The 142,707-nt window shown below is 48.1% G+C and overlaps 1 protein-coding gene and 1 long non-coding RNA gene across 6 annotated transcripts; one reads left to right on the forward strand and one right to left on the reverse strand.

The window, feature by feature from the left end:
• The first annotated feature begins 13,235 nt into the window (after positions 1 to 13,235).
• On the forward strand, positions 13,236 to 108,690 carry ZNF831 (zinc finger protein 831). Of its 5 annotated transcripts, none has more exons than XR_007130191.1 (7): positions 13,236 to 13,604; positions 36,648 to 40,373; positions 41,662 to 41,798; positions 58,080 to 58,231; positions 102,735 to 102,898; positions 103,614 to 104,846; positions 107,226 to 108,690. XR_007130191.1 is itself a non-coding variant. In XM_047746172.1 (6 exons), the coding sequence occupies exons 2-6, from the start codon at positions 36,684 to 36,686 to the stop codon at positions 104,454 to 104,456; spliced, it is 4,986 nt and encodes a 1,661-aa protein (XP_047602128.1). In that variant the 5' UTR covers positions 13,236 to 13,604; positions 36,648 to 36,683; the 3' UTR covers positions 104,457 to 108,690. The 5 variants fall into 5 exon arrangements, 3 of the variants coding, with proteins under 3 accessions (XP_047602128.1, XP_047602131.1, XP_047602130.1); XR_007130192.1 differs by having other exon boundaries at positions 107,511 to 108,690; XM_047746172.1 differs by having other exon boundaries at positions 103,614 to 108,690.
• LOC125109321 (uncharacterized) lies at positions 66,445 to 71,339 on the reverse strand. Its single transcript, XR_007130193.1, has 3 exons — positions 71,016 to 71,339; positions 70,178 to 70,604; positions 66,445 to 67,415 (listed from the first exon to the last, which is right to left on the reverse strand). It is a non-coding gene; the product is annotated as an uncharacterized LOC125109321 (long non-coding RNA).
• Positions 108,691 to 142,707: the final 34,017 nt, after the last annotated feature.

Consider the following 142,707-nt stretch of genomic DNA (forward strand, 5'->3'; position numbering starts at 1 on the left):
TCTGAAAAGTGGTTTAAATGTAGGAGTTACCATGAGCGTGGCACCTTGCCTTCTGAGGTGATAACAGGACAGCAGCCAGCTCGAGCACGAGCAAGAAGGAGAAGTGGAAGGCAAAGGTAGTCGAGTTGTCGGGACAACTGTTTCTATCCATTTGCGACAATTATTAAGTTAGTTAAAAAAGCGTGAATACATCGCGGCCCCTAAAGAGATGTGCGTTTTACCCTCATACATTATTCACAATATTCTCTTGCTGTCCTAGAGTCAGATTGAGTCACTGCTAATTGCTCACTGCCATTTCTCAAGGCCTATGTATAGTCTTTAGTTTACAGATCGCTTCTGGTTGGCCCATCCAAGACGGGAGCACAGACAGTCTTCATAGTAGTCTGGGACAGTTCCCAGGGCACATGGCTGGCTTCTCTGTTGAGTGGAGAAACAGAATGGCCAATGTAGATCATTGGCGAGATTGGTCTTCAGTCCTGAAGAAGCAATGCCACCACTGAGTTTCTGAACTTCTTGAGAAGAAGGCTCAGAGGGTATGAGGAAGCACTGACCTTGGGTGTCATGCCATGAGGCCCCACCCATTCCATCCACCCAGACAGCTCATTCAAGGGTCCTGAGCCCACCAGTCTCAGTTATGTACATCTGCCCTCCTGACTACACCATGCTCTTTGAACACTGCTGACCATGTCTTTCACCTGGGTGCCTTTGGCCTGGCACCTTCAGCAGGCACAGTTGGATTAGTATGGGCTGGGAACACCTATGTTCAGCCATGGCAAGAGGTCACAAAAGGGGAGCCAGTGAATGGTCTCTCTATTGATAATGAGGATCTCTGGCCCATTTTAGGCCTGCCACATCTGTGGCCGAAGATGTAGAACATGAGTGCCTGTCTTAGGCAGGGGGCCTTCAGACTTTTGCCGTGTCTGAGACCTGACCAGAGGCTGCTGTTAGAAAATCAAATGAAATCTTCCTTTGGTGCCCAAAGCCCAGAGAGTTTTTTGATTACTTCATGATTCCTTTATGCACAGGGAGGTCTCATATACACGATCAGATGAAGAGATCTTAATCCTTGCGTCCAGTCTCAGCGGTGATCAGAGTCCCAGTCAGAGAAGGGCCTACTTTTGTCTGGCTCTGTGCCAGTGAGAGGCTTTACCTGCATTTCTTTATTCAGTCCTTGCAGTGGCCCTGTGTCTGTGAGGATGGCGTGCTTTCCACCACTGCTTTAAGAAGGAGAAAGCTGAAAGTTTCAAATTTTATTTTTAGTGTTTTATTTAAAAATATGAAAAATTGGCATGGCACTCTATAGTATTTCCATTGATCTGACTGTAAATTAACACTTTCCTCTAAAAAAAAAAATCTCAAAAATTGTCACTCCCATGTGTAGCACATGCTTATTGTAGTGTCACTAGGTGGTACTTCCGTGGCACTCTGCCCATTCTAGAAGAACAGGAAAAGCTTGAGCTCAGCACGTTAGAGGGTCAGACTGCGACATCCTGAGTACAGAGACCATGTTCTCCATGCACATTTCGTGCTCAAGCCTTCTGCATTTGATGGCAACTCCCAGTGAAAGGTGGGACTCCCTCAGCGCTGTCCCTTCCTGCTAAGGCCAACCCCTGAGTGGAAATTAGGTACTGGACACATGATCACCTCTGTGTCTGCAGAGGGTCCTAGTCCACTGGTGTGTGGCGGGGAAGTTGGGCAAAGGGCTAGCGGGAGGAGACTTTTATCCCATGGGGGGCAGGTTCTCTCAAGGGAGCCCCCAGAGTAAGAGCCTCCCTCCCAAGCAGCCCCTGCCCACAGGCCCTCCCTCTTCCTCTGCGACCTGCCATGGGCCTCACATCCTGAGAGGAGCCCTAGAAACGGGCCCTGTTGATGAAAACACATGTACCCTTCGCCACAGGAAACGTGGCCTCACGTTCACAGTGATAACCACCGGGCTCCTCACAGAGACCAAAGAGGAACAGATTGTAGATTTTTAACTAAATTAGGAAATACATGTCCCTCCCCTCTCTCTTTTCCCGTCTTCCGTCAGCAGTTCTCAGTTCACTTCCCATGTAACCTCTGTTCTCCCTGTCTGACTTCGGAAGCTGGACATTTAGGAAACAAAGTCCATGTTTTCTGGGTGTAGGTAAACGCAGTGAGAAGACAGATAATTAGTAACCTCGAGTCCTCGAGTCCCAGGTAGGGTTGTCAGATAAAATGCAGGACCCCCAGTTAAAATGAAAATTTCAGGGTCGCCTGGGTGGCTCAGTGGATTAAGCCTCTGCCTTCGGCTCAGGTCATGATCTCAGGGTCCTGGGATCGAGCCCCACATTGGGCTCTCTGCTTAGCAAGAAGCCTGCTTCCCACCACCCCCCTGCCTGCCTCTCTGCCTACTTGTCATCTCTGTCAAATAAACTAAAAATCTTAAAAAAAAAAAAAAAAAGAAAATTCCAGGTGTGCAACAGATGCGTTTTTGGTATGTGTCCCAAATGTTACACAGGCCATGCTTATGCTAACGTTTTGTTGAGATTTAGCTAGGTGTCCTGCATTTTTATGTATTTGCTGCAACTGGTAGCCACAGCACAGGGAATCCGCCATTTGAGGCTCAGAAAACATCTTGGCAGAGTGTTGGACCATCTACTCCACCCAGACTTGCTTTCTGGTCCCAAGAGCAGGAAAGCAGCCAGCTGCAGGCATATGCCGGCACTTCGTGTGCAGGAAGTTCTCCTTGGGTTTGCCCGGTGGAGGTGTAGGCTGTTATTTGTCGTTCAGGGGAGAAACTGAGGCTCAGGCTGGCTTGCCCGGTGCTCAGAGTCAGCTGTTGGCCCGTCTCACTGCATAGTACTTTCTGGCAGTGGGTGGTAAGCAGCGCGAGTGCTGAGAAAAACCAGGCTTTGGAGGAGCGGTAATAACAGGTTAGCTTGGAAGTGCTCTGTGCAGAGATGGGAAGGCTGTGTCAGTGCATGCAAATTATATGCAAATACACTTTGCCCCCTCACAGGCTCCCCTATCTGATGGGACCCCCGTGAGCACAGCTCCTGCCAGCCTGGCTTTCCGGTAGGGCAGGTGTACCTGGCTGAGCCCTGTTGGACCCCTGGCGAGGTCCACGTTCCCAGGGTGCACGTGGGCTGGGCCAGGAGGTGTGTGTGTGTGCATGAGCGAGTGCACACACACGTGCTCTCTCGGTGTGGCTGAGGATGTGAGGGGGCTGGCGTGGAGGTGGACGTGTGAGGCTGGAGGAGCGTGTTGATATGTGCGTGACTTGCCACCTCGAGCTGTGCACGCCTGGCAAGCCGCATGGCTCCTGTCTCCTGGCATGACCTCCCGAGGCAGGAGAAAGCCCCTTTCCCCGGGCACCCTCCTGCTGAGGTGGCCGGCCCCAGAAATGACTGATGAGAACGGTCCCGACAGTGATGCTGCTGTTGACGTTTGCTGAGGCTTGGAGGTCCGCCTGTCCTCTGGTGAGCACCTCGTACCTCATTCTCCTGAAGGTGCCTGTGTGGTGATTGTCCCTGCCTGACCGACAGGTGGACACACAGAGGCTTTGGAAGGTAAAGTAGCTTTCCCACAATGGGCGAGACACCCAGCCGAGCTCAGCCCCGGGTGCCACTGGCTCTCAGGCTCTGCTGCCCGGTCGGGTGAACCTCTGCTCGCTGAATACAAGACAGTCTCTGCACCTGGGTCCTGGGCATGGACTCTGACGGGGGAGCACTGTCTCGAAAAATTCTTTATGGAGATTTGCACCGGTAGAACTGAGGTAGTTTGGGATCGGTGCTGTCAGTGTCAGTGTGGTTGGCCTCAGACGTTGGTGCCATCTGAACACCTCATGCTGGGCGGTGTTCTCCAGGTTGGGCTCTGAGCACAGGGGACATTGATGGGGAGCACCTTGCCTCTTGCCCTGTCTCTTGTGGGCTGAGCAAGGGGAGCTTGGTTTCACGGCTATGCATGGGTGGCATCGGTAGTCCGGGTCTAAAGGGTGTCTTTGCTGATGCCTGGCTGAGTATTTGGGTCAAGTTGCCTCAGCTGTGTGAGCCTCCTTTTCCTCACCTGTGAAATGGTGTGCGTGATGGCTGCCTACCTCACACCACGGCTTGGAGGCGTGGCTGGTCTATCGCCCAAGAAGTTTCTGCTGTTATGAGTCATTGCTGGTGCCACCCCAGGTGCCACTGGGGTGCAGTAGTACGGAACGTGTAGCTCTCACCTTTGATGGTCCTAGAACTCCGGAAACCGAGCTAAATTCATTACAGTGGGGGCGGTGAAGATACCCCCAAAGTGCCACAGAGTATGTGCTGCTGACGGGACCGCTTCCAGCTGTGGACCCCGAGGCCGTTGTCGGGGAGGCAGCATTTGGATCTGTCTTGGTGAGCAGTAAGTTGTGGGAGCGCCAGGCTGAGGGAGCAGTGTGAGCAGGAGTGCGGGGGGCGGTCTGAGCTGTCCAGTTTGAGTGGATGATTTGTCCGTTGACTCACTTGTGCAGGGCAACAGCCTTGCAAACGGTGACTGCTTTGTGGGGTTTGCGTCATTGAGCGTGTGATGTTTTGCTGTAACTGTGCTGAACGCTGTGTTCTGGCTTGGTTAGGGAGTGGGCATCCCAGCGTCCCCTGCCCCCCACCCCCACCCCAAGGAGCCGGGAACTGGCTGAGAGTTGAAGGGTTAGCGGGGGCAGCGACATGGGCTGGACTGTGAGGGGCTGCATGGCCAGCAGGGCTGGGATGTGGAAATCAGATGAGAGGTTTGGGGAGGAACTAGGGAGGTGGTAGAGGCCAGTGCCTGTGGATCATGAAGGTAGAGCCGATTGCTGAAGTTTCAAGAACAGTGGGCACTAAGGGGTTGTCACCAGTGTGAGGTGGTGGATATAATTGTGTTTGGGAACCATCCCTCTGGCTGTGGCTTGCAGGGGAGTGGATCTGTCAGGAGCCAGGGTGAAGGTAGGGAATGGCTTTCACCGACTGAAGCCAGTCTGACCAAAGTCCTGCTTGGCCACCATTGTCATCCCCACCCTACTGAGTGGCTCACAGCTTAGCCCCTGGAGCAGCGTGTCATGCAGACCCTGTTTCTGAGTTCACCCCTCCCTCGGCCTCCCCACCACCTTTCTTGGGAGAACACGTGCGTTGGCTGCTAGCCCACACACTCTGAGTTCTTCCCCTTGGAGCCAAATTCTGTGCAGCCGGACCCAAGGAGAACAGGAAGGAGCCCACAAGATATTAAGCCTGCTCCAGACCCACTGCTGGCTCTGGAGGAGGTCAGGGCTGATTTCTGTCTGGCGCTCCAAGATGGGCCAGGCACGTCTGCATGGGCTGGACTTCCCGGGGAGCAGAAGGCTTGGCAGGAGGAGCGGATTGCTCCACTGAGAGAGGCCCACAAGGTGAAGAGCTTAATTGTGCTGGATGCTACCCAGACCACTTGGGTCTCCCAAGGGCCAAGACCTGATTGGGACGCTGGACGGACATGTTTGATGGTCCCGAGGGCCCACCAGCATGCCCTGTGAAGGGCAAGTCAGAGGTGGGGTGTCCCTGCGGGGGGACTCTGTAGGAAGATGCCTGGGCCAGCATAGCCTCAGAGAGGGACGTCCTGCCCTGCTGCTTCGTGCTGCAGCGAACTCCTTTGAAAAAGCCACGGGCTGTACTGGGCCTCCCCTCACAGCTGGGGGGGTCTTGCTCAACAGTTGCTTACCAAACACATACTTGGGGGCTAGGCCGACAAAGTTAAACTCTTGTCCCTGTTGTCGAGGAGTGCATCATCTAGTGGGAGAGAGTGATGTGTAAACTGATCATGACAGCACACCATGCCGAGTGTGTGAGGAAGGACGTGCCGCTGCCCTGGGACCCCGGAGGGGTGGAGGTCCCCGCAGCCTGAGCCAGTTGGGTCATGTCTCATAGAGGTAGGAACATTTGATAGCCTGGACCCATTCTTCCCACTCAGGGATAGGGAAACATGCATCCAGCGTGGGGACTTCTCCAAAGATGCACACAAGCATCGTCACACCTCCCGGTTGATCCCACAGGATGCACGGCTCATGCCTTTAGAGTGGACACCTCTGTGGTCTCTTGTCAGAGCAATTTCATGAGCATCAGACCAGGGCGGAAAACAGGAAGTGATTTGGTAATGCATGCTTCTTTGTTTGGGTTTTTTCAGCCCTGGGAGGTCGAACCATGACCCACAGCAGCACTTGTAAAATTTCTTCTTTCTTTTTCCATTTACTTTCTCTCATGTAGATTCTATGAAAAATTCCTAGCTTTGTTCTGACCTTGCTGTTCTGTCAGTTGCTCTCCCAACCTCCACACCTTGTCTGAAGCTTCTTAAGATACGGTTTCCAGTTTCTCCTGTGGCCTAAAAAGCTCTGCACCGCCAGCCGCCTGCCCGCCCTTCGCCGCCTCCCGGTGCTCTCCTCTTGGCTATTGCCCTACGTGCCCTTAGCCTTCTGCTGCTCTTAACCTGCTAAGGGAGTGCGTGCCCCAGGGCCTTTGCATGTAGTACTCCCTCTGTCTGGGACCCAGTGCCCTCATGTTTCCTCCTGGCTGAATCCTTCTTCTGTTTCGGGTCCCTTCCCAGGCATGCTCCTCCTTCCCTTTCCCTCACTCCTCGTCAGACCACTGCAGTTTTCTGCTGTCATCACACTCATTTCTGTCTGAGGTTACTCCACTCATTGATGTGTTTTCGTAGTTATGATGATGTCTCTCACTAGAATGTCAGCCTCGTGAGGGCAAGGACTTTGTCTTATTCTTCCCTGATGCTTTGACCTAGAGTTTGGAACCTGGTTGGTACTCAAGCAGTATTTGGTGAATATGTACCTGTTGAATGCAAATTCCCAGACATCTGGGAGGGGTAATGTCTTCTTTTTTCATTGCTTTTTTGGGGTTAGTGTCTGCCTGTTTGGACTTTGTCCTTAATTTCTCCCAATTATCTTGATTACGTATCACATGAAAGAGTAAAGAGTTGTTTAGTGAAGACAAAATCCTTTCAAGCCAGTGGGAAGTGAAGGGACAGCCTGGACCAAGCAGGTTACGAAAACAGGCAAGGCTGGGGACACGTACCTGGACATGTGTCTGCAGCTACATGTATGTGCGGGTAACACCATGACAAAACTGGTGGCAGCCATTGTTTGGTGTTGCGGGGAATGGCGTGGGCTCTGGTGAGAGGTGGGTTCTGGTCCCCCTTCTGTGATCTTTACAATGCGGAGGTGGCTGATTGGTTTTAGCTCAAGTACAGAATCTCACTGGGGATGTTTCCTAGAGGTCCAGATAAAGAGGCTTCCGATGTCTAGCTCTGTGGGGAAGAGTGCTGTGACCAAGTAGCCATGGGTGCCAGGAGGGGTGGGGACATGTGTACCCGCACTTGACATTGCTGGGTTACATGGTCCTTGAAGCAGCTTTCTCTCTAAATTCCAGGCAGTACTCATCCATTGGGAACGCTAAGAGATGTGTTGGGGACCCTGAGTCTCCCACATCGGGAGACTTCATCTGCGGAGGCTGGTCTTGAGAGATGTGCTGAGAAAGCTCTCCGGGGGTAGGGAGTGATGGGCAGTCTGAGGAAGGTGTGGATGAGGTGTGTGTTTTCCCTGCTGCTCAGCCAAAGCCCCTGAAATTCCCAGCACCTAAGTGCAAGTCCTGCTGGGGGCTGGAGGTCTCTGTGCTGCTGGAAGCATGCTTTTGAGGTCACGCCAGCTCTTTCCTCTGGTTGTGGATGGGATTCTGGATTTTGGCTTTGGAGGGAAATTGGGTGGCTTACAACTCGAGCCTTACTTCCTTCCAAAAATGCTTCAGGGGAACTTACAGTAAGAACACACCCAGAGGCTAGGACAGTGGGAAATAAAGCCAGAACGTGAGATCAGAGGCCCCCAAAAGGAAGAGAAGACCCAATCTCCAGGAAGGTCCAGGGTCTCTCGGGCCAGGCCTTGGATTCGAGGAATAATCATCATTTGGTTTCATAAGGACAAAAGGATTCTTGGCTTGGAAAGGCAGCTGGCAGAGGCTAGGATACAAATCTGTGTTTTAATCTGTTTATTGAAATGTTTAAACATATTGTTTTTGTGAATACATCCAAAAGACACTGATTAACCAGTCTCCCAAGTGGTGGGGTGTGGTGGGGTCTTAACCCTGCCATTTTGTTCCCCATCTGGACCTTTAAAAAAGTAAAAATAAAAAATGAAGTCCTTACATAAGGAACTTTTGGAAGTGTTGGGGTGGGGGTAGAGAAACCAGTTTTTCTTGTTACAGCTGATATGTAAGGGTTTTCTTTCTGCTCTAAAAAATTAATCTACAAAAACAGTGGGTGACGCCAGCAAGATCACTTCAGGTGCTGGAAATGATTTCGTTTTTACGCTCTGTGATTAAAAGTCTGATAGCCAAGTGCCCAAGAGCCACATCACATCTTCCTAAACAGGGATACAGTTTGTGGGGAAACAAAACGTCCTGCTTTCCCTCGCTTTTCGTCTGTCACTCAGGCAGCCAGGGGCGATGGTTTGGGGAAATGAGTGGCAGCTGGCAATTACGGCAGGAGAACATCGGGTGTAATGGGCTCTGGGAGGCTTTGTACCTTCCCCCCGCCGCCGCCGCAGTCCGAGCCCGCGCGAGGCGGGAGCCGGCCTGGTGGAGCCCTCTCCATCAGCGCGATGGGAGCTGTTCCGGAAAGGGTCAGGGGAGGGAGGCATTTATTCCCAAATAGCCCCCGCTGCGTCAGGACAGTTCGGGGGAAGCTGGCATGTGAGTCACAAGGACATCATCTGAGAGAAGTTCTGCCTGGTATCTTTCAAAAGACTCTTTTAAAAAAGCATAATGCTTCGGGAGTTATTTTAATGGACATCACAAAAATAATTCGAGGCCCATGTCCACTAGTATTATTACAGTAATGATAATAATGAGTAATAAAGCAAGTCAGTTTGAAGAAATCTGTTGTAACTCTAAACAAAGGTGCCACACAGCTTGGTGCTGAGGCACGCTGCGGCCCAGCCCCTTCCTGTCACAACCCCCCGAAGGGAAGGGCGTTGGTCCACGTCCCCCAGAAAGCCAGTCACAAAGTCCTGGCCAGGGCTGGGATGCGGCCGCCAGCCCAGCGCCCCTTCCACAGTCCCACAGCGCCTCTCTCCTCTGCGGAAGGAAGGAAGGAGGTGGGGGAGAGGGAAACTCTCGGTGGGAATCAAGTTTCCATTTCAATTATTCAGCTGATCCTTGACCCCCATTACCATGGATAATCAAAACTGGCTGGATGCATCATGTTTTAAATAAAAACATTGTTTAAGTGGCCCCAAGGACGTGCAGACAGATAATTGCATGGGGCACTCTCGCAATTACCCTTCGGGGGGGGGGGGCCTTTTCTATCTGCACAGAAATGAGAACAGCAGCCGTCAGCACGAGGTCACACATCTGTGGAGTGCTCCTTTCTGAAGGGGCTCGACAGGTACACCTCATTTCCCAGCCCACATGGATTGTGATTACAAACCTCTTCTGACAGTGAGGACAGCGTGTAGAGGTTATGGAGGGGAGCTGAACCCCCCAGACTACTGGGCTTGAATGCAAATCCGAGTATGCGTGTCCCCAAGGCAACTCGTTGTAGAGCCCAGAGCTGGCTGTCCCACCGCCCCCTTCCCCCTGGAGAGGCCGGCTTTTGGCTTCCACGTTAGGCAGGTCCCGCCTGGTTTGTACGTTTGTAAGGCTCTTGGTGCATGGTCTGGGTTTGTCCCAGGGAGCAAGGGGTTTGATAGGGCTCGTCCTTCAGCAGACGCTGCTTGAGGGCTGCCTCTGTGCCCGGCCCCACGCGGGCTGTGCAGCTGGGCGTGTGCAAGGGCCTGGCAGAGAGAGAGTGCTGGCGACACACGGGGCACGCGGCCCGAGAAGGGCAGCATGCGCACAACAGGAGATGGGCTGTGTGTGTCCATCTTGGGAGAGTCTGCAGAGCAGAAGGGGTGGCATCTGTCTTGCTTGGCCTTGTGTGGCCTTGGTTCTTCACATACTGGGTTCAGACAAACAAATGTTCATTTATTTGGTCCATACTTTTGGGACTGTGACACGGTGCTAGGTAGGCACAGTTCTAGGTCCATTCAGTGCTTCGTAGAGGGCCAGCGGAGGCGGGGCAGGGAAGGGCAGGCGGCAGGAGGCAGGGAGAAGGGCGGCACTGGAGGACCGGTCCGGCACCTGCTCTTGACCCGGGCGGCGGTGGGATTGACTTCTTTGTGCTCTGCTTGCCGGGGAGGCTGGGCGAGTCCCCAGGCAGTCTGAGGTGGCGGGGGGGGGGGGGGGGGGGGGCGACTATAGCCAGTGCCTCTCCCTTCCTCTTTCAGCTGTGGGACGGCACACTCGGGGACGGGGGAAGGTCTTGAGACCGAACCCCAGAGGCAGGGAGCATTCTGCTTCTAGCTCGGGTTCTCAGTAGGAATGTGTGTGTGTCTTTCTTCCTGCCTGGGCTCAGTGGGACCCCCAGGGTGTCCGGTGTCTCCTCCTGGTTCTGCTGTTGCTGCTGCTGCTGTAGCGGCTAAGCTCGCTTTGTCCCACGAACAGTCCTGGAAGACTGTGGTGTTGCCAGATAAAACTTGCTCGTGGCAAAGGAGTGATCTTTTCTGTTTGTTTCCTTGGGGGTAAAAGGCTGGAGAGAGCAAGTTCACCATTCTTTGGAAATTACATTTCTTTTCTTTTTTTGATGACTATTGCCAATGCCAAGCTCATCGGCTATCTGCACCCACTCTGGAGAGTTAGGTCATTCTGCTCAAGAACTCCGACGTGGGAGTGATTATTGCTACATTGAGGTAGGAATTGCACACCATGAAACCCATCCTCTGAAAGTGTGCAATTGAGTGGTTTTTAATATATTCACACAGTTGTGCAGTCACCACTGTGATCTAGTTCCAGAACATTTTCAGCACCCCCAAATAAACCTTGTACCCATTAGCAGTCCTTCCCCCAACTCTCCCAGCCCATGGCGACCGCAAATCCACTTTCTGCCCTGTGGGGTTGCCTGTTCTGGACACTTACTAGAGATGGAAGCCCACAACATGAGTCCTTGTGTGTCTGACTTCTCTCACTTAGTGCGACGTTTTCAAGGGTTATCTGTGTGATAGCAGGTGTCAGGACTTCATTTCCTTTCTGTTGCCTAATGGTCTGTCCATTGTATGGATGTTTGGATGTTTATCTGTTCATTGTTGACATACTTATTTTCGATCAACTCCAAAAGGTGTTTTTTTTTTTTTCCTGTTACTGTTTTTAATCAATATTTTAGCTCTTGTACAGGAAACCTTGTTAATTTATCTTATTTTTTTTAAAGATTTTATTAATTTATTTGACACAGAGAGAGAGAGAGAGAGAGATCATAAGTAGGCAGAGAAGCAGGCAGAGAGAGAGGAGGAAGGAGGCTCCCTGCTGAGCAGAGAGCCCGATGCGGGGCTCGATCCCAGGACCCTGAGATCATGACCTGAGCCGAACGAAGGCAGCGGCTTAACCCACTGAGCCACCCAGGTGCCCCTGTTAATTTATCTTAATGAGGAGTGTTCAGACTGTAACTTTGGAGAAAAAAGGCAAACCAAAGACCTTTTAGGACAGAGAGACAAATTTGTCCTTGAGGACCTTCTTAGCTAAGCCTGGGGATACATTTGAGTCAGGCCCCTCAGAGAATGGGGGTGGCAGTGCCCCAGGGAGCCTCACCCCTTTCTGCTTTGGTCCCTCCTTTCCAAAGCATTCAAGCTGCTAGGGCCCTACCTCATGGCTGGCAAGGCCCTTGTCTTCACCATGAGAGCTTGATGTCTTGTTGACTCATGCTGGCTTGTGTTTCCAGTATCCCCCATGCCCCTCTCATCCAGTTGCCTGTGGCCCTCTCCCTGTTGGGGCAGTGGAACATGTGGAAGTCTTTGGCCTTCATGAACTTTCCGGCCTTCCCAGCTTGCCTCTTGCTGCCACTTCTGCCCATCAAACTCTTCCACATCTGGCAGTGCCCAGCTCATCTGTCATTTCCTCCAGGAAGGCTCCTGAAACCTTCTTCCTGTGGGCTCTGGCAAAGTTTTGTTTGTATGTCTGTTGTGGCCAGGGGTGTTTCTGACAATATTTAGCGACAGAAGAGGTGCAGCCCCACCAATCAGACCAGATGGTGTCGGAGCCAGGCAGGTAGTTACTTCTGGCTGCTGGGCTCGGGAGATATCGGGGGCCGGGGGTGGGGGGTTGCTCGGGGCGAGGGGAGGGGACACTGAGGTGTGGCTGTGCCGCACATACCAACTGAGTTCCATCTCGCTTGCACGGACTGGTCGAATCACAGCTGGTTCTGCGTCGGTCACTTTCCCATCTTCAGCTGTGCACTCCCTGTGGCCTCTGTAGCCAGTGAGGTGTCTGCTTCCTAATGCAAGGGGGGCGGGGAGTGGAAGCCACATTGATCTGCACCATTTGGTTCTTCCAAAGCCCAGATCACTCAGCCAGATGAAATCTGCCCCCAAACCCAACCTAGCCGAACACGAGACTTAGATACTTGACCAGCTGGACATGACTGATGGCAAAGTGGAGCGAGGAAGCCTCCGTCTCCCAGTGAGAACTGGTGCATTCAGAGCAATGGGACGCCAGCCTATAGGAGTGAATATGCCCCAGTGCACATGTCCAGAGCACATCTGGTCAGCCTGGTCTCTCTGAGTGCACTGCTTTCCAGCGGCGCGCCCATTTTGCTCTCGGCCTCCACCTCTTAGAACAGCTGCGTTTTTCACCCTCCATTGCTGTCCTGTTTGCTCCTTTCAATGTTATGGGGAGAGAGGGGGACGCAGCATGGGTGCACAGCTTAAGGGACACCCAAGATGCAGTCAGGGGATCATAGTTCACTACACTGTGTCACAAATAAAAATGAACGTGGACAGTTCCAGGTTGAACAAAATATCAAGTTGTAAGTGGAGACAGCACCGCAGAGATCCTTGTGAGGTCTCCCGCCATCATCACCTGCAGTGGAAATGCTCGTTCTGGGCCCTTGGGAAGCTCCAGGTGTGCATGTGGAGGCTCTGCGGATGCTCTTTCCAACCCCACAGCCAGGAGGAGGACCACCCCGGCTCTGCTTCTTACCAGCCTGCCCAGAAAAGCCTCCCCTGTGATGCACGGGACCACACACCCTCATTTCCAGGGGGCAGCCTCTGTTTATGGGTCGTTAGATCAATAATCACAATTACTAGATGTGAGCTCTGGCTTTGTTTTTTTGCCCCATCTGTGTCGGTCTCTTCCTGTTTTCTAAGGGCTGCTACTGTGACATTAAGTAATGTATAGAAAATCATGTACTTCCTATTTCGGAGCCGGCCCGCGTTTCGTCTCTGGTTGAGTCTCCTCCATGCTGCTCAGAATGGTGCTTTTCTAGTTCAACATGGAGTTGACTCAAAGGCCACGCAGTGGGGGAGCCATCCTCTTTTGCTTTATTTTCTAAGATGCAGGGAACATCTCTCTGTGCTTTGAGATTCTGCCTGCGGAGTTGGAATGGTGGAAGATGCCTCAGACACCTTCTCGGGGAAGAGTCGCAGACTCCCTACACAGAGGAGCAGGAGGGCGCCTGACCCCCCTCTGTCCTGGGTGGAGGGGGCAGCCCACAGGTCACTTCGGGAACTATGGCTGTCTTCTCAGTTTCTGGCCAGGTCATTTGTATTTGAGTGGGAGCATCATTGAAAATCATCAAGCTTCATAAAGGTATGTAACATGTCCCATGAGATAAGCATATAGAAGATGTCAGCTTAGAAAAACAAGCTTTCTTTAAGCCTGTGTTCTTAATGACATATTTATCTTTAAGCCTGCAGTTAAAAAGAAATACCACATAAAACCGGTTCTGACCCAGTTCAGTAATTCTCTTGTGTGCTTAACAGCACTGTTGCTTTTGTCAAAATATTTACTGCAATTCATAATGGCTGTCAGAAACCAGGTCTACAATCCGTGTTTGACTAAACATGAAAACAAGCTATAGGAAATTTGTGGCTTTGTAAGCACTTTTTTCTAGTGATAGACCTAATTAAAATGAAGGTGTGAATTGTTTAGAAATACTAGTTATGTTAGCCTAAGAGTGTGCAAAACTAAACGTACAGTAGATTCTAAAAAGCTATTTGATACAGAGCCTATTTATAGTGCTTCTGCTGATCACCCAAGGGTAGCATTTTTCAATGAGATTTACAAGGGACCATGGACCCTGGACCTCGTATTTACACACATACTTGGCTTCCCAGTGTCCAAAATAGCTGAGAGCTACAGGGTCTGTCAGATAAGCCATGGAGCCATGCTCTGAGAGGTAATATGCCTCTCTGTTCCCGTAGCAAATCTTTCTGTGAGAATGAAACCAGAGATGTTATCTGCCAAAATGCAGCGAGGGACAGGATGCGAGCTAGAAAAATGATAGCGTCGGCTGGCTGGGAAAAGCAGAATCAACGTCAGGGCCAGTTTAAAATAATGTGCCTAATTCTACTGCCCCAGATAAGAGCAGGCATTTTGGACCACAAGGCTAATGTCAGTTCGAGGGAGCGTGGAGGTTCTGCAGCCATCTTGGGGACTGTGGGAAGATCCTGAGGACACAAAGGATGAAGACGGGCTTCCTCAGTTGCACTTCAGCTGAGAAATTGAGGGAGGGGTGCGGTCACGGAGGAGGGGACCCATGTGATCCGGGTCATCCAGAGGAACCTAAATGATCACTGCGTGGTGGCCTGTGGGAAATGAGGCCACCACAAAAGGCAAACGGGTACTGGCCAGAGACTTTTTTCCTGGTAGAAATTGTGAACATGTATGCAGAGAACCAAGCTTGTAGAAGGGAGCTGGGGGAGTTCTGTTTGATTAAGAGGGAAGATCCCAACACGTGGGGCACCTGCTCTGCACACACCAATCACATCTACTGTGTTTCCAGTTCTTTGAAAAAGTGGACATGAGCCCCACTCCTTATATCAGGAATGCTTGGTGTGGAGAAGTTGGATGGCTTAGTCAAAGTCACAGAGTTTGTCAGGAACAGCAGACTCAAAGACAGGTGTTGTCTCTGGAGTCTGGGAATTCTAGCACCCACGCGGCCCTTCAGGGTGTGGTGCTGTGGTGGTGGCTGAGTGTCCCTGGGATGACCGCACTGGGGGGGAGTTTCTGCAGGGCCCATTTGGGGCATCGGGAGGTAGCCTTTTCTCTGCTTTGGCTTGCAACCAAGTGAGCGTGGTCTTTGCAGACCTTCATTGCTTTAGCTGTGGTTTCATGATGACCACTTGGTATTCATAGCCATGGTGGAGCTTTCCATATACGGTAGTGATGTCCTGTGGGCTTCGAATATAAGAATACATAAGGAAAAGGGGTTGGTACAAAGAAGACCATGTCAAGGAAAATGATGCACATTGAGGCCGTTTCTCCAAGGGGAGCCTTGTGGAACTCCAGGCTAGGGACATGGTTTTAGTTTAGGGAAACTATGGGCGCTGCATTAAATACATTGATTCACACACTGGCAAGGTGGTTCCTATTTCAGTTATTTATTTATTTACTATTTATTACTTTAATAAATTAGCCTTTTGTTTTGCGATAATTGTAGATTTGCATGCGGTTGTAAGAAATATTCAGAAAGATCCCGTGTAGCTTTTATCCAGCACCACCCCCACCCGTGGTAACGTTTTGCAGATCACAATTAGGATATTGATGTTGGGAAGGTCAAGTTGCAGATCATTTCCATCATCAGAAATGTCCCTCCCTCATGGTCTCGCTCACTTTTCTCCTGCCCTCCTCCTCCTAACTCCTAGTAACCACCAGTGTATCCTCCAGTTCTGGAATTTGTCACTTTAGGAATGTTATATGGGTAGAGCCACACAGCGTGTAGCCTTTAGGATTAACTTTCCTTGCGCAGCATAATTCTCTGGAGAGTCATTCCAGTTCTATGTATTAGTAGTTTAGCCCTTCTTTTTTTTTTTTTTTTTTTCTTTTTTCCCTTAGTTTAGCCCTTCTTATTGCCAATTAGTATTCTATGATGTGGGTGTACCACAGTTGGTTTAAACATTGGTCTGTTGAAGGACATCTGGGCTGATTCTAGGTTTTGGTTCTTATAAAGCTGCTAAGAACATTTGTGTACAGGCTTTTGTGTGGACAGAACCTATCCTTTCTCTGGGGTAAATGCCCAGAAGTGCAGTCCCTGGATTGAGCGGTAGTTGGATCTTTAATTTTTTTTTTTTTTTTTTTTTTTTGGAAACTGCCCAGTTCTTTTCCAGAATGACTGTCCTTTTCCACACTCACACCACCAATGTGTCTAGTGAATGCACATCCGTCCCTGTGTCTGGTGGTGTCACTGTGCTTTGTTTTTGCCATTCTGATAGGTGTGCAGTGATATCTCACTGTGGTTTTAATTTGCATTTCTCTGACGGCTGACAGTGTTGAGCATCTCATGAGCCTGTGAGTCTGAGTCTGCAGTACTCTTTTCGCTGTCTTCTAAATAGGGGCTTTCACACAGCAACGATTTCTCATCTTCAGCTCAGGTCTGAAAACCTTGTTTTTTTTTTTTTGTTTGTTTTTGTTTTTTTTTTTTTTTTTTTAGGGAGAGAGAAAGAACACAAACAGGAGGAGGGACGGAGAGAGAGGAAGAAGCAGACTCCCTGCTGAGCAGGAAGTCCGATGTGGGGTCGGATCCCAGGACTCTGGGATCATGACCCAAACCGAAGGCAGACACTTAACCAACTGAGCCATCCAGGGGCCCCTGAAAACTCTCTCCTATGCCCTAGAGCCTGAAGATTTTCTCCAGTGTTTTTTCCTAGAGCTTTCTGGTTTTACTTTTTATATTCAAGCCCGTTTCACATTTTGAGTTAATTTTTGTCTACAAAAGGGGGGAGGTTGAGGCTGAGTTTATTTTTTGTACCTATGCATGTCAGTTGCTGAAAAAGTTACATACTCCCTCCACTGAATTGCCTTTGAACATTTGTTCACAATCAGTTGGGTATATTCACATGGGTCTGTTCCTCTGCGACTTGGTTCTGTGGGTTCTTGGTTCTGTGGCTGTGTAATACATTTTCTTTTTTTTTTTTTTTTAAGAAAAAATTTTGTAAAGATTTTATTCATTTATCTGAGAGAGATTGAGTGAGAGAGAGCATGAGAGAGAACGTCAGAGGGAGAAGCAGACTCCCCAAGGAGCTGGGAGCCCGATGTGGGACTTGATCCTGGAAGTCCGGGATCACGACCTAAGCCCAAGGCAGTGGCTCAACCAACGGAGCCACCCAGGCGCCTTGTGTAATACATTTTCAAATCATGTAGACTGATTTGATCATTTTCATTTTATTATCCATTTTCAAAACTGAGTTATTCCAGTTCTTTTACCTTTCTATATAAATTTTAGAATAGTCTTGTCTATGCCCATAAAAAGTCTTACTGGGGTTTTGATAGGAACTGACTTGAGCCTGCAAGTCAGTCTGGTGAGAACGAATATCTTTACTAAGGTCAGTTTTCCAGTCTGTGGACAGTATCTCCTTCTGCATTTAGACCTTCTTTGAGTTCTTCCATTAGTGCCTTGCACTTTTCAGCAGATAGGTCCTGCACAGGTTTCATTAGATTTATACCTAAGTATTTCCATTTTTGAGTGATTTTAAGTGGCATTGTATTTTAAGCTTTGGTTTCCAGTTCGTTGCTAGTTATGAAAGTAGAATTAACTTTTATATGTTGAACTTGTATCATGTGACTTTGATGAATTTATTAGTTCTAGGAATTTTTTTTGTAGATTTCTTGGAATTTTCTACGTAGACAATCACGTCATCTGCAAAAAGGGGCAGTTTTATTTCTTCCTTTCCTATCCATAGGTCTTTGATTCCCTTTCTTGCTTTATCGCGCTGGCTGGAACTTCCAACTGTGTTGAATGAGAGTGATAAGAGAGGCATCTTTGTCTTGTTCCTGATCTTAAGGAGGAAGTATTTCAGCTTTTTGCCATTAAGTGTAGTATCAGCTGTAGATGGTTTGTTTTTTTTTTTAAAGATTTTATTTATTTATTTGACAGATGGAGATCACAGGTAGGCAGAGAGGCAGGTAGAGAGAGAGGAGAAAGCAGGCTCCCTGCTGAGCAGAGAGCCCGATGCGGGTCTTGATCCTAGGGCCCCGGGGATCACTACTGTGCCGAAGGCACCCACTGAGCCGCCCAGGCGCCCCTCAGCTATGGATGTTTTGCAGGTGCTCCTCATCACGTTGAGAGACTTTCCCTCTCTTTCTGTGTTCTGAGAGATTCTATCACGTGTAGGTTTTGACTTTGACTGAAAGCTTTTTCTACATCCATTGGTGTGATCATGTGATTTTCCTCCTTTACTGTGTTAATGTGGTGGATCCCATTAGTACATCCTTGGAACTCTTGGCCGTGAAGAACTATACTGTAGAGTCTGTTTGTTAACATTTTTGTGAAGGACTCTGCCTCGGTATCCACGAGGGATGTTGTTCCGTAATTTTCTGTTTTCTGCTGTTGCTTTGGTGTCAGGATAACGTGTAGATTCATAAAATTAGTTAGGAAGTCTTCCCTCCTCTTCTGTTTCCTGCAAGAGGTTGGTGTTGATTCTTTTCTTTCTTTCTTTCTTTTTTCTTTCTTTCTTTTTTTTTTTCTAAAAAGATTTTATTTATTTGACAGGGACAGACAGAGCAAGAGAGGGAACACAAGCAGGGGAAGTGGGAGAGGGAGAAGTCGGCTTCCCAATGAGCAGGGAGCCGGATACGGGACTCGATCCAGGACCCTGGGATCATGACCTGAGCTGAAGGCAGACACTTAACCAACTGAGCCACCCAGGCGCCCCAGTGGGTTGATTCTTTTTTTAAACATTACGTAGAATTCTTCAGTGAAACCATCAAGGTCTGGAGAGTTCTTTTTTGGGAGCTTTAAAATTACAAATTCTGTCTATTTAATAGAGTGGTATACAAATGTCGTCTTTCATATTCGGCAACTTGTGGTAGTTTGTGCTTTTTGAGGAATTTGTCCATTTTATCTAGGTCATCAGATTTATCTGAGTGTCCTGTTTATTCACAGAATTCCCTTTTTATCCATTTGGTATCCACAGGGTCTGTAGTGATATCCCTGATTCTTTCCTGATACTACTAATGGATGTCTTCCCTCATTTTTCCTTTCTCAGTATTTATAGAGATTTTGAAGATCAATTTTATTGATCTTCTGAAAGAATAAGCTTTTCCTTTCGTTGACTTTATTATTTTTCTCTTCCAACTTTATTGATTGCTTTTCCTTTTCCTTATTATTTCCTTCTTTCTGCTTGCTGTGGGCTTACGATGCTTTTCTTTCACTAGGTACTTGAAGTAGGAGCTTAGATTTTTGCTTTGTGGTTCTCTTACTTAATGCAAGCCTTTAGTGCTCTCTGTTTCCCTCTGAGCACTGTGCTAGCTGCTCCCCACAAATTCTGAGAGGCTCATTCGGTGGTGGTGTTATTGTTGCTACCCTTGATACCTCGTCTTTAAACACCTGGGTTGCTTAGTGGTATGCTGATTCTTTCCAAGTGTTGGGAGATTTTCCTGTTACCTTTCTGTTATTGACGTCCAGTTTGATTTTATTCTGGCAGAGAACACACTCTATGATTTCAGTTCTTACTAAGGTTTGTGTTACAGTCTGGGAGATGGTCTCTCCTGGTGTGGCATCTGGATCCTGGCAGGAAGTAGAAATTACACAGGTTATACAAGAGAAAGTTAAAACAAGAAGTAATATCCTTTGTTGAGAGTGACTATAATATGTAAGGAAATTTTGTAGGGTACTTTAGGATTGAGAGGAAGGAAAAACTTGGAAGAGGTTCCTACCTCATCGGAGAGGCTATGGCTTGGATCTCGAACAGCAGAGAAGCTGACTGATGTAGCCAGACTGGAGCTTGCCTGGAGTCACTGGGTGAACAATAGGCCACATTCCGGATCGTAGGCCACCAGCAGGTGATGGACAATAGGAGACACGGGTGTACATTGGGCATCTGGACACCAGTGGGGACAGAGGCCTTTGGAGCTAATGGGCTGCATGGGCGGGAGGTGGAGTGGTTGTCTGTGGACACCGCAGCCACAGGAGGGCTGTGCCCAGGATACAGAAGGAGCTGCACAACTGTGTGACTCTCCGGCCATAGGCAGGCTTTGGTTTCCGCCCGTGGGGGTGCAGACAGCTCAGTGTCAGGCTGAGGCTGTAGGATCGCAGGGGCGTGTGTGTGGGGACCGGCAGGGCGGGCTCCGGCAGAAGTCCTTGCACCCACACCGCTGACCCTCTCCTTGGCCCCTGCTAAAAATTGTAGGAAGCCTCTCCTTCCTGGAATGTCCCTTAACATTGTGCCCTCTTTAAAATCTTAAAGGAATTGCACTGTTTATAGTATAGCATATGTCGAAGGGTGCATTTGGTACTGACAGGCAATAAATTCATAACTGACATGGCCTGCCCCTGGGGCCACTCAGCTTCCACGTACATATTGGGACTTCCTTAACACAATGAAACAACTCTGTATTTCTGCCTAACAAGATACATCTTTCCTTCCTGCAATTGAAGAAGTTTTAACTCTTTCAAAAAAAGAATAAACAGTCATTATATCCGTCACAGGATATATTAATTACTACCCGGAGTAAGTCAAGGGCTTCCTGAATATTCTCTTCCCTAAAGACCAGTTTGTAAAGTTAACCTCCAATAATAACTCATGCATAAAATCTAAAAGTATGAAGGAGAAGAAAGAAGTAGAGGATGATTACTATATGTAAACAGACCCTTCTGTACAGCATGCATAGAGATCACACATAAAGCTCTTCCTGTCGTCCTTTCTGCAGGTGGCCATGAAGTTGTGGTCCATTCCAGAGTTTTCTTGCCCTCAGGGCAGGACCTCAGCTGCTCTGTGTTCTTTACCTTTGGATTATGTAGTATTCCCTAAAAAGTTCGAGTATTTAGTTTTTCCTCTAGCTACTGTCACTCTAGTATGTGGCTAAAGGTCCCTCTGGGGAAGACTAGAAGGAAGATCGAGTGTGTCTTTGTGGCAAAAGCAGGGGCTCCTCTTTCAGGGACCTGGCACCCCTGTCCTTCAGGGACCTCTGACCTGTAACTTAGATCTGAAAACTGGATACAAGGTCATGATTGTCCATTTGGTGACTTGAGTCAGGTTGATTACTACCACACTTAGAGTGTTTCTTGCCATATAGACCAAGCAATGTCCTAGCAGGCTGACTACCTTTTTCACTCTTTTTTTTTTTTTTAAAGATTTTATTTATATATCTGACAGAGAGATAGCAAGGGAGCACAAGCAGGTAGAGTGGCAGGCAGAGGAAGAGGGAGAAGCTGGCTCTCTGCTGAGCAGGGAGCCCAATACAGGGCTTGATCCCAGGACCCTGGGATCATGACCTGAGCTGAAGGCAGGTGCTTAACCGACTGAGCCAACCAGGCGCCCCCACCTTTTTCGCTCTTAGGGACGCAAGGATCAGGCAACCACTGCTAAAGATCTCTGAGGGCCAAAGAATTCTGACTACTGACATGTCCCCCTGCTGTGTTGTTGACATGCCTACTTTGCCTTTGACAATTAAGTGCTGCCACTTGGCCTCTGCTGTACTGAGATTCAGACATCACATTGAAATCAAGGAGCCTATCCCAAGAGTGGCATCCCCTACAGTCATGCTTGGCTTGAAAAAATAGCAACCACAGAGGTTTTCAGAGACCCAAGTGGCCCCTCACTAATATATTTCTCAATATCCTGAGACTCCATTCCCACATATATATTCCCCATGTTTCTGTGACTATGTATTGGCAAAGGCCTCCAGCTCTTTTGATAGATAAGCTGTTTTCTCCAGGGTCACAGTGTATACCTGTCCACCCAGTCATGCTGAGACATGGTTCTTGTTAGGGGTCTTCTGGCAATAGGGGGTGGTAGGCTGGGTTTAGAGAAGAAGGGGCATCCCTTTTCAAGGTGTCTGCCCCAAATGAGGGTATCACAAGGCTTTTAAGCTGATGGAGACAGGTCTTGGACATCGGAGATGAATCTGTTGCTGCTGCTAAGAGGGACTCAGGATGACCCAGATGTCAACATTGTCAATTTCTTGAGGTCCAGTCAGATGTCCTTATTCCACATTTCAAGAATCTCCCCCCCCCATTAATGACCTAATTTTCACATGAGAAACTTGGCAAGACTGTGAATTCAGCTGCCATTTTAATTCAGCAACTTACACCATTACGTTTTGTTTTGATTTTCAGCAATGTCAGCCCTGTGGCTATGAGAAAGAAGAGATTATTTTTAGGGCTGTCATGGAGGCTGTCTGCTTCTCAGACCATGACTTGAGGTAGGAGTTAACAGACCTGAGCTTGTCATTTTCTCTCCATAAGCACTCAAGGGCACTTAGAAACATTCATCCCACACCACAGCCTTTGTAGTCATCATTACCGCCACGTGGCAAGAGCAGAAGGCACTCGAGCTCCCAAGGAACGTGCTCCAGTTGGCACTTAATCACAGTCAACCACAGATGATAGCTTGATTAATTGTGACACCACTGCATGTCACAAGCAGCACATTTCTCATTGGCAAGGAACTTACCATCACACTCAAGTCCAGGGGCATGACCAGATCAGTCCCTAGATCCCATCTTTAGGGATCTGTGTCCTGGGACCACTCCTGGAATTCTCTAGTAATCTGTGTCTAATCAGGAGACAGAAACTACAGTAGTTGACACTCCAGAAGTTTAACATAAGAACAATGAACTGTAATAAAAGACCAACTCTAAGATATAAGAAACTCTCTGTGGTACCCTAGGGTAGAGAGATTATCCAGGAAAGGGCATACTTGGAAGTGATTTGGACCTCATTGGAGAAGCTGTGGTTTTGCCGTTGAACAGCAGAGGAGTTGACCAGGTTAATCAGATTAGAGCTTGTCTGGTGTTGCTGGGTAAACAGTAGGTAAATACCCTGGAGTGCAGGCAGGAAGCAGGGGATGTGGATGTATACTGGGAGTTTGGACACCAGGTAGGGACAGAGCTCTTCAGAGCTCATGGGCTGTGTGGTGGAAACTAGGTCTTGCTGAGGGAGCAGCCCCTTGTGTAGACCCCCAGCCATAGATGGGCCGTGCTCTGACTCCCAGGGCCCTAATTTCTCTGTCAAGAAGGCTACAGACACATCATCTCTGGTCTTAGGCTGTACAGTTTCAGAGAGACCACATTTGTGGCCCGTGGTTTAGGCAGACTCCATCGGATATCCCTGTATTGAGTATGATGTTGCTCTCTGTATGACATCATAGACATGTAGTTCATCAGAGTCTCCTCGTGTCATTATTTTACCATTGGGAATGAAGTGTAACAACCTTTTCTCCATTTACCCTCCCCCATTTATGGTTATCTTAAACATTCTGCATGTGCTTAGAGCCACATCAGACCACTGTTCTTGTTTCAACCATCAATCATCATTTAAAAAATTCTAAAGGAAATTGAGAATTTACGTATATTTTTATAGGTATACTAATATTACCTGTATTTACCTATATTTTTACTCTGTTACTCTTTTTCCTTCTTGATTTTCTAAGTTTCCTACTTTTATTATTTCCTTTCTGTTTAGAGAACTTCCTTTAGCTATTCCTTTAGAGTGGGTCTGCTGGTGACAAATTCTCTTGGTTCTCTTTTATTTGATAATGTTTTGATTTCACTTTTATTCAAGGAGGATTTTTTTTTTCTGGATATAGAATTTGGGTTGACAGCTCCTTTATTTCAGCCCTTTCAAAATGTACCATTTCCTTCTGGCCTCCCAAGTTTCTGATGAGAAATTTGCTGTCATTAGAATGGTTTTTCCCCTCTAGGTAAGGTGTAACTTCTTTCTCATTGTTTTCAAGATCTTTTTCTTTGTCTTTAGAGTTTGGAAGTTTGACTCTGATGTATGTTGGTGAGGGTTTATTTGGTTTTATCTAGTTTGGGTTCACTAGCTTCTTGAATCTGTAGATTTTAGGTCTTTTGCAAAATTGAAGTTTTCAGCATTATTTAAGTATTGTTTGAGTTCAGTCCCCTTTTATTTTCCCTGCCAGGACTCTGATGACATGAACGTTACACTTTTTGTTAGTTCCACAGGTTCCTGAGGCTCTGTTCATTTTTTAAGCCTGTTTTCTCTCTGTAGTTCAGACAAGGAGTTTCTATTATTTTATCTTCAAATACATTGATTCCTTTTTCTGTTCTTTCCATCCTGCTCTTGAGCCCATCCATTGAGTTTTTAAAATTTTGGTTAGAGTGCATTTCAGTTCTAAAATTTCCATTTGGTTCTTTTCCTCCTCCTCCTCTTCTTCTTCTTTGTTGAAACTTTCTACTTTTTTAACTTGTTTCAAGCATATTCATAAGTGTTCATTGAAACATTTTTATGATAGCTGATCTAAAAATCTGTGTCAGGTAATTCCAACATTTCTTACATCTTGGTGTTTAGCATCTGTGGATTTTTTTTTTTCCAGTCAGTTTCTTCCTGTTTCTTGGTATGACAAATGAGTTTTGGTTGAAATGTGGACTTTTTTGGTGCTGTGTTATATGAGCCTGGATTGATTCAACCTTCAGTTTTAGCTGGCTTTCTTTGATACTGCTCAGCAGGAGAAGCAGGTGGATAGAAGACCGGGTTGCTCACTCCGTCTCAACCCCCAAGGAGGAGCTTCTCGTTAGTCCTTGGGGAGGGGGCTAGTTTCGCTCCCCACTGGGCCATCACTGATATCTCCCTGGGAGATAGCCATGCCTGGAAAACACACAATGCCTTGTTAGTGCTCCCTACATGGCTTCCACTGCCACCGTGGGCAGGGATGGCCTCCTTGCTGTTAGGCACTGGTGAATGTCTTGACCCTGCAACCTTGGGTTTCCTCAGACCCCACCCAACAGGTGGGGAAAGTAAATAAACAAACTGTGGCGCACCCACATATTGGAATACTACCCGGCAATAACCAGGATGAACTAATGAAACATGCAACAACTTGGGTGCATCTCAGAGGCATTATGGTGAGCGAAAGAAGTCTAACTAGAAAAGTTACTAGAAAAATATAAATTCCATTTGTATCACATCTGGAAAAGGCAAAACAGTAGGGCCAGAAATAGATCTGTGGTTGCCAGGCTAGGGGAAGGGAAGGGTCTGATCAGAAGAGGTATGGGGTAATTGGGAGGAGGAGGATGTATTCTTCTGTATCTCCATTCTGGTCGTGGTACACAGCTGTATCTACTTATCACAATTCATAAAGCCATCTACTAAAAAGGTAAATAGTACCGTATGTAAATTGTAGCTTAATTGAAAAAGTTTGGTGCAGGCTGGAATTGCCAAAAGATGGAGAAGTTTGAGGAATACCATCGCCTGTCAGCCAGAGATCATCTTTGTGCCTTTAATGAGTAGAGCCCACAGCCCCCTGTAAGGTGGATCTGTGCATTGCATGTAGTTGTGCATTGCATGCAGCGCACACAAGGTGTGTATGTACAGAGAATGCTTGCCTGTATGGGACTTTCCCAAGTGGCCAGTTGAATAGGTAGGGGTTAACTCTTGTAATCTTCTGAATCTGATCAACATTTGGAACCCTCTTTCCTACTCTGCTTTGAATTCAGCACTACATCTGTTCGCAGTTTTCCTGCCTAATTAATATAATTATAGAAAACAGTAACTATCTCCAGTACCATATTCTGAATTATGTTTCATACCGTAAACACACAAATCTATTTATAGCCTGCCAGGTGATCATGAATTGTGGTGTTATGTACCATTTATTTTATGGGTTCTGAGCTGCAGGGGGTCATGATAAGCCTCCAGTGTGGCCAGGCCTGTGGTACAGAGAACTGGTGTTGGGATGCACGACATCTAGCAAAGGTGACCTTCGAACTCGTGTTCTGTGGATAAAGGGAGGTGGCCCTGGAGGATGGTTCTCCCCTTGGGTTATCCCCATCTCTTGGCCAACAAGACAGCTCTAAGCTGTGCTTTCTCCATCTGCCTTAGAGGAGAGTAATAGTGGCAGTGGTGATAGGGACAAGCCTCTTGTCATTTAACTGAGAAGGGTCCCTCTATACCTACAGTTGTAGGTCACTTTGTACCTAGACTTTTTTCTTCCCACTTGGCAGCTGAGGAAACAAAGATCCAGGGAAATGGACTGTCCCTGAGAAAATCACAAAATAACGTTGGGCAGGTTGGTATCTGTGAATGAATTTTCCTTTTCGTTTAGGGTATCATGTCTCAAGCATGCCAAACACATTCCCACCTCAGTGCCTTGGTACTGCTATTCCTGCTGTCTGAAACCCTCTTCCCCCAGATACGCCTGTGTCTCACTCCATCAGTAGCTTCCTATGTTTGTTTAGACATCACCTTCTGGGTGAGGCTTAGCTGACCCGTCCCATTTAAAATGGTAGCCCTTCCTCCTTGCCTGCCTCTACCCCCGCCTCACTCCTACCTTTCCTTACCATGCTCTATTTTTTTCTGTAACACTTATTTTCTGATGCATTATATAATTCATTTTAAAAAACTCTCTCAGCTCTCTGTGTACTGGTGTATCATCAGGGAAGCCAGCACATGAAATAGCACCTGACCCAGAGTAAATGCTCCATAAACATTTGAATGGATCAAAAAATGAATTTTTAATACGTGAAAACTAAGCTGGACTCCTCTATTTGATGTCATCCTGAGCAGTGCTAATAGAGTCTACCACTTTTTGTTTGAAATATCTTACTAAATAAACCGAGTGCTTTGTTAATGAGAACACCCCCATCACTTTGGCACAACGTCCAGCTGATGAGACCGAGTGGGGCAGAACATATAGTATTTTCTAAGCCAAGGAGAGTGGGATATCCCTGCTGTCAACTCTCTCGGCCAGGGAGAGCTCTCCTTTGTGTCCTGCGGCCTCTCTCCTAGCTGTTTCTTTTGCATCCCAACAACCAGTATTGATCTCAAATGGATGTCGAAAAGCATGCGAGTACTTGCCTTAACCAGCAGAAGATAATCTTGCTGTAGGTTAAAATGCTAATTTATGAGCTGTGGGGGCCCTTCAGAGAAGTGGGTGAGAAAACAGAGGGCAAAGATCAGACACAGAGGCCATCATCAAAGCTTAGTTGGCCTGGGAGGGTGACCAATGGTGGGAAAAGGGAAGCTGAAGAAACTCTATGTCAAGACCTTTCGATATTTGAAGACAAAGTACTGTGCCACTGCCAGAGGAACTAATTAGTTCTGACCCCTTTCACTGCTGATGCAGTCGTCTGTCCCAGCAGAGAATCCCCGGGGAAGTGAGTTATTGTGGAGTCCCAGCCTATGAGGGATGTGGTACGGCAAAAATCACCACTGGTCGGGGCGCCTGGGTGGCTCAGTGGGTTAAGCCTCTGCCTTCAGCTCAGGTCATGATCTCAGGGTCCTGGGATCGAGCCCCACATGGGGCTCTCTGCTCAGGGAGCCTGCTCCCCACCAGCACCCCCCGCCACCTCTCTGCCTACTTGTGATCTCTTTCTCTCTGTCAAATAAGTAAATAAATAAAATCTTAAAAAAAAAATCACCTCTGGTCAATATTACTCTTAAAATTCCTCAGGTGGGCACCATGTTGCTATCATACTATTCAGTTAGCTCTTGCTACCTAACAAACAACCCCAAACATAGTGGCTTAAAATGACAACCGTTTGCTGAGCTTATGATGCTGTGGGTCAGGATCTGAGGCCGGGCTCATTTGAGTGGGTCTTATCCTGGCTGGGCTTACTCAGGTGTCTGTGGGCAGCAACTAGCTCTGCTGGGGACTGGCTGGACTGGGATGGCCTCCCTGGGAAGGCTTGTCTTGGCTCCATGAGAGCTCATGTCCTCCAGGCGGCTAGCTGGGACTTGTTCTCGCGGCTGAAGCAGAGCGGAGGCAGATGGAGGGGTTTTGAGTGCCAGGCTGGGAACCAGCTCATGATCCTGAATGCCACTCTGTTACCCAGAGTCGAGGGGTAGACAAGTAGTCTCCAGATCTCAATGGGAAGAGCAGCAGAGACCCCTTGCAAAGGCTGTGGAAACTGAGGAGTGAGGGATTGAGGCCGGTTTTGGCAACCTGCCAACAGTATTTCTCAGTACCTCAGACTTGGTCAGTTTTTCCTTTGGTGTTAAAGCTTATCTCGTTTCCTTGTTTGAGCACCTCGTGCAGCTGGGGACTTGTCTGTTCAGGGCATGGAGCGTTAAACATACCGCTGGCACTGGGGTCATGCTCAGTGATGAGGTGCTCATGGAGTGAGAACCAAGCGGGCTTCAGGTCCGCTCCTTTTACCCTGCTGTTTGCTTGACGAGGGGCACTGCCAAGAGATTGAAATGATTATTCTCATTGTTGCTCAACCTCCCTCCTGTATGAACCTTTGGGGTTTCTGAGACGTGAGAGACTGGGGCAGCATGGCTTGGTCCATATCAGGTGAGGACTCTCTTTACACTGGAGTGTCACGGGCATGAGCCTCACCTACCCCTCACTCCTGACTCTGTGGGGACACAGGACCTGGGAGTGTTCTCTGCTTTCATTGGGCCCTGATTATGGTTGATTTCTTTCTTAAGGGGACAGGGTGGGCAGTCAGTAGATGGGGCACTGAATCTGCCACAGCTCCCCATCCAAGCTAAGCTATTTTTTTTTTTTTTAAAGATTTTATTTATTTGATAGAGATCACAAGTAGTCAGAGAGGCAGGCAGAGAGAGAGAGAGAGAGAGAGAGAGAGAGAGAGGAGGAGGAAGCAGGCTCCCCGCTGAGCAGAAAGCCCGATGCGGGGCTCGATCCCAGGACCCCAAGATCATGACCTGAGCTGAAGGCAGAGGCTTTAACCCACTGAGCCACCCAGGCGCCCCAAGCTAAGCCATTTCTTTATCCTCTTCTCTAACGCTGCACTCATTCAACAGTTGATTTATTGAATACCTACTATGTACTGGGCCGTCCAGACCAATGCTTAATAATATACAGCCATTAAGTGTAATGATTCTCAGAACTGCATGGCATGGAGAAAGAGCGCTCACTCTGCGGCTCGGACACACATAGAGCAGAGCGCTCCTGTCCTTTGCCTGTGGCTAAGTAGCCCTTCTCTAAGGCCCTGTTCCTGGCTAGCAGGAGGCAAGAAGAAAGTTAGGACGTGTTTATTGACTTTCTTGAGCTGGCACTTTAGGCCAGGCACACTTCCAAGCCACATAACTCTCACCACCCTGTGGGGTAGGTATTACTGTTTCCCCATTTTACAGTGAGGAAACTGAGTCACAGGGAGGTTGTGCAGGTCATCTGAGGTCACAGCACGAATCAGTGCGGGGTGAGGTTTGCAGCCTGCCTCCCAAGCCCCTCTCTCTAACCACTCTGCAGAGTAAATTAAAGTAAGTGTCCTGGGTCTCCTCATTCATATCCTTTTGCCCCTCCTTCACCCAGAGCGTCTCCAAGATGGCATCTGGCGGTCTACTCAGCCTGTTCTGGGGTTTTGTTAACAGAGATCTTCTTCCTACCACGTAACCCCCTTCCCAGCACCATGTGAGCCTCAAGCCAGTCCCTGTTCAGCCTCCAGGAGGATCTGTGGCAGCTCCAGATGGCTTAGCCCCAGGGGTCTCCCTCTGCCCAGGCCTGCCTGGCTCCGGCTGTCTCCTTACAGAGGGCTTCAACAGAGTGGGGGACAGCCCGGTATTGCCCAGCCTTACACCTTCTCCCGTCCTACTTGCCTTCGTCTTCTGGGCCCATGACCCCTTCACCATCTTCCAGAGCCAGGAATTGGAGCATTTTCTTCTGTTTCCCACATGAGTGTCCTGGGGCTGCTGTAACAAGTCCCCTGCAACACTGGGAGGTTGGAAACGATGCGGTGTGGTCTCCCGCGCTCTGGAGGCTAGAAGTCTGAAATCCAGGTGTGGGCAGGGCGGGGCTTGCTCTGCAGGCTTGTGGGAGGCTCCTTCCCATCTCTTGCCTCTTCTGGTGGCTCCAGGGGCCGCTTGGCTTGCGGCCGCACCCCTCTGGCTCTGTCTGGTTGCATGGTCTTCACGTTGGCTGTCTGTGTGTGCCTCTGTGTCCTCCTCCGCCTTACACAGACACGGGGACCACTTACCCCCAGGTGCAAGTCCTCTTGTCTTGGAACCCAAAACGTCAAACGAAGAGAGAAAGTAATTGGGAAAAAAACCTTTCGCCCTCAACAATAGTATCTGCTCTCAAGATTAACGTCTTACCAGAAACCCTACTGTGCAGGTGGGAAGCTGAAGCTTACTTACCGGTTTCTCTGTCTGTCTCCCTTCTTCAGGAGGGAGCTCGCTCCGCAGCAGCTTGCCCTTGGGCAAGTCTCTCCTTCCCTCAGCCTCCCGCTCCCCTGGAAGCCCGGCAGTGCTTTCCGAAGCGGGAGCCTGGTGTGTACGGGGCGACTCAGCCCCTGTGAGGCACTGGGGCTGCTGACCGACACATGGCAGGCACTAGATGAGGCTCAGCCAGCCATGCCTGCTGCCGGCCTGTCAAAATCCTCTCTCTCGGCTGGTAGATGCCTCGGGCTGACCAAAGCGAAACTGATTAACTTGGAAAAGGAAAAAAGAAATGTCAGTAACTGTCAGCAGATTGTTCCCCTTTGGTGCCTATGCTGTGTTAAGAGCCTGTGGGGAGTATCTCTCTTATCCTCCTTGTTTATCCCCATTTTACGAAGCCTAAAGTGAGAAGCCTAAAGTGAGAGGAACTTGCTGCAGCGGGTTAAGTGTCGGAACTGGAATTTGAGTCTGGGAGATGGGTCTTCAGCCAGGGCCCGTGGGCCCCAAGGATAGCTGACCAGAGATGCTGCCTGACGAACGTTCGGCTTTCAGCAGAGGGAGGGAGCTCCCTTGGAACCAGTCCTGTCCCAGCTCTCCTCCCTCCTGCTCTGACCTACCAGTCTTCACCAGAGGACCAGGGAGCCATGGCTACTCCCTGAGGGAAGGCGGAGGGAAGATCATCTGATTTATCTGGAGGGTCTAGCTGAAGGTGTCCCAGGTCAAGATCTTAAATTAGAGCTAATTCCCCACGGCATGGGTCCATACCACTCGGTTGTGCTAGATCATCTGAGGTCCCCACAAATACATGTTTAAAAAGACTGTTACATATTTTAATAATAGTTCTAAGGAAAAATAATCTCTTTTTTCCTCCAATTATTACAAGAATATATTCATTTAATTTACTCTGATATGCAAAACATGGCATCATATATATACACCTTGCGTTTCTTGGCTTTAAGGGTAAGCGTCTTTTCATGTGTCTTTTAAAACCTTGTTCTGATTTTTTTTAATTTTAAAAATTAATAGACTTCATCTTTTAAGGACAGTTTTAGGTTTATGGAGAAATGAGGGGAGAGTACAGAGAGCTCCCATGTAGCATTCACCCCCAGCCTCCCATCTGCTTTGGCCTGCGTTTAGCATCTTGCATTAGTGTGGGATGTTGTTACAGTTGACGAGCCAGTATTAATACGTCATTATTTTTATTTTATTTTTTTAAAGATTTTATTTATTTATTTGACAGAGAGACCACAAGTAGGCAGAGAGTCAGGCAGAGGGAGAAGGGGAAGCAGGCTCCCTGCTGAGCAGAGAGCCCAGTGCAGGGCTCGATCCCAAGACCCTCAGATCATGACCTGAGCCGAACGACTGAGCCACCCAGGTGCCCCTTAATACGTAATTATTAACTGAAGTTCAGAGTTGACATTAGGATTCCTCTTGGTGTTCTGCATTCTGTGGGTTTGGACAAGTGTATAATGATACGTATCTGCCATTACAGTATCAAACAGAATCGTTCACTGCCCTGAGCATCCTCTGCGTCCCACCTGCTCATCCCTTCTTCCCTTCCATCAAACCCTGCAACCACTCATCTCCATAGTTTTGCCTTTTCCAGAAAGTCATGTAGTTGGAATTATACAGGATGTAGTCTTTTCAGCCTTGCTTCTTCCACTTAGTCGTATGCACTGAAGGTTCTTCCAGGCCTTCTAGCGGCTTCATGGGTCATTTGGTTCTAGTGCTGGCTGATACTCTGCTGTCTGGATGGACAACAGCTTCTCCATTCACCTGCTGAAGGCCATTTTGGCTGCTCCCAAGTTTTAGCAATTATGATGAAAGCTGCTACAAACATCCATGGGCAGGTTTTTGTGTGAGTGTAAGGTTTTGGCTTATTGGGTAATGATATAGCAACCCATCCGTCCCATACCTTTTTTTCTTTCTACGCTTTGAAAGTTGTAAGATACACACAACATACAGTTTATCATTGCAACAGTTTTTAAGTGTGCAGTTTAGTGGCACCGAGCCCATTCACGCTGTCGTGCACACAGCTCCCTTTTAAAGTGACCATATTCCAGGGGCGCCTGGCTGGCTCAGTTGGAAGAGCATGCAGCTCTTGATCTCAGGGTCATGAGTTCAAGCCCCACATTGGGTGTAAAGATTACTCAAATAAATAAACAAACTTAAAAAAAAAAGGAGAGAGAAAAACTTAAAAAAAGAAAAAAGTAAGTATTACAGCAAACCCCAGTTACCCAAGGATGGGGAGGAAGTAAGGGTGTGAGAGGTCCCCACACGGCACAGCAGGTGACAGACGGTGGCTTGGGAAACTTGTAGCTAAAACAGTGGACTCAGTACCAGATTCTTCCTGAAAAGTTCAATGTGTTTAACACCTTGGGTACGCTTCTCCAAAGCCTTCTCTTTCATGGCCCCAAACATGCATTTTTAGAGCCTATTTGTGGCATTTCCATGCTCTTTCTTTCCCTAGGCCCCTTTATGGGTTGTTTTTGAAAAGGAGCTTTGGAAATAGTCACTTTCCTATAACTTTCCGCCGCCTCTCCATTTACCTGCCTGGAAAGCAGCGCGCTCATCCCATTGAGCATTATGAGCTTGGGGAGCTCAGAGGAGGTGCGGGTCTGCACATGTGGCAGAATGGAGGAGGTGAGGGGTGCTTCACGCTCTCGCACGTGGACCCTCAGGATGGCAAGGAGGGGTGTGCCTCGCATGAGTCTTGCCAACCATGTGGTCTTCCCAGAGCCTTGCCTGACGTGCCTGCCTTCTCCACCTTGTGCTTCAGTTTCCCCATTAGGCCAGTGGGGATAATAGGACCTGCTACTGCCTTGATTCAGAGTGAGAAAAATTAGTGGCGGCCTTTTGAGGTTTCCCTGAGAAAAGTACCATCTCCCTGGGGGAAGGTGTTAGTTGGCTCATTATCTTGCCGGCAGGGATCAGCTGCTCCTAAAAGGCGTTGGTTTTGCTGTGATCACAGAACAGGCTTCAGGGAGAGCAAAATAATCATCATGGCAGGTGTGTCAGAAATGTAGCACTCTTTCTGGAATTTCTGCTTTGAAGCCCCGTGCTTCCCTGAGGCGCTCTGGGCTGCTTTTCTCCTTCCCCAAGGGTGGGCTGATTTCAGGGGGCATGTGCTCAGCCCTTAGCTCCCCAAGCAGGACCCCCAGGACCAACTGGGGTTTGTCTGGGGCTCTGGTATTCACTTGGGGGCGTGGGAGCCCTGTAGGCTTCCTCAGTCCTGCTTGCCTGGACGCGCACAGTGGGCTGTTTTGCTGTCCTGGCCCCTCACCTGATTCCCCCAGCGAGTGGGGTCCAGGTCACCCCTCCACCCAACTCCCCCTGAAGCCAACTGACAGGTCTCCTCCTTCGCCTCCCACCTCTCCTCTTTCCACCTCCTCCCAACTCAGGGACCATCATAACTGAGGACTGGGAGATGGATTTCCTCCTTGGGGTTTAGGCTCTGGAATCCGGAAGACTTTACTCTGTTTCTGCCGTAGCAACTCCAGTGGGAGGCCTACCCATCTCTCCCTGCACTTGTAGGAGCCAGCTTCGGGCAGCACTTCAGGCCTGATGGCACTCTGAGATCCCCAGAGCTGCCTGCTGTGTGCCCGTGGCCAGCTGCAACACCAACATCGCACTGCTCTCAGGAGGGCTCTTGGCATATGACAGCTCCTTTCCTATGTGGGGTCAGTGAGATGCGTGTTCTGTGTGGTCTCTCATCATTCCCCCTCGGGCTCAATTTCTACCTGCCCCATGATACACACTTTGTAGCTTCCCTCATCTCATCTTTCTCTCTCCCTTATGAGTGTTTTTGGGGATCACCTCCCAAATAGAATCCTTGTGATGACATCGTTTTTAGGGGAACCCAGCATGAGACAGCATCTCTTCCCAGAAACAATGACTGGGTTCTGCAGACTGATGGGTAGGAGAGAAGAGAGGTTGGGGGAGGATTCACTAGTTAATAGTTCAAAATATCAAGGTGTATTTTGGAAACCCAAATAAATGGAGCGCTTATTCTGTGTCTGGTGCCATGCTCAGTGTTCCCACAGACTGTTTCAGGAGAGCTCCCTGTAGCTCCGCCCAAGTGACCTGCTCTCAGAGATGAGGGATCTGGGTCTGAGGGATATCCACCGGCAGTGAGTAGGGACAGGAACTCAGTCCGATGGCTCCTTTGGGAAGCATCTCGAAATTCTTTAGCTAGTAGAAAGGACACAGTGCCTTGAGATAAGCCGTTGTCTTTCCTCAATGTCAGTCAGCTCTGAGGAATTCCAGTACTCTCTTCTGATCTCTGAATATTTTTGTCTTTAAATCTTCCCTTAAAAAATTATAACCTGTCCAGTGTTTTGAGGCAGGTGGCATGGTGGCATGAAATCCATAATGTTAGATCTGTGAGGGACAGAGAATGGGAGAGTTGGTTTCAGGATTAAAAAAAGACTGGCTTGGGGCATTTGCTGATTTCTGTGGTGTGATACCCCCACCATGGCCAGTCCCAGGTTATGAATGTGCCATCACTGAACCCGAAGTCAGGACAATGTTGGGATGTGGAGTACCTCACCATCACGTGGCATCTCCGTCATGCTGACGCAGTCAGCATCAGGGGCCCCCAGAGCACCAGTAACGGGAAGATGAAATAGAATAATTAGCAAGTGATGAGCTCTAAGTATTTAGAACCTTTGTTATTGAGGTAAAATTCACATAGCATCAGACTCAACATTTTAACTGTCTTAAAGGGGACATCTTGGCAGCATTCAGGCACGTTCATGTTGGCCTGTGCCTTCGGCTCAGCTGGTGATCTCGGGGCCCTGGGAACGAGCCCCATCTCAGGCCCCTTCCTCAGCGGGGAGCCTGCTTCTCCCTCTGCCTGCCGCTCTCCCTTCTCTTGTCTGTCAAATAAATAAATAAAATCTTTAAAAAAATAAAAGTTGGTATAAAATTAGATTTAAAAAGTTAGTATAAAATCACACAAAATGCTATTTATATAGTTATTTTTCTTAAAGATACATTTAAATGTGTTAACAGTGCCAAGTTTTTATTATTATTTTTTTTTAGGCTTTCAGCATAGAAATTTTACTTCAAAGGCACACATTTAACATTGTAATATTTACCTTTGGTTATATTTTCTTTCTACTTTTTAAAAAATTATTTTTATTATGTTAGTCATCTTACAGTGCGTCATTAGTTTTTGATGTAAAAAATTTTTTTAGTTGCTTGTGCTTTTGCTGTCATATCTGAGAATTCATTACCAAGCCCAAGGTCATGAAGATTTACTCCTATATTTTCTTCTAAGAGTTTTGTAGTTTTAGCTCTTACATTTAGGTCTTTGATCAATTTTGAGTTAATTTTTGTATATGAAGTGAGATAGGGATTTCAACATTGTTTTGCATGTGAATATCCAGTTGTATACCTTTGTCTTTAATATAACTTAAAAGTTTATATAATTGAACTCTTAATTATGGCCATGTTTAACAACTGGCTTGCAAAATTCTGGAAAATCAGCTCTCATGAGCCAGCGTGAGCTGGGATGAACCAATAGGAGCCGGTTCCCTCCTGCCACTACTCCTACCTTACCCAGCTTGCAGCAAAAGGCTGCCGTATGTATTGGTTTTCTGAAGGAGCCGAGCTGGGGGACAATCGAGGCGTGCTTATGGAGCTCTTAGGGAATGGATATCTGAGCAGGAAGCACCTGGAGACCCCCATTCCTGCAACCACGGGCCTGTCCTGCCTCTTGCCGTTGTATTTGTCTTTCCCTCCCATGGTTTGAGGACCATGCCTAGGTCTCTCTTGCTGTCTTGCCTCACATTGTCCAGCTCTTCCCTCTGGCTGAGAGGGAATTGATTGTGTCCCAGTTGGCTCTGGAGGGGTTTTGGAAGCCCCACCTTTGAGCAGAGACCCAAGTGTGATTCTGAGTTTCAGGAAGTGCTCCTTGTCCTAGTGGGTTAACCAGATAAAATACAGGCTGCCATTACATGTGGATTTCAGGTAAATAGTACATAATTTTTAGTACAAGCATGACCTGTGCAAGATTGGGATGTGTGTATACTAAAGAATGCTGAATCTGTTAGGCTTCCCTTCAGGTCAGTTTTCTTCCTTATTGCCTTCATCCAACAGCAGAAGCTAAGAACTCCAGAGTGAAAAGGTCCTAGGGAGGTGTTGATTCTCTGCCCATTTTACAGATATGGAAACTGAGTCCCGGCATGGAATCACTGTGGACTTTGAGGACTTGCTAAGCGACACGACTTTTCTTTTTCATGAAGGCAGCACATTTTCTAGGTGTCCCCTCTGCACAGACCATTGTGCTGGGTGTTGGGGGATGACAGTAGCAAGCCTACAGTGTGTAGAGGGCAAGGGTCAAGAGTTCCTGTAAGGCATGTGGAAGAAGAGGCAGGATTCAGACAGACTTGGGTCCAGACCCTGCTTTGCTTTGTATTAGCTGCATGTCAAGTCTCTTCTCTCTGAGCCTCTGTCTCCCCTTTAATAATGTGGGGATAGCTCCTTCTGTGGGGGGATTGTTACCAGGCTCCAGTGGTGTGATAAAATGCCAGATGGGGGCCGGGAAGGGTTTACTATATGATGAGAGAAGAGAGGTGCCCGCGGTAAAGTTTGGTTGTTGCCCACAGGTCGCCAGGCATCCTGAGCCACCCAGATGATGCAGGATGGAGGTGCCAGGACTCACTCGCCCTGCCTCGCCTGCCAGGGACCAGCCAGCTACCGCTCCTGGACACACAGGAGCCCCCGGTGGGCAGGTCTCACCTCACCTGACCCTAAGCCCTGTCATTCTGCCCCCGGAGCAGGGTCTGGCCCCTACAGTGTTCCTGAAGGCCTTGCCCATCCCATTGTACCACACAGTGCCTCCAGGGGGCCTCCAGCCATGTGCCCCCCTAGTGACACGCAGCTTGGATGGGGGCGGTGCACCCTTTCTTCTCAGCCCCCTGCTGCGGCCTGAAGGACCTGGCCCTGCCCAGGTGGGGAAGCCGGCACTTGTGTGCCCGGCACTTACCGTGAACATCGTGGGTACTCTGCCTGTCCTGTCGCCAGGCCTGGGGCCCACGCTGGGGAGCCCGGGCAAGGTACGGAATGCCGGCAAGTACCTTTGCCCACACTGTGGCCGGGATTGCCTGAAGCCCAGTGTTTTGGAGAAGCACATCCGGTCCCACACGGGTGAGAGGCCCTTTCCATGTGCCACCTGTGGCATTGCCTTTAAGACCCAGAGCAACCTGTATAAGCACAGACGCACCCAGACCCACCTCAACCACTCTAGGCTGTCCTCAGAGTCCGATGGAGGTGGGGGCAGCCTCCTGGAGGAGGGGGACAAGGCTGGAGAGAGCTCCAGAGCAGACGTCCTGGGGGACAGCAGCAGCCAGAGAGTGGGTGATGGGGCCCGATCAGAGAGACCCCTTTCTCCAGGCACCCAGGATGCTGGGCGCTGCCTGGTGCCTGCCATGCACCTGTCTTCTGTTGCCAAGACCTTGGGTCTGAAGTTGGAAGCTGTTCCCTGTCCAGGGTCCACATTTGCTGACAGAGAGACCCCTGTGGACTCTGCCCACACGGCCTCCCCTGGGCTCGCCCTGCCTGGCTCCCAGCCGAGGTGGAAGCTGCCAGAGCAGACGTCCCCGACTGCCGGCCGGCTGTGCTCCCTACAGCAGCAGCAGGCAGCCACGTCTTCGGAGAAGCCCTGGGACACTAAGGCCTTAGAGGGCCGGCTGCGGAAGTGTGAGAGCACTGACTCGGGCTACCTGTCCCGCTCTGATAGTGCAGAGCAGCCGCCGGCCCCTGGCAGCCCCCTGCGCGGCCTGTTGGAGCACAGTGCCGAGTCTGAGGGCGAGGTGGCACTGGGGCCTGGGGGGCCCGGCCTGCAGCTGGAGAAGAAGAAGCTAGAGGAGCGCATCGCCTGGCTCATCTCTCACAATCAGGCTGTGGTGGACGATTCCCAGCTGGACAACGTGCGGCCCCGCAAGACAGTCCTGTGCAAGCAAGGCAGTATTGACCTCCCTATGCCCTACACCTACAAAGATTCCTTCCACTTTGACATCCGGGCGCTGCAGCCTGGCCGGAGGAAGCCCGCTACCCTCAGCTCGGCCCGTTCTACCTTTACCCCCCCGGACAAGGCGCCGCCGCTCTTCTTTCGCTCGGTCCCCACTCAGCTCTCCACCACTGTGGCATGTGTGCCCGTCACCAGGAGCAACTCACTGCCTTTTGTCGAGGGCACCAGGACATGGCAGGAGCCCCCGGACCCCCAGGATGCCTGCCCCAGGAGGCAGAAGCCTCTGAGCCCCAGGCCCGCCCCCGCCCGACTGGTGGATGTCCCCAGCAGCCACCCCCGGGCCCTGGTGAGACAGGCTGCTGTGGAGGACCTGCCATGTCCCCCTACTGGAGACAGCCTGGTGCCTGCAGAGGACCTGGATGGAAACAGAGCTGCTGCTGGGGAGGGGGCAGCCAGCAAGGGCAGAGCAGCCAGTAAGAAATGCAGCCAGAGGAAGCTGAAGATGTTCTCCCAGGACAAGTGGCAGGTGTATGGGAATGAGACGTTCAAGAGAATCTACCAGAAAATGAAAACCAGCTGCCATGGAGGCAAGAAGGCAAGGGAGATGACCATGGGTAGTGGGACAGAGCTGGACCTTCCTCTCCAGGAAGAGTTAGCAGGAAATGAGGGCACAGTACTGTCCCAGGACAGGAGGAGCCCTGTTCATGGAGACACATCTGTGGGGGCCAAACCAGGGCCTTGCCAAAATCCACTGGGCCCGGAGGGCATCTTAGTGATGGAATCCCCCAAGCAGAGGGAGATGGTGGCCAGAGCAGGAGGCAGTGACCAGCCTAGGGTGAACAGGGCCATGTCTCCGCCCACCCTCAGCTGCAGAGAACCCTCCTGTTCAGGTGGCGAGAGCCCCCTCCTTTCTCCAAACAGGAAGCTGGAGCTGGGGTGTCAGCTGCCCCCAGTACCTGGTCCCCTCAGGGGAGGTGATATAGAGACTCCCAAGCTGGTTTTGCCAGACCCTCAGCTGGAAGGAGGCACCCTTGGTGGTGGGGACAAGAAGGAGCCCTGTCAGTGGACCCAAACTGTGCCGAGGCGGCCCAGTGGTAGCTCTGGGGAACCCCAGCCCTCAGAGGACAAGCTCCCCTCAGAGAGGAAGAAGCTGAAGGTAGAGAAGCTGAGCTGCCAGGAGCATTCAGAACCTCTGGGAACAGAAAGAGAGGCCCTGGGTGGCCCCATGCAGGCCGCCTCCCCACCATCTCAGAACCAGGACAGTGACCCTGGGGATAAGCCAGGGGAGCTACATGGGAGTGCTGATGGCATGGCGAGGGGCAGGGCTGGGCAGCCAGGCAGGCCCTTGGAGATTTCTGGTGCTGCCTCTGCTACTCCTTCTGTGGCTCAGAGGCAGGCGGAACTGGGGGAAGAGATCTTGCCGTGTCCTGCAGCCACGTCCCTTGGGCATCATTCCCACGCAGCTTCTGGTGTCCTCACTGCTCTGGCGGACACTACCTTCCCCCCTAAGTACCTCCTCAAGTTGCCTCAGGGAGAGACCTGCCCACCGCCTTCTGTCACCCCGAGGCCGGGAGAAGGCCAGGACCCTGTGTGCAGGAGCAGGCGGCCTGAGGAACTGGCATCCTTTGTTGGGTCAGGGCTGGGGACCCGCCTGCCTCCCTGTCCAGCCTCAGGCTTGGCCACCAGTGGGGCACACAGCTTCAAGGAGGACCCCAGCTGCTCTAGGCCATGGGACAGGAGAAAAGGGGTACAGGGAGAGGAGAAAGGAGACTTGGACACTTACACCCCAGCAGGGGGGCAGTCCTCTGGCTCATCCGCTGGCACCCCCAGGGAGACAGCCTCCTTTCTGCCCACCCCAGCGTGTGCCTCCCGGCAGAGTGGCCCCCCTGACGTCCGACACCTCTGCGTGGGCAGCACTGCAGTGGGGGCCAGGCCATCTGGGGGTGCCCCGAATCCCTGCGCACTCAGGGAGTTGGGGGGAACTCCTGAGAATGTCCCGGAAGGCCCTCCTTCAGAACCTCTGGCTGGGCTCAGTTCCTGCTGCTCCTTCCTCACGGCCCCCATACCCCCCAGCTGGCCAGAGCTGGCCTCGTGTGCCCACTCAGAGACCCAGTGGAGTTTCAGGGCCCACGGCCCTTTCCCGTCATTGAGGGCCGAGCCCCGACTCACATGGTGTTGCTTGAGCCGAAGCCTGCCTCTGCCCACAGAGCAGAAGGAAAAGGCTGCTTCTGTGTACTTGGCACTGCACTTCCTTGGTGGCAGCACCCAGGACAAGGGTCCAGACACCCAGCCTGTGAGCAAGACAGTGGGAGGACGGATGAAGACAGGCCTGGGACAAGGAGGGCAGGTCCAGACATCAAAGGTAACATCCTCCTTTGCCTGGGGCCCCAGGGCTGGGGGAATGTGCTTGGCACGCAGAACTCCTAATGATGGAGAGGAGGCATGAAGCCACCCTGGGGACACTGGCTCTTTGTGATATGGTCTTCTTAGCCTGCTCCTGAGGGAAGGGGGGGCTGCCACATACATGGCAGGGTGGGATAAAGGCAAAAAATGTAACACAAAACAAAATAATGAAAAGATGCATTTCAAATGAGAGAATTATTGTACCAAGATCCAAGATGGGATACTTTTCATCATTAGACATTAAATTTAACTCTGAACATCCTGGTAACAGCAGCGAAAAGTGAAATGAAACACTGCCCGGGATTATAAGCTGGAAATTGTTACTGAGAGATACACTCTAGGTAGAACACCATCTCTTTTTTTTTTTTTTTTTAAGATTTTATTTATTTATTTGACAGAGACAGAGAGATCCCAAGTAGTCAGAGAGGCAGGAAGAGAGAGAGGAGGAAGCAGGCCCCCTGCTGAGCAGAGAGCCCGATGTGGGGCTCGATCCCAGGACCCTGGGATCATGACCTGACCTGAAGGCAGAGGCTTTAACCCACTGAGCCACCCAGGTGCCCCAGAACACCATCTCTTTTAAAAGGAGAGAATTAATGAGGTGCCTGGCTGGCTCAGGTGGTAGAGCATGGGACCCTTGATCTCAGGTTGTGAGTTCGAGCCCCAATCAGGTGTAGAGATTACTTAAAAATAAAATTAAAAAAGAGAGAGTGAGCAACAGAGAGAGAGAAAGAGAGAGAGCTATTGTATCAGGAATTTGGGAAACAATTACTATGATCAGATTCAACTTAATGTCCAGGTTCCCTGGGAGTGGCTAAAAGGGAAGGGGCCGAGTGCTCTGGAGCTGTCACTTGGTGACTAGTGGTAAGTTTGTGGTCCCATTTCAAGCACGAATCTATGTGTCTGGACTATGTGCTGCTTTGGGAAGTCTCAGGCCAGGGCAGCTGAAGAGGGTCCCAGAGCTTCTGTTCTGATGTAACCGTGGGCAACGCTGGCAGGGCCAGGATTCCAGAGCCTCGCAGGCACTTCTTCGTCCCGAGAGTGGCGGTTAATAAAGATATGCTGAGGCTCAGATGGGGGGGTGGGGTGGGCTGAGACCCAGTTGGGCCCTCCTTCCTCCCAAAAGGCAGGGGTTCCTAGAGAGGTGGAGTTGGGGGCTGGGGGGAGATCTGGACGTGGTGTTCCCTGGGCCTCCAGTTAACACCACAGGGCTTTGAGCAACATGATGCCAACATGCCTGGTGTTTTCAGCTCTCCTGCCCGGTGGCCTCAGGGATAGTGTCCCAGGAGCGGCTGTCTGAGTCTGAAGGGAAGAAAGGACTGCTGTGGAGGAAGGCGAAGATGTTTCGGGGAAACGGCAAACAGAAGCTGAGTGTCTGCTCCAGAAGGTAGGGGGCGTGGCAACCTCTGTCTGCCCGGTGTGCTCCTCCTGTCAGGAGCTATGGGGTGACTTGCTAACCCAGGGAAGACCTTCGCAGGGGTTCCAGAGGTGTCTTTGTGGCAGTGAGGGTCTGGAGGTTCATGGGGAAAGGAGGTTCATGGAGGTTCCCCATCAGTCCATCTGCATAGCAGACCCCAGGCCCGACTGTGTGCTTTCTGGGGGTGCCTCTCCAAGGCCAGGGGTCCAGTAAATTTTGGAAATAACGGAGTCGAAACACACCCGCCCACCCATTTAAGTCCCGAGGAGAGAGCGTGTTAGTTATTGACTGCTTTTACTGCTTTTTTATTTATGCGAGCGGTACGTGTCCTTTGCAGAAGAGTTTAGAAATAGAGGCCAGCGAGGAGGAGATGCTAAAGCACCCTGGTACTGCCTCTGCTCCGGAGGTGCTGCTGGTGTGCAGGGCGCTCTCTTCCAGACTTCTCTCCGGCATGTGCACACGCAGCATGTCCAGACAACAGATGGGACGCACAGGATTTACTGACACCACTCTTTCATCACTGACGGTCTTGCCCTTAGAGACGAAGGGAAAGGCCACTTTTTCACAAGGCCCCACTCCTCTGTGCTGCCAGAGAAGCTGTTGGATTCGGTGTTCCCGTGGCCTCCGGGCCTGCTCAGGGTGACTTCGTGCTGCCTCCCCATCTCCTGTTTTCGAACTTGCACTTTGATCCCAGAGCCCTAATGCTTTCCTGAATTCCCCCTCCACGTCTCAGCCTCCTACTCTCCTCTTCCTGGAACCTGCCTGCCTTCTTCCTTCATTGTTGGTATTTGACCCAAAGCTGAGATATTCTTCAAGAAGCAGTGCAGATTCCTGATTCTTCCCTACAGCTGCTCAGAACCTCCATGGCTAGAGATGATGTGCCGTCTGGACAGGCCTTGAGATGAGGCCCCTGCCCGTTTCTGTTGTCCGTCGGACTGCATGTCTGGAGCTGGCGCCACTGAGGGCTTGCTATGTGCTGGGCACTGGGTGACTGTGAACCGCAGCCCCCGCCATTGTTCCCCTGAGGATCTTGAGACACACACAGATCGGGCGGCCTCTCCAAGCACCCTGATGTGAATCAGCAGGTCTTTTATTTTAATTTTATTTTTTAAAGATTTTATTTTATTTATTCCAGACAGAGAGAGAGCATGAGCGTGCTCAAAGCAGGGGGAGCAGCAGAGGGAGAGGGAGAAGCACACTCCTCACTGAGCAGGGAGCTCGACATGAAGCTCCATCCCGGACCCTGGGATCGTGACCTGAGCCAAAGACAGTTGCTTAACTCACTGAGCCACCCCCGCCCCTGAATCAGCAAGTCTTACCTCCGAGCCCGTATGGCAGACAGCAGCTTGCTCTGTGCTCGCAGCCTGCACAGGCACAAGAGTCACCTGGGCTTTCTTCGGAGGCTGAGACACATTCCTCAGGTCTGAGATGGGGCCGGAGACCCTGCGTTTCCAACAGGCTCCAGGTGATGCTCAGGGTGCCGGCGCCTGGGGAACAGTCTTGCAGGAGCTGTTCTTTGTGCTGCCCCAGACCACACTGCACCCTTCCCAGAAGGAGCCCAGCTGTTCAAAGCTGAGCGAAAGAAGGGTCACTGCCTGTGCGACAGGGATATCCAGCCCTACCAGAAACCCCTGAGCCATGTAGAGTGGGGGAGGGATGGCTCCCTCAGATGGAATGGATGCTAGCCAGAGTAGCTGCTCATGGATTCAGGGAGTACAGGGACGTTGGCAGGTGACCTTGTGCCCTGTCAGTATCTCCCACATTGGACCGATGTGGAAGAAGCACTAAATTGCATGGAGTGACAGCTGCTAAGCCTGCTTCTGGGCCTCAGTCATGGTCCAAGGAGATGTGGGGTGAGGGACCAGTGTTGAGTACCTCATTGATTCCTCCCACCTTCCCAAGGCTTCAGTTTAGCTAATATAACAGATTGTCACCATGCACCTGCTAGGTGCCAGGTGTCACATATGGAGGCCACAGGGAAAGCGTCCCCATACCACGCTGGTGGTGCCAGGTTGATGCTCTGGGAGGCCTGGAGAGAGAGGTCTGTAGCACCTCCTGGACCAAGTACAGCCTGGGTGAGAATCTCCTTAGGCCTGACCATACTCAAAAGTTTTGACTCTTAGTAGCCAAATAAATTCCAGGAGATTTCACGTAAAAACCTGAATTTCTAGCTTGTCTTGAAATATTTGGAGCTCTGGAGAGGCTTGTCCTGTCTTCTTGTGTGGCAGCAGCTAGCGGAAACTGAGTAGTGGCCGTCCCCATTGAGCGCGCCTGTGCCTTGCACCTTGCTTCGGTCCCTACCTCTCCCTGTTGTGTTACATTTGAGTTTGCAAGTCTTAGTCTTAATATCTGGTTTTGTGGGAGCCTAAAAACTGCCTCCTCCATCAGCGAGCTTGTAGCCAAGGGCCCATGGGTGGGAAGGTAGGAGAGGGCGCAGGGGTAGAAAAAGGAGACGTCTGAGTCCTGGGTGAGGATGAGGCTATTGAGATGTTTATATCTGTCAAGCATTTATTGGGCGACCATGAATGAGCCATCATTTGTGCCTTTACTGGCCTGTGACTGTCCTTTGAGTTCTTTCCAGCTTGCTGAAGCTTCCAGCTGCAGCCTTGGCACGTGCACATCCTCTACCTCCTCCTGCACATCGCACCTCTGGCTCCTCCTCTAGCTGGCCTTCCCTTGTCTCAGGAAAGACAGCACTATCGCGGTGGGACCTCTCTGACCTCTGAACCTCAGTGTTCTCCCTCCCACTATCTGGTTTCACTACCTTCCCAGCGTTTTGGCAGAATTTGTTTTTTTGAGGCACAGAGTTCATGGTAGCTTGCTTCTTCAGCACCAACAATGGAGAGAGAATGTGCCTCTGCTGCCTCAAGTCTGATCTCCAGATCTTCCTCTGAAGGGCTCGCCTGATTAGGTCAGGCCCACCTAAGATAATCTCTCTCTTGATTAGAAACTTTAATTGCATCAGCAAAAATACCTTTACCTTTGCCATATTTTGTTAGGAGCAAGTCACACCACACTTGAGAGGATTACACAAAGGTAATTCTAGGGTGTGTCTGCCAGAAATGGCTTTCCCTGGCTCACCCAGCTAATGGGTGAGAAGGTATGCACTGAGGGCTGCAGTGTGAGTTTTCTGACCCAGTGTCTTCCCTTGTACCACTCATGGTGAGTGTTTGTTAAGACGTCTCCTTTTAATGAAGGACACACCTCTCTGGAGAGGTGTTCAGAAGGGAATATGATGCTGGGCTTATAAGAAAAGAGTTCCCTTTAATAGCAAATTTCTTACTAAGCCTTCTACCAAACTATCACTGGTTTGATAGCCTTTGGGATGCAAAGGTTTGGTAAAGGAGATGACCGGTTTTTTTGACTCACACGAGGTCTCCAACTCAATTCATTTTCTGGTTGGATGATAGAGCTTCTTGGAGAAGTGTCCTCTCCGTTTCTGTCATATTTTAGTCCATCTTCAGAAACAGGGGTTTGGTGCCCAGTCTGAGGGGCAATATCGGGAAAATGCTGAGAGGTAGTGCCTGGTCTAAAGGGGCTTTGAATTCACTGTTCAAGAGGCCATTTGCATAGCTTATTTTTCCTCTTTAGTATGTTGAAATCCGTCCATTTCTCACATAGTAACTTCTGGCCACTTTATAACAGACGTTAACAGTAACATAGGATTTGTTTACCGTGTACTTATTTTGCAGATAACTGAACAGGAAAACTTTTGATGAAGGGTCTCTCATCTACCCTCCATCCGTCTATATCTGTATCTACTCTCCCGCCTACGTATGGACCATCCCCCTAATTAGTTTTCTATTGTAACAGAATAACTGCTGCTGTAACAGATTACTAGTTTCGTGTAAATTTTGTTTTGAACACCAGTTTATTATTTTATAGTTCTGTAGATCAGAATTCAGTATTGGTCTCCCCTGACAAAATCAGAGTGTCAACAGGGCTCCATTCCTTCTGGAGGCTCCAGTGGGGAATCAGTTTCCTGCTCATTTGGGTGGTTGGTAGAATTCTGTTCCTGGCCAGCAGCTGCTCTTCCGTATCACAGACCACCAAGGGCGGGCTGGGTCCCTTTCACGCTTGAGGTCTTACTCCTTCTCGTTCAGTCTCACTTTTCAGACCCAATCTTCTGCCTTTTCTTTCATTTTTAAGGACTCCTGTGGTTAGTTTAGGTTTACCTGGATAATCCAGGATACCTTATCATCTTGGGGACTGTGTCCTTAGTCACATTCACGAAGTCCCTTTTGCCGGGCATGTCACATAGTCACAGCTCTGGGGATTAGCACACAGACATCTTTGAGGGTGGGGGCATTATTCCACACCGTCTACCTGTCCGTGTGTCTCCCTACATGTGTATGATGCATATGCACTTGTATGTATCAATGTATGTATCTGCGCACTCACATATGTACGTGTGTATGCATGAGTCTCTCTGTCATTTATCCACTCGTGTGTTCTCAAGAAAGAGGCCTGTTTTCTTAATCACGTTCCCACTTCACTTCAGTTGTCTTCACATTCACCAGAAAATGAAATACTGCAGCAGAGATTCTCTGCAGGCCCTAGCTCCAGCGCATGTGGTGAAACCTGTGTTGCTGAGTATCTGTTCTGTTTCACTTCTTGTTTTGAGAAACGTTTAAAAATGCAGAACAATTCAGGAAATATGCAGCAGACTCCTGGGTAATGATCCAGAATTAGTAAATATTAACATTTTGTTTTATTTATTGAGCCTTTTAAAAAATGAAATAAAATAAAATATAAATAAATATATAAATATATAAATAAATAAAATATTACTTTATATTTTATATTTGAAGTATATATTTATATTATACATACAGCATATATATACACGTATACATAAATGTCATGTAGTTTTACATATTTGGCACAGATTCAATCTGTGTTTTCATAATTTGCAATTCGGTGTACACACTAATAATATATACAATTGTTTTGAGTCCTTAAAGCATGTGTATAAATATCATACAGAATTAATCATTCTTCAGTTTGATTTTTAAATTCAGTATCATGTTTTTGAAGATTGAGGCATGTTGGTCAAATTCATTGATTATAGGTGCCGTAGAGGGCTCCTTCCCATGAGTATAACACATTTTATTGTCCATTCCCCTATTTATGGGCATTGAAATTGTCTCCAGTTTCTTTCTTTTTTTTTTTTTTGCTGATTTGCAGTGAATGAATGCATATACATACATGCCTCCTTAGGCACAATGCAAGAGGTTTTCTCAGTGCTAGACCCGAAAGTGGAATTGCTGGGTTACAAGGTAATCACATCTTCAACTTTACATGTCATTTCTGAATGGCTCTTGGGAGCCGACGGGTCACTTTGTGTTTCCTCCAGCTGTGAGTGAGAATTCGCCCTGCTCCCGTATTTCTACTAAGGTTTGTTATTAGATATTTGTATGCTGTGCCCATCCAGAATTTGTAGGTTTTGGTATATGTTCTAGGTTTGTGTATGTACTTTGCCATTACACACACTGTAGATATTTTCCCAAATCTGTTCTTTTCTCTTTTTAAGCCCATTTCTGTATGTTTTACCCACATAATTGCAAATGTCTTATCTCTTCGTTCTTTTTTAATATCAGATCTTCTGAGATTGTGTTTTTCTGTCTGAAGCATATTTTTTTTTTTAGAACTTCTGTAAAAGAAGAAAAATCTCCACTCTCATTAGTCTGAAAATACATTGATTTCTTCCTTGTTGTTGAAAAATGTTTTGCTGGGTATACGACCTTAGGCTGACAGTTACTTTCTCTCCACACATCAAAGCTATTACCGCACTGTCATTTGGCTTCTATTTTGTGGTGGAAAATTCGGCTATTAGTGTACTCATCTGTCTTTTGAAGGTCTCTTATCTCTGGCTAGTTTTAAGATATTCTTTTAATCTTTGGTGTTCCATAGTTTTACTTTGATGTGTCCAGGTGTATGTTGCCATTATTTATTCCATTAGGAATCCATTGGGCTTTTATGATTTGTGGATTGATGTCTACCTAGAAAATTCTCAGCCATCATTCTTCAAACATTGTCTGTATCCCATTCTCGGTCTTCTCTTTCTGGAACACTGAAGTAATGTACCTTAGATCTTCTCTTTTATGTGTCTTAACCTCTATTTTCAATAACTTTGTCTTTCTCTGCTAAAATCTAGATACTTTGTTCAGGTCTATCTTTAAAATTTTACTAATTTTCTCAACCTCCTGAGTTATTCTTTTTAAAGCTCTGCTAAAGTATACTGAATTGTAGTGTTATGCATATTTAAAGTATACCATTTAATAGGTTTGGATGTATGTACACACTTGTGAACCAATAATAGCATCAAGGTCATGTGTCAAAAATCTTTCAGATTTCCATGTGTCCTCCCTCCTGCCATCCCCAGGTAGCCTCTCATGTGCTTTCTGTAACTATATAGTAGTTCCCTTTTTCTAGAATTTTATAGAAATGGAATCACACAATATATACTCTTTTTTGGGGTGGGGCGTTCTGGCTTTTTTTTCACTCAGCGTGGTTATTTTGAGGTTCATCATGTTGCATGTATCAATAATTCATTCCTTTTTTTTTTTTTAAGACTTAATTATTTATTTTAGAGAGTATGTGAGTATGAGGGGGGGCAGAAGGACAGGGAGAAAGAGAGAAGCCGACTTCCCAGTGAGTGTAGAGCCTAACACCAGGCTCGATCTTACCACCCTGAGATGATGAACTGAGCCAAAATTGAGAGTCAGATGCTGAACTAACTGAGCCAGCCAGGCGCCCAGTCATTCATTCCTTTTTGTTGCTCAGTAGTAAGCCATTGGGTGGATATGTCATAATTTGTTTATACATTGACTTGTTGGCAGACATTAATGGTTTGTTTCAGATTGGGGCTGTCGCAAGTAAAAACTACTATAAATATCCATATACAAGTCTTTGCATGGATATATCCTTTATTTTCTAAAATTCTGAGTTGGTTTTTTTTGTTGCTGTTCAAGTATAATTAACATACAGTGTTATATTAGCATCAGGGGTCCATACAGTGATTCAGCCATTCTGTACGTTTCTCGGGGCTTATGACGAGAAGTATGCTCTCTCTCTCTGCTTCACCTGCTTCACCCATCCCCCGCCCAAATGAACAGACAGAAGAAAAGAGACAAAGAGCAGACTCTGAAATGTACGGGTATATAGTTTAAATTCTCTTGAGCAAGTAAGAGTGCAGCGTCTGGATCGTGTAGTGGACGCCAGACTCTTTCCCCGGGGGTATCATCTCACACTCCTGCGAGCTCTGCGTGAGGCTCTCGGCCTCTCCGCAGCCTTGCCGGGACTTGGCGTGGCCGTTCTTTTTCCTTCAGGCATCCTCGTAGGTGTGCAGTGGTGTCCCACAGGCTGGAATTGTACTTCCTTCATGACTTCATGGGATGAAGCAGCTCTTCATGTGCTTATTTGCCTTTCCTGTGTCTGCTTCAGTGAAGTATCTTTTCAACTCTTTTGGCCATTATAAAAATGGGTTGTTTTCTTATTTTGGAGTTTTGAGGATTCCTTATACATTCTGTTTTTTTTTTTTTTTTTTAAGATCCCATTTATTTATTTGACAGACAGATCACAAGTAGGCAGAGAGACAGGCAGGGAGAGAGGAGGAAGCAGGCTCCCTGCGGAGCAGAGAGCCCGATGTGGGGCTTGATCCCAGGACCCCAAGATCATGACCCGAGCTGAAGGCAGAGGCTTAACCCACTGAGCCACCCAGGCCCCCCTACATTCTGTTTTTAAGGCCTCTATCAGATATGGGATTTGTAAATATTTTCTTCCACTCTGTGCCTTGTTCTCCAACTCTCTTAACAGTGTTTTTAAAGAGTATATATATATATATACACACACACACACACATATATATATATATTTAAATTAATTTGTTTATTTGACAGAGAGATCACAAGTAGGCAGAGAGGCAGGATCGCAGGACTCTGGGATCATGACCTGAGGTGAAAGCAGAGGTTTTAACCCACTGAGCCACCTGGGCGCCCCAAAGAACATATATTTTTAATTTTGGTGAAGTCCAGTCATCATTCTTTTCTTTGGATTGTGCTTTTGGTGTCATTACCACAACATCTTTGCTTAACTCGTGGCCACAAAGGTTTTTCTCCTAGGTTTTCTTCTGAAGTTTTATACTCTTACATTTAACATTCCAGCCTATGATCCATTTTCACCTAATTTTTCTGTATCGAGTGGTATAGATGGAAGTTCCCGTGTTTGCGTGGGGACATATAATTGTGTCTGTGCCCTTTGTCCATCTCTTGGTTTTGATGCAAACACCACACCATCTTGGTTACACAACCTGACTTTAACACTTAACTATAAAGCTAAAATATCGAAGACAGAATGGTATTTGCATCAAAGTAGACGAATAGATCCATGGCACAGAATGGACAGTACAGAAATAGTCCCCTTGTATTTGGTCAGTTGATTTTCCCCAAAGGTTCAAAGGAGAGTATAGTCTTTTCCACGGACGGTGCTGGACCTGGGAAATCCCTTCACCAGGAAGCTGAGCAATTACAGGATCTGCCTCATCCGTTTCTTTACTCTCAAGGGATCACTGCTTTCATTACATGATGTCTCCTGTCCTGAAAACCATTGTTTTATAGATTTGCCTCGTTTTTTCTTTGGGAGAATAAATGTAGTTACTGTTAAACCATCTTGCTCAGGAGAAAAGGACAGTGGCAGTGGCTTCTTAATTGCACCATCCCCCAGTTACCCTCTTATTACTGATTTATCTAGGGTTAAATTTGATTGTTTATGTATATTGTGCTTTATTTCCAAAAAGTTCCACTTATTTTTCAGATCTGCTTGATCATTTTATAGTCTCTTGCTCTTTAGTCTTCTTTTCTTTATTGAGTTATGATTGACATACATAAAAGCTCTGCATGTTTAATGTATACATTTTGATGAGTTTGAAGATATGAAAACTCATGAAAGTTCCATGAAACCATCCTCACATATGATGTCCTAAACTTATCTTAATTTCCAGAAGCTTCTTCCTTTTTTTATAAATCAGAAAATTGACAGAAGATCTACCCTCTTGAATTTGTAAGTACACAATACAGCATTGTTAACTGTGTGCACTGTGGTGTCCAGTAGTTCTCTAGGATTCATTCATTTTGCACAAGTGACACTTTGTACCCTTTGATCAACACCTCCCGATTCCCCCTTCCTCTGGTCCCTGGCAACCACCATTCTCCTTTCTGTTTTTATGAGTTTGACTGTGTCAGATCTCTGCTATCATTGGGGTCATGCAGTCTTTGTTCTTCTGTAGCTGGCTTACTCTATTCCAAAGTTCATCTATGTTGCAGCAAATGGCAAGATTTCCTTTTTTTTTTTTTAAAGGCTGAGTAATATTCTGTTGTATATATACCGTATCTTCTTTATCCATCCATTCATTGATTGATGGACATTTGGGTTGATTCCATATCTTGGCTACTGTAGACAATGCTGCATTGAATATGGGTGTGCAGTTATCTCTTTGATATCCTAATTTCAGTTTGTTAGGGTATATACCCAAGAGTGTGGTTGCTGGATCATAAGGTAGTTCTATTTTTAATTTTTTGAGGAACCTCCATACTGTTTTCCATAGAGGAAATACTAATAGAGGACATACTAATGTACATTCCCACCAACACATGACAAGGATTCCTTTTTCACCACATTCTTGTCAATACTATTATCTTTTATTTTTATTTCTTGATAGTAGCCATCCTCACAAGTGTGAGGTGATCTTTCACTGTGGTTTTGATGTGTATTTCCCTGATGATCAGTGATGTCGAGCACCTTTTCATGTGTCTGTTGGCCATTTCTATGACTTCTATGGAGGAAGGTCTACTCAGGTCTTTTCCCCATTTTTTTTAAAGTTGTTTTTGTTTGTTTGTTTGTTTCTTCCCTACCTCTCCCTACCTCGCTATTGAGTTACATGAGTTCCTCAGATATTTTGGGCATTAACCTCTTATCAGATAAATGATTTGCAGGTATTTTCTCTCAGTCTGTGGGCTGCCTTTTCATTTTGTTGATGGTTTCCTTCACCATGCAGAAGCTTTTTAGTTTGATGTGGTCCCAGCTGTTTATTTTTGCTTTTGTTGCCTTTGGTGTCATATTCAAGAAATCACTGCCAAGGCCAATACCGAGAAGCTTTTCCCCTGTGTTTTCTTTTAAGAGTTTTACAGTTTCAGATCTTATGTTTAAGTCTTTAAACCATTTTGATTTGATTTTTGTGTGTAGTATAAAATAAGGGTCCAGTTTCATTGTTGTGCATGTGGATATCCAGTTTTCTCAATGTTTTCTCATTGTGTATTCTTGTCCCTCTTGTGAAAATCAGTTTATAATAAATGTGTGGGTTTATTTCTGGCTTCTGTTGCTCTCTTTTCTGTCCCATTAGTTGATACGTCTGTTTTTATGCCAGTGCCATAATATTTTTATTACTATAGCATTGAAATATATTTTAAAATCAGTAGATATAATACTGCCTGCTCTGTTGTTCTTGCTCAAGATTGCCTTGGTTAATTGGAGTTTCTTGTGGTTGTGTATGAATTTTAGGATTGTTTTTTAAAGTTTCTGTAATCTTTACTCTTATTCTCAACCTTTTCTAAAAACACACTTAATATTTTACATCTGATAATACCAACATAGGGAGTCATGGCACATCTGACTCTGTTTTATGTGTCATTAGCTCTCACTTTGTAGCAACTTATTTCCCTGTTTGTTTTTGGATTTTTGATGGTGAGCTGAGATTTTTGGACTTTGAGACTTGGGGTGGAGGTGGGTTCCTCTAGTAATGATTTGTTTTGCTTCTGCTAAACATCCCCTGAGGGCATGCACTGGGCACTACTTTAAAATTGTTACTTTTTGGCTTTTTCATGTTATGTGTAGTGTGAATTCAGATTACAAACCTATGAGAAGACTGTCTTATTGTTATAAAATTAACAGAAGGGACTTTTGCCCTCTTAGTGATAAGATTAGAGTTTTTCAGGGTCCCCTGGGAAGGCGGTGAGGGTAGGGTGTAGTATTTCTAATTCACCTATATATTGAGGTTCCCTCTGAGGTCTCAGCTTTTGCAGGATTAGAGGTTGGGTCTTCCACTTGATTTGCACCTAGGGTGGATTCTGGGTTTGAATCCTGCTCCCCGCACCCCACCAGACCATAGAAATGGAAGATCAGGCTCACTTGATTTGGGAAATCCTCTCAAAATGAAAACCCTCTTACCTTTTCAGATTTCAGTTTTCACTTGGTTTTTGATGTTAAATATATTTCACTTTCTAATCAGAACATCAATAGATTTATGTAGAAGTGTTGAACATTTTTATGTTTTAATCTGCGTTTTTAGTTGCTTTTCAATATAGGAGTGTAGTGATAGACAACCAGAGTAACTGGTCAGCTGTACTGTTGGAAGTGGACTTCTTTATATCATCAAGAAGGTATATATTTAGTTGTATTCAAGTGGAGCTGCCTTTTCCTTTATGATTATTACTTTTTGGTCTTGTCTAAGAGATCTTTCATCATTCCTAGTCTCCCAGCGTCAAAAACACAAAAATGTATTCTCTTATGTTCTGTGTATATTAATGTAAGGAAGGATTTAGTTTTACCTTTGTCCATATGGAAAACTATGGGCTGTGAGTCAGATTTGACTTTTGACCTGTTTTATATGCCCTTGTGAGTTAGACAGGTTGTGACATTTTTAAAAATGTGCGCGTGCACACACACACGTGTGTGTGTGTGTGTGTGTGTGTGTGTGTATAAAAGAATATGGGGTAGAGATGGTATGTGGCCTGAAAAATATTTATTTCTGGACTTTTATACAGAGAACTTGCAGACCGCTGTATTAATTTACCTTTTTTTCTTACTTATTTGCTGTATTTTACCTTCCCATTTATACCTGGAGTTTATTTCTGGGCCCTCCATTTGATTTTATTTGTCTCTTCATTTGTTGCCAACTGTAAATACCGCACTGTAATGAAAATGGCTGTTTTCATTAATGAAAGTACATGAGCTAAAGGACAGGGATTAGAAAATGCAGGATTCATTTTTAGAGGGGAAATGGAAAAATGTAGAAAATTCATACTTGGATGCCTAATTGCCCTGACATAAACTAGAGGCAGAGAGATTCAGAGTGCCCACAGACTACGGCTCTGCCGTGCCCAGAGTGAGCGCTGGACCATGGAATTGGATTTTATTGATTACTTTGTAACTGTGCAGAGCGCTGTATGAAGCACGCAACGCTTGTTCTAGGAAGCTTCTGACAGATGGAACAATGGGTTTTGAGGTCCTGAGTGGACCAGAATGAGCGAGGAAGAGATTGGGGGTCACATGGGAGAAGTGTGCACTGTAAACCCTAAAGTATATGTTTGTCATTGAAAGTAGGGGAGAGAGAGAAAACCAGGCCCTGAGAATAAAATCTTTCCCTCTAGAGTGGATGTTTGTCTGTCTGAGGTACGTGTCTGCTCACTTCAGTCATGACTGAAGTGATGATGCAGTCTTTGTTCTTCTGTAGCTGGCTTGTTCTGTTCCGGAGTTCATCTGTGTTGCAGCAAATGGCAAGATTTCCTTTTCTTTTCCTTTCTTTTTTTTTTTTTTTTTTAAGGCTGTGCAATATTCTGTTGTATATATACTGTATCTTCTTCTTTTTTTTTTTTTTAAAGATTTATTTATTTATTTATTTGTCATAGAGAGAGAGAGAGAGCGAGCACAGGCAGACAGAGCGGCAGGCAGAGGCAGAGGGAGAAGCAGGCTCCCCGCCAAGCAAGGAGCCCGATGCGGGACTCGATCCCAGGACGCTGGGATCATGACCTGAGCCGAAGGCAGCGGCTTAACCCACTGAGCCCCCCAGGCGGCCCGTACTGTATCTTCTTTATCCCTGCAGTTGCTGTTCTTGTCGCATCATGACACAGTTTACCTGTTCAGGGAAGTAGCGCTCTCAGGGACGATGGTGCAGTCTCTGAGGTGAGGTGGAGATACATGTAAGAGATATGGTGGTGGCCACCACACCTGGCTGAGACCTTTGTCACATTCACCAAGGCGCCAGAGGCTTTGGCCACAGTCCTGGGTCCTGCTTAGTGGCATGCAAAAGGTCTGCAGGCCTCCACTCTGCTTCCTTTTGCTTTCTTATTTCCTGTAGGATCCAATGGAAGGAACAGTATGACAGCACATGTTCTTTTCCCCCCAGAGCGAGCATGTGTGAAGGGACCTCACTCTCTCCTTGGATCAACCTTCCTTCCCGCAGACTTGGCTGATGAAAGGAGCAGTGAAAGTGTGTGGGGTGGGGAGGTGCGGCTGGAGTAGGCAGGGTGGCCGGTGGCTTCCATCAGCCTCAAGATACAGGACAAAAACTTCACTCTGCCTCCTCTTGAGAGCTTCTCACTGGACTCTAGTTAAAACCAGTGTCTCCTGAGTTCTTGACCGTGGCCAGCCAGTCACCAGTGTCTGCTGGAGCTGATGTGGGGTAAGAAGGCTTTTTTTCTGACCAGTTTTTCGTGAGGCCGATCAACAAAAACATTGTGCTGGTCTTATATAGGTGTCAGCAGTGCAGGCTCTTAGGGCAAGACCTCTGGAGAGAGACGGAGAGCACGGGGGCACACCGAGCGTAGGAGTTAAATCTAAACTCTGGACTGTAAATGGCAGTTTATTAAAAATCCTGTGAGCCACTCTGAAGATCAGCTCGCAGCTAAGTGGACACAAACACAGAAACCTGGGTGGACTGTAAAGGTAATGTCCGGGAAAACCACGGTGAGAGGAAGAAGGCTCCGGGGGCGGCGCCGCACACTAAAGCGGCACCATGTGTTTACAAGGGTCCCACGTATTTAAGGATGTTTGTCGACATATGTGAGCGAGAATCTCTGGGGAAGATAGGCCAAAGGACTCAGAGGAGAGGGGGACACTTGAATCATGTGTCTGGGGTCAGGCTCCCCAGAAGCAGAGCCTGAGATGGGCATTCCTGGGCAGGCGACCTGGAGGGCGGGCTCTCGGGACTGAAGGAAACACACCGGGCTTTGGGAAGGTCTGGAGTGTGAGATGCACCGGACATTGTCCTGCTTAGAGAGAAAGGGACTGAGCTGTCACCTTCTGCAACTGTCGGTCAGGGGCTAAGGGCCCTTCCTGGGGTGAGTGCAAGCTTCCCCAGGCCTCTTCAGGCAAGATGGCTCCCATCAGCCAAGGGCAGTCCTCTTGAGAAGGGGGTAGATGTGAATCACTAGCAGTAACCCCCCAGCCTCTGGGACACAACGTGTAGCCGGCTGAAGGCTGTTGAGATGGGTCTTCATGGTGTGTGCCAAAGTACCGGAGGCCTTGTTTGTCTCGTGGTGGTGACAAGCTAGCCTCCCCTGCCACACCTGTGTGTTCCTGCCCAGAGGAAGGGGCTGCAGGAGGGGCTGCGTGCAGGATGCTCTGAGAGAACCCAGGAGAGGGAGCAACAGGCCCTGCCCATGACTCAACAGAATGCTGCTTTGAAGCTAGGTTAGGATCCTCTTGGGCTCCCCCAAGGGCTAAAGGGCCCAGATTCTACCTTCCTGAGACCTGAGTTCAGGGGCCAGGGCTCTCCCGCAATCTCCTGGTGGTTTTCATTGAGCAGAGTCCCTCACTAGGCCATTTTCCAAAAGCAAAACCTCCCAGCAGTTCAAACTGTGCCATTCTTAACACCTGCAAGCTTATGGCAGTCGCCCACTGACTTGGGGTAAAGGTGACCTGGCAGCGTGTAGAGAAGAATTCTCCCTGTAACCCCCACCCCCTACCCTCCTTCCTCCCTCTGTCTCTACACTTCCAAATCACTCTCCGCCCAGGCCCAGCAGGAGCCCTGACTGGTTCCCGGGCTTGTGATTAGCTCCCTACCCAGGCGCAGATAACTCTCTCAGGAACCTGTGGACTTGACAAGCAGGGAGGACCGCTTCAAAGAATAAGGCAGGCACCCCTGGGGAATGACAGCTCCTGCTCAAGGCCAGGGAGGCAGCTGGGTCATGTGACTGGAGTCTCTCCCCAACACGGACTCCAGAAAAGATGAACAAAAAAATCACTTTCTCATTGTTTTGATGCTGTAAAAACCAGCACCTAAGAGAATACAGCATCCTGCAGATCTTATTTAAAATTCTGTGAGCAGCCCTGGTGATTAGGGGACTGCAGCTAGAGGCTGGCAGTGGCTCAGACAAATGAGAAAGGAAAATGGCCAAGCAGGTGGCCTCACCTCCCCCGCAGGCTGAAGAGTGTCTGGGAGTAGAATTCTTGTAAACCGAGGCTTGTAAAAGAAAGTGTGTCCTGGTGGCTTGATGGGGCAGAGAGAAGCAGCGCAAAGGTCTCTTCAGAGAGCTGACCGCTGATGGTGGTCTGTCACAAACCAGTACCGAGCACTGGACCCAGGGTCCTAGCTCCAGCTGGCAAAGGGGTCTTAAGTGTTTCAGGGCTCACAGCCCCTGCTCTGCGGTGGCCCTGGAGCAGTGTGCAGGTCTGTTTCTGGTTGCATGTTTGGTTGCACATCCGAATACATGCATAATTGCTTACTCAAATTATACACACGTTCTACTCTACTGACGTGTTATGCATATTACAGAGGGCGTACAGCAATAGATTCAAGAAAGTCTGGAAGAAAACAAATATAAATGAAAGCTCCAGTATTTTCTTTCTCAACTTTGCCGTGCCTTCCCACTGGGACAGGAATACTGTTTCAGAGATTAGACCAATTGATCTGATCTAGAAGGTCCTCTCCAGATGGAAAGTGTACAATGCCCATTTTTTCAAAGGCCCTCTACGCCTGTAGTGTCCAATACAGTAGTCAATGGGCACATGTGGCTATTTAAATTCATTAAAATGAAATGAAGTAGAACTCACTTCCTCAGAAACACTGCATTTCAAATGCTCAACAGCTGCACGTGGTCAGTGCAGATCACGGAACATTCCTGTCGTTGCCGGAAGTTGTACGGAGCCGCGTGTTTGTACGTAGTCAGGACCGTGTGGCTCAGGATTTCATTACAGCCACTGGCCTTTAGCAAGCATGCGCTCTGCGCAAGGCAGCACGGAAAGCCCTTCCTATGCACCATCTCATGTGGTCCCTCCAACAGCCTCGCGAGTTAGGTCCTGCTGTTGTCTCCATGTCCTAAAGGGGAAAAGGAGGATAGGAAGGATAAGGAGTTTCTAGGCTGACCTGAGGGTTTATTGTCTGAGTGTTGCCTTTGTAAATGTTTGTGTGTCTGGGCTTCTGGGCGCATGTTCTCAGGGAAGGCTGTACGGCACATGTGCTTCTCTGTCCCACAGGTACAAAGGCAGTTTCTTACAGAGCCGCGTTCAGTTGAGAGGGAGTGGACTGCGCAGGCCGCTCAGGGTGCTGAGAAGAGACCGCCACCCTTCCCCACTCGAGGGGCTGGACCCACGTGGGACCTGCAAGCAGCCTTCTTCAGAAATGGCAGGTAATGTTCTTTTTGGAGGTGAATCCAAACTGGGCACACCGAAGTGCCGGGCTCCTCGTAGAGGCTGGGTGGGAGGACGGGCGGGAGCCGGCTGTCCTTGCTCTCAGGAGCCTGAAGGTACGCTGACAAAGGTGGGACATCTGTGGGACAGTCAGTGTGACCCCAGACCTGTAAGGGGGCATACTGGGTGAGAATATGGAGAAGTCAGGGCATATCCTTTAGTCCTGGCCACGTGTGCTGGGCCCTGTGCTGGGTATAGATCTCCTCCAGGACCTCAGGAACGTGAGTCAGAACTCTTGGTGCCTCCACGTTCCCGTCTTTAAAAAGGAAGTTCACTTGATTCTTTCCACGGGGCCATTTCGAGGCTGCAGTGGGTCAGTGGGGGGCTCGAGAGTCAGTGTTGGACTAGAAAGATGAGCAGCTAGCGCACGTGGGAGCTGCAGGGAACATTGCTTACATGGAAGGCGTCAGAGGTGCACGCTTTGTCATGCTCAGAAATAAATCAAGGATGAACTAATGCAGAGTGCTTCCTGGAAAAAGGACTATTTTCAGCTGTAATCACTGGGCAACCAGGGCAAATCACTGCACTTCTCTGGACCTCCATTCTCCCCTCTGTTTTTCCCCCACCCCAGCAGCCATGGGCCCAGCTTTAGCCTCCTTTGCAAGGTGTTGATGGGGAAAAATGGAGAGCTTCTGTGGAAAGGCTACAAGGTCCCATCTGGCCAGCTGTGACTGAATTACCATTCTTTTGTAGCTGATTATTGTCTCTTTGGCTCCAGGGCTGACCCTGGGCTGTGTCTGATGGCTGAGGTTTGGGTCCCTGGGGACAGTTGGCTGGGGGCACCTCCCCCTCCAGCTTTGTGTAGCTCCAGTGCCCCCTGCCGGCAGATGGCTCTTCCGCGCTCCTCCTCCCCACCATCCCCCAAACCCTCTCCTGTAGGCAAGGACAAGGGTTTGTCTTTTGTTTCTCAGTGAGAATTTAAATCAAGGTAAGTATTTGCTCTGGAGGTTGCCCAGGAAGAGCATTGCTAGGACCACGGAGGTTTAGATGGTGTGGGGGAGGCTCGGATGAGGTGGGGGGTGGTAGCCCGAAGGCCCCACGGAGCCCAGCTGATCCTTCCTTCACTTCTGGGCCACATTCTCAACTTCATGCCTCTTCTTCTCAGATGGGTACAGCCGAGGGAGCTGCCCAAGGGCTTGCTTGGATGACCCCCGCTCCTCCAGCAGAACCCACTGGCACGCTGCCGGTTGTCCCAAATGGCAGAACCTTCCCAGCAGCTTTCTTCCCAGCACCTCAAAGGGGGCTAAGTCAGGCTGCTGCTAGAAGCTCGCGGCAGCTGCCATGCGTGTATTCTGAAGGCTGTGCTGTGGGCTGAGGAGGAGAGAAATGATCCTCTGGGCTGCAGGGTGAAGCCTGAGGGGCTGGTGGACTTGCTCTTCACCCTTCGCTCAGCCACATGGGGGATAACACGGCAGGTCAGTTAGCTGCCCCCTGGGATCTGTGTCCGCACAGCGAGGCTGTTGATAAAGGTTTTACCTACCCAGTGGCTCAGTGTGCGTGTCGAGTGTGCGGCTGTATGCAGCAGGCGCCACGTGACTCTATAGCGGATGATGGATGCTGATTGTGGCGATCTGCTGAGCACGATAAGCACACCTGCATAAAGACAGGCGGGTGCCAAGTGCCAAACGAGCGTGGGGCATGCGGCATGGAAGTGTCTCTGTTGTTGGCAGAGGATGAGGTCTGTGTTGGGGGAGGGACCGAAAGGGGGGGTTTTCTCCAGAGACAAAGGGCTTCATCTGGAAATGCAGATGTAGGGATGACAGAACAGAGGCTTGCTGGATTGGGAAGTGGTGAGTAGGGGCTCAGGGGCAAGAATGCAGACTCTGGATAGGGCGGCTGGAGCCCAGATGGGCCAGTGCGCTGGGGCCGGTGGGACAGGGGACAGCCACTGAAGCCGGTGCCCCACTTGGCTACCACCTGTACTAGTTCCTACAGCTGTGGGAGAAATTGCCACCAACTCGGTGGTTTAAAACAACAAAAATTAGTTTTCTCACAGTTATGGAGGCCAGTTGTCTCACACTCTCTCCAGAGGCTTTAGGGAAGGAGCCTTCCTGCCACTTCCAGCTTTTGGTAGCTCCGGCTGTCCCCTGGCTCGAGGCTGCATCTCTCCAGCGTCTGCCTCCTTCCGCACGTGGACTTCTCTGTGTATTTCTGTGAATCAAATCTCCTCCTCCTTTTTCCTTGTAAGTATACTTGTCATCGGACTTAGGGCTGATCTCAAATCCAGGCTGCTCTCACTTCCAGTCTCAATTTAATGACACCCGCAAAGACTGTCCAAGTGAGGCCACAGCCACAGGTGATGCAAATGGACTTGGACATACCATTTTGGGGTCACAGTTCACTCACTGTACCACTTTTACAATTTCTCCCACTCTGCGAACCAGCAGAAGTGACCTAAAAACACGTTTCCAAGTGAGAAAAGCCGCAGCACACGTGGACATTCAGGGTTTGATGAGGCCGTTGTGCTCTTACTGTGTACACGCAGTTTGGGAGGGAAAGTTCTGTTTGAACCAAACCAATACACATTCATTAAGAGTCACCCGGCCCACCACCAGCAGGACAGGTTCCAGATTTGGGGGAAGAGTTTAGGGGTAGCTTCAACACCAGGATGGGTGTGTTGGGGTAGAGAACCCATTAGCTTCTCTTTAGGGAGAAACCCAGGGACAGACAGGGTAGGGCGCGGGCGAGCCCTGCAGGTATTGCTATGAGGGTTGTGCCCCCAGGACCTGCGGTTTAGTTCCCACAGGTTTGTCCAGCCTCGCCCTCTGACTATGGGGATGTCAGCCCTGGCTTCTCTCTCCTCTGCTGCAGCTCGCAAGTGGAAGTGGGTGCCTCTTTCTAATGTGGACAGGTGCCCCGTGTGCTCACGGACTGGGGGCCCCCACGTAAGCAGAGACACCAAGCGGGAAGCCTCTGACCGGTCACTGTCCTTTGTGCCCCCTTCTTCCCTCTGAAAGTTTCTCTCAGCCTCGGGGGTGGTCCTGCTCCCACCCATATGGACTGATGGGGGGCACCTGGAGACCCCTTCCACGTTGGGAGAAATCCCACTTCTTTTTTTTTTTTTTTTTTAAAGTTTTGTGTTTTTTTTTTTTTTTTTTTTTAAGATTTTATTTATTTATTTGACAGAGATCACAAGTAGACAGAGAGGCAGGCAGAGAGAGAGAGGGAAGCAGGCTCCCTGCTGAGCAGAGAGCCCAATGCCGGCCTCGATCCCAGGACCCTGAGATCATGACCTGAGCCGAAGGCAGCGGCTTAACCCACTGAGCCACCCAAGCGCCCGAGAAATCCCACTTCTATCCACCTCCCATCTCAACGGCAGCTTTTCCTACCAAAGCCCCACAGCAAACTGGGGCACAGTGAGTGTGGATGAAAAACAGACCCAAACAAACAAACAAACAAACAAATCAGAAACACAGTCCGAACGCGGAGCTGAGAAAGGAGAGGCCATCCATAGTTCAAACGCCCCCTGGGATGTGGCCCCACATGGGGGTATTATAATGCCCCAGCAACAGCCCAAGTGGTGACAAATGTCTCTGCTTTCGTGTTTATTATTTGAGAAGCGGATTGAGCCAGAGGCCTGGGTCACTGGTGCCCATTTTCAAAGGGCTCCCTCCCCCGCAATTAGGAAGAACATGGAGGATGTCCATTAAGAGCAGGTGTGAGCCTGCGGGATGTGGGCTAAGCTTTGGCCCGTGGAGTATTAATCACTCCCTGTCCCTTATTGAAGTGTCCGAGTGGGAATAGGGCTGGCTGGTTTACCCAACCGGCCAGCCCAGGGTGGACAGGTCATGATGGACGCCAAGTCGGAGGGTGGTAGAGTGCATTAAAATAAATACCTCCTGGAAATCAAAGGGGCTGGGGAGTTTATTGCCACCGCTTGCCCATACCAATATTTCACATTTGAGTGACAGGCACTCCGAGTGTTGGGTGTTTGAAGACAAAGTGCCGTTACTTCAAAGGAACCTGACAACGGGCTTTGGTCACCCACCATCTACAAACAACTTTCTTTTATCCTTTGACCTGGCAGTCCTGCATGTAGAGATCAGGGCTGGCTTCTGAGTGAGGGAGCTGACCTCGCCGTGTCCGTGTGTGCGCGTGTGTGTGCGCGCGTGCCTGTGCAGGAACGTGCCTGTGAATGCATGTGGCTGTGTCTTTGTTTTTGCGGGGGGTGTGTATGGCAGGAGGTCCTATCTCCCACAGCAGGACAACGATAGAATCATCTATTTTGGGTGACCTGAGGGGCTGCAAGTTTGGGGGAACTTGACGAAATGCAGCAAAGAAATTGAGAATGGTCTTTGGGGGGGACTTCGCAATTAAAAGATAGGGAAAACCTTTAGCCCTGAGCCTTATAAGTCAACTCGGATCAGAAACATCACTTCAAATAAGTAGGCATGAATACTTGTGTCTGGAGGCCGAAAGAAACTATCATAACCGGTTCTTTGTCTTCTTCAGTGTTGGTGACTCTTCCTGTCAACAGTGTATAAAGATGAGAGGAAGAGGATGTTTCTGAAAAATATTTTTTAAAAGGATGCTTAATTTCCCTTTTCTTTAAACTATTCTGATAGCTTGGTACTAATCACTGCAGTTGACAGATGGCTTGGCAGTGAAGTCATCTGCAAGCAGAAGGCCAGAGAACTTAGGAAGGATAAAGACCTAATTTATAAGACTTTAGAGTGATTAGTCTTTGAGACTCTCCTGAGAACTGAGTCTGTTTTTAAACCTGAATCCAGTGGTCCGTCCCTTCCATGTTTCCAGCAAGAGGGCCCGGGAAGCTGGAAGTCTCTCTTTAAATAACAAGTAGCGATGAATTCCTAGCAGCAGTGGTGACTGTCCATCGTCAGGGGTGTCACCGTTTCAGAGCACTGCCTTCCTCGTTCCTGGATCACCAGAGAGGCGTGGCATTAGGTGGTTTTAATCTCAGAAGCTCAAGGTTCCTCATCGAAGGGATTCATAAAAAGATGCTTTTCAAGATACTAAGTCTTTGAATATCCCAAAGAGAGCATACAGCGATTTGAGGGAAAACTTTATAATCCAAACTTTCTTTATGGGACGCCCCAGTCAGAGGTTGTCTGGGGAGGCAATGATTGTCATAGGATGAGAACATTCTCCAATAAACTGACTGCTTAGACATTTAGATTCCTTTTAAGTACCACTTTCTCTCTGTCTCTCTCTCTTCTTAGCGTAGCTCTCATTCCTGCCCTTCAGATTAATTTTCACGATATAATGTAAATTGATTGCCAAGTGAAACCACAAATCATGCTCAGGCCATAGAATTTCATGAAGTTGATGGAAGTGACCACTGCCTTGATTGAAACTCAGTGACAGAATCTGACTAGTTGACAAATGGACAGGAGAACTCTAAGGAGGCTAATTCCAAGAGAGCGAGGTACATGTTGGAGAGTTAGGAGAAGCCCCTTGGGAAAATTGAGTTCGCCATATAATATTGGGGAGGGGAGGTCCCTCTTGATCTTCCTGTGAGCGTAAATGTAGACTGAAGAACAGCTCATAGAACTGCTCTACGGTTTTGTCCCCATCAGCACTGGATTAACCTTCGTTGATTTCAACAATTAGCTCAGTTTGCCGTGAAGGTTTATTTTTATTTTATCTTTGTTGGTTTATCAGCTTCCTTTCATAGCTTTTGATTTCAAGATAAATTCTCAGAGTCCTTAATAGAGTTCCCACTATTTACTGTGTGATTTTGGTCCCCATGGTGAATGGATTCCTTTTAGGTGGACTTTCCCCAGTGGCCTTTCCCGACTGCCACTGGGGAAGCTTACTCACCTCGGTGAATAAGGGCCCTATTTGCCAGGCGGATGGGCCATCTCTGCCTTTGCGCCTGTGCCTAGCACAGTGTCAGGTTCTTAGCCAGCATTTATGGAATGAGCAACTGAACAAACAGAAAGGAGTTGCCCTGAACCTCAGCCCGGTTGAAAGGATGCGCAAAATCAACCTCCAGGGCTTCTTGGAGAAGAAGGAAGGGGCAGGCAGCTGGTAGACTTCATCTCTGGTTGTGTTTCGGAGCTTTGTCAGCAAGAGTGGAGGCCGGTGGGTGTGTGGTTTGGATGGCAGGGAGCGAAGCAGCAGAAAAGAAACCTCTTTACTTTCTTCATATAAGAAACTTTTTCATCTAAAATGAAACTTCCGTGTTCCCCTACCTTTGCTGGGCTCAGTTTTGTGGCACTACCATCTTCAACCTTAAGGATTATCTGTCTGTCTAATGCCACCTCAGATGTACCGATGGAAGCCTCGGAGAGGCACATACGGTGACTTTGAACCTGAGGATGCTCACTCTGATGTCTCTTAACCTGGGATCCTCTCTTACACAATGGTGGGACCAAACCTTGAGTGGGGGATTTGCCGAAGCCCGCACTTCAGTCGAAACAACCTGTGGGCAGCGCTATCTTCAAAAATCCTGTAACTCGGTTACAAGAGTGTGCTCGGTGTCTGTAGCTCTGAGCAGAAATTCTCATGCACAAGATGTTTGAGGACCACTGAGTAAAAGAAGGAAGGAAAAGAGGCAGTCTGTCTGTCCCAGCTGTTCCAAGATCAACAACAAACCCTCCCTCTAAGGAGGGGAATGAGGAACTTTGCAGTGTCCTTGCTTTGCTGCACGGTGCGGGCCGTTTGCATTTAGCATTAAGCCTCTCAAACGTCTCCGGGCGTCTTGAGGGACTGGCTTGTTGTGGTGGGATTAAGATATTGGAGTTGTGTCTTCTGGGCGGTGTGGGGAGCAGCATCTCAGAGTTCAGAGTGTCGGAATGTGCGGTGGGACGCTGGTGTTTCTCATCTGGTGCTGGCTTAGCGGCGCTTGGGGGCCGTTCTCTGGTTGGCGGCTGCTCCACACAGTGTGAACCAGCTGGTGCAGGTCAGCCAAAGACAGTCTCTTCTCTGTAAGGGGCAGTTCGCCACCAACCCTTGTCATGACAGTGGTTTCTTTATTGTTTACTTCCCAAGTTGGGGTCTCATCTAAGAAGAGAATTTGTGCAGTTGTGTGTGTGTGTGTGTGTGTGCAGGCATGCTTGCATGTGTGTGTGCGTGTGTGCATGTGTGTGCACACATGTGTGCACGTGCTCGCACTCGAAGGTTATTTTTCCATTAGAAAAGCAATCGAAAAACCCACACATCCATATAAAGTAGATGACACCACCTGAGCGAAAGCAGCTACTGATTTTCTTTTGTTGTGGTTACTCAGTTCCCAATGTGTTTCTCCTGATGAGGTCACTGCTCTGAAATGAATACTTTTCTTTTCAGAATGGGGGGCGCAGTGGAGATGAACACAACATCACTGAATTCTGTTTGCATTTCAAGTGGGACTTTCTGGTCTCTGGGAGCTTAAAACCCATGAGCATGCGATCCTATTACCGGTTTCCTCATCTCACCGTTACTGACCCTGGGCTGCAAAAAAGAATCTCATTAGGTTTGCCCTGTTTTCATGTTTATATGCACATCCCTTTCTCTCCAGTCAATGACATATCAGTTTTTATTTTTTTATTATTGAAATCCTTTGTGTTAAAAGGACCTGCTCCATTAATTGAGACCTGTTCTATTTACTCTGATGCTGGGATACATTAAAACATTCCATGGTATGAAGAGCGCGCTTATATATTTCCTTAGAAATGCATTTTGCAGAGCTGAATGGGGAAGATTGATGTGGCTGAGGTTAATTATTCGGGTTTCATCGGGCACATTGGCAGTTGTACACTTCTGCTGGTGCACAGACTAAAACTGGAACACTGAAGGGGAGCCGAGCATGGCCTCTGCCTGGATGACATGTCTGAGGCCATACGGATTGAGGGGGATGTTTTATTGAACCATAAGAACTATACCATGTTTATGGTTTTGCAATTTCCTGCAGCTGGCATAGCTTAAAACAGTAAACATGATGAAGTTCAGGGCTGTGTTTCACAGTGAGATTTTAGAAACTCTCCCAGCAAGCTAGTGATAAGGGACTCTTTATGTCCTTTGCAACTGGAGAAACAAAGATCCAGAGAGGCGTCAGCAACTTGCCTGGGGCCGCTGGCGTGATAAAGCTGGTGGTCGGCAGTGTTCTCTGCATTCACACAATTCCCCTGTCACCTCTAGAAATGTTGCGTCTGCATGTCACTTGTGTGAATGTTTGCTCATCTTATCCTTTAAACTCATTCACCAAAAACGCAAATACATTTATTTTAAAGAGAAACTATTTCTGCGCACGGATAATGGAAAGCCAACATCGCCTGGCGTTAAGAGAGTGCCACAGGGTAAAAACACTCTAACGTTCGATGGTAAATGGATTCCCGCTGCAGTCTGCTGTGGGCAGAAGGCCAGGAGCCCTTGGAAGGCCCCCCTCTGCTGGCAAGAGAGTGTGAAGTCTTGAGGGGCATTAGAGGTCCGTTAGCATCCAGTTGAGACTTTCTTCTTTCCCTTGATGAGAGGGATTCCAAGGGCACGGGCTCTTTCACTGTGTGATGCAGTTTTATTTAACTTTAAGCTGGGAATCTCCTCTCCCCGGGATTTTGGTGGCTGCCACACCATTTTCTTGACAAAAGGAAGGACCTCCCTCAGCTTGTGTTGTCCTAACCTAATGTTTCCTTAACTTTTATAAGGCCTTGCTTGACCTGTATAGATTTAAACTCTGCATTCACCAGAGTCAGCGGCAGAGGCCATGGGATGACCTGCACGGACCCTCCTTGAAGTGCGTACCCTCTCTGCCTCCTTACGGGTGGGCAGGGCCTGCCAGGGGCCTCCCAGGCAACTTCAGACTCTGTATATCTGATTCCCACACAGCACCCCAGAGGCTTCCGGGGTGCTGTCTGCTGAGGAAGGGGGTGGTGAGAAGGGCCTGGGAGCCCAGGCGCCATGAGAGGATGCAGGAGAGGCCGGGTACTCTTTGGGCCTTTGCAGACATTCGGGTGGGGCGTTGATCTGGCTTCTGAGGAAGACGGAGACCTGCTGAAGGATTTGGGTACAAGGAGGAGGGCAGCAGGGAGACTGTTCACGGAGGCGTTGAAAAGATCACTCTAGGCGCAGAGTGGAGCAGGACTGTGGCAGATGGCGTGGTCCCCAGGAGACTGATTGGAAGGCCCTGGAGACAGGCTGGGCACATTTGTGTTTAAAGAGATCTTGGGAAAATTGATGCTCCACCTAGAGGTATAAAATAGTGAATTATTAATTTTTAATTATGTGTATAAGCATGAGTGATACTTCCTTTAACGCATCAGAGTACAGTAGATAAGGCTAATGGTCGCTTTGACCACCTCTCCACCCCCTGCCATTCCCAGCACCCCCTCAGATAAAACGGCTGTTGGGAGTGCATCTGCCAGATGGTTATCTGTGCATGTGCGTGCGTGTGTGCCTAACAGCCACGTGCGTGTGTGCTTAACAGCCACATGTATGTCTCATTGTGCAATCGCTGCTTGTTTTACTCAACCACATTTCATAGTTTTCCACACTGTTAATAATAAATACACAGAGAGCTATCTCAACCTTGCAGATAGGGACAGAGCCTCTCTGTGTGGGAGGCTCTGAGTTATGGAGCTGTGCTAATCGGGGGGAGTCTGGCATTGCCAGCCTTTCACTGTTGCATCCTGCTCCCGGTACCGGCCGTTCAAACTCCTTGGCCTGAGCGGGGGGTTTCTATAGGGAGACCCAAGTAGAGGGATGGCTGGGTCTCTGGGTGCTGGGTTGCACGTTTCTGATCGATCTCTCCAGATTGCTTCTCTGTTTACATTCCCAGCTGTAGCATTTCAAAGTGCATCTTCTTTTCCTTGATCTTCTCCAACTTTTAAAAAAAGTTCCTCTGTTGGGTAAAAGATACTGCCTTCGGTGCCCGTGGACAGCGTGGCCTTCCCACCCCACGCGGCAGCTCACTTGGGACCCTTGCCCAGATGGACCATGCGGAAGGCTGGCCTTACCCAGTAGGGAAAAAACTTGGAGGAATCACAAGACTCTTTTTGTTTTTGTTTTCTTTTCTTTTCTTTTAAATCGCAGGGAAGTGAGTCTCTCTTGACCAGACTTTAAGTCCACCAGTACAGTTTGATGTTCTTTCCCAATATTAATGGATTTGTTCCTCAGTCAAGGCACGATGTCTTAGTCTGCTTTGAGAGAGCTCTGTCACTGTGCAGGACACAGAGCCACGCAGGCCTTCTCTGTGCCTAGCCAATTCATTAGACCCGGTGAGCAGTTTGCTGGAGAGATTAATTGATTTTCAGGCTGCTGAGCCCTGAGTGTCGCTCAGCTCCCTCCCAGAGAGCTCAGGCCGCCCGGGAGCTCCGGAGAGCAAACAGTAATATGTGAGGGCTTTAGAGAGAGGCTGAGCAGCGTCTTTGCTCTGCATTATGAACAGAAAGCAGAGAGATGGATTTCTCAGTCCTTTCTGGTTTAGTGTGGGATTTGGGGCCACAGCCCAGACTCCCAGGATAAAATGAGAAGGCTCACAGAACTGCGTCTGCCAATATGATAGCAATGTTTCTCTCTGCAAGCTTTTATTATCCCCAAACAGACACCCTGGTTGTCTTATTCGGAAATGTTGCCCCTGGAGGCAGAGCTCTGCGCTCTGCATGCGGTGGTAGGAAGGACTCTGGGTGCAGGGAAGAGGGACTCCTTTGAAACGGGCCTGAGCAAAACCCTTCATTGCCTCGTGCAAGACGATGGCGTAGGTTTGGCCAGGTTCAGAGGTATGGGTGATGCCATCAGGATGATGCTTCTCTCCATCGCTTGGCCCCTCTGTCCTCTTGGTTGTCAGCTGTAGCTCCCCTGGGACCTCCCAGCCTGTTCACACTCTGCCCAGCTCCTCGCCCGAGTTCCCAGACTGAATTTTGCTGGCCCGAATGGGGCCATGTGTCTCTCCTGAGTTAGTCACTAGGGATTTGAGTGGCCAGGTCTGGATCGAGTACCTGACCTCTTATGGAGGGACTGGCAGGGGCCTCCTTTGCCACGGCAGTTAAGGGTCACGGAGAGCCGGTCTCCCCAAAGAAGAAGGGACAAGGCAGGTAAAGAGCACGGATGTCCAGATTACCTCTTACTCCTGGGCTAATGGAGTTCAGCACACGCTTGTGAGGAGTCGAGTCCCCTTTTGCCCCTTGAGAACACCGAGGGGGAAGATGACGTGGGCCCTCTTCTCAAGGAGCTTAGGGACTGTTTGGTGGACGGGGACGCTTTTGTGGCACAGACTAGAGTCACACAGCCTGAGGTTCACATGCAATTACTGGGGCCTGCTCTGTGCCAGGCAGTGTGTGGGAGCAGGAAGAGAGGCAGAGAAGAACATGACGCGGCCCTTGTCCTTAGGGAGAGCCCAGTCTGGCAGAGGGAGCCGGCACAGACTGGTAAACAAGTCATTACAGATGCAGTGCGGTAAGCTCGCTGATATGATTAAGCTGCCAAATGAGGGACTCTGACAAGGCCGGCTGGAGTGAGAAGGGAGAGTAGGCTAGCATAAACAGGAACATAATGGGGGGGGGGCCGCCACGCTTCTGACACCCACCCCGAAGGCCCCTCCACCTGGGCCCCCACCGTAGAGTGGAGTGATGGCAGCACGCGGCCGGCCCAAAGGCAGGCATTCTCTGTCATCCGTCTTTTCCTCCTTGGATCATAAAGAAATTTTGCCATATACACTAAACTGCTGGAAATGGAGGCGCACAGCACTTAACTACTATTTACTTATTTATCTAAAATGCTAAGTGTTTCCCTTGGCAGTCACTAATAGATTCCTGTAGGAATGGAGCGATACATTCTGAATTCTGATTTCTGTGCCAACGGAAGGTGGGAACGTGCACTCATGGCTGGTTCAGTTGAGGAGGTGGGAGGGCAGGATGATACAGTCATTTAAGGAGAAGTTGAAATATGGGTATTTGAAAGATAGATGTATGTTTATATTGAGAGTTTGAGAGAGAGAAAGAAAGACATACCTTCAGTCCCACACCTGAAATGGAAACTGTTCTGCTTTTGAAGGACCTTCTGAAAACCATTCTCAACCTTGAGTTGGAAGAGCCCCTTCTTAGCAGATCCCACAAAAGAAGATCTGAGTCTTGTTCTAGAATTTTCTGTGTGAAATGCTGAAGCCAGTAGTCAGATAGAGTCAGAGGATGAGACAGGATGAGAAGTGATGATCTCTGGCATGATGTTCAGCAGACCTCCAGCTGGCGTACAGAATTATCAAGGATTCAGAGCTCACCTCATTGGGTCTTTCTCTTCCCACTTCCACATCATACCTGCTCTTCAGGAGGGGGGAGGTTTGGAAACAGGTGATCCTCTAGGATCAATTCTAACTAAGGTGTTAGTGGTAAGTTGAGGCAGAATGGTGGCACCAGTGGTGAGCCTAGAGGAGGAATGATCCTGTGATATATACAGTTACATTAAAATACATCAGTCATAATGAGAAGGTAATTCTCTTCTTAATTCCCCTCTAAGTCTCTTGATTACATCATGGAGAATGTCTTGTTTTGATGCTACTACTTAATGCCTGCTAACCAACTCTTTACTAATCTCCCTGTTAAACAGAGAGAGGTTAGGTTTCAAATCTAGCTAGAATTTGAGAACATAGTTCTGTTTTTATTACTTTGTATTTACAGGTATCTTTGTGTGCTGGACATCTCATCTTACCCAGCTGATTTGTACAAAAGACCTTAGAAAGCCAATAATCCCAGTACCCTCTTCTTAGCGTTTTTTAGGCCAGGACTGGTACAGGGAAGACATTTTGGTTTTGGATTCAGAAGAATTTGTTCAAATCCTGACTTTTCCTCTTACTGCATTCTTGGGCAAGGGCCATCCCTTCTCTTTGCTTCAGTTCCTCATCTGTAAAAACGGCGGTGTTAGATAGATCTCAGAGGTGTTCACCTGCACTGAATCATTTCATCTGACCCTTGAAAACCCCATGAAACTGGTCTGGGAATCTGCCCAGGGGGCTGTTGAGAGGCTCAAGCTATGTGTGTTGGTAAGTAGAAGGGTGTTTTGTCAACCATAGAGGACTCTGTCGGCGTTGTGGCTTTCATGGCTGACAGTGGGAGGCTATGTGCTAAATTTCCACCCCAGGTCTGGAGAAGACATCTACAAGTCCCATGAGTTCAGTGGCTGGTGAATTTCAGTGTTATTGGGGAGCTCTTTGGGGGCACTTTATGACATATGGTTGCATAGGTGCTCTCCCTGTCTCTCAGGCGAGACCCTTTGAAGGTAGAAAAGCAAGAAGGATCAGAATAACCTCTGTGACCCAGCCCCACCCCATCTCCCTAGCAACCCCCAGCTCTGCTTAGGGGCACTGCCTTCCTCTGAAGACGTGCATCCACCCTGGCCCTCCCCCCAACATTGGATGCCGGCAGGAGCACAGGAAATCCGCTCCGGCAACAAGCACTGCTCTCTGCCTGAGCATTTGGAGAGTTTCCTCCAAGTGTTTTTCCTCCTCTCATTTTCACTATGACCCCGTGGGGTCAGCAGGGGGGCGTTGTGGCCATCCTCCATCCCAATTAGGAGTCCTGCCTGAATTCAAACATTGAGCACAAGAAATGCAAGTTGAGCTCCAAGGTTTTTCCTTTGCTAAAACTCTAAAAATTTTGGCTTGTTTATTTCCTTAACTTCCAGAGACACGAAAAAGTAATTGTTGTACCCCTCCACGTAGACATGAGTGATCATTTTCAGTCATTGTCTGCTCTCCCTTTTCTGCTACAAGGCACCTGGCGTGCCAGGAATGGACAAAAACCATTTTCTAAGTACTCGCATTTGAAATTATTAAGTGTTCATTAAGCACCCCGGGTGCAAAGCACTCTCGGAGATGTTTGTTTCTCAATTTTCTATAATTTCCTTATTTTTTTCCCCCTAGCTAAAGGCAGATTGAAAAATGAACTCAGAGCATTTGAGTCTCTGAATCATAGTTAATGTGCGACGCCCCCTCCCTTAACTGCACTGTTTTCCTTCTGCCTCCTCTTGTCTCTTTTGATTTCTTATGAATCCTATAAAGTTCTCATTCTTTTTAACCCCCTACTCAGGGACTGGAACTTTTGCTTTACTCCTGACTACCTGCCAGGAAGAAACAAAAGTGCAAAAGTGCCGGCCAGCCCTTGCCCCAGAGTGTGGGTGAGAGCAGTGGAAAAATCAGGAAGGCAGCACGGACAGCCTTGGATGGGCAATCTGGGCTGCAGGGGCTCTCGGCAGTCTGAGCCCTGGTGCAGGATGAGCTCAGCTAATCTCCTGCCTCTGCTTCCCCCCAGCCCCCCCACTGATTGACATTAGGGGGCGGCGGGCACCACGTCTTTGCATGGACCCTTCTAGAAGGAACCAGAAAGCCCAAAGCCCCCCTCCTATCTGCCCTCTCGGGCTCTGTCATTCGGGTTCTTACATGAGCAGAGAGAAAGGCTGTGTTTTTTCTTTTTCTTTCTTTTTTTTTTTTTTTTTTTTTCCTTTGGCAACAACCTCGTATAACCTCCAAAGTTACCCATGAATTTACCAAAACTTTTTATGAAACTGTTTTAACCTCTGGTGGGGGTTAAAAAACAAGCTCTGCGAATTTATTACCCGGAAGAAGTGAAGCACGACTCTTTATTTGATGTGAAACCGTCTTCCAAACTTCAAGGGAGCCCCCTAGCGCCGGTCTGTGAGGACAGGCAGGCACAGCACACGTTTGCAGCCTGCTTCTGCCCGGGTGCCCGATCTCAGCCAGGCGTGGGTCTGGACGTGCATTGGACCTGGCTTTCCGCGGGGTGGGGGGGGTGGGCAGGGGCTGGGCATATGGGGGGGGTGCTCTGAATACCAGGGGGCCCCTCACCACAGATTTGTCTCCTGCTCCCGGGAATTTACGTGGCTGAACTAATGTGCCAGGCTGCAGCCAGAGAAAGGGAGAGGAGGGTTTTAGAGATAGGGAGCCCTGGCGCTTCTGGAAACAGGCTGGACCCCTGCTGGAGAAGGACTCCTGCCATTGTCAGAGCAGGAAGCCCCTGGCTCTTCTGTGTGATTCTGTTGGTTGCACTTAAATGGTGCCTGCGTGGGCAAGAACAAGCATGACCGCCAGAGAGAGGAGGCAGAAGCCCCAGCTGAGAGCAGGAGAGTCGGAGAGGGGAGGAAAGGGGGAGCAAGAGAAGATGCGGGAAGAGATGGGAAGGACTGCACTGGGCACTCAAGCACCTTTTTGGGGTTTGAGGACAGTCCTGAGGCATGTGATGTGGAATCCAGGATTCTGCCACGAACTCAAGCTCCCTGGCTTTGTGTATTGAGCAGGACTTCTGCAGCTCTCTGTGCCAAGTAGGAGACGTTTCTATCCTCCCCAACTAGGAGACACGCAGGCTTTCTTTCAGAGTTGGCCATGTTTTTTTAAAAAGCACATGCAAAAATGTTAAAGCAAACCTTTTAAAACAGAGATGCAGGAGAGGAGAGCGGCTGCAGCAGCCTGCCCAGCAGGGGCCACGGTGCCTCCCCTTGGTGCCTTAGTAACTGGGAGGCAACCTGGGGCCGGGGGCGGAGACAACCTGGTTTACATCTGGTGGTCCCTGCCGCCCCCTTGTCTGGTCTCTGGGGAGAGTCTTTGCTCCTCCCCTCCTTGGTTTACCATCCATAACATGAGGCTCATAATAGCAGTAACTACTTGCTTTTGAGTTACCATTTATATCATATATATATAATTTAAAATTTAATAATTATAATTTATAATTTAATCAGATATAATTTAAAATGGAGCTGTATGGTGAGCATGCCAGCTCATTGTTACTAATCTATCTTCATAGAGAAGCCAGAGACACAGAATTTTCCATTAAAGAAACTCTCCCAATTTTTACATGATGGTGATGAATTCACATCCAAACACACATGTACACACTAATCTGGACCCCACATGCACTCAGGTAGTTTGCGACCTTTACCTTAGAGGCTGCCAGGGGGAGCAGGGAGCGGGGAGGAAGGGAGGGTGTTGGCTGCCATCTAGCACCCGGAGCATCTAGGGCACTCGAGCCAAACGCCGAACCCAGTGTGCTCATGCTACTATGGGGCAAATGACTTTTGGGAAAGTGGGCCCACTCCGCTCCCCCTGGGAGAATATGGACGGCACCCACTGTGAGTTCAAGAGCACGAGGAAATCTTCAGTAGCTGCTATGGAAATGTGATGATGTGACCTCATCCCTGTCCCTGGTGACTTCTCTCTCTCCTTCCAACAGGTGCGTGCTTTTTGCCAGCCCACACACCTTGTTGCTTCAGGGCTCTTCTTGGCTTCCGTCAGTGGCATCTGTGCCCAGGCTGGCTTCTCCCAAGTTCCAGGGGGTGACACTACCCTGCCCCATGAGAAGAGAACATAGGGGCTGCCCCTTCTGCCTCTGGCCCCTTCTGGCTTTCCTTTGTCCCTTCCTGATTCCATGCCCTTCCGCCCCGAGGATGGTGCTTGTTGCCCACGCATGCTTGCTGCCCTGTCGTCGTGATAAGTCTGACTGCTCTCATACCTGGCCTGGTCCTGGCAGAGGCATCTCTCTCCACTCGGGCATCCATGAGCTTGGGGCTGTTTACTGAGCAGCTACTGCGCATTTGACATTGTGTCTTGAAGGGCGTATCAAGCATACTTCACTGTGTTCCCGCTGTCTCCTAAAGTGTTGAGACTTTCAAGCTTTTCCAAGTTGAATAGAGAAAACAACAGAAATTGCATGCTAACAGCAATTCCAAAAAGCATTCCCATGAGCACTGCTGAGAACCAAGGACAAGCATTCCCATTTATCTTCGTTCAACTGGATTAAATGTAATATGTTATTGATTTTTAAAAATCCACACATTAGTGATTCAGAAGAAATCGGTTTTGTATGTTTTAATATGAAAACAATTATTTTCCTTTTAAAACTGCTTCCTGTGTCTGCAGGGCTCCCCGTGCTTTCTACTCTGTAGACCGCCGCGCACTGCTCAAGGAAGAGGGTGCATGTATTTTCACTTAATAATCTTGATCCACTCTGCCTTTTGAAGTCTGTGTTGTCTTTAATTTCAACTAATTTGGATTCATTTAAGTAACATTTCATTCTCGATCAATGCATAAATTGTTTTTTTTTTTAAATTAAGAAATGGGGAACATTTTTAGTGAGTTCTAAGTAACTCTGCATTAATGCTAAGAAGACCTGCTTAGCCTGGTTTGTTCCAGAGCCTCCTGGAGGAAGAAGAGGCTCTTCCTGATGTTGTGTTTGCCTGTCCCTGCCTCTGCTTGGGTGTGCGTCCACTGGCGTCACCCTGCTTGCTTTGGTCCTGACATCTTGAGGCTCTCGATGCTTCTGAGGACACAGGACATATTTCTTCTTTGCTTCCAGTTTTGCCACTCAATAAATTTGAGGAGTCACGAAGCAGTCATCTGTGTAGTTAGATAAGGAAGAAAATGATGATTTCTCTATTATTTTGCTTAGAAGAATGGGAAACTAGATTAATCAATGTCTGTTGGAAATGTCTCCTTATAAAAAAGACTGGCTTCTTTCATCAGAGTCATGATTGCAGCTCTTAGGCAAACACATTAGATGGTTTCCAGGGGCTGGTAGCAGACAATCAAGGTCTGAATTTTAGATCTGTCATTAGGTAACGGGAAGGAAATCTGTAATCCCACCTTTAATGTGGTTAAGAGGGTGTTCAGGGTCAGTGGGTATTCATGGCACCCGCCCCTCTCATCCTCTGGGGCACAAGGAAGGGGGGAGGAAGTCTGCACGAGTCAGAGGACATTTGGCTATGGGTCGTGATTCTTGGTAATAACTGAAATCCCAACCCAGAAAGGTTTAAGCACCGGGAAGACGTGGCTTGCTCACATAATGCAGAGCCCTCAGCAGCCCCGACTGGGACTTCAGCGATGTCACCCCGGCTCTGATGCTCCCATCTTCCTGTTGGAGTTGGCTTTCCTCTGGGTTGCTTTTATCCCATTTCATTCCACTTGCTGACCCCCAGGGGCCCTAGCTTTTGTCCTCCCCACTTAGCGCCTGTGGTAGAAAAAGAGCACTCGGGCTGAAGCCCCAGCATTGACTCTGATTCAGTGAGGTTTGGGTTGTGTGCCTGGCCCGGAAGCTTCTGTTTAGGCAGATGGGCAGAACGTGCCCGTAGTTGGAGATGGAGAGGTGATCGTGAGCCAGCTGACTTCTTTTGGAAAAGGATGTTCCCAAAGGACAGTGAAGGTGGACGAACCCGCTGCTGAACTCAGAACGAGCTCAGATGTTTATCGTAGCTTCTCTCGCTTCCTCGGTGTGGGAGGTCAGAGCCGAGACGTCGGCTTGGTTCTCCATGCAGGGTGCTGCAAGTGACTGTGGGCGGCGGTGGCGGCGGGTGCTGTTGGTGGCCTGCCCAGGTTCCCCTTCAGGCCAGGCACCCGCCCATTGCCACATGCTGCTTCCTGCTCTTATCTGGGCCCTTCTGCAAAGGATTGCCCTTGGCCGATGGGACCACCTTACCGTCCGCAAGCACAGGGCATTGCCTGATTGGGGGTCGGGCTGCGCAGCCCTTGACCCCCAACTGGGACACACTGCAGACCTCCCTGGGGGCTCAGGCAGAGGCTAGACTTCTCAGAAGTCACACTGCTGTCTGACTTCCTGTTTCTCCAGCTCCTGTCGGGTTTCTCCCGGGAGCACCCTCTCCAGAAGTCACTTGCACAAGAGCCCGAGATAGCAGTCACCTGCGCATCCTGTGTTGCAGCCCCCACCACTCACACCCTAATGTCGGGCCTCCTGCTTTCTCAGCACAAACATTGAAAGGTGTCTGGGAGCTAACCTGAAGTATAATAAGTAAAGATGTAGCCGAAGCAGGCAATTTCTCCTTCCCACACTCAATTTAAACCACCCGTGACATAAACTATTAACTTAGCCATCTTGGGTCTCCTGCTCCCATTGCATGAGCCATTCTAGCCAGACTTGTGGCATGCATCTTTGTGTGGCCTCTGTCACCACAAGGGCCACCTGCCAGAGTCAGACAAGAGTTTCCAGAGCGCAACACCTGCACTTTCATCTGGGCCACTTGAGACTCGGTGCTTCTGGAATCGGTGCTGTCACAGCCATCTACCGGGGCTGCTGTAGTTTCTCCTGCTCCATGCGCATATGCGGTTTCCATGGGTCAACAGGCCCTGTTGACTTTTGCTTTTTAAGGCAATCTTCAAGAGACTTATCTACAACAATGTCCAGTGCTTATAACCATGCCCTAAGTGCCCAAGAATAACTAGATTTGTGTTCAAGTCCCTCCCTCCCGCGACCTTTTTCAGCACCAGTTTTATTAGTGCTCCTGTCAGTGACCCGGCCCACCAGGGGCCGACCTGGTATGAGGCCAGTGCACCTTCCTAAACTGTATTTTGTAACTCAACATGAAGTAACTGGGGAGTTGCTCATACAGTAGGAGATTTTGTAAGGATGTGATCATAAAGTGGCTCCATCTTTTCTGAAGGATGAGCTAGGGCAACCTCTACTAGTCAGGCCTGTGCAGTCCTCCGTGTACCATGCCTTCTACACGCTCAGCAGTGGGCTGAGGTGGGACCAGCGGGTCTTGCCTGACTTGGACGTGACCTCCTGAAAGCACAGTATTTCAGTACAAACAGGTACAGAAGGAGACCCAGCATCTGAGTGATGAGTCAGTCAGACAGGGACGTTCGCGGAAACTCTGGCTTCCCACGCGCTATTGTGAAGAACCGCTCACTTTTTAGGCTTCTCTAGTGTGAACATCTCTATTCCCAGACTCTGGTTCTGCTTAGTGCTTGGTCCCATTGTGATTTGCTCGTAGAGTCTTACGTTATCTAATAATCACCACAGGAATAATCGTAGCTTGTATCATTGGGGCACTTATCATGGACTAGTCATTATTCTGAGCCATTTTATCATCTCTTGGAAGCTTCTGGACAGAAACACAGGTGTTGTAATTATCTTCATCTCACAGATGAGGAAATCGGCCCAGAGGTAGTAACTGACTTGGTGGTCGTAACGATGAACAGCAGGAATGTAGGAGGTCTGAGCCCCCGTCCCAGGTCATGAACTACTGTGCTGCTCTTTCCAAACCTCGCTAGCCGTCACTGGAAGCCCTGACACGTAGTGTGCTTACCTCTGCGATTTACAAAGACCTATTCTGAAAGAATTTTAGTTATCAAGAAATATGCCTGTCAATCATAAATATACACATGCATCTTATTTTTTTCACTTGATTACACATCTTTTAAAAAAACTTTTTATTTTAATTTTACTTCATTAACATACAGAGCAATATTGGTTTCTGGAGTAGAGTTCAGTGAGTCGGCGCTCACGCACAACACCCGATGCTCATCCGGACTGGTGCCTCCTCAGTGCCCATCACCGTCCAGCTCCCCCCCACCCCCCAGCCACCTCCCTCCAGCAGCCCTCGGTTTGTTCTCTCTCATGAAGAGTCTCTTACGGTTCATTTCCCTCTCTTTTTTTTCCCTCCTTCTTTCCCCCTTCCCATCTGTTTGTCTTGTTGCTTAAATTCTACGTATGAGTGAACTCATATGTGATTTTCTTGCTCTGACTTATTTTACTTAGCATAATATGCTCTAGCTCCATCCCTGTCATTGTAAGTGGCGAGATTTCATTCTTTTTGATGGCCAAGTAATAATCTGCCATGTATATATGTACATACACACCCCACAAGTTCTTTATCTGTTCTTCAGTTGATGGACATTCGGATTCTCTCTCTCATTTGGCTCTTGTAGATGCTGTTGCTGTAAACATTGCGGTGCTTGTACCCCTTCGAATCTGTATTTTCGTATCCTTTGGGTAAGTACCCAATAGTGCAATTGCTAGATCATAGGGTACTTCTGTATATAGCTTACACCAGAGGTGACCATAATATGTCTGCTGTACAGCAGTAGCTAACTTGCATCAAATATATATTTAACCGTGACTGAAGTTCTCTACTGTGGTGTAACAGAATACCCCAAATTCAGTGGCTCATAGCAGTAAGTGTTTAGTCTTGTCCATGAGTTTTTGGGTTAACGGGGCATTCTGCTGCCCTGACCCTGGTTGGACCAGCCTTGCCAGATTGGCTCACACATCTGTGGGGTGAGCTGGGGCAATGGCTGGGAGATTGGAAGGCTTCACTCGCATCCCTGAAAGTTGGTTGGGCTTCAGCCTGGGGAATGAGAGTTAAGAAAAGAATATGTCTCCCAACCTGCACTGATTTCAGAGGGAGTGAGAGCAAGAGAAAGGGAGCGAGGAGATTCACACCAATCTCTGGGGGCCTAGGTTTAGGACTGCCTATTATTTCTGTTGTATACTACTGGCCAAGGAGAATCACGAGACCAACCTAGATTTAAGGGTGAAGAAATTGACCCCACCTCCCATGAAAGACCTTAAAAATCACATGGCAGAGGGTGTGGGTACAGGAAATGGTGAAGAATTAGGCTGGTTTTGTGTGTGTTGTGTTATCAGCCAACCCTGCCTTCTATTTAGAGCACATGTAGCAATTTAGAGCACATTTGTCAGGAGCTCTGGAAAAAAATGGCTCATTTTTTCATACAACAGGTAGGCTAAGGAGAGGAGGTCTGAGCTAGTACAGCTGGCCGGGGAGCCTGCCAGTGACTCAGGATCCTTCTGTTTTTCTGCCACCATGTGCTTTTATTCTGTGGGTAGCATGATCTCTGCAGTGCCCGCAGACCTCAAGATTGTGCTGCAGGCAGGGAAAGGGCCTAAAGCCCAAAGGGGAATGCCTCTGGAATGTTCTTGAGGGCTGCCAGCAGTCCTTACTTGCATCTCGTTGTCTATGGGTGTCTGGGTCACCAGACCACCCGTGGCTGCAGGGAGTCCGGGAAAAGAGTATTATAGAGGTGCCCCAAACAGCTTTGGGGTTCCGTGGGTAAGAAAGAATGGAGAATAATAGTGGATAGACAGCTTGCAGTGCCTGTCTGAGTGATACCAGCATCCCACCTGAGGCAGTAATATAGTTCTTTTTGTTTTTTGTTTTTTAATTTAGTTTAGGGATACCTGGGTGGCTTAGTTGGTTAAGCGGCTGCCTTCGGCTCAGGTCATGATCCCAGCGTCCTGGGATTGAGTCCCGCATCAGGTTCCTTGCTCGGCAGGGAGCCTGCTTCTCCCTCTGCCTCTAGCCTGCCACTCTGTCTGCCTGTGCTTGCGCTCTGTCTCCCTCTCTCTAACAAATAAATAAAATCTTAAAAAAAATAATTTAGTTTAAGTAGAAAAGGGTGTTAATAAACATTTTTATGTAATTAATAGTATAGATGGGAGTTTGCAAACTTTTCTCTCTAGAAGGCCAGATAAGGTTTTTTTTGTATTTTTAAAAAATTTTGCTAGCCATGCAGGCCCTGTTGTAACTGCACAACTCTGGCATTATAGGGCAGAAGGAGCTGTAGACACAAGGTAGATGTGTGGGCGTGGCTGTGTTCCCATCACGCTTTATTTATAAAAATAAGTGGGGGGCCAAATTGGCCTACAGGCTGTAGTTTGCTCACCCCTGGTTCAGATAATTTGCAGATATGGCAAAATGACGAAGGCTTAATACTTCCTCCAGTCAGCAGACATGGCAGATTCACCAACGTTGTATGTGGACAAAGTTTAGACTTTTGCACTGTCGTGTTTTTCATTACCATGGTATTAGCACAATAAAGCCTTAGCTTCTCTCACCACTACTGAAAGTAACAGTGATTTTAAAAGATACATACTTTATTTCTCCCAGAGACAACCATCTGTGTAGGTAGTCTGGTCTAGTATGGTGGCTCCATGGTGCTGTGGAGACCCAGGTTCCTTCTGTCTTGTTACTCTACTCTCCTTGCCATAGGTTTTCCTTCTGCTGTGGTATAGGATGGCTGCCCCAGCTCCTGCCATTAGGTCTGCATTCCAGCCAACAGAAAAGGGAAAAGAGAAAGGAGAAGGTATCTACCCCCCTTCCCCTTAAGGGCATGCCTTGCAAATTCTGTGGATCATGTCCTCTCATATCTCTTTGGCCAGAACTTAATTACCTGGTCATATTTGCAAGAAAAACTGAGAAATGTAGTTTTTAAGCAGAGCAACAGTGCACCTCACCTAGAAAGTAGGTTCTTGTTACTAAGAAAAGGGATCAGGAATAAGGAGGCAACTCACATGCTCTGCCCCATGAGCTAGAGATACAGACAGGCTGGAATGTCCAAAACTCTTTTCCATGTAAAGAGAAGTTTCAGTTAACATTCATGCAGTAATGCAATTTTCCATGTTCTGTTTCCATGGTTAGATTTCCCTCCGTACCCTGACCATGTGCCTCCCTAAGCAGGAGTAAAATCTTGTTCGTGATTGCGCTCTCTATCACAGTAAGAAGTCGAGTTAAAAGAAAAAAAATTACAGCTAGAACTTTGAAATGCTCGTTAGAGAAGAGCATGTTTTTGTCTGTTTATCTGCAGAAGGCGAGCAATCCCGCTCAAGAGTCTTGTTACTAAACAGCCATGTGCATGTTTACAAGCTTGGGGACGTGCCTTTCTTTCCTGAGCGTGTACTTTTGGATGCTTCTGTTTCGAAACCCTTTTGCATGGTCTCCCCCCACCCCCTGATTATAAAACAGGGAACACGTTTTCCTCCTTTGTCCCCAAGATTCTAGGCCCTGTACCCGATGGTGGCTGGTTTCCTCCCTGTCACTTCCATTCAGTCCTTGCTCTTTCCCACCATTGCCCACTGAAGAAATCTCAAATTGTATGGTGAGCGTCAGCAGCAGCTCGCAGTAATGGAAACACCTTGCTGTTACTGACACAGAACAAGGCGTGAGCCCGTCATCACTGCAGAAGTGCATCCCATCGTCTGTACATATTCCCCTTTTCCTTCCCCATGCCCCCTGCCAACCGCCCAGGGTCTGCTCACGGGTACGCCTGTATACCCACTCGAAGAAGGTTAATACCACATGTTACTGGGAGGAGAGACACGTGCTCAAGCTGGCTCATAACCGAGAATGCAGAGCCTTCCCGCATGGTGAGGCCCGTTGCGGGAACATGGCTGAAAAACATGGGCACCTTTCATCTTCTTCAAACTCCCTTCACACTTAGGACCTGTCACCTTCAAAATTCAGATTTAGCCGTTAAAGAGCACTACCCCTTTAAAGAAAAACCCTTGATGAATGCAGATTGACACTAAATGGAGTTTAAGAAAATGATCAGGGTTTTTAAATATGATTATAATCAGTGAGAATAGTAGAACGGAGTCAAATCATTATTGATCTCACTTGTGGGGGTGGGAGGGAAGAATTGCTGTGAATTAATCAGACGAGATTTTCTGGAAAGCCTGTCCAGCTGTGAGTCCTCCCTGGGGTCTGCCTCTACTGTAGGACCTCTCCCCCTCGCCCCAGGCTGCTAGACACTTTGTTAACCCTTGATGAGCCTCCCCCAGGATCTGTAGTCACATTAGGGGGGAAGTCTCTGTGCAAATTTATATTTGTGATCTCAAGGAATGAAGTGGAAAAGCAGGGTGTGGTTTGAGTTTGGAGTCAAGACTAGTTTTCACTTGGTGAGTTCATGTAACAGGTTGTTTATGAAGTACCTATTATGTGCCACTCACAGTGTTTTAGGTGCTGGAAAAACCTACAATCAGGACCAGGTCCTGCCACTATGCCAGAGGGAGATGGGCCTAAGCCACAAAGCCATGAGTCAGGTAACACAAAAATGTCACCGAGGTGACGGTATTGGCAGCGCTAAGGCCATAGCAGCCCCACACGTTTGAGGCACAACATCCCAGGCCTGAGCGTGGTGCATGTGCTATCGGCTCATTGAATTCTCTCCACCACCCTTGTAGGAAGGGCTAGAATCGTCCCATCACATAGTTAAGGACACTGAGGCACAGACTGGAGGTGGGAGCCAACAACTTTCTTCACAGCTCTGAGGTGTCAGGCTCATTCACTGGCTGTCACCTCCTTCCTCCCTCGGCACGGGCAGTGGGTGTCTCGGTGAGCTGTCATGGGCCCAGGGGTCTCCCCCCGACATTTGCCTTTGAGCCCCTTAGCTGTGGTGGGGGACACACGTGTAGCAAGGACACGGTAACTCAGGGGGCGTCTGCTGCACACTAGACAACAGGAGAGCCAAACAACCAAAACAAAAACCAAACCAAACCAAAAAACCACAAATCTGATCAGGAAACAGCCCTGAATGTAAATTCTACCAAAGCCAAGGCTTCAAAAACAATCCATTCAGAGGAAGAAGAGCCCCCCACCCCGCCGCCCCCGAGCCTTGTCCCCATCCAGATCTCTCTGGTTCAGTAATCCCTGAAGTACCGTGTGGGCCTGGGGTTGGATGAAAGGTTTATTTATCAGACCTAAGCCACTCCTCTGCTTTATCCCAAAGACATGACAGAAATCAGGGTGACAGCTTGAGGGATTCACCGAAGCCCCTTTCCAATGTTCCTGAGGATCCAAACTGACAACGATAGTCCTTGTGTGCCAGCTCTTGAGGAGTTAATCCCTCTCTCAGGGAAAGAGAGAGAGAGAGAGAGAGAGTGTGTGTGTGTGTGTGTGGTGTGTGTGTATGCACGCACATGCGTGCCCGCCCCGAAACCCAACAGCCCCCCTTTTCCACTCCACTCCCACCTTCTGGGAAAGAATAAGAGAGAAAACAACCCAGATCACCATCCCACCCTCACTACCACCTCTGGTCGTGTACGGCTTTCCCCACTCTGGGCTGTCTGGTTCCTCTAGCTGGAGGGGGGGCTCGGGGTCCCTCGGGAGTTAGAGGGCACAGAGTGTAGCTCCTCCAGTTGGCACACCTCACTTCCTTGCACGTCAGGCTTTATAAGACTCCATTCTTCCCCTCTTCTGCCCTCCAGGTGCTGTTCTGTGGCTTGTCAGTGCTGGTACTAAGAACAGCTTCATGGCAAGCTGCGAACGCCTCCTACCACAGGCCTCACAGTGTGTGACCCATGTGGGCACTCAGAGGGCCCCACACTGGGACCTGGGCTCTGCTGGGAGGCTTGAAAAGCTCAGTCCTTTGGAACAAGAGCCTGCATTTTCATTTACATGAGGCTTGCAGATGAGGCCATGTGTCTGGACAGCACAGTACCCGGAATTCTGCTGAGGAAAGTGGTTGGACAGGAGAATGGGGGCAAGGTGTATGTTTGCTTCAGGTCCCTTCTGGGAGGAAAGAGGCCCTCATGGTCACATGTCAGAAGAGCCCCGTCAAGTTGTACAAGCCGTGGAGAGTAAGGGAGAGGATGTGGGCTTCCAGAGGGACCTCAGATTTTTGTCTAAGTCTTGAGACCTCTAGAGCAATGGAAGGGAAAGACCACTCCCTCTACCACAAAGTTCTGGCCCCAGGAGACAGCACCTGGCACACTGGCCTTTCCTTTTTCCCCCCAATCACCTTTAATTTTAGAATAGTTTCAGACTTACAGAAAAGTTGTAAAGATCATTCAGAGAATGCCCATATAGCCTACACCCAGTTACCCATTTTTAACACCTTACATTAGTATGGCCTATTTGTTATAATTAGTGATACATTAGCTATGGGTAAAGAATTATTAACTAAATTATATAGTTGATTCAGATTTCCCTATTTTTTTTTCTCTCATGTTCTTTTTCCAGCCCATGATCCCACCCAGGCACCACATGGCTTTTATCATCATGTCTCCTTAGGCTCCCCTTGGCTGTAACAATCTCCCAGACCCTCCTTGTATTTGATGACCTTGACAGTTCAGAGGAGGACTGGCTAGGTATATTGTCGGATGTCCCTCTGTTGGGGTCTGGTGTTTTCACCTTGATTAGATTGGGGCGATGGTTTGGGGAGCAAGACTCCAGCGGTGAAGTGCCCTTCTCGACCCATCGTATCAAGGGTGCATGCTCTTGGCATGACTCACCGCAGTTGATGTTGACCTTGACCGTCTGGCTGAGGTCTGTCAAGCTCTCCCCTGCAAGGTCACCTGGCCCCTATGCCCACCCTTAACTTTACCTGCAGGAAGTTGGCTTCCCTCTCCCATTCCCCCATTTTCCATGGGTTTCCTTTGGTTGCAGACTCGGCCCTCTGCCCTCAAGAGTCTCCCCATTCACCAGATTCTGTCTCCTATGATGCATGGTGTAATTAGGATTTCTGGAATAGGGAGAAATCTGGAATAACCCAGAGCTGCTCTGTGAGACCCAAGTTCACATAGTCTTTACCTGAACCCAGACATTATTGGAAAAGTAAATTACTTTTATTTTCCTTGAAAATAGTGGATAGGAACTGCATTAGAATCCTCACTGAGAAAACATACGTAAGACCTATAGTCAGAGGAGAGAGAATAACTAGAAAATAACCGTAAGGTACATTTCCACACTGAAACCTCATTTAAGTTTTACTATTTACCCTGCGCTATTTCATGGGCTCCCATTTCTGCTCCCTGAATTTATTAGCAGGTGGGCAGAGCATTCTCGGCTTCAGTGACCTTCATGATCCTGGAGCGCGCACATCCGATTCTCTTCCGGGGAGCGTGAGGCCCGCAAGTAGAGTGATGTTCAGTGAGAAAAATGGATAGCCTTGGGTCCTCAGATATTGGGGAGAAATATTTCTGAGGTAAACAGACTAATAATTTTTGAAAACAGAATTTTTGAAGGCTGTTTTTGCATAGTGAGGTTAAAAATGCCTTGAACTGACAGGAAGGGAATGGGATACTGATTTTTCAGCCTGGCCATTGGTCAATCCCTTACTTTTTGTCTGTGTATTGTGGCCTTCTGGGTCCATTTGAAATCCTCGTAAATTCATTCCTCCTTCCAGGACTGCCCAGATCCCTGCAGCGTCAAGATGCTTTCATGAAGCAGCTCATGCCTTTCTCTGCTGTGTGTAACCATGTGGTGAACCCAAAAGCGAACACTTGGATCAGACATTCCATTGTGTCCTTTTGCTTCCTTCTCCCTCCTCTAGCAGGTGTAGGAGGGGAAATGAATACCCAAGCGTCTCTCTGGGGTGCTCGGTTTGTCCCTTCAGGGAGCCCTCCTTGAGGGCAGAGTTCCTTTCTCTGGATGGGGCTTGTTTTCCTATGAGCCTTTTGCCCTTGGGGAAAAAGAGATGTTCCAGGCAGGAAAAACCTCCCGCCCTTTTCTGAAGTAGATACCATTGGCGAGTTTACCACTAAGAGCCAAAGTTTGTACTCCTCCCCCCCTCCCCCGCTTCTGGCTTAAAAAGAAGAAAAAGAAGTTTGCTCTTTCTCTCTCCCCTTCCTCTGGGTTAAAGCTCTTGCTGGAGAAGTTATGAGCACAAGACTCTTGTCTAGAAAGTGTCGTCGCACTTGCCAGTCCTGGTACTGGCTGGGAACTCTAGAACGCCTTTCTGCAGAATGTGCCTTCCCGGTGCCGTTACCTGCGTCATGCCATTTCTGCTTTGCTTGTCTTTCCCTCTGGCATTTGTTAGAGGCCAGCCACGGTCTCTCACCCAGAAAACCTGATAACCAACTCTGCTCGATGGCTTTTCTAGTGAGTGGGGGTTAGGGGAAGTTCTAGGGAGGAAAGTGAATGGCTTGGGATCCTTAGATACACAGGAGTGGGAGAAATAATGAGATCAGAGAGACTAATAATTTTCCCAAATAGACTGAAGGTTGTTTTCTCGCGGTGGTGTGAAAAAATTCTTAAAATTGGGAGAAGGGCTGTGGGATGTTGGCTCTCTCCCCACGCCAGACCCGGCTTTGGCCTTTGCCTATGGGCTTGGCTCCTGAGTGTTTTGGATGCATAAGCCATTTCTCCATCAAGAGCAGTTGGGGCCGAGATGCCTGGATCAGTTGGTTAAGCATCTGCTTTCAGCTTAGATCATGATCCCTGGGTCTTGGGATCAATCTCCACATTGGGCTTCCTGCTCAACGAGGAATCTGCTTCTCCCTCTGCCTCTTACCCCCACCCCCTACTCATGTGCATGCGCGCTCGCTCAAATAAATAAATAAATAAATAATAAAATCTTAAAAGAACAGTTGGTTGGGGCCATCTGACTGTCAGCATGTTTGTGGTGTGCCCTGTCACAAGATCTCTTGCTCGATAATTGCTCGATTCAGAGTGTGCAACCATCCCCGGAGTTACTGTGTGTGGTGCCTGGAGCTGGTCAGGGGAAGAGGTGGCTGCCCAGCCCCGCACCTTCATTGAGATGTTTCTGAGCACAGCTGGCTCCCAACCAGCTCACCCTTTCCCTTCGCCATATGGCTCATGGCCAGAGTTGACAAATGGAAATACAGGGCACCCAGTTAAAGTTACATTTCAGACAGTGAGTATATTTTTTCAGCATAAGTATGTCCCAAACATGGCATAAGATGTACTTATGCTAAAAATGATCCTTTGCTGATCAGAGATTCAGATTTAAGTGGTCATCCCCATTTTATCTGGCAACCCTTCCCTGAGATCCTCAGAGCACTCTTTTTGGCTGAGGCCTCCCTGGAGGACTCCATGTGATTCAAAATTTACCTTCAACTTTTCCTTCAAATCTGATTTCACTTCTGAATCGTCATCAGTTTGGAGGTTCCTGTCCTTCCTGCCCCATCTGCCTGGAATCCTGGTGGCTGCGTTGATTTCGGGGTGGTGGAACTCTTACTTGAGTACCTCGTCAGAGGAGTGGGAGGCTGGTTCCATCCTGGCCATCCAGACCCTCTGCAGTCTCCTGCAATCAGTCCATTTTGATCCTTCTTGGTCTCTTCGCTTCTCTGAATGTCTGTCGGTCTTGCTTCTGGGTCCTTGGCTCAAATATACAGGGTTTCCTCGTCCTCCTCAGGGTCCGAGGCCTCCCAGCTGCTTACCCCAACCAGAGGACAGATAGGAGGACAGTAACGGGCCTTCCCCCATTACTTTGCCACCTTCACTTAATTTTTTGCAAAGCTAAATCATGGAAGGAAAGGGGTTAATTTTCTCTTCTCTTTGAAATTCGTGAGGCAGAAAGCATCAAAGCTGTGCCATTCTGGCTCAGAAGATGTACTGGGAAGCCCTAGTAATAGGTAGCAGCGAACTACGATCTTGTGTACAGGGTAACATTTCTACAGTAGAACCTGTTTTAAATTTTATTATCTACCTCATGCTACTTCGCCTCTTCTTGTCCTCTCCCCCTTGAATTTATTAGAGCCTGGGTATGGATTTCTCTCCCTGAGAGAACTTTCATAATAATGAAGTGTACTTGGCAACTGCTCATGGTGAATACAAGATTGGAGGGTATTTTGCAAGGAGAATGGATAGCCTTGTTTTCCTCTGTATGAGAGAAATATTTGAGGTGAAAATAGACTAATAATTTCTCGAGATAGAAGTTTCGAAGGTTGCTCTTGCACGGAGAAGTTGGAAACTCCTTGAAGTGATAGAATGAGCGTGGAACATCATAATCCACGCATCTCTCTCTCCCTGGCAGGCTGCCATGGGCTCTCTGTCTCTGTATACCAGTGTCCTTTGGGGCTGGAGCTCACTTGCCATTTTTCTTCTGCTTTGTTCTCCACTGACTTTTTTCAGTTTTCATGAGGGGCCTGAGTGAGCAAATCTACCAGAACCCACTCCTGGTGCTTCTAGCCCGCATTCTTTGATGGATGTTCATGCAATTTTCTCATTATTTTCCTGTCAGCATTCACAGAAACAGTGTAAACTACTTTATTTCAAAATCATTATGTTAGTTTACTCCATGATAATTTAAGCTGTGTATTCTTTCTCTGATTTGAATTTAGTAATAACATATTTTTAAAGACAAGTCAAGAGGATTTCTTGAATGATTTTTCAGTGACAATACCACCCCCCCCACACACCCGAGGCTACTTTCCTCGGACCCTCTTTTTCCGTGCTTAATTGATTTTTCATTTCATTCTGTGCACATTCTAAACAGACCCTGTGCCTTCTATGGGGAGAGGATTTTGGAGAGCTAATCTTACTAATCTAGCTGTCTTTCCTTCAGGAAAAGGAGCAAGTGGACAGCTATATGGTGAGGGGTGCCAATGCCCCCAACCTGTGCCTGCCCAGGGCCACTACCGGAGAGCATTCTGGCAGCTGCTCCAAGACAGAAGCTCCCACAGATTGTCCCCTCTCCCTCTAGCGGGTTCAAGTGTTTTAAATTCCATTCTTGCCACACCCCCTCAGCTCCTTTTGGTCATTACACAGAACTGTGTATCCGCCTCAAGATTCATCTCCCACTCCACTCTTCACCCCTTCTCTGGGTAGAATTTCTGGGTGCACGATGTTGTTTATAGTCTTTTCCAGACAAAAGTTGAAGGGCACCTCCCATTTTCTCTCAGACCATGGGTTTCCTTCCCTTATTTTTGCTTTAGAACTGCAAAACAGACGTACTTTTTTGGAGGGGGGGGTGTGGAGTAGAAGTCTTCAGAAAGGGTGTAAAGTTTTTAAAAATGCCTCAAAGTTTGGACTTTCTAGATGGTTCCACTATGTCAATGTCTATTTAAAAAAAAAATCTGGAAATTTGATTTCTTGATTAGTTGGGATTAAAAATGATTTCTGGGGCAGTATTCTCTCTTTTGTATTCCCTTTCTTTCCTTCCTGTTGCATTGGTGGTCTTACCCCTATTTCCGGGTAGGCTTTTGGTTGCACATGTACCTGAGCTTTTGTTAAGTTCAAAGGAGGCCAGAGGCGCTATTCTGAGCATGGGAGAGAATTTCTGAAGTTAAAAAAAAAAAAAAAAAAGAGTTTGGTACTTCAAGTTTCACATCATAAAAGGGAGGATTTCTAAAGCTGGTGTGAGGACAAAAGAGTGACTTCATAGAGTCCTGTGAGAATTTGGCCCCTGTCTTCCTATTGTTCCTCCTTTCTGCTTTGTTGCCTGTGTCTCAGCTTCTGAGGTACAGGGAACCTGTGAGTCCAAGTGTCTGTGGTCTTCCCAAGCAGGGCACAGGTGACTCTTTTTTTTTTTTTTTTTTAAAGATTTTATTTATTTATTTGACAGGCAGAGATCACAAGTAGGCAGAGAGGCAGGCAGAGAGAGAGAGGAAGCAGGTTCCCCGCTGAGCAGAGAGCCCGATGCGGGACTCGATCCCAGGACCCTGGGATCTTGACCTGAGCCAAAGGCAGAGGCTTTAACCCACTGAGCTACCCAGGCGCCCAGACTCTTGACATTTCATTACCTGCTGGGGTCTGAAAGAACTTGGGACCATCCCCGTGTATTTTCGTATCAGGATCCATAGAATCTACGCAGAGGCTTTTGCTCAAAAACCACTGCTCGAGCCATGTTGCTGCAGGATTGCAGGGACAAAAGTTCTGTTTCTCTCAAGTCTTGAGAAAAGATGGAGCCGAGTTGCAAGTATTTCAATGACTGGCATAGTTGACCCAGTCAGGGTTCTACCATTATTAAGAAAACCACACATTCTTGAGTGAACGTTGGTATGAAAGTTTTTAAAGAGTGGGGGTCACCTCTCTTCTTTCCCTTTATCCCGGTCCCCTTGCTCTCAAATAGTATGTGAGAAATGCTGTTGAATTCTGTCCGTGTACAGGACTTCACATTACTGGAATATTTTAAACAGGCTCTTCCACTAATGTTGTTTAGAAAAAGTATCTGAGTGGAAGAGGGTTTCCAGCTTTCCAAACACTTGCCTTTCCTCAAGAAAGCAAAGAGCACCACACAGGCAGGTGTTCTGAAGTAAGAAATGACCTCCATGCCACACAAGGTAGCGTACCCAAACATGCCATGGAAACAGAAGAGTGTTCCCTCCTCCTCTTTCCCTGGTTTTGTCATCAAATTTGGTTTTATTTGTCTACAATTTAGAATTGAGGGAAGAGCTAGATTCTCCGTGACCATTTATCTTTTCACAGAGACTGGGCTGGGAATGTTTTCTTTCCTAAAGTATATTGGAAAACCAGAATTGATGAGGCCAACTCCAATATTTTCTTTCTTGTCTTTGTTTCTAGTTTGAAATTAGTCCATTTTCCCCCCCTTATCAGGATTAATGAAGTAGAAAAGGAAAGATCTTTCTTCCCAGCTGTTATCCTTGAAATGGATCAATTTCTTCTTTCTAAGGATGCAAATCTTGAGGAAAAATGAGCTCTCTCAAATACCTCAATTATATTTTGAGAAATGGACTACCTTTTATAGACTCATTTAGTAATGAGTAACATTGAAAATAATAATTCAAAGAGTAGATACTCTTGATTTCAGTCTTGGCATTATAGATTTCAAATGGTATTTCCAGTAATTGTATTTTTTGCCTCTTCACCTCATTGTCTGCATTTGCTCTGTAAATTTTAAGTACATGATTATGGTATGGGTATAAACTTTTAACTTAAGAATTGATTTTATTTTTATTTTTTTTATTTTTATTTTTTTTAAGATTTTATTTATTTGACAGACAGAGATCACAAGTAGGCAGAGAGGCAGGCAGAGAGAGAGGAAGGGAAGCAGGCTCCCTGCTGAGCAGAGAGCCCGATGCGGGACTCGATCCCAGGACCCTGAGATCATGACCTGAGCCGAAGGCAGCGGCCTAATCCACTGAGCCACCCAGGCGCCCAAGAATTGATTTTAAACATGACTTTCCACTAAACATCTTTTAGGGAAAGGAAAATCCTCCAAGAGGAAAATCTGAAATTGATTGCCTTTTATCAAAGAAATGAATACTACTAAGAGAAGTAGTTTCTGAAGCAAAACATAGGATTACTTGGAAGAGACAAACTTTCAGAAAATTGCATTAGGAGAGGGAAATACCCAGGCATGTGGTGAGGTTTTCAGTAAATGTATTTTCCTATCCCTCTGATGGGTCCTTCAGCCATGTTCTCTCTGAAGAACCAGGCTGAGCCTTCTTCATCATGTTGGCTCCTTGGATGGTTTTGTGAGGTGACATTTTAGTGGGTCTGTAGGCTGGTTGCTCCTGAGTCTCAAGCCAGACTAGATGCCCTTGTGGTATAATTCATAACTCATCTTCTTTGTGGTATTTACCACAATACCAATCATTGTGTAATTATGTCCTAATTTTCTTCTCTTCAGCTACACGCATGCTGCATCAACTAGGTAGAATTGAGCTACTTCAATCATTGACAATAAACCTGTATTTAATTCCAGGGTGAGGGAGCCACTCTATTCTTTCTCTTTGTCTCATTTACTTTCTTTCTCACTGGAATCTCTTCCTTTGAATTATGCACATAACTAAACTTTTAAGTGACTGAAATGTTTTAACTAGATTATTTTTTTTTTCCCCACCAACATAGTTTAGGGAAAATGTTTCCGAGGCTAACGTTATCAAAGCAGCTGTCTTTCATTGAAAAAACAGAAAAGGTAAAGAGAACTTCTCTGACAGGTACTTTCTGAGATAAAAGGTTTACCTAATTGTGTTGAAAAGGTAGAATAGCTAAATATTATGTGAGCATAGTGATGTAATTCTCTGAAATCAAGTATCTTCATTTTTTTTTTTTTCCTTTTTAGCCTTTAAACTTCTGTCTGCCATGAGTGGAATGGGGGTGGTAGGGCTCCCTTGGTGTTGGTCGTGCCCTGCCCTCTCTGTCACAAATCACCTCCAAGTGTTTTCCTAAGAGAAACACGAATGGCAGCCTGAACTCCAGGGTTCCAAATCCATGAACTCCCTCCCTGCCTCTCTGACGAGAGCTAATGGCTCTGTACCATTATTTTTCCTGTCAGAATTAATGGGGAGATATTCTTTTCCTAAAGCCATTAGTTAAGTAATATTGCTTACAGAATTGCTGAAACAGGATAACACCTCCTTCTCCAGGGTGTAAATCTTAAGAAATGATGAGACAATTGCTTAAACACATCAATTATATTCTAAAGCCTGAACTTTTTTCTCTACAGTTTCATTTAGAGTTAAGAAACTTTGAAAGTAATGGTCCATAAAGTGGATTCTCTTGACTCAATTTTGGCACTAAATAATTCAAATAATATTAGCTATTTTTTGTTCTCCATTTAGTTTTCTTTCTTCCCCACAATTTGTCCTCTCTTCATTTTAGAGCATTCTCTTATTGTCTGAGTGTGATTAAAGTTTCAACCTACCAAAAGATTTTAAGCATACTTTTTCCACTAAATGTGTTTTTTTTGGAGAAAATGGTAAGTGAAGTGTTCTCAAACTGATTGCCTTTCATCAGAGAAAGAGAAGAGAAATTCGAACCATAGAGAAAAGTGGTTTCTGAAAAAAAGAGATTGAAAAATGATTACTCAGAAGAGGCGAAATTTCAAAAAAAAAAAAAAATTAGGGTAGTTCAGAAATGCTCCAGATTTGGTTAGAGATGGAAAAATGTATTTTTCTCTTCTTTGGTGAGTCTCCCCTGTTCTCTGCCTGAGAAGCAGAACTTTCATGACACACCAGAGTGTGAGTCTTTCGATCCCTCTATCAGCAGGTGTGCTGTGTTCTGACTGAATTGACCTGAGCCATAGCTTTGCCCAGACATGCCGGGCACACCCTGGGGGGCTTTTCCTTATTCCGTTCGGTGTGAATTTTAGGGCCAATGCCTCTTATTTTTCTTTCAAATGAATAAAGCAATACCATGCCTGTTGCAGCAAAGAAAGCGGTATCGACATATCTGAGGAGAGCTTGATGGTCCCCAGTCTCGGGGCCGTCTGCAGCTGCCAGGGTTCCGCTCGTGTTCGCGCACACCTTCCTCTGCGTGCGTAAAACTCAGAACAGACACTTCGGGCTCCTTGCTTTTTCACAACTAGGGTCATCCCATATGTAGAAGTCTGCAACTCTTCTTCATCCGTCTTGTATAAAATTCTGGGCCTATATTAGAGATTGATTGATCATTTTAATCATGGCATAAAAATCCCTTGACATAGCTGTACCACAGTCTTTAATTCAACCCTGCCTGTTTCCATGGGTGTTCTTGTCGGTTGCTGTTGTTTTTCTACCACAACTATTGCTGCAGGAAATGTTCTGGCTCCGTTTGGTATTTTATAGTTACATACTTCCCTACGTAAGGTACTACCAAAGTACTTCTCCAGGACCATGTGTACTCCTCCATAGTTTTCAGCAGCATTTAAAAAAATTTTTATTTTTTTATAAACATATAATGTATTTTTTGCCCCAGGGGTACAGGTCTGTGAATCGCCAGGTTTACACACTTCACAGCACTCACCACAGCACACTCAGCAGCATTTTTTTTTAAATTTTTTATTTTTTCAGCGTAACAGTATTCATTATTTTTGCACCACACCCAGTGCTCCATGCAATCCGTGCCCTCTCTAATACCCACCACCTGGTTCCCACAACCTCCCACCCCCTCACCTCTTCAAACCCTTCAGATTGTTTTTCAGAGTCCATAGTCTCTCATTGTTCACCTCCCCTTCCAATTTCCCCCAACTCCCTTCTCCTACCTCCCCATGTCCTCCATGCTATTTGTTAGGCTCCACAAATCAGTGAAACCATATGATAATGGACTCTCTCTGCTTGACTTATTTCACTCAGCATCATCTCTTCCAGTCCCGTCCATGTTGCTACAAAAGTTGGGTGTTCATCCTTTCTGATGGAGGCATCATACTCCATAGTGTATATGGACCACATCTTCATTATCCATTCGTCCGTTGAAGGGCATCTTGGTTCTTTCCACAGTTCGGCGACCGTGGCCATTGCTGCTATGAACATTGGGGTACAGATGGCCCTTCTTTTCACTACATCTGTATCTTTGGGGTAAATACCCAGGAGTGCAATGGCAGGGTCATAGGGAAGCTCTATTTTTAATTTCTTGAGGAATCTCCACACTGTTCTCCAAAGTGGCTGCACCAGCGTGCATTCCCACCAACAGTGTAAGAGGGTTCCCCTTTCTCCACATCCTCTCCAACACATGTTGTTTCCCGTCTTGCTAATTTTGGCCATTCTAACTGGTGTAAGGTGGTATCTCAATGTGGTTTTAATTTGAATCTCCCTGATGGCTAGTGATAATGAACATTTTTTTCATGTCAGCAGCATTTTTTAAAAGAAACTTTGCTCCCCTTAAGCGTGAGGCCTGGGTGAGGCGTACAGCCTCTCCACCGCTGTCGGCGCCCCAGAGCTTCGTGACTGGCGAGCGCCCCAGACGGACCCTCCTTGGCCGAATTCGGACCGCGGGCACATTGGTTAGCATAGTGTTGCTGTGTGAAAATTCATTATCGGTGCTGACAAACACATGGAATCCAGTTTTTTGGTGTCTCTTGGAAAATGGACAGATGTGGCAAACTGGTCCTTGCCAGTGGCAGTTGGTGGTGCTGGGGGTCTCCTGTGTCCTTGAGCCTGGGCATGTCTTCCCTTCACCACAGTCCCTAGCCCTAGGCAGCCTCCCTCGTTTATGTTCTTTGCCTGAGCCCTACAGCGTTTGAGTTTGTGACTTGGTTTCAGGCGGGCCGTCTGTTCTGCGACTCAGCTGCCGGGGGTCGGGCCCTGTCCTGGGCACCGGCTCCCTGGCTGCCTCCTCCTTGCATGACATGCCAGGGGCCTGCCCCGCTCAAGTCAGGATGACCATGGGAAGTCTCGACACATCACCCCCGGTTAAAAACCACTGCTGCAGACGGATCACAAAACCCATTGTCCTCGGCTGGTTTTTTTTTTTTTTTTTTAAAGATTTTATTTATTTATTTGACAGACAGAGATTACAAGCAGGCAGAGAGACAGTCAGAGAGAGGAGGAAGCAGGCTCCCTGCTGAGCAGAGAGCCCGATGTGGGGCTCGATCCCAGGACCCTGGGATCATGACCTGAGCTGAAGGCAGAGGCTTTAACCCACTGAGCCACCCAGGCGCCCCCCTCGGCTGGTTTTGAGATAAACTTTTCCTAGAGTGGGCCTGAGCCATCTTCATTATGTCCCTATTCCGTGGGCCTGGGTTTCACTTTATGAAGGCACGTTGAATTCCGTACACGGCTAAGCTCTAAAATCCTTGAAATGTTTCGAACCAGCCCTATGCACTGAGTTTGGAGAAAATATCTGAGAGGAGAAAGTGATCAAAATGCATTCCTTTCATCTCAGGAACAGAAATGTAGAGACGCCGTGATTACAGGTGGTTTCTGAAGTAAAAGCTTTACCTAATTACACATACATAAAAGGTACGATTTCTAACTAGTGTATGAAGAGGCTGAATAAGTCCCTGGAATAAAGGTGGCTCCTGCCTTTGTTCACTGGTCGCTTGGCGGTGCTTTCCTTTTGTGAGTCCATGGTGGCACCTCGGGAGCTAACCTCCCCTCCCTGTTCTCACCCAGGTGCCCCCTGGAATGTAATCTGAGTGTCAGGAAGACACAGGAGGGTTTGGAGAGGGGTCTCTGCAGTGCCCTACTCCCCCGGTGCCTTTACTCTCCCTCTCTGACAGGAGGTAATGACTTCTCCACATCTTCTCTCATTAGAATTAATAGAGAAGTATTAATTCTTTCCCGAAAGCTATTAGTTAAGTCTTAGTGCTCCGAAATTGCTGAAACAGAATAATTCCTTCTTCATTCTAGGGTGTAAATCTTGAGAAAAGATGAGAGGATGTTGCGGGTATATCAGTCATGTCCTAGGGAAGAGGCTCGCGTAGACAATTCTCATTTAGCAACAAGAAAATTCTGGAATAACAATACATGAAGTAGATGGGCGAGGTGCAGCCTTGGCATTTATAATGTTCCAAATGGCATTTCTTTTATGATCTTCTTTTTTCCTTATGTGATTCTTTAATCCTATTTTTGCTGTGTGCCTTAAAGTCACACTCCTGTCTGGACATGATAAAACTTATAACTGAAAGGAAGGTTTTTGTTTTTTTTTTTTTAAAGATTTTATTTATTTATTCATGAGAGACAGAGAGACAGAGGGAGAAGCAGCCCCACTGCTGAGCAGGAAGCCTGATGTGGGACCCGATCCCAGGACCCCAGGATCATGGCCTGAGCCAAACGTAGACGCTTAACTGTGAGCCACCCAGACGCCCTGTGAAAGCAAGATTTTAAACCACCCTTTGCACTAAACACAATTTAGGTGAAGAATTTCCAAGTGGGAAGGATTCTTGTCCTGACTGATTGCCTTTCATCAAATATATGGACAAGAGGGCGCCTGGGTGGCTCAGTTGGTTAGGTGTCCCAGCTATTGATTTCAGCTCAGGTCATGGCCACAGGGTCATCGTGTTGAGCCCTACGTTGGGTTCTGTGCTGGGCGTGGAGTCTGCTTAAGGTTCATCCCTCCCTCTCCCTCTGCCCCTCTACCCTCCAAAAAAAAAAAAAGATAATAGATGGAAACCGCAAGGAAATGCAGTTTCTGAAGTAAAAGATGTGTTTGTGATTACTTAGAGGCAAACTCTCACCAGACTGCATTAGGGTGGCACAGAGACACTGAGACTCTCCCCGATGAAAGTGTCCTTGTGGTCCTCCCTCCTATGCCCCTCGTCCGTGGAACTCGGGTCTCAGGCTACCGCCTGCTGGCTCATGATCACCTTCTGATTAGGATTGACGTCCCCCAGGCTCTCCCTGAGAAGAAGTCCTGTCTTCCATCACCCTTCCACAGAGTCCTTACCAGTGAAGCTTGTAGTATGATTGAGGAAGCGGATGAATTTACTTGCAAAAATATTTTAGTACAATGTCTGGCATGAAACAGAGCCTAAAAATTTTTGGCTGAATAAGAACATGAATGAATGCCCAAGACTTGGTGAAGAGAGAAGCAGCCTGCACAGGGGCAGCATCCACACATTCTCACAGTGTGCCGGCTTCTGCTGTCCTCCACAGGTCTAGGTGGGGTCAGGGCCCCATTTTCACCATCTCATGGCTCCTTCCACTTTTCCCTTCAGGGTGTTTACCACGTTTGCTTGGTGCATTTTCTGCGTCCTACTGTGGTGGCTGCATCTCTCCCCCATTAGACGGTAATTTGCATGAGGGTGTCTGCCTTGACTGCCATTGAATGCATTGCCTGTGGTCGGCATGGTTCTGGACACGAGTATTGGCCGGACTCCGTGCTCGGTAAATCTGGGCTCACTGGATAGTTAGGCTTACAGATATGGGTTTGTGTATGGGCCCAACAAATAGGGACTCAGAAAAATGGGTTCAGTGAACGTCTGAATAAGTGAGCAAACATCTGCCAATATAGTGGCCGAACTTGAAAAGTTGCGCCCGGCCTTTCTTAAGTCACTGCATACTTTTCTCACCAACACACTGTGCGTCCTTCCCTGATGGCGATGCTCCTAAACAGTTTAATCTCAGATCAGTTCAGAGTCGAGGAGATCACACCTGTGTTTTTGTTTATGCTCGTACCTTGCTTAGAAGCCCAACACAGTGGACTCATTTTACCCCTTCCTCATATACAATTCAGAGTCTGGTCTCCAGATTAATGGAGTTTTTGGTGTATTGGGGCAACCGAAGGAGATGTATCCATTTACTTGCATTATCATTGATAATGATATTTGAGTAATATGTTTATTGGCATTTCCATAAAGCCCAGGGATTGAGACAGTGGGAGGAGGCTTGGCTCTGAAGAGGTCGACAGTTCTGTGAGTTTCATCAGCCTGCTTCACTCCATTTTCTCTCTAATTATTTTACAGTTTCTGGTAGCCTTTTCAAGATGGCTAAATTTAAATTTGCTACAACATTTTAAGCAGTCTCTTCCTCTCAACGTGGCTTGGCAATTATTTCTGAGGGAAATGATTAAAAGCACAGCCTCTCATCAGGGGGAGAACAGAACGGCACACGGAGCTCAGATGACAGGTGCTTTCTTAAGAAGATTCACGTAATTGTGTGAGAGCGGTTAAATTTCTGAAGACTGTGTGAAGATGGCAGAGTCCGTCATTTCTGAACATGTAGGAAGTGATTCATGGAGTGATGCTGTGCCCCAAAGAGGACCACATTCTGTGCTTTACCCTTCGGCCAGGGCACCACTTACTTTTTGAAAAGGGCCATTCATTTAAAAGTGAGTTAGCATCCTTCTTCAATAATCCAAATTAGTTTAACACACTTCAGTGACATTATTTGGGCATTTTTCACAATTATTAAAGATAACTCACTTTTCTCTGTAGACTGTAGGTCAAAAGCAAATTAAATCAATGGATTTTCTCCCTTCACGCTCTCTGAGTCAGAAAGTATTGGTCAAATGTGCACATGGCCTTTCCGTTAAGCTTCAAAACCCAAACAGCCTGCTGAGAAGACATTTGGCCAATCTGATTATTTTCTCTGTACTAATTGGTTTTCCGTCTTCACTGAATTGAATGAATTGCCTGGTTGTTTGGTCACCGTGGGGACCCGGCTTAATCCACTTAGAGTGAGGTGCCTGTGCTCCGTGAGCAGGCGGCTGGAGAAGCGTTTATCGTCATTATTATCTTTTGGTGGTTTTTCATGGGGGCTTGAAAATATAGCTGGAATCCACGTGTTTTCTCCATTTCAACGTCCACTGCCTTTGCTAACTGTCTCATCTGGCCCCTGGACCGCCCTGGGAAGCCCTGGTGGCTGGGCGGCAGGCGAGTATGCATCTTGAGAAGATGGGGACCCCCCCTCTGGAAACTGGTTTCTTCACAGTGACTGCGGGATAAGTCTAAGCCCCTTTCCACAGCTGCCTGCACCCGACAACGTCTGGGTCCCTGCTGGCTGCCTCACCTTCATTCGCCTCCCGTCGCTCCTGCTCCCTGCCCCCTCCACGATGGCCTCCCCCTGCCCCCCCCCCCCAGGCTCCTTCCCACCTCAGGGTCTCTGCATTTGTTCCTCTGTCACCTGGAATGGCCATCCTGGGCTGGTTCTTTCTCACCTGGAAGTTTCATTCCAGATGCTGGTTTTTCAGAGACACCTTCCTCGGTCATGGGCAGCAGTGACCCACCTACCACTCCTGTCCTGTGCCCCCCACTGACTGCAGCTCTCTGTGAGAGCCTTGCTTACGGTGATGGGGATGTGCTCCCCTCCCTGTTCACCATCAGTCTCCTACTGAGCCCCCTCTGCGATTGCCCCCCCGTGTGCTCATCTCCTTCACCCCTGGCACAACTGGAAATGATATGATCAGTTGACCGGCCTTTGTCTGTCTTTCCCACTGAAGCAGAGGCTCTCGAGGGCCGGGACTCCTCCACCCTGTTCTCCAGTGCTTTGGGGCTGAGCAGCATGGTGCCTGCTTCACCAAACAGGCCCAAGACATGTTTGATGAGCAGATGAATGGAATACCAAGAGTCGGGTTCTGTGTCGATGCGCAGGTGCTCAAGTGAAAATTGTATTAAAGGAAAAATAACTACTTCCTTGCCCAAACTGTTGCACTTTCCTATAGATTTTCAGACTTGATTTGTTCAGGATTAATGCATTTGCTAATCTGGTAACCTACCCCTCGAGATATAGGTAGTAGATTGTACTTTCTAGGCAGAAGATTGGAGGACCCCTCACGCATAAGCCATCCAGTCCTTGTGGAAGTCCCAGAGAATTATTTCAGGGCTTCCCAATGAAACGTGGCAAGCAGGTAGCCCCCCGCAGGGTGGCCCCAGTGGACCAAGTGCCCGTGTAAAGAGCTCCCAGTCTGTTGGGCAGTGCCTGTTTGCTAGATGTGGGTGGAAATTTGAGACTGCTGGATGGATACCTCAGGGCAGGCTTTACTCTGAAAGGTAAAGGTGAAAACAAATGAGAACAAAAGGAACTTGGAAGACAGACCATGTAGGGAGAGGCAAACTTCAGCCAGAACAACAGTGGCGACAAAACATTATTAATATTGCCAGAGACAGAATGGAAGATACTAGAGCCATGAGGTAACGACAGGGTGCTCTAAGGAAGGAAATAATAGTAGGCTCTTAGAAATTAAAAAACCCAATAGCAGAAATAGGAAATTAAGAGTTGGAATAGAAAATTCCAGAAGTAAAATAAAAAGACAAGTAGGATATAGGAGAGAAAAGACAAGAAAAAGAGGATTAGACAGGGAAGCCCAGTAACTTACCAAGAGCCGTTCTAGAAAGAGAGGAAGGAGAAAACAGGAGAATAAATATCAAAGAAACAGCACCATGTTTTCCCAAAACCGAAGGACATGATTCAGTTTGAAAGGGCACACTGAATGCCCAGACAATGAATGAAAATAGACGCAGGACCATGGAGACACTGAACAAAGAAGAGTCTAGGAGTTTCCAGAGAGACAAAACACAAAAAGGTTTTGCCCAAAGGTTCATGAATCATAAATCATGTTGGCTCCAGACTTCTTAACAACTAGAACTCAACAGAGTGGTGTCTTTGGTTCTGAAAGCAAATGAATTCTAATTCAGAATGTTATACCCCAACAAGTGGCAGACTGAAGTCTGAACAATTGTATTTCATGCACCCTTTCTCACGAAGCCATGGGAAGCTTTGCATTAGGAAAGCAAGGAAACAAGTGGGGGGCTCCAGGAGCCAAGTAGGTGAGGAGAATCGCCACAGTGGGGGGAAGGGGATCTGGGGGCGCAGCCACACAGTGGGCCCAGGGAGCAGTGGGCCTCTGGAGGCAGGTCAGAGAATTTGAAGAGATCTTTCTAATGAAAAGAGATCTTTTCATTTCTAAGGAAATGAAAGAAAACCTCAGACGATTGCGAAAGAGGTGGGAGGATGGTTTTAGTAGTAGACCTATGGGCAACCAAGCAAAATTTAAAAACAAGGTAGCTGTTAACTTGAGGAGAAACAGTGTTGGCCAGAAAGACCGTGTAGTCATGCCCCATTACGTGGCTCAGCAGTGAGAGACATGGTCCTGAGCATGTAAACACTGAATATTCTCCTAAACGAAATTATGACCTCATAGTTACGTAACTGTGAAAGGAGATGGAGTGGGCAGCGTGCATACGTGGCAGGTGGTGGTGGGGGAATGAAGGTTCTGGATCCAGGAGAGCTGGAGAAAGAGATGAACGCTTGTCTTCCCTCGTGGGAAGCCATAGACTCTCCTCCAAACTGAAAAAAAGTAATCAAGAAGTACTGCTGTAGCATATTATTAAAGTGAAGTAGGTAAATATCAAAAGAATCCAAAGTGGGTAAAGGTGAGTGGGTGGGCAAGCATTGTTATTTTTCTTAATAAGTAGAAAGATTGGACTTTTTGAAAGTCTGTGCATATGTAACTTTAATCAAAAGGAAAGCAAATTTGAAAGGGGATCTAGTGCTTTTCTCTGGTGGCACAGCCGTTCTAGAATATTTTCTGATCTCATCTCATGATGTCATCCGTCCTCTCTGCAATTCCGTGGTCCTTCTGACCCGTATCCCAGGCCACTGTGACAAAAGGAGAGTGTGTGCGGGGGAGGCAGGAGGGGAAGCAGCTGCTCCCTTTAGAGGATGCTGCTGTGTGGCAGATGCTGTCAAGGTCTCCTCTTCGGCGCTCTCTCCCCACCCAGGTCACAGTAACCGCCACCAAACAACAGCAACACCAAAACCCGCCTGGCTTCCTGCTGCCCCGTGCTCCAGTGGAGACAAAATCCCATTTCCATGGAGGCGGAAATTTCCACCCTCCATCCTGGTTGCATGACCAGAGAATTCCTGCCAACCTGAAATGAACCTAACCTGGCCTAAACGTGGCCAGGAAGATGGTGCTGATGAAAAACATCCATGTGACCTTTTTTTTTTTTTTTTAAATGCACGTGATTTAGGGATTTTTTTGCCTTGGGAATTGGTTTTACCATTTCTTAGCCAAAGTGGAAACGTTTCATTAGGCTGTGTGAAGTGGTTCAAAGTAAGCTGTGTTCCCGCGCACATTGTGGGGGACTCGGGTAAATGAGCCCCAAGTTGCGGAGGAAGCCAGAGTCCTAGGGAACCCCTGTTTGCTGATGTTACCAGTTTCGGTGTGTGTAAGTGTGTCTCCCCATTTTAGGTCTGAATCTGCAAGAGGAGCCATCTCGTGCCTCTTCAGAATCGCCTGTTGGTTGTGGGCACAGAGAGGAGGAGGAGGAGGATGGCTCCAGACAAATGTCAGGAAGCTTCTCTCCCAGCACAAGTTCACGGGCTGGCAGTGGAATACACCATGGAACCATGAAGGTGGGGACCACGGTTCTGAGCTCTCTGCCCACGGGCTGTCTAGATTAATGGGTCTCGCTTGCTGTCGTTGGTGTCCTGGGAGGCAGAGCTCCCCCCACCACTCGGCACACAAACCCCAGTAGGTACACAAACACCTGCAGACATGGTGCGCGCAAGAATGGGATGATCACTTCAAATCCCAAGTACGCTTTTAATTAGTCCCTGAGTAGGACAGAGATGCTGTCATGTGCCGACATCCCTGTGCTGTGGCTTTACCGCCAGGCGGGATTGGGGGTGGAGGGGTTGGGTGTGGGTTGAAAAGCACAAAAATGCTAATCCAGGCCACGCTTCGAAGCTGCTTCTCTGGAAAAACTTAAGTTTGAGGTAACATTTACCGCACGAGCAGTGGTAATCTAGCATCAGATGCTTGGAACTAGGGGGATAATTGAGCGATTGGGTTTTTCATAGCGCCGGATAAAAACACCTACTAATCTCAGTGACTGATCTTGCGTCAACAAGGAGTTCTTCTTGAGTTAATGCATCGGTTAGTCGCTCATGGGAACGACGGAGGGCACCCTGTTGAAGTTCACGCTCGGTAAAGAATCATTAAGAACTCAAGACCTAGTTTCATTGAGAACCATGTTTCTGACCACAAGGTTTTTGTTTGTTTGCTTGTTTGTTTTGTACCAATTAACCTTTCTTCCCCCATTTATTTTCCTTTGCACTTTTTCTGCAGGCGATTTCTCCAGCTACCGGTGGGCACGGTGACTGCTGCCCTCAGAACACTGCTGCTGGGTCAGGACTGTCAGAACACTCGGAGTCCTGTGTCGCACCGGCTAATAATGACAGCCTCCTGTCTCGAGGCAGAGGTCTCGGCCCAGGCTTGCTGGAGCCCCAGCCGCTGCCCTCCGAGGAGCAAGTCTCAGTGGATCTGAAACCATATGTTTTCTCAGATGCTCAAGAACCTTCTTCCCCTGAGTCCAAAGGAACCTTTCCCCTCAAGGATGTTGCTCCCTCTGTGGGTGCCATTTGTGTTCTGGAGGAGAGAGCAGGTCACACAACCCTGGGAATTCACAGTGCAGGGCCACAAGACCACAGAGCTGCAGGGGAGGCCCTGACACGAAGCTCCCCAGACAGAAAAGCTAGAGCGGAGGGCATGTCGCCACCAGTCCTGCCAGGGAGACCTTCATCTGGGCAAAGAATTTCAGGTTTGGTTTTGCTGGGGTCAGCTGGAAAAACTCATCTTGAAATACCAGCTTTAGGACCAGGCTTGGCTAGTTCATACCAAGAGGAAGGGGAACACAAGATGTTTTTTCCTACTGGGGGACACTACAGGAGTGGGGAGATGATAGTCCCCTGCCCTCCCTTAGGAAATGACAGTGGGAAATGTCGAGGCTCTGGATTAACTGCTCTAAAGGACCATGTGGTTACTTCTAACCCAGGGCAGCCCAGAGAAGCCCCTGAAGTCCCTTCAAAGACTGTCAAGAGGAGGGGTCTGGAAGGACTGAGAAAGCAGACTCGAGTGGAGGTCAGTGACACCAGCAGTGACGATGAGGACCGGTTAGTGATAGAGATGTGAAGCTTCTGAGCCTGTGGTCGGAGACCAAATGCTATCAGGCTGGCAGGACAGCTGAACACTCTTTCACCAAGCACCTACCTACGAGGAAAGCCATCTGGGGATCTTTGCGAGGCATCCCCAGCCAACTCCAGGCTGCATTCCCCCGGTCCCCTTGCAATATACCAGGTACCAGGAAGGGCAAAGGGAGCAATGGAGCCCAGTCTAGGAATGCTTGGTGCACAACAATTGCACTCGCCTCCCAGCCACGTCCTCTGCATCGTTCCCCACGGCCGCGTCCATAAGGTGGCGTTAACCAGGACAGCCGGTCTGCATGTTTATGTGCAAGTGAACCTGTAGAGTCGAGTCAACCGACTTCCTCCGTCAGTGAGCTGAGGGTTTGCTTCAAAGGTGGTAAGCACACGTGGATAATTGGGGTAGCTTGCAGAGGAAATGGGTATGAATGGGGCATCAAGATACATCTGTTCATTCTGGAAACAAAATCCAGATTCATTAAGAACTGCAGCTTGGTTAGAATAACTTGCGTCCTTAGTGGAAGTTGTAAATATACTCCAAAATGCCTATGATCTAGTAAAATGCTGATTATCTTAAATGTTCCCGCCAGTGGTCAATGCTTACGTGTGGTCCAGCGACACAGGCATGCACTGCTCTTGGACCCGGTGCTTTTTCTGTTGAGACCTCTGAAACCCTTGGTTTTCTTAGCTCTTGCAAAGGAACGCTGTGTTAAAAGTTAATAGAACAGTCTCTGTAATGAGTCATTTTTTGAGGGGGAAAAATTCAGTTATTTTTCTCTGATTCTTTCTGTCATATTGTGCTCTGAGCAATTTCAATTAGAGGGTTACATTTTAGCAATCTCTACAGCTTAAACTGATGGGGCTCATCGTGACAGAGCCTTTTAGGTTTCCTCCAGAAGCTTCAAGGATACAAAACTAATTGGAGTTTTGACGCTGTTTTACATCTCAGTAATTTTATTTTGGGGGCTTGGTGTTACTTTGCTGTCAAATTAAATCAGCCTCTGTATTGTGCAAGTCAGAACAGTACAGATAAAATTCCCCCGTATTCCAAGCCAGTGCGCCCCTGTGCAGAAGAAAATAGCTGATCGACGTCAGCCAACTCAGTGAGCGAAGAGTTCTGCTCCTTCTCCTTAAATGGGAGAGGAAAAACTTAAAGAGATTTACACTGTTGCATTTCAAAAAAAATTTTATACTTGCTTTTGGTATGATTTTGTACAATTTGAAATTTATAGCCAAGCTCTTTTGGCTTAGCTTTTGATGTGATGATGTTTATATGACATCTTGAACCTTCAGGAGCAGCAGCAATGCACAGTATCTCACACACGTGAACACACTTAACGTGTCCTTGCCTGGGGTTAAGGATGAGCAAGTTTCAAGTATTGTCAACGTGAGTTTTCTGATTTTGGAGTTATTCATAGGAAACTTCAATACAAGACCAGCTTCCCCTGGTGACTTAGCATATATGAGATGCACTCATAAATATTCAAGTGATTTCAAGCCCAGCCAAGTAAAACATAAGAAGGGAGGTAAAAGGTTGCTAGGTATTCACTTTGTGTACATTCTTTTCTTTGTGTACTTCTTAAACCAAACAAAAGTGATGTGGTGATTATCTACCTTTGAATGTTCCATGCTCCTGTAATGAGAGAGGAGGTCTAGGAAAGTGGCTGAGTCTTGGAGGGAGAGTAAAAAGCCTGCCTGTGTCCTTACTGAGCTGGGAAATCATGGGTAGGACACATGCCCTCTGCACCTCAGTTTCCCCAGCTGAGAATCAGAGTTGGACCAGATGAGCTGGATGTGTCTCCAGGCTCCAGTCCTTGTCAGATGAACTCCCTCTTGTTTACCTACAGAGGTTTGGGGGCTCTGAGGTTACCTTCATGGGGAGGGCCCCCCACAAGACATTTCAGGGGGGACCATGGAGAACTGAAGCATGAACATCTTCAGCCAAGTATTGCCATGAAGAACATGAGCTCAGAGAAGCTCCATATGATTTCTTTTTCCTTAGAGTTCCAGATTTTGGGGGAAAAGTCATCCAGTTTATACATTTGGCTCATAATTCAAAAATTGAAAGCAAACCCAGAACACTACCCTGTGAGGGGAAGACAGCATGTCTATGGGCTGAATTGACTACTTTGCCATGGTTAGGGGAAGAAAACTATCTTCCAGATATTTTTTTCCTGGTGGCTGCTAAGCTGTCAGTGGGATTGCTGATCTATATCAGTAAGTCACAGTTCCAAATAGCACTGACCTTCAGATGGTGGTGGAATTTCTGTCCTTCTAAGAGCCACCATTGCTGGCTGCCACATCCCAGCCTGGATCCAATATGGTAGAACATTGATTCCATCTCTCTGACTCCTTGTATGTGTGTCTTATCAGGGCGAGCAGGTTGCCAAGCCATCCCGTCAGCTGGTCATTTGCAACAGGTGGCAGTGTTTACAAGGGTGCCTCACTCTATATCAGCATGAATTGTGAAAAGCTATATTCCAATGGATTAAAAAAAAAAACAACGAAGTATTTTGAGTGACTCTAGGGAAATTGGCTATTGGAAATCATCCTAAGGTATAATTTTTTTTTAAAAGAATCCTTTTATAAAGCAACAAATACTCTCTGATTTTATAAATCTTAATTTTCCTGTGGGGCTTCTTAAAGAGAAATGCAGTCCCAGGGCTACATTTATCAGCAATCTACAACCCAGTTTGTGTTACTGAAAATAAAATTTAAATATTACTAATTGATAATTGCTGCCGTTTTTACTCTTCAGGTGTCCACTGTGTAGTGGCGAAGGGAAAACAAATTGATTTCAGAACAAGGCAAACCGGAGTGCACAGATCACAGACTCCCCTTCTCCCGAGGGCTGCTAATGTCATTGTACCTTCAGGTGAGGGTCTTAGGCGGTTGGTGCTCAGCCTCTTCCACTCCAGGGATTCTGGTGTAGACTAAAGTCAAGTGCACTTTGCATTCTTTGCTGTTCTCTCAGGGCAAGGTATACAGGTGCCATGACTTGTTACGTTATACTCAAGGCTCACCACCCGGTTTATCTCTTCAGCTGTACCTACACCTGGCCAGACACCCCTTGTCAGAGATGCATGGAGGGAAGGGGTTTTACCTCCTCCCTTGGCAGACTGTACTCTTAAGTGACCTTTGAAATCACATGGTGTTTAACAGACAACCTGGATCCTCTTTGTTGTAAGGCATGATGGAGGACAGCGCGTCCCTTCTGTTACGTATGACCTTGGAGACTGGATGAAATGATTATCCCTTTGATTCACAATGCAAGAGAACCTGTGGTTCATTTGCCAAGAGATTAAAAAAAGATGGGTGGGGTGCCTCTGGATTCTAATCCAACCCTGCCAGTAGCATGATGGGTAACTGCGGGCAGGTTACACTTTCTCCTCCTAAAATCCCTCTTCTAAGGCTCATATGGGAAGAGTAGCCTTTCGAGAATGCATTGTGACCACAGTTCTTGGCATGAAAGATGAACGAGTTGCAGCCTTATGCCAAAAAGTATTTCCTTGCATTTACATTCATTACTTAGAATGATCACATTATTCATTTTTTCCCCAGCATAGAAATTTGCATTTTGCACAAAATTTGCCTGGTGCAGCAGATTTTTATAGTTATGGAAACTGTCATCATTATTGGAATGTGCTGCTGTTCAACTCCCCAGACATAATTTAATATGGCGAGGAGAAAATGGTCTGCCCGGCTCCATGGCGATCGGATTTCTACAACTGCAGCAAACAGATTTGTGTATTTTTCCTCGCTTCAGTTGTGATTCCCAGAGTTCTCTTTGGCTTTTGAAACACTACGTTTCTTGATATTTAAGCACAATTACGTTGTCTTTATCTTTCAGAACTCAGTAAATATAGGTTGCAGGGCCCAGAAAATCTTGTGTGCTAGATTTGCACCTATACAGTTCTCTTTTCATGGCTTTTGTATTTATGTGGGCACGTAATGTCATTCGATGTGAAGAAGTCTAGGAACATTTGACCATATTGCTTCACCATTGGAAGAAAAGGAGCCAGGAAAAATAGCCCATCTCTGTCACTTGGAGCCCTAGAGGATGACTCAGCATCTCCTATATGCAGTCAACTGTTCAGAACTTCCTCTCTTGATTGTTCATAATCAGGAAAGCTATTGGCCTCTTGGATGTTTGTTGAAATTTATCTCCTTCTTGATATGGTTAAATTATTTTGTTTTGATAAAAATAAAATTGAAAAGAAAAATGTGTTATGTGATTTGTTAACATTTTAGCCCAAACTATCATAGGCAGTAGCCTGTATGAATATGATATCTGATTACTCCCAAGCAGCTAACCAGACATCCTGTCCACCATATTGGTATCCCATTCCACTCAACAAAAAGCTTGGGTAATGGCAAATTACCACATTTTCTTGTGCTGTTTCCGTTTCCCCCATGTCTCACTTGTCATCGTCTGCCATATTTTAGACTTCTTAACTTAAAAATGTGTTTTTAAATTCTTAAATGTAGCGAAGTTTTGAAGCCACATGAGGGCACTATCCACAGTGCAATAATCCAAAACTTTCCCCTTAGAATTGAGGTCTCTTTGATATTTAATATTATTCATCAACAGAAAAAAATTCTTAATTCCAAACAGCACCTCCTTATGAAGATAGTCCATGTATTCTTCACAAGAATAAGTAGAGTTCTTTTACATACCGATACAATGCTAGTCTTGTACATCTATACCTCTTAAAGGCCCTTTAAGTCAATGGAGACACAATGCATCGAGAGAAAAAGTACGAATGGAAACATGGAAGGCACAGATATACTTATTGATGGCTCTGAGACTTTTTTTGCTAACTCGTCAAACTCTAATAGGAATAAATTAACCCATTATTTCCAAACTTCAATCATTTAGGAATCATCTTAGTGCTTTTTGCCATATGTGTCCACATATGGGTGTGTTATTTACTTAATACTTGTGTTTAACTCATCTTGTTTTCCACATGCTTTTATTTAAGAAAATTTTTATTGTTGAAATACAGTTGACGTGCAATGTTAGATTTAGGTATACAACATAGTGATTCAACAGTTTTAAACAATTGTCAATGTTAAGTGTGATCACCATCTGTCACCACACAACATTATTATAATAATATTGACTGTATTCCCTATGCTGTCCTTTTTTCTTCTGTGACTTACTCTTTTATAACTGGAAGTTTGTACCTCCCAATCCCCTTATTTCCCCCACCCTCCTACCCACTTCCTCTCTGGCAATCACCAGTTTATTCTCTGTATTTTAGAGTATCTATCTGTTTTTGTTCTTTAGATTCTGTATGTAAGTGAAATCATAGGGTGTTTGTCTTTCTATGTCTGATGTATTTCACTTAGCATAATATCCTCTAGGTTCATCCATGTTGTCATGGATGGCAAGATTTCATTCTTTTTTATGACTGGATAATATTCCACTGTGTATGTGTTTGTGTATTACATCTTTATCATCCCTGTCTCAAAGAAGTGATTATTACCCTAAATAATATCTGTGAAATCTCAGCCTGAATTTGATAGTTTTATTTTCTGATCTGTAATGAACGAAACTACTAAAAATTACTCCTCCATGTACCAGTTAAATACCATCTTTACACTGCCATGGTATAGCCCTCACAGTTGCAGGAGCATTGAGTGAATCTGAAAGGTCCATGCATTGTTAATTTCTTTAGCTATTCTAGTTCCTGGTAAGCACAGCTCTCTGCCCATTTTTTCTCCAAGCCAAAAGAACTGGTGACCGGAAGTAGACCTGTAGGTTTGTCAGATAAGTTTCGTCAGTCAAACTTCATAGGTGATTGATTGACATTCCAAGTCAAAGGATTATGGCATCCTTCAGCTGCAAAGGAATAGTCACATCATGTCTTGTGATAGATTTTTTGTACATTTTTTGTTGTTTTGGTGTTTGGTTGCTGGGTTGGTTGATGGGTTGGTGGCTGGTGAGTACCACGTGATACCCAGGAAGGCACAGTTCAGGATCCGTTTACAACCACAAGGACTATCCTCAATTCTGCTTTTGCTCAAGGACCTGTCTCCATACTCCTGGATTTGAAGCGAATGGATTTGGCTGCACCAAGAACCATGGAGAGCAGCTTCCAGTCTCCTGCTTGGTGACAGCCTGTTGATCTTCGGGCTGTGAATTGCAGAAGGACTTGCCCTGTGGCATCTAGGACCTTGGTCTTCAGCTGTGACAGACATCTCTGCTTTCAGTCTCCCTCCCAGAGGCAAGTTCAGCACCCTTTATGATTGATTTCTTCCCAGAAGTACATGAATTATTTTTCTGCATAAATGGGTGAGTGAATGGATTCCTGTAAGAAATTGGTGGTTTTATATGTGTAACATCTGGGGCAGAGTGACATAGTCCTGTTTCTCCCCACAGTACAGATCTGGTAGTCTTCCGCGTGTGCGTAGTGTGCGTAATGCAAACAGGTGTTTGAGTATTGAGTAGACATTCAGGAAATATTTCTAGATCAAAAGCTTGGATTTTCCTGTGAGGGTGAATGCAGCCCAAACTCTCAGATGGTCTCCAGAGCCAAAAGGAAGGAAAGAATATGGATACTGATGTCGGTACCAGGAAGCTTTTGGATTTGACTAAGCTGAGCCGGCTTGTTGGCTTGAGCTTTTTTCTTTTTAGGGGAAACTGAGAACCAGAGGATTTTGTCCTGGCTTGAGTCAGAGTTAGCCGTGATAACACCTGGGCTTCAGCCCTGAAGTCCAACATTCTTGCCATGACACGGTCACCTTCTGCCTCTGAAATGTTCCATTTTGTTCTACCATCCTTGCTAAAAGTGCAAAGAAGAGCAATACATTATTTATAAAGATTCTCTGCATCAGGGTTTGAAAATACTGATCAATTCCTAGTTAACTGGAAATTACCCAGATAATGAAATTATCCGGACTATCCCATTTCCTAAATGTTCTAGTTAACCAAGGTTTGATTGTGTTTGTTTTGCAAAAAGGAAACTTCCGTCCTAAGACATTAGACTCAGCGATGTTAGCAGCGCCTATGTGGTCTTATAATTTATGTACTTGAGCTGTTGTTCCATGGGCAATTTGGCAGGGATCACAAGCGCAGACAAAGAAGACGCTAACAGCAGAAAGACATCACCAGAAAGCCTGTGGAAGACAAACACTTCACATCTTCAATTATAAGACAACCTGATGCAGAGAGAGAATAAATTAATTTAAAAACCTCCTGCACAAAGAAAATAATGGAAAAATACATCACAAGTAGTTATCCCTTTTGTGCTAAAAACAAGTGATTTGAAGAAAATAACTGCATGGGGTTGAATGTGTTAGTCTTATTATCTTTTTCTGGTTTTAAATTCTTAGGGGAGAAACAGAGAACAAGGAAAAAAAGCAGCTTTCATTGTTTCAACAAACATTTATAGGGTATTTGGTATGTTGCCAGGCACCAGGCTATACTTTCTGTGACTTTTTCTACTTTTAAAATCACTTTCAATCAGGTGAAAGAAACTTCTGGATGCCTCATTGCTGATTCCAGTGGTGGGTCCAGAAAGGCCATTCTTCTAAGGTTTTTGCCAAAACTGTTATGGCTCATCTTAGAGGTATAGCTGGGGAGTAGCACCCAGGATTTTCCCCACTGGAACCCGGGATTTAGGGGCTGGCTGGCTCCTCCTAGGAGAGCATCCATTCTCAAGGAGAGGTTTGTGAGAGTTTCAGATCGGCTTTCCCTGGAAGCAGACTCTGAAACAGAATTTAGTGTTGGAGATTGGTTTGGGAGGGCCCTTGGGATGACCGGCAGCTGTGTAAAGTAGCACAGGGGAACAGAAAGGGCAGAGGGAGGGGGCTGAGCTCTAATACAAAGACAGCCTTGGCCAACCCATGGGGTGCGTTGGAGGTGCCCCTGGGGGAAGCAGCTCTCTGTGGCCCAAGTGGGCCTTGGAGGGACCACTGCTGCCTGGAGACAGCCCTCCGGCCCTTCACTGGGGGATTTGGGCTGGGACATCACAGGATCTACCCCAATGAGCTTCCACTCCAGGCCCATCCTCCCTCCCTCCCCTTCCTGCTCTCCTCCTCCTCTTCATCCCTCCCTCGTCCCCTTCCTATCCATCCATCCATCCTTCCTTCCTTCCTATCTAACAAATACGTACTGAGCATCTGCCATCTGCCCAGCATAGCCTGGTAGAGAAGATGTCATTGAACAAAGTATTATATATTATTTACTTACAACTTAACAAATGCTAACAAGGGACTATGCCAGGTGAGAAAAGAAAAAATAATCTGGGGAAACCAACAGACTCAGGGAGCCTTTGGGCTGAACCCAGAAGGCTGACCTGGGATGAGGGTGATGGTGCCCCTGGTAAAGGAGCACGGAGCTGGAGAGGAGCAGACAGGTGTGGCCTGTGGGCCACAGAGGAGTGGGAATGACACAGTTGGGCGAGGCTGGATCTGAGGAGTCAGTGGACAGGGTTAAGCAGTGTGCTTTTATCCTGAACAATACAACCTAAAATTCCACACCATGTTTGGGGAGCTAGGGAAGTTGTGGGACCGGAAAGCTGGAAATTGGTTTAAGATGAGAATGGCAGTCCTGCCCAGGAAGTTAGTATAGTTTTTGAGAATGGGAGCTAACCTAAGATTCAATCAGCTTCTTTCAATGTGACGCAAGGGGGCACTGCGCAGAGCCGCGCAAAATTTCATACAGACCTATTTAGGTTTTTGTCATCCCACTGAACCTGGCCACGTTTTCACAACAGACCATCTACATGGGATTATCTAAGCTATAACACAAAATACTTAAAGGGTCAGTCAACCGTGGGATTTGAGAACCGCGGTCCGTAAAGCTTGTAATGAAGGAGTAGGTGGCTGGAATCGCCTTGCAATTTTTGTGTTCATCTGGTTGAAAAGATGAAAGGAAAAGGTCACTTTAACATCCAGAAGATTCTAGATGTCTGCCATCCAGTGTTGTGCCTTGTGGGACTCACGGAGTAAGAGGTTTCTCTTCCGACTTAATGTAGGAGCAGAATCAAAATCAATTAGAAAATGATAAAATTCCAGAAGGGACTCATGTTCGGAGTCTGTGGCTCCCTCTCTGTCCCTCATTCTCTCTTCAGTCAGACAGAATGGCGGAGAAGCATTTGAAAAGCCTATTTTGGGCTTGAGGAAGAGCAGGCTGTAAGAATTTGTGGTCTTGCTCAGGCTTGTCTCAGAGCGTGCACCCCCCGGCCCCTGGGCTGCTTTATTGCCTTCAGCAGGCTGAGTCCTTATTTAACATAAAGTTTGAAAAGCTTAACCTTTTCAATTAGTAGCTGAGGTCTCCCCCATGGAGATCATCCAATTAAAAAACCAATTCCTGGGTCAGTGTAGATGAGTCATCTTTTATTTGGCACTTACAAAAGTGGTCCACGTCCGCCAAGGAGCGCATCAGGGAAAAGCACTTCAAAATGTGCTGTCTTCAGAGTGTCAGATCCCACATCAGGGCTGGAAGCCTGGGAACAGAAGGTGCATGTCGGTCTTTAATTAAGGAAATTGTTGAGAATGAAGAACATTTAACTTCTTAAACCACCGGTGGCTTAAAGGTGGCGTGGAGCCCCTGGGTCACAAAGATGGGCTTGTTGTCCCAGCTGTCCCAGTACCTGCCTCGGCCTGTGCCGCTGACCCAAAGCTAAACGCCGCTCCGCAGGAAGGATTAGAACCGACTGTAGACCCCTCATGCTGTGACAACTCAATTTTCATAAGTGGCCAAGAAAGTAAAGCTGCAGTCCCCTCCTGGGGGACTCGCCTGCCACAAGACATGAACAGGGCTGGAGAAGTAAGAGCCCTCTGCCAGGAGAAGCCCGCAGCCTTGGGAACATGCGAGGGCTGCGTATGACCAAGGATCAGAGCCCCATTGTGCCGGTTTCCTCACTATTTCATCTGGGGGAGAAAGAACCTATAGGAGGACGGATGGAGGGAAGAGAAGTCCTCCAGACTGTACCTTGATTTCATAACCAGATTGTGGGAAATTACTGACAGATTGAATAAAATTATATGCTTTAGAGCAGCAGGGAACTTAAAGGTGGAAATCTAATTGACTTCTACCCTAAACCTCGGAGCTTGGGGGGTGGGGTGGGGGAGGCTATATTATTAATCACCACTGTGGTCACTGCTTGGTGGTTTCCTGCGCTGCGGGAGGAAACGTAGCTTCCGGTTACTTACATGTGAATTTCAAATGACTACCTGGTGTACCAGAGAGGGGAATTCACGTGGATGGGGGCCGCAACCGTGTGTGTATGCATTTGAGCAGAACCACGCCACCCCATAAGACGATGCAGTTAGGGTATTGGGGGTGAGCACTGTGGGGGCAAAAACCCCTATCTGTAAGGGCCCCACCTTGCCAGCCCTCTGTCGAGGCACATGTTACTTTCCTTGCTGCAAAGCCCTTGCAGTGGCCCTGGCCTGAATAGATTTCAGATCTGCCTTGAATAAGAAAAACCTCTGGATACATTCAGCCATTTTCTACCCTGAAAGTCAGAGAGACAAAAGGTGGTTGTGTCTGACTTTCAGGGATATTTCAGGAGTTCACTAATGTCAAGATAAAATGAAGGACAGACAAGAAGTCTTTTCTGAATTAATATAAATTCTTAAGCATCCAAATTTAGAAGGCCCTCTTTTGTTAAGCTTCCAGAGATTTCCTCCGGTATTGAAACAAAAGACAAAATTTTTGTGGTGGGGTTCATTGTTAGTACGGACACTGGTTTCCTTTAACAAGTCTTTTGCTTCCCTGGAGAATAGACCCCCAAAAGTCACCTGGGCTTGCCAATTTGCATAGCAAGTAGCTCCTGTGAGCCCACCGTTGTGAGACACCGAAGACTCAGAGATCAAGACAGGCTTGTTCCTGCTCCGGGGAAACCTGTCTTAGCCTCTGCACACGCTGGCATGTGGTGGGCCAAGATGTGCTCAGTTGTACAGTGTAAGCTGGGAGGCTCAGTCATGGATTCATTCACTCGACGGGCCTTTCCAGAGTGCCCACCGCGTGCGGGGCATGGTCGACCAGTCACTAGATAGCACAGAGGACTTGCAGGAGAGTACACTCAATGTCGGGCCACACACAGAGTCTTTGGACTCAGACAGACCTGGGCTAGAGTCTGCCTCTCTGAATTTCTGTGCCTCAGTTTGCCTTTCTCTAAAACAAGGACAGTAGGAAGCCCCACTTAGACTGGTGACATTCAGTAAGCGCTTTACTTGTATTAGCAGTTCTGGCCTCAGGATTCCTCGACACCCTTAAACATGATGGAGAACCCTAAAGAGCTTTTGTTACAAAATCTCTATTATAGCATAGTAATCAATATTTATTGTGTTATAAATTAACATTGAACACATGCAGAATAATATATTAACTCATTTAAAAATAGCAGTAATAAACTCATTATGTATTTTTTAATGGAAACCAGTGATATTTTCCAGGGTATTTGGGGAAAAGAAGGGCATTATTCATCATTTTTGCACATCACTTTTAAAGTCTGTTGCAATATCACTCTGCACGTAATCTCTCCTGTGTGGTCCTAACAGAATCTGAGTTTTGTTGTTTATCATTTTTTTATTTAAAAAAATATTTATTTAATTGAAAGAGAGAAAGCACGCACATGAGCAGTGGCAGGGAGGGGCAGAGGGAGAGCAGACTCCCCGCTAAGCAGGGAGCCCGACTGGGCGCTCCATCCCAGGACCCTGAGATCATGACCTGAGCCAAAGATAGACGCAAACTGAGCCACACAGGCGCCCCTGAGGCTTTTTGTTAAAATAGGGTTAGACCCTTGAAAGGGTCTAGGGGACCCAGACCACACCATGGGCACCAAGGTGGGAAGTCATTAGATTTTCACTGCAACCCTCCAGGACGGAGGCTATTTTCATTCCCATTCTACAGATGAGGAAACTGAGGCCTCACTGATGCCACACAAGCGAAGGAGCAAGCTGGCATTTACACCCAGCTCTCTGCCCCCAGGGACTTTGCACTACCACCTGGGGGCAGGGAGCCCAAAGCAATGCCTGACGCGCGTTGCTCCAGGGAAATGGGGGCACTGGGACAGCCCTGAAGCAGGTGACGTTCTTCTCTCGCACGGATGATCCCACCCCATCCCCGAAGAGCCGTTCATCTCAGCGCCCAGAGAAGCGGGCAGAACGAGGCCACTGGAATCTCAAGACAGGAGGCTTTGGAAAATAGTAAGATTCTGACCACCCCCGAAATACCTGAATCCCTTCCAGAACATCTCTAGGAACCAGAAGTCACTCACAGAGGAAGAGTCTGTCAGATCATCTGGAAAGTTTTAGACATCCTCAGCCACCGAGCAGCTCTCTCCCACTGTGGTCTACCTGGTGGTGGGGCCTGCCCACAGCACACATTCGTGGAGGACCAAGGAGGCAGGCACGTTTATGGGCAAGAGCAAAATGTCACATCAGCTCAGGTCTCTCATGCTTTGACCAAAAAGGTGGGAGCCCTTGCAGCTCTGAGGCCAAGCAAATGCGGAGGAATGTTCCTCACTCCCCCCTTTTTTTACATCCACAGACAATTTACTCTTTTTGGCTAAAAACACCCTAAAGGCTTTGCAACTCACCTGTTTCCATTTGCCAGTTAGAAGAAAAAAAAAAAAGACGAGGGGGAAAAACCCAGCCACATTAGAATTCATGGGAAGAAATAAGATTGTTTTTGAGACACTGGCAACTGAATTTCTTTGTTTTATTAGCATAAGTGAGTTATTAATTCAGCACAGAAAAAGCATAGATCTTTGTCATATAAAAAATCATCAATACCACAAGGGACCTTCACAACCCAGGATAATAATGATATCTTACTTACATTTGCATAATACTTTACAATTTACGAGGCCCTGTCATATACCCCATGGATTTCACTTTGATAGCTGCACGGAATGGAGAGTCTGCCCTGGGTGGAGCTAGCGGGAGAGGCCGGCGATTTTACTGCGTTCCTGTCCTGCCCCAAATCACGAGAAACACTCCAGATCCAATCAAAGCGCCTGCAAGGCGGGGGAGGGAGTGGGGCAGAGGAAGTCATTAATAGTAAACATGTTTTTTATTGTATCTTTAAACTCAACAAAACTTTTCAGAACTTGCTTTCCAGAACCAAAAGGTCTGGGCCCGGCATCCGGGCGCCGCTTTGGGGAGTGAGTGGTCCAGGCTGAGCCTCGTTCTCCCAGTGCTAACTTGATGGAGCCTTTTGCCATGGGGACCACCTCGTCCTGGTTCTTCTGGGCTTTTCCGGTTGGGAGTGCTGAAAGCCCAGTGTCCCACCGCTGCCCCCCTCGGGTCTGGGCACAGTTGCTCAGCCGGGCACCCTACATTTGACAGTCCCACACAGAGGCACGCATGCTGAGCCTCCCTCTGCCCTCTCCTCTCTCTGGTTTTGCTCCAGCCAGTGGCTTGCTCAGACCTTAGTGTTCCCCAAGTGCCCTTGGTCTTAATGGCTGAACTGGCCTCACGCCTGAACCTGGAGAACTGCTCTTCTCGTCTCCCCCTTCTTCTGCTGTGTCAGAGCAGAGAGGCCGGAGTGGCTGGTTGGCGTGGGAACACCCGTTCTCTCTGGGGGAAGTCCCCTTAGTGTGGCCTCCCTCCATCACTACAGGGACAAAAAGACAATGGAGGTGCTGGTTCCTTTTCCCCACCCCATGCGACCCTAGCTCTGGTGCATGTTCTCACTTGGCTAACCGTATGCTCTCCGCCAGGACTCTGAGTCTTGAAGGAGACACATGAAGTCTCCAGGATGATTAAAGCCTGCCTGCTCGAGGCCCGGCATTCGGGTTGCCTCTGTCGCAAGCCCTCTGTGGCTTCTCAGCTCCCTTTGGGCTGGCCTGCTTTCTGAGCCCGATTTCCTAGGTCTATGACCTCACCTGTGTCCTTCTGAGCAATTTGTTCAATGCTTAAGCTAGATGGCGTCAGCTTCGGATGTCTGCTGCTTGCACCTACTGTGGTAGGTCAAGAACGATGACATTATACCTCCCCACCAACTGGCCTTAGGTCAGCTTATCCCCATCCATCCATCCATCCATCCATCCATCCACACATCCATTCATCCCTTTATGTCTCTCTCAATCCTCCCATTTTTCTAGCCATCTCTTTGTCTGCCAGTCCTCCCTTTCATCTATCCACCCATCCAGCCCTGTCCCTTTTTCTTACCCCCCCACCCCTCCATCCATCTAGCCATTCATCCTCATTTACCACCCTACTCCACTCCCCTTTCCTTTGACTCCACTAACCAACATTCAGAGATGTTAATCATTTTGTTTGTATTATTTGCAAAATATGTATTATTATTTTATGTGCATTCACACATATATTTGACAGAGATCACAAGTAGGCAGAGAGAGAGAGGAGGAAGTAGGCTCCCTGCTGAGCAGAGAGCCTGATGCGGGGCTCGATCCCAGGACCCTGGGATCATGACCTGAGCCAAAGGCAGAGGCTTTAACCCACTGAGCCACCCAGGCGCCCCCATACACACATATAAACACGAGTCTGGAAGTGTATTGATCAGGGGACTTCAGCGCACGTCTGTAACTCAGATGCAGCTCCTGGAGCAAGGTGAAGGTGACCTCCAACATCCAGAAGCCTCTCCCATGCTCCTCCCAGTCCATCACTACCCACCCTGCATCCCAAGTGAACCGCTATTCTAACTTCTGTTACCATAAATAAATTTGGGGGTCCGTGTATTTCTAATTTATATAAATGATCTATATATCTTGTCCTATTGTTTCATTTTTAAAATGAAGTCCTTTGTTGTTACGATCCATCCGTGTTGCGAGGCATTCACCGTACCCATCACTTTTAACTCATATATTTATTTAACAGGATGGCCCTATCTGCCTATCCCTGCCCACTCTTCTAGATTGTAAATGGCTCTATTGTCTTTATGCATAGGAATATGCTGGGTTTCTTAGTTAGCTGATACCTCAGAGGGTCAAGTTTTAAACCCCAGGGTGGAAGGATGCAGGTTTACAAGGTGAACTTTTTTTTTTTACCTTTTTTTTTTTTTTAATATTTCTTTTCAGTGTACCAGAATTCATCGTTTATGTACCACACCCAGTGCTCCATGTAATACATGCCCTCCTTAATACCCACCACCAGGCTCACCCAACCTCCCACTCCTCCCCTCTAAAACCCTCAGATTGTTTCTCAGAATCCACAGTCTCTCATGGTTCATCTCCCCCTCCAATTTCCCCCAACTCCCTTCTCCTCTCCATCTCCTTATATCCTCCGTGTTATTCCTTATGCTCCACAAGTGAGACCATATGATAACTGACCGTCTCTGCTTGACTTATTTCACTCAGCATAATCTCTTCCAGTCCCGTCCATGTTGATACAAAAGTTGGGTATTCATCCTTTCTGATGGAGGCATAATACTCTACAGTGTATATGGACCACATCTTCCTTATTCATTTGTCCGTTGAAGGGTACGTTGGTTCTTTCCACAGTTTGGTGACTGTGGCCATTGCTGCTATGAACATTGGGGTACAGATGGCCCTTCTTTTCACTACATCCATATCTTTGGGGTAAATACCCGGTAATGCAATTGCAGGGTCATAGGGAAGCTCTATTTTTAATTTCTTAAGGAACTCCACACTGTTTTCCAAAGTGGCTGAACCAATTTGCATTCCCACCAACAGTGTAAGAGGGTTCCCCTTTCTCCATATCCTCTCCAACACACATTGTTTACTGTCTTGTTAATTTTGGCCATTCCAACTGGTGTAAGGTGGTATCTCAATGAAGACATACAAAGGGCTATCAGACACATGAAAAAATGTTCATCATCACTAGCCATCAGGGAGATTCAAATCAAAACCACATTGAGATACCCCGTTACACAAGGTGAACTTTTTATACATGTTATGTCCCTGATGCCTTTGCTGAACTTATCAGTGCCTCCATCCCAATAGACAAGGTGTTATTGGGAGATGTGGCCATCCTTTCTAGTTGTAGAACCTTCCTCTCCTCACCACTTCCCCCCACCCCTAACGGACTCACCTTCTCTGAGCTACACCAAAGTGGCGCTGGTGACTGTGGTGACCCCACAGTCATTCCATTGAGACCCACCCTTCTGGCCTGCCACACAGCATCCTAGAAATTCTAAGGGAAGTCTTTGAAGAAAGCCATGGGGAGGGAAGCAAGAGTGAGAGGACAGTAAAGCTAGTTTGTCCACAGAGTCTTCTGCTATTTCCCACTGTGTTATGCCCCACCAGCAGCCGAGGAACATGGTGGCCCCAGCTCCGGAAGACAACTTGCTTTCCATTTGGCTTCTCATGCATTCCGTGTGTGGAAGAGTTTATGTGGGCTTGTTGATGGGGTATTGAAGAAATGTTTTCCCTGCAGAAACCAGCAGTTTATGGGCAAAATAGGCCAAAAGATAAAGACCTTGGAAGCACCGTTCTGCCTGTGGGGCCGCCTAACCCACCCTGAGGAGCAGACTTGCTGAGGACACAGTAAAGCCTCCTCATCCTGTGCAATTTTGGGAAGATCCGGAAGGTTATACTGAGATGGATTTAGTCACTGAAGCTGATAGAAAAAGAAAATAAATGAATAAGAGAAAATAATCACTCTCCTCCGGGATGTAGCATGAAAAATATCAACATAATCCTGATTTCATAATAATTCAAACCAGATGAATAGAACTTCATATCCTACCCCACCCTGATCGCCCTGATTTCTAATCGATTATTGTGGAAATGGCATTAACAGAGTTCAGGAAGCAGGGCAGACTAGGAAGATGTTCCCAGCTCCAAGACACACAGCCACTGAGAGGGAGCCGGGAGGGTGACAGGCACAGGCTCCAGAGCTGGGCAGGATTGCAGTCAAATCCATACTTTCTGTGTGCGTATCAGTTATGGAATTTTAGGCAAATTCCTTACGTTTGCCAAAATTCAGTTTTCTCATCTGTGAAGTGGGGGTAGGAACTTCTCCTGCTCAGGGTTAAATGCACAGAGAAATTCTACATGCTGAGAGATGCATTGGAGACCAACACCCAGAACGTGCTCCCTAAAGATGAGCCCTCTGCTCAGGTGGCAGCCACGGAGGACGGGACCACGGAGGAGCTCTTGAGGTTGGTCCATGGCGTGCTCATTACACACATTCCCTTTCAAGTAATGTGTCACTGCTAGACATTTGCCCTCCAAAAACACATTTACAAGGCCACCCAAGACATTTTTATGAGAGAAGGCAGTGCTGTTTGCAGCAGCGACAGAGTGGGAACAACCTCCACACCCGCCGGCTGGTCAGTGTGAAGCACACCGTAGTACGAGCATTTGGTGTGTTTCCACGGCGTTGGAACGAAGGTGTAGATGGACAAGTATGACAGAGAAGGGTGACCGCGTCCGAAAAGTAAAGGGTGTAACGGTGTTGATAGGATGCTTGCATTTGTGGAAAAAAAACAAGAGGCAGCACTGTCTTCGAGTTGAATGTAGAAGAAAATAGAGGATTATGGCTCAGACAGTTGATGGTGACTTTCTCAGGGGGCAGGTGGCACCATAAGTAACGTAGTCCTATAACTAACTGGCCAAAGTGGGTGCAGAGAGGGGTAAAGCGGTGGTGGCCAGAAGCCGTGCAAGCCACCTGGAGCACCACTTAGGAGCAGTTCTCCATGACTGAGAGCACTCAGGACTCTCTGTTGCTGGAGACACAATTTAGGTCAAGCCCACTGGGTTTGTGTTCCCTTCCTGGTGCCAGCCATTCACTGCAACCGTGATGAAGCCAGGTCTGGATGAGGGAGGTGGGGACCTCTTCTTTCAGAAGCTCAAGGACAAGAGTTAATGTTTGGGGACACAGCCCTGCCCGTGATCATCTGGGAGGAAGGGACTGTGGGGACTGGGAAGGTGGAACCAGCAGGCTCCATTGCAGTCTACATGCCTGCGTGTTGTTGGAAATCCAGCGGTAGATAGAAAAGCCTGGAAGAAAGAGTGCCTTCTGGGAAATCCCTGTGGGGGTTGCTGGAGGCCACTGGAACTCAGCAAAGCAGCTGGTACTCTCGAGGAGAGCGGGAGGAAGGGAACGCTAGGTCTGGATCTCGAAAGGGTGCGTGTTTCCTTCCTTGCACTGCAGTGAGGGAGCAGGGCTTTGAGGTGCCGGCAATGGGAATGCACAAGAGCGTGGTGCTCCAAGATGGAAAGTTTGCTTTTCCTGATTGGAAGCAGCTGTGGGCCTTTGACTCTGCAGAGAGGCAGAAAGTTTGGTGTCTTGCTGGTGTTAGAGGTTACTCCAGATGATTTCCTGCTGCCCGGGCCCTGCTGAATTGGAACTATTTTTCAACCACTCAGACATCTAAGACTTACAGAGTTTCTGAGGAGGTCTCAGAGCACCCTCTAAATCAGTCTTGCAGGGTTTTTCCTTGGGAGTGCTCGAACGATCCAATTATTGCACGAGCCCCCAGCGCCCAGACCGTGCAGAAGCGTTCACTGGCTTCCCCTCAGAGCGAGTCGGGTTGCTCATGTGTCCAAGCACAGAAGTTACCCCTTCGAGATCCCCTCCCATGATCTAATTCTCAGGAGCTGCGGTATGAACAGGAGCTGAGAGCAGGGTCTGAGAAGTTGCAAGAATGGTGATCAGGTTAGGGGACGGTGATTTGTAACCGCTCTAGACGATACCCTTGCCCGTCCGACTGGGGCAATTAATAGTGTCTACCGTCAAGGGTTAGATTTTTGTAGCCAGTTTTCTAGTTTAAGTAATTTTTTAATTTTAAAATTGTTTTAGAGTTACAGAAAAGCTGCAGAGTGAGAACAGAAATTCCTGTAAACCTTTCACCCAGTTTTCCCAATTTTTAACATCTTACATTTCCATGACACACCTAGGACAACACTGCCCATGCGGGTGTGTTACTAGTAACTAAACTCCACAGTTCACTCTGATCTTGGCACTTTCTCCCAGTGTCCACAACCCAGGACACCACTTGACATTTGGTTGCCGTGCCCTCCTAGGCTCCTCTGACTCATGCCAGTTGGTTTTGATGACCTTGGCAGTTGGAGGACTGGGCAGGGGCTTTGTGAAGGTTCCTCTGTTTCGGTTCATCTGATGTTTTCCTCGTGATTTGACTGCAGTGGTGGGTTTGAGGGAAGAAGACCACAGAGCTGAAGTACCCTGCACACCATCATGTACCTTGGTCACCCAGAGTCATTCTGAGGATTTGATGATACGCCTGTGGGAAGCTTAGGAGAATCCCAGGCCATGGCAGGTGCACGACGACTAGACACATGGATGAACTGAGCAAGTGGTTGTTGAGGATTTTCCCTTTGTCAGGGTGTGTATCTGTCTCACACAAAGGTGAATCAGCCCCGATTCCTGCCCCTCCGGGCCCCAAGGCTGGGGTGGGGACAGGGGCCTCCACCCCCAATCCATAATGCTTTGTTCACTTTGGTTTTTTCCACAGCTTCCGAATTAGGGCTGCGGCTGCCGGCAGCTAGGGTCTGTGGGAAACCAGATTATGAACCAGCACAGCCCGTCTCTGGCCCAGGATGAAGAGCCCAACAGACAAAGGGACAGAGGCTCACAGAGCCACAGCTCAGCATGTAGTGGGGACAGTGAGCCGTGGCGAGAAGGGGGAGATTCTGTCTGAAGAGCTCCCAGGAGAACCTCGTAGCCAAAAGGAACACTTGTGGTGGCTCTTCTACGAAATTCCCATGTAACTTCAGAAGACTCCCTTCAAAGTGGCCCGCTGTTGGCCTACTTGTACATGAAAGGGGGATCGAAGCAGTTGGCTGGCCTTTCTCCTCAGGTTCACCCTGAGTTTAGCCGATCGGCCTTGGGCACACGAAGACAGAAAGACGAGAAAGTTCCAGTCCTCCAAAAGCCCCATTTGAGAATACTGTGAGACTCAAAGATACAAAACACATCACAGGTATTTTTAAATAGGAAATGCAACTCAGATGTGAGGGTCTTAAATTAGACTGGAAGGACCTCATCTGTCTTTCTGTCACTTTGCCCCACGTGCTGGGGACACAGATGCCAGGGTCATCTCTAGACAGAAAGAACACTGCGCTGTGCAAGTTCCTTGTCTCTGAGCAGCCAGCCACACAAAATGAGGGACAGTCTCCATCTTTCACCAGAAAACAGGCAATTTTTAAATGAGTTTTTAAGTTTTGGGTTGAGGAAGAAGCAGTGATGGGCTTGGGTGTGATATGCCTTTTGTTCTTTGCAACTGTCAGAACACTTTAATCGTATTGGCCTAATTGTTAAAGAACTCATGGCAATTTTGAGATCATGAGTGAAAAATGGATACTGAGGAAGACAAGTTCTTTTTTTTTTTTTTCTTTCTCTGAGGGTGAGGGGAAGATCCTAGCTTAGCTCAAGCCTCAGATTAAATGCCCCAGAACTCACCAGATACCCTCTCAGTACAGTGCAGACGGACAAGGCTGCACAGAAAACATCTCGAAGGGGCGTTACGTTGCACAAGGCATGTGTGTAAGCTTCAGCTATGTATAAATTACATGGATTTTCACCATTCTTTTCTAGGAAAGAGTCCAGACCCCCAGAGAGATGCCAACTAGTTCTATAGGAAGTCTGGAAGACGGCAGAAAATCAAAGGTCTGCGGGCTCCCTTCTCCTCCACCTCCACTGACAAGAAACAGAAGCTCTACCGGCGTCAGGCAGGTGCTTTGGAAGGATAAAGCAGGAGCAGAGAATGTGCCCCTGATGTTTGGTTTGCAGGCGTGCTGGTCTGTCTGATCAGAGTTCGCGCGAAGGCACCCGCTGCACTCAGTCCAGGAAAGGTTCCAGCCGGAGACTGGAGTCACCAGAGCCTGTTCTGCTTGTTCTGTGTCTGAGCTGGGTTTTGCCTCTTATAATCTAAAGAGTCCTTAGATTTCTAAAGGCAGAACCTGGTGAGCAAAGGAATGCTCAGTGAGGGTCTGTCGTCCGACCGACCGAGAGCTTTCAAATGTGCGGTCTGCAGGTTTGAGGTTTCCCAGCCCTGGCGTGTTGGCGTTGCGGGCCGGGGCTTCTCTGTAGGGGCTGCTGCGTGCCCTGGAGGATATTTCTGGGCTTCACTGACCCCATGCCAGTCGCCAACGTCCCTCCCCGACAAACCTGTGGCAACCAAAAGTCCAGACACTGCCAGGTGTGCCCCGGGAGGCAAATCTCTCCCAACTGAGAACCACTGTGGCAGGCACACCTGGAATACCTCGTTCTGAAGAATTCTAGAAAAAGTACCCCATGGATCGGGCGAGAACACCAAACGGTAAAATAAGATTAGGTGAAATGAAATGAAAAAACACGTTACTTAAGGGTTCGAAGAGGCTCGCCGTCTCCAAATGCAGGTGCTGAAGCCCATCCAAGCCATTTACATTCAGGAAGGTTCTGGGAGATAAATCGGTGTCTCTCGCCCGAGGCAGCTTGTCACCACTGCTCACCCACTGGTCTGTTGGGGACTCATTTAATTTCTTGCTGAACACTCCCTGTCTTGCTCAAATGTACACCCTGTCTCTGTCTTTCTCTCTCTTCATAATGAAGGGGTTTCAAGTGGGTTGAAGTTTGCTTATCATCCTAATCACGCTTATTTATTTACAAGGTCAGATACCCCTCGGGATGACAAATTTGCTTTCTGTCAAAGTTACGCAGCTGAATGTTTATAGCAGAGCCTATAATTAATCGGGTTCTGTCACTAGAATGCATGTTTCTTTTTCCTTTGGTTTGCAGGTGTGAAAAGTCTCCAGAGTGGTCTTGTAAGGTGAGGCTTTGGCACGCATCAGCCTGAGGGGACCGGGCCTGTGGGCAGGCCCCATGGCCCCCGAGCTGCTAACTTCGGGCTCCCTGACGATGCCGTCTTCTGCTCTGTTGAATCTGGACAGCTTTGAACATCCATTTTGCCACAGAATCGGTCCCAGCTTATTTCAAAATTATTCTTTTCCAAAGCTAATTTAGACAACCTCTGGCCTCCCGTTTGGTTTATGTAAAAGTATTTTCTCCAGAGACCCATCCATGGCCTGCTTCCCTGGGTGACTTGGGCTCCTTCTAACGGGCTCCTTCTAACCATGAAATCTCATTCACGACTCTATTGTGATGCAGAACAAAGGCGGGGAGTCTCGGAGACCTCATCAGAGGTAAGAGGCCGCCATCAGCGGACCTCTCCCTGCAGTGTTTCCCAGAAAAAGTGTCAGACTTCCTAACTTGGTTGTGGAAATGCACCCACGGCAAAAACCAATTCAAGGAATCTTTTTAAAAAGGTTTTTTATTTATTCATTTGTCAGAGATCACAAGCAGGCAGAGAGGCAGGCGGAGAGAGAGAGCGGGGTAAGCAGGCTCCCTGCTGAGCAGAGAGCCCAATGTGGGGCTCAAGCCCAGGATCCTGAGATCATGACCTGAGCCGAAGGCAGAGGCTTAACCCACTGAGACACCCAGGCGCCCCGAATTCAAGGAATCTTACAGCGGATGGCGATCTGCCTCAGTTTTGCCTTTAATTTCAGGACCCCTGCTTTGCTGATTGATTTTTCCCTTTTAGTCCCCTGAAACAAGTTTCCAGGGATCCTCCCACCGCTCTCCCTCCCCAAACACACAGACTTTGGGGCAGGAGGACGGCGGTGGTCGTGGTGGTCACGAGGTTGTGTCAGGCAGTAAGAGGAGACAATTGTATAGCCCTCAATGACACAGAAGAAGGTTGAATTCAAATCAATTTAATTAGCCAATGCAGGAAAACAAAAAACCAAGCAAGACCAATTGTCCAATAAAATATGCTAGGTTTTTAAACTGATTTGATTAAATCGATGGATGATTCCGAGGTCCTGCCTGGATGAAGCCGTGTAAACATGGATCTAAAGACCGATTTTTTAAAGAAAATCTAAGAGACTGATACAGAATAAATATTGAAGGCAACAAATAAACAAACAAAAAAAACTTCGCAAGCAAATAATCTTGTTTCCTGTCACTGACAACCCTTGTAGGGTAATTTACTCTTTATTCTGTCTGAACATCACAAGAATCCTTTAATTTGAAATATTTTCCGAAATGTCATTAAATAATGTATTTTTTTCCAAATAAAGCCCAGGCTGAATGGAAGCCTTCATTTTTCTGGCTATTGGGATCTGACAGCGAAACTCCCCTCGGCAGGGAAACTGGTCCAAAACAGCCTGATCCTGTTCAAAGGCCAGGCAAGGTTGCAGTTGTAGCTCGGGTGACCCCAGACACGAAGGGGAGAGTCTCCATCACAAACTGGCACAGACGCTTTTCTTCTCAAGGCTGGGGGGCAACGGGAGCGCTCCCTCGTCCCAGTGCGGAGAGACCCCTCCTCCCAGGGAAGCAGCCTCCGAGCTTCACCCAGCCGCGATCCAGGCTTTCCATGCTCTGCCCAGAGGAAGGAAGAGTTTACTCTACGGAAAAACTGTGTCGTTCAGACTGTCTGGGCCTCCGACCCCATTTCTGGAGCACCGATGCTAGCTGTCTGGTCCTGGGTCCGAATGCAGCCTGCGGCCACACTGGGGTTGATGCCTGCCCCTGACATTGTCGCCTGACCGCCCTTCCCGGTCCTTTCTCCTAGGATTTGTTGTAAGGGACTCAGAGCATCTCTTTCGTGCAAAGCCTCCATTCTCTCGAAGCCCCTAACTCTGACCTCCCTGAAGGGGCCTCGGAAGAACCTGCAGCTAGCCGGGCCCATCCGTCACACAAGCGTTACGGTCACCTTACAAGGGTCCCACCCTGCGCTGGGCACCCGTGGCCAGATCACAGTGGCGGTGGGCCGTGGATTGCGTTTCGGAGCCCTCCCGGGTCCCACACTGGGCTTCACTGCCCTTACAGGGTGGGGGGGAGGAGGACTTTGAGTAGGTCACTGTAGACCGGCTGAGCTTTGTAGAGGGACTGGGAGAAGAAGAAATGATGGGCCTTAACTCCTTTGTTCAAAGACTCCCAGGAGTTCCCTCTCGGCCCTTCTGGTCTAGACTAAAGGGTTCCCACACCTCACTCGGGCACTACTGACAGCAGGCACTTGTTTTGGGGAGGGAAGGGAGCTTTTTTTCCTCCTCTGTTAAAAAAAACCTATTTCTTTAAACTGGTGAATGTGGCAGAACATAAACTCTATCATTTCTAAACATCCCGGCTGGTGGTATTAAGTACACGGACATCGCTGCGCGAGCACCTCCACCACCCGTCTCTGGAACTGCTTCCTCCTGCAAAACTGAAGCTCTGTCCCTCCCTTTTAAACACTAACTCGCCCCACCCCGGCATCCCGGCCCCCAACTCCCCTGCACCAAGCACCCGCCCTTCCACTCTTGTCTCCAGGAGTTTGACGACTCCAAGGTAGTCATGAGAATAGAATCGTATGGTATTTGCCCTCATGTGAGCAGCTTGCTTCCCTCAGAGCAGTGTCCTCAGAGTTCATCCTGTTGCAAAGAGCTGAGGACCCCCGCCCCCGCTTCAGGATGAGAAATCTTCCTTTGTCTGTGTAGACCACATTTCGTTTATGCGTTCAGCCGTCCGTGAACGCTAGAGCTGCTTCCGTCGCTTGGCTCTCCTCTTGGGAAGAGTGTCGCGGTGAACGTGGGCGTGCAAATACCTGTGTGCTCCCGGCTTCCAATCCTCATTTCCTGGTCTTTCTGACAGTGACCATCCTGGTGGGCATGAATCGGTACTCCGTGAGTTCGGTTTGCGTTTCCCTAATGATGCATGACGGTGAGCGTCTTGGCATGTGCCCGCGGACCGTGCGTATATTTTCTTTGCAGAAACGTCTCTTTGAGTCCTTTGCCCCTTTTTGAATCTGTGTGCTTTTTTTGTTGTCGAGTTGAGGATTCTCTGCACGTTTTGGATATTTGTCTCTTATCAGAGATGTGGGACTTGCGGATCTTTCCTCCCTTTTTTCTGTGTTGTGTGTTCTGTGTGTCGCCTTTGCACTCTGTTGGTGGTGTCCTCTGACGCACACATGTTTTTTTCTTGTGATGAAGTCCAAATTGTCTGCTTTTTCTTTGTTGCCTGAGCCTTTGGTGTCATATCCAAGAGATCATTGCCAAACCCAATGCTATGGAGCTTTTCCCTCATATTTTCTTCTAAGAATTTTACGGTTTTAGCTCTTCCCCGTTTGGGTCTTCGGGCCATCTTGAGTTCGTTTTTGTTCGTGGTGTTACATAAACATTCCAGATGATTCCCTTGCATCCAGTTTTCCCAGCATTGTTGAAAACTCTTTTGCTCATTACATGGTCTTAGCACCCTCGCCAAAAATCATTTCAGTATATGTTGGAGGTTATTTCCCCTGGGCTTGTCGTTAGTAACTTTTACCATATTTATGTATGATTTGAATTTGCCTTGTTTTCACAGCTTCTAAGTGATTTTGGTTCTTATTTAGCTCTTCCACTAGATTAGAAACTTCCAGAACAGTGCCCAGATTCTCTTACTGTTTTGTGTCTTGGTGTTGCCTGGTGGCCTCTTGTTTTGTTTATTGGGATTCTCCGACCTGTGTGGTCAGGTGTGGATATACCTGAGTGACGTGGTGGGTGGGTCTACTTGATCCCTATTGAAACTGGCTGCTCTCGGTCATGTTGAAGGCCGGCTTTGCAATACCCTAGTGGCCTGGTACAGCCAGCCTCCTTCTCCAGCCCGTGGGCTCCTTGGCAGTGCCCTGCCCACCGCTTACTTCTCAAATGTTGAGCAGACAGGTGAGCCAGGGGATAAATGGTGTTGGGAATATGGGAGCGACCACTGGTCTCTGGACCCTCCCCCCATTATCAGTGGAGTTCTGTGGCCTGGTGGGGATCACAGTTGGACTCTGTTTTCAGTCCCTTCTTCTGAATCTCCTTCCTCTTTCCAGCTCTAAGCTCTGGATCACCTCACATCTCAGTCTCTAGGTGCCTTCTCAATCCACATTTATTTCCAAGGTGAGCTTATCCCCAAAGCTATAAATGCAGCTCCTCTGCAGACAGCTCCCAAGTTCAAATCCCCAGAACCAACCATCCCTCTTGCAAGACTGTGGTTAAGTCTCTGAGCCTTTCTGAGCCTCAGTTTGCTCATCTGTAAAATGGTGATAAAGCGACATTCCATACTGCTGTGTATTATAGATTCTGCATGTCAGTATTTGGCACCTAGTAGGTGTCCAAGAAGTGGGAAGTTTATCTTATGAAGGTTCTGCTTTCAGATACTCCTGAGATCACTTATACTATCAGACATCCCTAATAAGGAACACTGAGGATGAACATGGGGGAATGAAAGCAAGAGCTAAACTGTGGTAGATCCCAGCGTCTTCTGGCTGTTCTGAGTGCAGGGAAGGCAGCTCAGAGCCTCCCCTGGCCTCCTGGAAGTGTGAAGGATGGGTACTGATTGTACTTTTTCTTGTTAATTTGTTTTTCCAAAGGATTTCATCTGTCATTTTCATTTATCTTCAACCAGTTCAGAGCTAGGATGTGTTTTTGTTTTTACAGATTTTTATTTACTTGACACAGAGAGAGAGATCACAAGCAGGCAGAGAGGCAGGCAGAGAGAGAGGGGGAAGCAGGCTCTTTGCTGAGCAGAGAGCCCGATGAAGGGCTCGATCCCAGGACCCTGAGATCATGACCTGAGCGGAAGGCAGAGGCTTAACCCACTGAGCCACGCAGGTGCCCCCAAAGCTGGGATGTTAACAGACTCCAGGATTGTTCTGAGCCATTAACGACCAAGGTGTTGTTGAGAGACGGTGCTGGGGAGAATGAGGGGTCATGGAGACAATGCCTGGGACCTGTGGGTGCGGGGTTTTCGGAGGAGGGCATAGCGGCCCAGCCATTGCAGCGTCTCCCCCAGAGGGTGGGAGCGGGCAGAGCTGGAGGGAGGCCCTCTCAGGACTTGGGGTTACCTTGAGCCTTCAAGAGGAACTTTTCTCTCTTTCATCCCCAGGACTCTTGTCTGGGAAACCTGCTCTGAGTTTGAAGCGAGTTGATGGGTGGAGTAAGAGAGGACGTGGTTGAGCCACAAGAAAAGGCCTTCTAGTCTGAGGGCCCAGGGGCGGCCCCCCCTCCAGGTCCCGCTGCGGACTGGGCGTGCGGCGTCCCCTTCACTCAGACCAAACTGCCCGCGCCCGCAGCACTCCCATCCCTGTCCCCTCGGACTGAGCTTTAAGCCCAAATCCTGAAAGGTGTTTTGTGATCTCTCCACCGTGCTTCTGCTTCCCTCTCCGGTTCAGAGCAGCAGATTCCCTGTCTGAGGTCTTGCTTGTCATGGGGCCGGTGACCCGTGGGCGACCCCCCCGTGTGGTGGCAGGTTTGTGCCTTGTCACAGGCTCATCATGGAGGCAGGTCCTCCTCTCACATCCTCGTAAGAAGAGGGGAAAACAGCACAGGAGGATGATGATGAGAGAGAGACGGAGGTCACGCGTCCCTAACTGCCGTTCCCGTGTGGTGGTGTTATTGGTCCATTTCCTTACTGACACCGTTCGTTTGTCTCTTACCATGCCTGGTTTATAAGCTACACTTCATTGGAGGTAGGTATGTATGGGGAAAAGCGTGGGTAGGATTCGGTGGTATCTGAGGTTTCGGGCATCCAGCGGAGGTGTTGGAACACATCCTCCACAGGTAAGGGGAGGGGGTGTTCCTGTATCAGAAAATCCAGTTGGCTCTGCCCCCAAAACATTTTCTGGATCTGATCGCCATTCTTTATTCCTGCACCATGATCCCCATTAAAGATCCCCATCTAAACAAGCCTCTCAACTGATCTGCCTGCTTGATCTTGTCCCTATATTCTCTACATGCCGCTAGAGGGCCCGGGGTTGGGGGGCAGAGCCCAGATCCCCAGAGGGTAACTTTTAGGCCTTGGAATCTAATGGTGTTGGCACTGCTGGGATTCTAACCTGCATGGAGTCAGCGACCCCATACTTCTCACCATCTCTCCCTTGTGAAGTGGCGATGTCCACGTCATTCCTGTCCCACCATTATATTCAGGGAGTGGGTAGCCGGTTTCCTGGGGCACCATCCACAGGTGGAAAGTAATTTTGCCCCAGGATGGATCACACCCAGTGTCTCACCCATCCTTGATTTAGATGATGTAGATCGTGAGATCGGGGACTTTATTTATGGGGTTTGAACATAGCGTTGATGCTGTAATGGGCTGAGACTTTGGGGGATTTGGGTTGGGGTGAGTGTGCTTTGCATGTAGGGTGGATGTGCATTTGGGGAGCCAGGGGTCAGACTGCAGTCCCCCTAAACATAGGTCTACCTCAAACCTGTGGACCTGACCTTATTTGGAAAAAGGATCTTTGCAGATGTAGTTAAGAAGGGAGGAGATCATTCTGGATTAGGATGGGCCCTAAATCCCACGCCACGTGTCCTTCTAAGAGGAGGAGCGGACGGGGAGAGAAGGGCAGAGCGAGGGCCGAGCCAGTGGGAGCTGCACTACCCCTTCCTGGAGCTGCCGGAACCTGGGGGGCAGCAGAAGGAGCCTCCCTCAGAGCCTTCCGAACTCCGTGTCAGACTCCTGTGAGAGAATAGGTTCCTGTTGTATAATGCCACTAATTGTGTGGTAATTGGGTATAGCAGCTATGGAAACCTAGTGTGCTCCCCTTCCTCCTTCTGTCCCTCCTTCTTTTAGTCAAATGCCAAGCTCGATTCCACCCCTCTGGGAGCTTTGCGCCGGCTCCTTTCTTTCCTGGAACACCCTTCCCCCAGATCTGTAAATATCTGCCCCCCGCCCCCATCTGGGGGTCCACTCCAGAGTCTGCTAGCTACCAAGACTGGCCTTTGCCGGCACCGATGTGAATGACCTCCCTGGCTACTCAGCATCGCCTTACAGTCCCCCCCAGTTTATTCCACGGTCCAGTTCTGTTCTTCCGGCTGCTGGTCTCTTTGTTCCCTGTCTTCCCCCAACAGAACTTTTAAGTGTCTTGAGGGCTGGGACTTTGTACCTTAGTGCCAAAGACGGTCCCCGTGTCCTGCATGGTCTGTAGTAGGCTTGTTGAATGGATGGATGGATAAAAGGCAGAGAAGGCCCCTGGTCTTGTAGACCTCATGTTTTCTCACCTTGTGAAAAGAGGAGGAAATGGGGGGCTCCAGGCCACCAGCAAGCCTACGATAGTGCTCATAGGGCACCCCGTGAGACCCTGGGCCCTGGCAAGACCTCTGCCCTTCACTTTTCTGTTCTTACTTCTTCTGGCAAGAGACTCTTTTTCAGGGCTCTGGGGTTTCCGTCTTGCTTGGTCTCTGGCTGTCTTGTGCCTCTGTCACCCACTAGTGCCGGGACGCCAGGGGCTGGGCCCGGTGAGCTCATGCTTCTTCAGTCTGCCCCTTGCCCCATCCTGGCCTCTGCCCTTCCCTTTGCTGTTTTCCCTTCTTTCCAGTCCGAGCATCTTGCTTAATAAGCCCACAGTGATCAAGGAGCATTCTCTCCCAGGCAGTGTAGCTCCAGAGTGGGGTTGCCACTGTTAGGCACCCGTGTTGAACACTCATATGAGTGTTAGATGAACTGACAGGCCCGCTAACCTCAGCAGGTAATAACATAGCTGTTTGCGAGGAACATGTGCAAGCCTTTTCAGTTATCTGAAGTTGTGACCCACACACCTTCTGTCTCCTGGAGAGACCCCAGTCTGGGGAAGTGGTTGAGGGACCCTCGGGCTTACATAGAAACCAGGGGCATCTCAGCTTTCCCCATTGGCTCCCAGCCTTGCAGCTGCCCCCTGGATGGCCTGCCTCGCTTCTGAGCAAATAGGGGAATTGAGGCAGGTGGAAATCCCTCAGAAGGTCTGGTGGCCTCGCCAGAGGGTCCTGTTGACCCCACCTAGCATGTTCCCAGACTCTGCCCCCAAGACGGTGAACATGGCAAGTCAGCTCCTGACTTGCACGGGCACACAGGTCCCGACGGCCAGGGGATTCCTGTCTTCTCCTCTAGAGAGGGGGCTGGGTCCACTTCCCTTGAACATAAACCCTCAATATTAGAGCGCGTTCCCAAACTAGCCATCCCTGGCTCCCATGTCAGTGGGTGTCAGCTCAGTACAGCAATCTCATTTGAAGAGTTTTTGTTGGATGCCAGCACCAGCCAGGTGCTGAGAGAGGCTCGGGATATGAAGGTGATGATGACATGGACCCCACGGTCTCATCTTCAAAGCCCCCTCCCTTCTTCACAGAGGACACGCTAGGGCAAGGATGTGCTACCACAGACAAGGAAGCATGAGAATGATGGGGAACCTGGACTGGTGTCAGACCTCAGTTCGGGCCCAGGACTTCCGTTCGTTTGGAGCTTTAGGCCCTGAGGCCGGTTACTTTATCTCTCTGTGCCTCAGTTTCCCAGATGGTGAAAAGGGATCATAAGGATACCTACTCCATGGTTGACAGGACGATTAATGAGATACGGAAAGAGCTTAGTGTGGTGCCTGCACACAGCAGAGACAATAAATGATAGCTTTTAATCGTAACAAATGATCTCTATAGAATTCTGTAGACACCATGCACCTGGGTTCATATCCGGCCTGGTGGAGGTAAACTGTATCCCTCCCGTGTCTGCATCACAGTTACTTTTGTGGTGGAAAGCTGCTCCAAATTGCATTTGGGGACCCAAAGTAGAAGTCTTGGTTTTGAGCTAGACTGTCTTCCGGAGTTGTCGCCAGACTGTCTCCTGCAGTGGCCCCAAGTCTCCTTGAAGCAGACACGATACATCGAAGTTTTTACATTATCAGTCATTCCTACACTTGGCAAAAGGAGTGACTCAGGGCTCATTTTATGGTCCGTGTTTGGGAGTGCCTGACCTCAGGTTCTGCTGCTTTGCGGTAGTGAGAAGCCCGTGTAGGGGGAAGCAATTTTGCTGGGTGAGCGGAATGGAAGGTGGAGGGAGCACCTCTCCCCGGCAGCCGCAGGGTGACACCGGTGCAGCCCTTTGGAATGGACAGGCTGCAGACCGGTCGGGCCACACCCTCACTGGTGATCAGCCTTTGCCCGAGGGCGGCTGGGTGGAAGTCCCCAGAACTGAGGGTGAGACCTGGCCGGCAGGTGCTTGCCGCTGCTCTCCCATTGGCTGCCCGGACCTGCTCATTTGCATGCTTTCCCTCCTCCCTGCTCTCCCCTGGCCAGCACCAGGGACCTTCTCTGATTCCCAGGCATGGGTGGACAGCCCCGTCCCAACACCTTGAGCTCAGCAGTGCCGCCATTGTCACAGCGTCACCTTACTTTCATTGGGGCTCATCCTGTGTCCCCTGCTAAAGGATAAGCAAGCTGGGGCCCCTCCACTCAAGGGGTTCCAAGGTCATTGTTGTCATCGGCAACACTGCAGCAAAAATACCACCGGGGTAGAGCTCTTGAGTTAAGATGTGTGCATCACTGCATATGTGGCTCACTTAGAATCCTCCCAGCAGCACTGTGAGCCAGCGGGGCGTCCCTGCTGTCACCGTTTTTCCAAGGAGGACAGAGGTTTGGAGAGCTGAGTAGGGTGCCCAAATCCAGTGTGCGAGCGGCACCTAAACCTGAGCTAGGAGGCGGGTGGCCTTGTGCACAGCTCCCCCACGGGCGCACTCCAGGGCAGCACGGGAGACCATCCAGGTGGCACGGGGCCAGGAGCTGGGGCTGGGTCACTGACACTAATCCCATCAGGATAAGGCCACGCCCTAGTCCTGCCTCGGATCCTGTTTGCCTCCAGGACAGTCTCTCTGCAGACCCTACACCTTGAATGCCTCCTTAATGATGACTCACCTTTTTTTTTTTTTTCTTTTGCATAAAGAGAGGGAGAGCCAAGAGCTGTGAGAGCCTTTGGCACACAATCGTATCAGGTTAGATGTTTGATGAGGGTGTTTTGCACTTTGCTTTACTTAAATTTATAGTGACTTTACGGCACGTGAAACTGGTTTCCATTTGTGGAACTAACAGCATCTCTTTCTAAAGTAAGAATTTTGAGGAGAAGTGGTATGGGGTAAAAGATACTAAGGGAGTAGTGGTGGAGGAGTGCAGGGCTCTGGCCGGAGGATGAGTGTGATGCGTCTGCTGCATGGTCTGTGGGCCGCGCGCGCATGCGCGCGCGCAGACTTGGCCTCGCCCCTTGTGAATGCCCGTCGCCCTACAGGCCGCAGGACATCCCCAGCCCTTCATCGCTCCTCCCTGGCTTTGTGCTCTGGCGGTTCCCCGCCTCTTCCTTCGTCTCCTCAGCAAGTGTCAGGCTTCTAAAGGGCAAAGACTGTTGTTGCACTTCTGCATGTCCCCGGGCACCCAGCACCTGGCTCCCTGGTGGCTGGCGATGGATGGTCTCAATCTGTGGGCATCACTACTATAGCAGGACAGTACCTGGTTTGAGCATTTGGCATGAATTGACCACTTCTCATACATTTGAGAAAAAGGCCAACACAACTCAGAATTTTCCTATTATAAGCGTCTCTTGGCATCTCATTCCTTCTGGGGCTATGGTGGCCACAGCAGGGAGTGAGTACAGCTGCTCTACCCTGGGGCACTTTGGGCTGCTAAGGTTGGGGAATATGGGATGGGATACAAGCAGTAGTGACCTTTCTAGGAAAAATGAAGCATAACCAGCTCTGGCAAAATGTGTACATATTTATGTCTTGGTTTCTTCTGTGAAATAATGACCCAGGAGTGATAGTGATGACCAATTAGAAAATGTTGATGCTGTTAGTGAAAGACACAGACTGGTGCTGCTTTGGAACATAAAGACTTGGCTGTCCAGATGCAAGTCTCATTCAGGTGGGGCTTGATCCAGCACCTTGTATGATGTCACTGTGGACCTGATTCTCTCAGTCTCTCTCCATTCTGTCTTCCATGGCATTGCCTTCAACCTTAGCCTCCACAGTGGGGAATGATGGCTTTTCTTTCCCGAAGCCAAGGCAAATGTTGCCAGGCACATCACTGGCTCCTTCCTGAACAAATGAGAGTCCAACAGGCTAGAATTAAAGTCCTGAACTTCCCCATCCCAGCTTTGTGACCTTTGGCAAGTCATCTCCCCTCCCTGGGTCTCATCTGTGCGATGGAGATAATGACGTAACCCACTGGGTAGGGGTGTTGTGAGGTTTAAATGAGAGAACAGAGGGAAGACATGAGTATGCCCGTGGAGCATCTACTAATTGTCAGGTACTGGGGCACAGCAGCAGGCAGGGAGACCTGGTCAATGCCGTCCAGCAATGTCATGGTTGTGGGGGTCAGGCACTCACTGGATCATCCCAGATAGAGGCATTTTGTCACAATTCTGAAGAACACTGTAAAGGATCAGTCCTCAGTCTTCCCAGCCTGAGAGGCCAGGTCTGGGGTCTAAGGGAGGTCAGAGGATTCTGGGAAGAGTAACTGATAGGCTGGCCTTGTCGCTCTCCCTGGGCCGAGCCACGTTCATCCCGTACGCGGTCCCCTCTGTCTCGGACACTCCGTCATCTTTGCAGGGTTCGGCCTCCTCCAGCTCCTGGGGCCTCGGCTAGCCTCCCTCTGCACCCCGTTCAGAATGGGGCCCCTGCCCTGCCCTGTCACTCCCTAGCTCTCCCTTTGTGCGCTTTTCCTCATAGCGCTTGTCCCAACCCCCAGTCGCACGAGTTAATTATTTGTGTCTTTACTGCTTATTGTCTTGCTCGCCAGTAGCGTGTGGGCATCGCAGAGGCACGCCCCTTGCTCACGGTGCCAACAGCAGCGTCTGGGGTGAGAGTCTGGTTCCTCCTGATGGGGCTCAACAGAAAGTTGTTGAGTGAATAAAGGAACAAGCCAAGAACCCTTTTAAACGTGTTCTCTCTGTGCTACCAGCTGACCTCCGAAACGAAGACTTGAATCCTAAGGTTAAAAAAAAGAGCCATGATTTCCTTCTTCCCCATCCAGCGCGGCGTTGGGGCCGAGAGCTGGCTGCTCTCTGGCTCTGGGAAGGTCTCGGGTCAAACCCCGCCCTCCGCGCGTTTTCCGAACTTGAGTTATGAATTCCAGACCCTCACAGCATCGCTCTTTTGTTTAACTGGTGTCCTGCGGAGGACTTCCTGCAGAGGGGCTTCTCTTGTCTTTCAGAAAGAAATCTTGCCTCCACGGGAAAATGTGGAGCTCATTAAAAACCCGGATTATGAAATGTCTTTCAGAAGGAAATGCATCAGAGTTACAATCCGGGAGGTTTTTGAGGATTCCCTACCTTGTTCTAACTTCTGGAAAGTTCTGGAATCGGGGAATCCCAAACAGGATTCTGTCCTGCCCTTCCCTAATCCCCGACCGTCACCCCTACTTCCCAACATGTGCTTTCACTTCTCTCGCGCACTTGGTGTCTGTTCTTCTCCCTCGAGACCGGATGGTCCTCAGGTGTGAGGGAGACCGAGATGGGGAGGAACGGGGAGGGACACACCACGGAATGTAGGCAAACCCCACAGATATTTTTTCTCTGACCCTGGGAACAAAAACTTAAGTATTTCCATGTAAGGAACGAAGTGAGCTGTGTGAGGAAAGGCCCGGCAAACCTCAATGAGAATGAACCGCCTACACCCTGCAAATTCCCGTTTCCGATGGCCGCGGATTCTGACGTTTTGCCGCTTAACTTTGGGGCATATAGAATGCCCCAATATAGAATTATAGAATCTTTGGGGTCAAGGTGCCATTTCATGCATGTTGTAGGATTTCAGCCCCGGCCTGGGGCAGGTTTTAACGGGCCTGGTTCTTTACCGCTCCCTGACATGCCCTTGACGCTGTAACCTTGCTGCCCCCCCCCCCCCCCCCCCCCGCCCCACCAAGGCCCAAGAGCTTGACTGTAGGAGTTGCTTTGGCCAAGAGGGCTATTCTCAGAGGCAGTGTGGACAGAGGCCTGAGAGAGGTCTGTGTGCTGGGTGTTCTCACCTCACTGGGCTGACCTGCTGCAGGATGAGAAATGGAGCAGAGCTGAGTCATTTCTTGGTCCCACCCAAAGTCAGCCTGGATGGCCAGCAAGCCCAGCAAGATCTCAGAGCTGCTCAGCCAACAAATGCCCTCGTTCACTGTTGCTGTGGTTTGGGGAGCGTTTGTGACACGTGCTATTTTGGCAGTAGATAAAAAACACCCCTTCCTACCCCCCCCCCCCAAGACTTCTGATCAGGAGAGAAAAGTATGTGTACAATTATAACCACAACCACTACTATAGCTGGGTAACATTATTCAATGCTTATTCAATTAATTCAATGCTTACTGACTGTGTCAGGCCCTACAGTCAATACTATGCCTGTGTTTTCTCATTTAATCATACAGCAACCCTACTAGGTAGTAACTCCCATTATCCCCATTTAAGATGTATTTTAATTTTAAAATACATTTAAAAAATGTAAGGCTCAGAGAGGCGAGGTGACTTGGCCAAGGTCACACAGCTAGCAAGGGTGGGGTGGTCACGCTTTCCATCCAGGTCTGTTTGGCTTCAAAGCCCGTGAGTGTTACCGTTCTGCTTTACTCCAAGTCTGTAGGGGCTATAAGCGGCCATGAGAGGGCCAGAAGGTAGAGCTTTCTGGCAGGAGCCGCATTTGGGTTTTGAAGTGGCTTTGGATAGAATTCATGCAGTGGGGGAGGGAATGGAGGAGTGCTTTTGTGAATATTCTGCAAACAGATCAAACTAAAATTCAGTAGCTGCTGGAACCAAGTGTCCCAAACCTAGCGACTGGTTGCATTGGGTGGACACAGGAACTCACTGTGTCAGGAGCTCTGGAAGGATACCGTTTGTGAAAAATTCCTCTGATAAGAGTGAAGGCTACTTCAAGGTAGGTAAAACAGGCAGGTGTGTTTTGGCGTGTTGACTTAACTTGCTCAAAAGCATCTCTCCCATGAATCTGCTAGGATGCCTGACATTCCCATCTCAGGGAGGCGTGGAAGGAGCCCGCCGAGAGCACACATGTTGGAGATAAGTGGAATGGGTGTGGATGTGTGAGTGGTCTGGCCGGGGGCTCCTGGGGGCGCTGGGAAAGGACTGAGCTGGAGGCATCACCGAAGAAAATCCTGAAAGGGAGGACCTGAAGCGAAGGACAGAGATTCCCAAACTCAGTCTGCTTCTGCCGAGAGCTGATGCTGCCGGACAGAGCCTCTGTGCCCTTCCCTCGGGAACTGGTCATTGCTGTGCCAGGCAGCCGCGAGGCTCCAGGCTGGTGTCCCATCTTGTGGCCAACTAACATGCTACATCAGGGGCAGCCTTCACCACCCCACCCCACCCTGCGCCCCCACGCTGCGTCCTTTCTGCATCACAAGAAATGGTTGTGAACGCTACTCATGTCTTGCCTGCGACAAGTGTGGAACCTCAGATTTTCTGGGCATGGATTAAACATTTATTGTGGTAGCCCTTGCCGTCCCCTGAGCGGGTCACCAGCGTGCCCATCCGGCTCCTGCTCTTGAGACAACCACCAGCAGGCTGGCTCTCTCACCTGCTGCTGCCGTGATCTTTACCTCCGCACCAGTGGTTGAGCTGAAACATCATGACGCTTTTGACTGCAGGTGGCAGGGGCCTCATCTGAACAGCCTCAGATGGGACTGTACCTGCCGGTGGGTGGAGGTCAACAGTCCAAGGTGAAAAGTCCAGGGGCTCAATGCTTAGTCACAGCACCCTGCGGCTGCTTTCAACTTCTGGTCTTTCTATGTTGGACAGACTTTTCCCTCATAGTGACAAGATGGCTGCCAGCACCTTTGCGCTTCCCTCTGGTCCTTTCAGCAGCCCCATGGGAAAACATCCAGGGTCCCAGAACCGAATCTCATTGCTCTGATGGGGCCAGGCTTGGCTCTCAGCCCCGCCCTCCAACAAACCACTGGATTCAAGGTCGTGTTAATTTCCTTTAGCTGCTGTCATTAACTACCACCAACTCAAGGGCTTAAAACCTCGCAGATTTATTACGGTTCTGGAGGTCTGCCTATTTTAAAGATGATGCGATGCTCTGGCTAGTCCACAGACATAAACTCGCCCCTGGAGCCCCACACAAGCTGTGGGGAGATGTAGTTTCTCAAGGGAAGGTATGGTCCAGACCTGGAGGGACAGGATGCTGAAGGGGGTAGCAACAGCAAACACAGGAGAAACTCTGGAGCTCTTGTCTACAGTTTTTTGCTAGACTCACTGTCAGATTCTTCTTTTGGGATCAACTCAATTTCTTTTAGCCTTTCAATGCATGTAATTGGCAGGGCTGAAGTTTGGAATGCATTGTGGTAATTTTATTTCATTGGGAATTTTATATACAATTTATGTCACTCTTAAAACAAGGAATTTGGAGCCTCATACCCCCTGCCGCACATCTTACAAAGAGCCGCATGCTGACGAGGAGGTACACAGCTAGGACTTGGATCACACAGAAATGCACTTAATTATCTGGTTTTCTGAGTAAGTCTGGAGTTCCGCTGGCGTAGGTTGGGTGGGAGGAAGAAACTCCAGGATAATGGAAAAGTACATAATGTATTATGTTACTCTTACTTAAATCCCCTAAATTTGAAAGAAAACAATCTTCAAAAGAGTCACAAAGCGCATGAAGAGGCAACTTGAGGCGATGCTTATCTAGATAAATCACAATATTCCTAGCGGCTGGATTTTGAATCAAAATTTAAGTGAGAGGTACAAAGATAGAGCCGCACATCTGCCAGCTTAGAAGAAGCAACTGGAATATAAACAGAATGAGCCTGCCATGCACTTGACCAAGGCCCACAAGTGTCCCGATTCATGTCTCCTCAGCCAGGTGCGTTTGACAGCAGGGACAGTGAAGGGTGATCAAGGAGGAGTAGCAAGGCCACTTACTGTCCGCTGCAGAGGGGACACGGTCTTTCAAGTGACCTGGCGTCAGTGATTACGGGAATAGGGAAGCTAGACAGATGGAGAGGTGAACACCCGTCAATGATACACAGAAGAAAATGAGTGTCATCATAGACCCAGGGTATGGGTTTGAGAGGCACCTGCCCAGTGGTTATGAACCCTGTCCCTGGAATTGGGTGATTCTGAATTTAAATCCTGGCTTTGTCACTCGAATAACTAACTATGAGACCACGAACCAGTCACTGTAACTTTTTTGAGCCTCTATAACTGTTAACCTTTCTTCGTCTAGAAAATAGGGATAATGATAGCACAGATTTTTGAGTTGTCACAAGGGCAAAACAATGATTAAAACCCTCACCATAAGCTCACCATCAAATCATGTGAACTGTCTGTTTCCTTTACACATTGCATAGACTGAAGCCCAGGAGGACTGGTAGTGTTCCAGACAGAATTTTTTCCCATTGAAAGGGACAGAATCCCCAAAAAGCTTAAATCAAAAAGAAATTATGAGCTATTACAAATGAAAAGTGTAGGGATAGTATGGATTTCAGGCCCAGTTGGATCCAGGGCTCAAAACAGAACACCAACCTACTCTTTCTAGCTCTTGACTCCACTTTCCCCCATGCAGGGTCCATCCTCAGGGAGGGTCTTTCTTCATGATGGCAAGGCAGTTACCAGTAGCTTCAGGTACATTTCCTTTC

The sequence above is a fragment of the Lutra lutra genome, chromosome 9 (genome assembly GCF_902655055.1).
Source record: "Lutra lutra chromosome 9, mLutLut1.2, whole genome shotgun sequence".
NCBI classification, from domain to species: Eukaryota; Metazoa; Chordata; class Mammalia; order Carnivora; family Mustelidae; genus Lutra; species Lutra lutra.

Excerpts from the sequence above, each read along its gene's own strand:
- ZNF831 (XM_047746172.1), top strand. The coding sequence starts at position 36,684 with ATGGAGGTGCCAGGACTCACTCGCCCTGCCTCGCCTGCCAGGGACCAG. Across the intron at positions 58,232-102,734 it reads GCCTTCTTCAGAAATGGCAG|GTCTGAATCTGCAAGAGGAG; the intron begins GTAATGTTCTTT and ends TCCCCATTTTAG. Across the intron at positions 102,899-103,613 it reads TACACCATGGAACCATGAAG|GCGATTTCTCCAGCTACCGG; the intron begins GTGGGGACCACG and ends CTTTTTCTGCAG.